Raw genomic sequence first — 144,179 nt, forward strand, 5'->3', positions numbered from 1 at the left:
CCCAATGGGACATTGAGAATTTCCACCATTTCATCAAGGGAGTGAGCCATGGTTACTCAATGCTGTTCAGGCTGAAATCATGGAATTTGTGCTGGAAGGGATCTGAGAGGTCCTCTAGTCCAGTTCTCTGCCTCATGAATAAATCCTCTCTTCCAGCATCCCAATATCTCCCAACTTGTGTTTGAAGAAAAATAGTGATGTGGTAATGTGGGGTGAGGGGGAGAATCACTATCCCATGCTCCTTCACATAGTTACTTTGTTCCAGGCTCATTTGGAGCCTGAAAAAAATCTTCATCACAGTCATTTAGGAAACCTGATGAAGTACCTTTTCCTTTTGCTTTCTAGGCAAACCATATAACTGTCAATATTTATATTTGTCCCATGACTGTTTAATCTAAGCATGTGGGAGATTTGATGGGCTCAGTACAACAATAGCACATTAAAATTTTCAATTATTTTTCTTGGAGGGTCTTCATTGCTTTTGAGATGTCTGTGGCACAGAGACTGAAAACTGTTTTTAAAACATCAAACTAGGAAGTTTGAGCTTTCTTAGACTATTGGACTATTGCCAATGACCATAGGCCTTTCTCCTTTAATGTGGAATTTCTTCCACATGGCAGAAAAGTGACTTGGGTCCAAGATTGTTCCTGGGCTTTTAGAACCCAGAGAAAATTACTCAGTATTCCCCCCTCCCACCCCAGCATTTATATCAAGTTGAAATCAGATTGTAATAAACATTGAGGGCAGCATATGGAGAAGAAAAGGAGGCATGAAAAACAAAATGGAGTCCAGGGAGGAGAGGGAATTGGAGGCAGAAGTGGAGAAAAGGATCCATTTCCTAATTTCTAGAAAGGATGGGATGAATTACTTAAAATCCCAGTTCTGTTATTTTTTTATGCTCTGGTCTCTTCCAGCAATGATTATTCTCTTTCCTATGGTTTTTTAAGCTCCAATAATTTTGTGTTCTAATGTTTCTTTTTTAATCTAACATTCCATGTCCTAAGGTCTCTTCTGTCTTTGATATTTGGAAGGATAAGGAAAGATGAAATTTAGCTGGGACTTAAAGGAATCCAAGGAAGCCAGTGGGTAGAAATGAGAAGGGAGAGAATCCAAGTTATAGGAGACAGCCGGTGAAAATACTGAGAACCAACATGGAGTGTCTTATTTGAGGACTGGCCAGAAGACCAGATATTGAAGAATATACATCAGGGAGTAAGGTGTACAAAAAGTGGAAAGATGGAGTTGAGAAGAAGAAAGGTTTTGAACACCAATAGATGTTATACTTGATCCTTGAAGTTATAAGATAGATAGATTAATAACTAAATAGGTGGATGGATAGCATGGTTTGAAATCAAATGGTTCTGAGTCCACAATCAGTCCTCTGTCCACTATGGCTGTTATGTTGATCTTAACAGAGATATTTGGGAAGCTGAAGAGATGGCCTGAAACTAGAAACCTGCAGGACTCACTCCCCCCCCCCCCACCGGTTTGAGTGAGTAGGGAGGGGTAGGTACTCCTTACTGTCATCCCTTCCACCAAGCAGTTGGAAATCAGTTGGAAATGGAGGCAGGACTGATGTCTTCTAGCAAGGCTCAGCAAGGCAAATCTCTAATGATGTTCGCTTTCTCAATTTATATTCCCCACAGGTTTGACTAAGGGATAGTAGGAGAAGCTTGATGACTTGTAGTTAACAGGGACAGACGAATCTAACTAGTATGGGCCAGACAGCTGAAGGAAATTTAGCTGAAGTTGGATGTAAGTATTCCCAGAATAATAAACAGGCACTACTCCCAAAAGATAAAGGTTTTACTGATAAAAGAGGAAGGGGAACCAAAGGAAGGGGTTTCAAGGATTTGGATAAGATCTGGGAAGCCCTGAACTGTTAGGCAGAAACTGTCCCTCCCCACCCCAGGAGGAAGTGACAGACCTTTTAACTAGCTTGCCCTCAAAGCCTATAATTATCACTTCTAATATCTAAATAACTAAATAAAAATTGTGCTGTTGCTGGAAAGGTCTAGTTCAGCTAGACAGACAAACTGCTGTGCAGAACCAAAATGGCTTTTTACCCAAATGGCCTCCAAAGCAATCCCAAAACTGGGAACAGCAAGCAGAGAGATCTGCTCATCTCAACCCCCCAGGAAACAACTGTCCCTAACTGTTTTCAAACTGTCCCCTCACCCAGAGTTCTCCGGGGGGGGTCCCCTGGAATTCTAGGTGAGCCTTGACCCTGTATCTTGCAGGAATCCACCCTGCCATTTTCCATGTTGCATGGCCCAAAGTATGTTTAAAAAATCTGATACCCTAGTTGTTTATGTCATCAGAATACTTTATAGAAGCACCAAAATAGACCGACTTGGTTATAGTAGAAACCATTAGAGTTTATTTCGTTCATGGTTTGGAGGGGCACTTAATTAAAATCATTTTGACAACTGATTAGACAAGAAGAGAGAGAGTCTTGTGGCAAGGTGACTAACAGGCAGGCTACTTCAAATGTCTGGGCATGAGATGATGAGAGTCTGTACCAGAGTGGTTGGTAATGTCAGAGGAGAGAAGGGGTCATGTATAGGAGAGATATTACAAAGTCAAAACTGACAGACCTTGGCAACAGAGAACAAATCCATATTAAGGTCAACACTTTAGTTGGAAGCTCGATGTAATAATCTCTTGAGGTTCCCACCAGATCTTTGAGCCTGAATTTAATGGTCATCATAAAATTTGGGGCATCACAAGATTTACTGAATGTGAAGAAAGCTCTGGAACTTGGTATATTTTTCCTAACTTTTCTGCCAAACTGGATTCCTTGAGGAGCCATTCAGTTTTATATCTCACTTGACTCTGAGGGCACGTGTTTACAGTATTATTTTTCCCTGCATGCATTGTTCAGCATTCTGTTTGCTAGCTTTCAGAATCTCCTTCTGGACTCCTATAAAATGCATAAGAACGCACTTTCCTGTTTTTCAGGCTTTCACCCTTTCAGGAAATGCATCATTGGTCTTCACTCCAATTCCCATGTTTGGAATGATTGTGCAAGTCATTACTGTAGTCATTAATGTGGGTCATTCCTTCTCACTGACCACCCAACTGTTGTGTATGCACTTGACACAAATGGAGCCATTCTTGAGGTACAGTGGGTGGGGACCATCCCCAAGCAAATTCCTGGGCAGTGACTCAGGAAGATAGGAAGTCAGAGAGAAGAACACGGATCTGCCAATGGATGCTAAAAAAAAAAAGTCCTCAGGCTCACATGTGCATAGTCAGTACAAAAATCATCCCAACTCCAACCCCAACTCACTCAAATAGAATGTTAGGATGAAAAGGAATTAAAGCAATTGAATAATCACCTCCTGATTGCTGAAAGCTATGGGTTCAGATTATGAGGTTAGATTAGAACGCAGGAAGATGAATCTTCCTAATGCCAGGTCACTTTATCTGCTGGACCGCGTAGACTTTAGCTGCCAGCAAAGTCTGAATGTGTAAGGAGTCCCCATCAATTCTGATGTAGGCAAAGTGGAAAAGAGAACTTAATGGGGAATAGTCAGGCCATAGTAGGGAGCCCTGAGCAAGCTAGAGTTCAGTGGGTGTCTGAGGGTATGTTCAGTTCTGGGCAGCATATTTTAAGAAGCACAAACTAAAGCATATTCAAAGGAGGAGAATCAGAACGAAGAGGAGCTTTGAGTTTAATGCTGCATAAGTATATATTGAATGAGGTAAAGGAGGGAATTAAGCATTTAAATAATGCCTCCTATGAACCAGGCATTAAGCCAATGCTTTACAAATTCTATCTCATTTGATCTCATGACAGTCTTTTTTTTTTTTTTTTTAAACCATCTTAGAATCCATACTGTGTATTGGTTCCAAGGCAGAAAAGTGGTAAGGGTGAGGCAATGGGAATTAAGTGACTTGCCCAGGGTCACACAGCTAGGAAGTGTCTGAGGCTAGATTTAATAGAGGACCTCTCATTTCTAGGCCAGGCTCTCAATCTACTGAATCTCCTACCTACCCCCCATGACAATCTTTTTTTTAAATTTATTATTATTTTTTATTTTTTAGAATATTTGTCCCATGGTTACATGATTCATGTTCTTTCTCTCCCCCCAAAACTCCCTTCCTATAGTTGACTCACAATTCCACTGGGTTTTACATGTGCCATTGATCAAGACCTATTTCCATATTATTGATGGTTGCACTGGGGTGGTTGTTTAGAGTTTACATCCCCAATCATATCCCCATAAAACCATGTGTTCAAGCAATTGTTTTTCTTCTGTGTTTCTGCTCCCACAGTTCTTTCTCTGGATGTGGATAACATTCTTTCTCAGAAGTCCCTCAGAATTGTTCTGGATCCTTGCATTGCTGCTAGTAGAGAAGTCCATTATATTCAATTGTGCCACAGCGTATCCATCTCTGTGTATAATGCTCTCCTAGTTCTGCTCCTTTCACTCTGCATCAATTCCTGGAGGTCATTCCAGTTCACATGGAATTCCTCCAGTTCATTATTCCTTTGAGCACAATAGTATTCCATCACCAACAGATATCACAATTTGTTTAGCCATTCACCAATCAAAGAACATCCACTCATTTTCTAATTTTTTGCCACCACAAAGAGCATAGCTATAAATATTTTCGTACAAGTTTTTTCCCCCTATGATCTCTTTCCCCCATGACAATCTTAATGCTGTTTTATCCCATTTTACAGATGAGGAAACTGAGGCAAACTGAGGTTAATGGGCTTGTCCAGGGTCAGCATAGCTAGGAAGTGCCTGAGGCTAGATATGAACTCATATATTCCAGACTCCTAGCTGCCTGAGAGAAGTTGAACCTGAAGAAGTAAAAGTTCCAGTGGGACTTGATAACTGTCTTCAAGTACTTGGAAAGCTTGAGTGTGAGGAGGGATTAGTCTAGTTCTGTTTAGTCCCAGAGGACAGAAGCAGGAAAAATGGATGGAAGAGGTAAAGAAGCATATTGAGATTTCTTATAAGGAAAACTCCAGGACAAGTGACATTCCAAAGTGGAATGAGCTCTTTCGGAGGTGATGAATGAGCGCCTCATTATTGTAGTTTTCAAGCAAAGTTTAAAGAACTATTTATAAAGGCAACTGGAGAAGGTATCTTTCATCCAGGGTGGTTTGGACCAGGTATCCTCTGAGCTGCCTAAGGGAGAGAATTTGGAATTTTAAAATCATTTTTTAAATGAATGCTAAATTTTTTAACATGTAATTAGGAAATATTTAATGAAATGAATAATTTAAAGAACAAAGAAGACTCAGTTTAGGGCTATCTCCTACTTCAGGCTTATTCTAATTTCCCCAGTTGTTTTTGCCCTTCTCCACCCAGAAATATAACACATTGACAAGCATTTCTTAAGTACCAAGTATATGCCACAAACTGTGGCAAGCATGGAAGGTACTAAAAAAAATCAAAAGACAGTTTTTTCTCTCAAAGACATCCACAGTATAATGGGGGAGACAACATACAAACAAAAGAGAAACCAAATAAATTAGAGAGCATCTCAAAGAGAAGGCATTAGCATTAAGGTGGATCAGAAAAGGCACAGAAGATGGGATTTTAGCTGGAACTTGAAGGAAGCCAAGGAAGATAGGAGACAGAGATGAAGAGGCACAAAATTTTGGGCATAAGGAACAGCCACATGAAATATCTAAAGCCTAGTGATGGAGTGTCTTGTTCTTAGAACAGTCAGGAGGTCAGTGTTACAAGACCGAAGAGTGCATGATGGGAAAGAAGGTGTAAGAAGACTGGAAAAGTAATAAGGAGACAGGTTAGGAAAGACTTTGGCAGAGGATTTTGTATTTGATCCTGGAGGGATTCGATAGGAATTGAATTACTTTTTATTTACTTTGGATAGATTTTATATGAACATTTCCATATTCATGTTGTATTACCCAAAGAGAACAGAAGTTCCTTGAGGTTGGGGACTGTCTTTTCCTTTTCATCTCTGGATGCTCACAACTTAGCATTTAGCACCTAGCATAGAGTACATATTGTTTTTAAAATGCTTGTTGAAGGTATGGGTGATATCCTTAGTAATTCTCCAGACCTAAATGTAGCCTCCTCTGTCCTCTTTCTTATTAATTCCAATGACCCAATCTATTAATGCGATAATCCATGGTAATGAATTGTAAACTTCTAAATAATATAGGTGCATTTAACAGTGACCTTCTGGATGGATCCAAAGTCCTAACCAAAATAAGTAGAGAAATTTCAGACCCAGGAGCAGTAGAATGGAGCAATACAAAGATTTTGTTTAACTTTCCCCCTCTAATAGAAAGGAATAAAGAGAAAAAGGTTTTTTGTTCATTGAGAAAAATAAAACTTTTTTTTTCCAAAGAAAGTAAACTCAATCAAAGAAAAACAGTGCTGGCTTGAAACACTAAAGACCTAACCTTCAATTTCCTCCTCTGTCAAATGAAGAGACTGGGCCAGATGGCCCTTTTCTATTCAGTTTATATGATTTACTAAAGGAAACATGGCGTGATAGAAATTGCAAATAGCAGGGGAGACCAACAGGCTAGGCTTGAATCTCAGCTCTTCTATTTATTACCTTGTGACATTAGACAACGTAACTGACTGGGCTTCAGTTTTCTCATCTGGGGCACTGAGAGAGTCAGTGATGATAAAATAGGATATAAAAATATGTAGATAGATAGAGAGAGATAAAAAGCCCTGTGTTAGTCCTGAGAAGAGACAGAAACAGTGTGTGTGTGGTGTGTGTGTGTGTGTGTGTGTGTGTGTGTGTGTGTGTGTGAGAGAGAGAGAGAGAGAGAGAGAGAGAGAGAGACAGAGAGAGAGAGAGACAGAGAGACAGAGACAGAGAGACAGAGAGAGACAGAGAGAGAGAGACAGAGACAGAGAGAGAGGAAGAAGGAAGGAAGGAAGGGAAGGAGAGAGCAAGGAGGGAAGAAGGGAAGAAAGATAGATAGATAGATGGATAGATAGATGGATAGATAGATAGATAGATAAATAAAGAGATAGAGAGATAGACAGATAGATAGACAGATAGATGGATGGATAGCATGGTTTGAAATCAAGTGCTCCTGAGTCTTGCATCCCAGGCCATCATCATTCGAGTTGATTCTTATCTTGCCATTAGACTTCAATGACTATTATGGAAAGAGAGGTGAGGCCAATGGCTTTGTGCAGCTCTGACTCCCTTAAATCAAATTTATGTGGCAGTCAGCCAAAAGACATCACCAGTGATGTCATTTTTGTCCTCTTTCAGAATGAAGGACAACAACCAACTAAGCAACCAACCATGTGATTCCTTACCAGTTATGTTGTAGTAAGGGCTTTTGGGGCATGATAGGACCATGTGGCTCTTGAGGCCCCTTCCAACTATCAAATTATGTAATTCTGTTCTGTGTTGTTATGAGGAAATTTTGTAAACCTTTAAAGCCTTATAGATGGGAATTCTTTTCAGTAGCATAGAGGACAATAAACACAAAATACTCACTCTCGCCATTTAACAAAATCTACTGGGCTAGAAAGCTATCTGGTAGAAATTAGATCTAGATCAATACCTTGAAATCTATACCAAGATAAAATCCTAATTAGTACATAATTTGGACATAAAAGATAACATTATAAGCAAATTAGAGGAAAAAAAGGAAAAGATTTCCTTTTAGATCTGTGGATAGAGAAGGAGATCATGACAAAATAAAAGATATGGAGGAGTACAGAGGATAAGATTGACAGGATAAGAACAGTTTTCAAAAGAAGAAATCTAAACGATTAACAATCACATGAAGCCAAATAATTGTTAATTAAAGAAATGAAAAGTAAAACAACTCTGAGGGTCCACTTCATGCCTGTCAGATTAACAAGGGTGATAAAAGAAGAAAATGACAAATGTCAAAGGGTCTGAGGGAAAATAAATATACTAATACCTTTTGGTGGAGTTGTGATTGGTCCAACTATTCTGGAAAAAAAATTGGAACCTTGCTCAAAAAGTCACTAAACTGATCACATGCTTTGTCCCAGGAATAAAACTATTCCAAAGAAATTTTTAAAAAAGAAAAAAATTATTATATGTATGACAAAATTTATGGCAGCTCTCTTTGTGGTAGCAAAGAATTAAGGGTGGGATGCCCATTAGTTATCAAATGGTTGAAAATATATGAAGTTTAATGGAGTCCTTTTGTAATATAAGAAGATGGCCCCAAGAAACCTAGGAACACTTGTATGAACTGATTTAGAATGAAATGAGCAAAACTAGAAGAACAATTACAAGAACAAATCTTAAAGATTTAAGAACTCTGATAAACACAATGACCAACACTAATTCCAGAGGACTGATGATGTAACCTTCTGACAGAGAGATGATGGATTCAACTACAAACTGAGATGCATATTTTTTGGACTTATGTGGGAAATTAGGTTTTGACAAATGCAGGAATTAATTTTTTAGGCATATTTGTTTCCAATGGGATGTGTGAGAGGAAAATAACCTTTTATCAGTGAAAAAAATTATAGTTTTATGAATGAATCAATGAAGTGAAGTGAGTAGAACTAGGGGAAAAGAATTTATAGAATGATAATGATATTGTAAAGAAAAACAATTTTGAAAGACTTTAGAACTCTCATCAATACTGTGTCATTTAAAATTACTCTCTAAGTCCTGGGAGATGTCTCCCAGGGCTCCCTGCTACAACTTCCCCCAATACCTCCCACTTCCTTTGTGGGAGGTGTTGGAGAAAGTATAAGAGAGAAGGGTTTTGGCATCTTTTCACTCTCAAGCCTGGAGGCTGGCTGACACTCTCTTCCCTGGACCCTGCAGAGCCTTCTATCTACCTCCTGGTTTTCCCTAGACCTTCCCTTTTCTAATTTGGATAAAACCTAGCTATTCTAGTCCCTGGTTGCTCTCTGATCTTTTGTTTGAGCCCAGAAGGGCTCTGGTCTCAATTTCCCCCTGCTGGGGCTGGGACCACTACCTTCCTTTCCCTTCCTCTGCCTTCCTCTCTCCTTTCTCCCATCCATCCTTCCTCCTACCTTCCTCCCTTCACCTCTCACAATATTATGATAAAACATACTGTCAGAGGACAGAAGATGAATGAAGACTGATACTCACCTGCCAGAGAGATGATAGACTTAAAACACAAAATAACATGTACATTTTTGGACATGGCCAATGTGGGGATTTGCTTTGCTGGACTGTGTGTGTTTGTTATGAAAGTTGTATTTTTATTTTATTGTTTAATTTCAGGGAAGGAGAAGGGGTTAGGACAGGTAAAAAGTGCATGTAAAAGAAATAAATAAAATTAGTTTGAAAATACTGGTTTGGGGGAAAAAGAGAAACATGAGTTCTTATTTTTTCAGCTTGGGGGCATTTAAGTTGTAAAAGGATAGTCCTGGGCAAAAACTGACGCTACGGAACTAGTGAGTCAACCCAATCTACTTTAATATAGGACTTCTTCCGCCACTGAGCTTTCCATCTGCTAGGAGACAAGAAGGGTCAAAAAGAGATGGTCTGTCTTTAGAGGATACTCGACTCAAACTCAGAAGGTTTGAGTATGCCTTGCTTTTAACTTAATTTGCTCATCTGTGAAATGATAATAATACCACCAGTCATTCCTAACCTACAGGAATGTCACAAGAATCAAATAAGAAATGTGAGTAAACATTAATGTAGTCATTATTTTACCACATACATATTAGTTATTCTTACACCTAAACACCGACTATTTTTCTATCTTAAGTCTTTTGCCTAAGACAGATACCTTCAGCCTATATGCAGATGGCATAGTTTTTGTCTCCATTTTTCAATGACCTTGCTGTTTCTTATGGAGGATTTTAACATGGATATTCCTAGGACTGGCTCAGTCAGTTTCAGAATTTTTAATTCTGAATTTATACCATTTGGGTTGGGATTTCCTGGAATCTAGAAATTCAGTTTTGATAGTCCACTCTGGCAAAAGAGGTTAAAGAAGCTGTACTGGTTTTACAAAAGCCACCAGGGATGAAGTTGGGGTTTGTGGGTTAGCCTATGACTACCAAGGGACATTAGCTTGTTTCAGTCTTTAATTTTATAACTTAAGCTCTGCTCATATGAATCTTGTAAACTCCTTTAACTAAACTTCCTCTATAAAAATATCAGCCAACATGCTTTATATAGGTGATCTTCTTCCCCCACAGTATTAAGGAGGAAAGAGATGCTAAGGTTAACTATGTCATGATGGGAGAGAATTTAAGAGTGTTGGGATTTTCAAATTCTGAGGTCAAATTATTAGATCAGTGGCCTTTTTTTTGCCTGAAATCCTTGACCACAGCCTTTAAATCTCACCACTTGGCTTGAAAAACCTCAGAACTGGACAGTCTATTAGAGATGCCTGCCAGATGGATAGGTGTTTAGTAAGGAGTTCATTCATTCATTCACTCAATCCACACACAAGCTTACTTATTTTATGAGGGAAATAGAAAGTTTAAATAAAATTCATATCTTTGCTTCAAGTCCATGGATCCAGTCTTAGTGGAGGGATAAGACACAAACATTGGATATCTATAATGAATGATTTTGGAGGTCCTGATTCATTATTTCATTGGTCTAGGGAACTCCTGACAAGTAAACTGCCATTATCCATTCAGATAAGTAATTATTTTGCAACTTAGATTCTTATAGAGTTGTCTGAGGACACTGAAAGAATGAATAAATTGCTCTGAGTTATTCAACCAATATTTGTGAGAGGAAGGACTTGAACTCAAATCTATGCACACCATTTTGAGGTTGGCCCTACCAACTGTGTGATGTTGCCTCTCATAATATAAAATAAATTAATATGGCATATGGAGTTTTCAGAGAACATTAATACTTCTGGCATGAGGACTCTGTCATATTCAAACTCTGGAAGCTGAGAGCCTCACCTTGATTGACAGGTGAAGACGGAGACATCGGAATATTCCCAGAGGCTGTGAAGACAAGAGGAAAGGCAGTTGGCCAGAGGGTATAAATACCCTGGCAGCCCCCTGACAGGGACCCTTTGGACCTTTTGGCTTTGGCTTTGGCTTTGCCTTGGCTTTTGGTTTAAGAGCCTAAACACCAATCTGATCTTGGATGTTGATTGACCTGTGGGTCTGATTGTGGATTCTCTGTTTCTAACTGAGTTTCCCCTAGATATTTAGGCATCTAAACCATCACTAGATATTCAGGTATCCCAGGCCCCAGGACAGGGGAACAGGGAAGTGGGTTGGAGAAGAAGCAGAGGGTAGTAAGGGAGGTATTTCCTGAAGGCTGTAGAATTGGCATAACTGGCAGTAAGAAGCTGAGAGGGATCATCAATATCTGCATCAACCAAGCAGATTGCTTACTCTGTTTGGCTATGGCCAGGCTGAGCCAGAGGAGGTGAAGAACAAGAGCTCCAGCATTAGTGAACAGCCTACAGTCCTGAGGGATTGGTGTCATAGATTTAGTGACAGGGTCTTCTATCCCCAATCCGTTCCTGATCATTCCTTTCCCTTATTAACAACATAGATAAAAATTATTAAGTACCTTCCTGGAGTAGTTATTCCATCACAACTCTTGGGAGGGAGCAACGCAGTCAGATGAACATTATTCGAGGCTAATAGAGCCCAATATTAATGATCAATCAACCCCAGGTGGGAACCGAAAGGGTTATCCATCCACTGACCTTAAGGGATCCTGCCTGGGCACTGTTATAAAGAAGGGCAGTTATTATAACATACAGCTGAATGGCAGGACTTGGGTGTCCCTGCACCAGCCATCAAGAAAACCAAAACACAGCTTCCTCAGATTAATATACAGATCAATAGACTAATATAATAATTAGTATAATAATAGTAAAGATACCCCTTCTATTTTTATAACACTCACTGAGCCCTTTTCAGGGTTACTTTACTCCTTTGGTGTCCACCTGCCACCCAGCTCTCACCCGTGACGCCAAAAAGCTGTAGCATGTGCAATGGCCACACCATGGCAAGCCATCTTGGCAGACCAGATGATCTTAACCAGGTTGAAAGTAACCACAAGCCTCAAATCTGTGGGTGAATTGAGGGGGGATGTCTACCCCAGGTGAGAATAGATCATTCCAATGGCCATGAAAGTGATGGAAGTGGTTGCTGTGGAGCACTTAGAGTTTGATCAGACATGGAAGATACTAGGGTCATCTATTGCATCCCAAGCCATCACCAGTTGCTTTGACTTTTGTCTTGCCACTGGACTTAGACTACGATGGAAGAGAGTGAGGCTGATGACTTCCTGCAACTCTGTCCTACTTAAAAATCCAATGTATGGATGAGTCAAAAAAACATCACAATGATGCCATGTTGGTTCTTTTTGAGTACAAAGGACAACAACCAATCAACCATAAAATATCTTAGAATAATAACCAAGACTGGAAACAAGGTTTCACTGGAACTCCCAGGTGAGCAAGCTTCCTCTTCCTAGTTCAAGTTGACACCTTAAAGACTTAGTCATCTAGATACTGATAGATTAGGTGATCTGCCCAGAGTCCCACAGCCATTATGTGTCAGAGCTAAAACTCGAACCTCTGTTTCTTTGGTTTCAAGGTCACATCTCTATCCACTATGCACATTTGCAAAACAAAATGTTATGTAAGGTCCATTGGGCAAGTCATTACTTACAAGGGAAATTAGATGTTAGATTTAGATAGTCAGAAGGAATCTTAGAAAGTATCTAATCCAACTAGTTTACTTTATAGTTTAAGAACTGAGGTTCAGAGAGGTTAAGAGATTTCCTTGAAGTCAGATGGTAAATGTCTGAGTTAAGATTTGAACTCAGATCTTTCTTAATCCAAGTCTAGCACTCTATCAGCCATACTATGGTAAGCTGAATTTTAAGGACATATAGGAATTTGATATGTAAAGGAGGGGAAGAAGAGTATTTTGACCATAGAAAATAACCTAATAAATAGAGAGAAAATAGGGCAAAAGTTTTTTTTTTTTTGGATTTTTTTTTGGATGAGGGAGAATGGAATAGAGAATAGATCAATTTAGCAAAAGAGCCAAGTATATAAAGAGTGAAGGAAATGGAAAATAACTCCAGTATCTCTACCAAGAAAACTCTAAATGAGGTCACAGAGTCAGACATGACTGTAAATGACAGAACCAAAAATATGATATAAGGCTCAATATGTAAAGGACCTTGAATGTCAGGGAGAGGAGTTTGAATTTCTCTGTTGATAATAGGGAGAAACTAAAAAAATATAACAGAGGAGACATGGTCAGATCTGTGAAAAAGAGAGATTATTCTGGAAAATGGAATTTAAGAGAGATGGGAGGAAGGTGAGAATAGGAATGGGAAGACCTCTTAGCAGGCCATTGCAAGAATTCAAAAGAGTGGTCATACGGGACAAGAACTGGAGTGAGTCAGTAGGAAGAGAGGAGAACGGGAGATGTTTCAGAATTAGAATGGACAGGTGTTGATAGCTAATGGACATAGAGGTGGGATTGAGGGAGAAGTCAAAGGAAATCTCAAGGTTATGAACATGAGAGGTAAGGTAAATAGTCATGTCTCAGGTATATATAGCAAAGGTCAGAGGAACAAATTTTGGGGGAAGATAATGAGCTCATTTTGGAATATGGTGAGTTTGAGGTGTCATTGGGATATGAGGTGAAGATGTCTTAAAGACAGGGATGTTGGACTGGAGTTGAGAAGAGAGGTCAAGAATAGAGCTGTGGATTTGAATGTCATCTGCTATGAAATGATAAAACCCTGGGATTGAACGACATAGACAGAGGAAAGAGAGCTAAGGATTGACCTTTAAAAGACATATGAACCAGTGAAGATGGTAGAAAGCAAATTAGAGAAGACAGAGCACCAAAAAATATAGCATCTCTGAAACTAACAGAGGATATGCTTAGCACACTGCCTGGCAAATAGTAGGCACTTAATAAATGCCCATTGCTTGATGGATTGATTAATCCAGTAACCAAGTGATGGTGAGCACTTTAAAGGCTTAGAGAAATCAAGGCTGAATGTCCAATAAGAACATTTTGAGTGAAAACCCAGTGTCAGAAGACAGATCTTTTGTGACCCAGATGAACTTAATAAGACAAAAGACTTGAGTCTCCCTAATCTTCTCCAGGCTCTCTAAGAAGTATCCAGGACCCCATGGAAAATGGAAGTGATTTCCCCTTTCTCCAGGTGCTGCCTTCTCGTGAAGCAAAACAGTCCAGTAATCAGGAGAAAGTGCCTGACTGGCCTCGAGGCTCCCATCCAGGAATATCCAAATCATTTCTCTATGAAACTGAAATGCTCTTTTCTCCTGCCAGTAGAGGCCAATAACCTGTCTTTATTCCATAAATCCATCATTAGCACAATGGTTCATCTGCTCTAGAAGGTTGGTTTGGCCTTTCTGGTAATTATACAGAATGACTGTTGAGCAGACAGAAGACTGAATTTATGGCTGAAAGGTAACTTCTCAGCCAACTGTTTCCTCCACGAGCCAAGGTCCCACGTGGTATGTGGGTTTTATTCTTTATTAGAGCAATTGCTCTGGAATCAGAGAATGTTAGAGACCGAAGGATCCTCAGAGATCTCCTAGTTCAGGGATTCTTAATCTTTTTTTGGGCCCTGGATGCCATTGGCTGACTAATGTAGCAATGGAACCTCTTTACAGAATTATGTGTTTGAATATAAAATATAAAGGATTATAAAATAGAAACCAATTATTTTGAAATTGAAATGTAATTTTTCCCCATTTAAGTTCATGGATAAATTGAAATCTCTCCAGACCCTAATAATTCCATGGACCCCAGCTTTAGAGCCTCTAATCTTGAGTAATTTGCTTATTTTACAAAAGAGAAAAGTGAAGCCCAGAGAAAAGAAATGATTTGCTCAGTTTTTCTTGGAAAATTAGTGGCAAACTTGGATTTGATTTTGGGTCTATTGACCTTTAGGATCATTTTTGTTTGTTTGTTTTCCCTACAGTGCTATGAAGTCTCTCTTATTTGACATTCCTAACACTGTGACTCTGGGCTCTGACTGGTGAGCATTTGCTTTATCTTTTTTTTCTTTAATAACCATTATCTTCTGACTTAGAATAGATAATAAGTATCGATTCCAAGGCAGAAGAATGACAAGTGACTTTCCCAGGGTCACACAGCTAAGAAGTATCTGAGACAGATTTGAAATCAAGTCCCCCAGACTCCACGCCTGACTCTCTATCCACTATGCCACCTGCCTGCTCCTATTCACTTTATCTTTTCCTGATCTCAGACCCACCATATCATTTCCATGTAATGTTACTCACCCTGCTTCCCCCTCCTCCTCTTTGACCCTCTTTCATTTTCACTTTAGCTCTGGGAATGGTAATCAAATCAATTCTCTCATACCTTGAATAAACTTGTCAATATTTTTTCCTGACTCAATTCACCATTATTTATGACTTTCCTATTCAATACATTCCTCCCTTCTATGCCCTATTAGATAGAACAGAAGCTCTTTGTGGGTAGACACTTTATTACTTGCTTATATTTCCCCAGCACTTATTACATGCATATATATATATTCATATCTATATCTATACTTGGTATAATCAGCACTTAATAAATGCTTTTAAAATTCATTCATAATATTCAGATTCAAAATCCAGTTACTTTAATGCTTCAAGAACTTATGATTTCACCAGAGTGGGTACAATCTTCACTGATGGAGATTGTGATCCTTTTGAGTTTAATGGATTGTTTTTCTGAGTTACCTTAACTGAAAAATTCCCCACTATTTGATTGACATGGTGATGAACCTCTCTGGATTTAGATAAAATTGATCTTTAAATGGAAAACCTGTATTTTATTGTTAGACCTGTATTCTCAGCCTTTCCCACTTGGTACTGCCAGAATTGCTTTTCAATGATGTAAACTTCAAGGAATCACAGTCTTGGAGAGTTTAAGACCTCAGTGGTCTTCTATCACAATCTACCTGAATTGCTTCAATGAGGGGCAAAGACAACCCTTTCTTTCCACTTAAAATGGCATAACAGAATTTGTGGGTGTTCCATGTTGGCCTGAGGCCCCTTCCTTGCCATCCTTATTGGTCTCTTTTGGATGTGCTTTATCAATATGCTTCCTAAAAGATGGCGCTCAAAAACTGAAGCCAGTACTCCAGATATTGTCTGACCAGGGCAGAGTAGAGATACAAATACCTCCTCCTCATTATTGGAGGTAAGATTTAATTTATTGCAGTTAAAGTTTATATTAGTTTTTTATTGTCATATAACACTACTAATCAAATCATATAGACTCTGTAGACCACTAAGACCTCCAGATCTTTCAGACTAACTTCCTCCATTTTCTTCTCATGAAGTAGATTTTTTTTAACACAATGATAAGCTTTATTTAATATCTATAAATCACCATATTAGATTCAATCTGATGGTTGCCCTTTTTGGATCCTGAGTCTGTCATCCAGTATATTAGCTGTTCTTTCCAGTTTTGTGTCATCTGCAAATTCCATGAGACTGCCAGATCCAAACCACTGACTCAATGGTACAAATGCCTAGGGTGCTCTACTGGAACCATTCCAAGGTGGTATCAACCCATTCATGACTCCTCTTTTGGTCTGATCACTCTGACTCCAAATTTACTAAGTGTATCATCATTTAGTTCAGATTTTTGACCCTCAACCTCCCATTTCTAGATTTCTTCACATGAATATGTTTTCTTTCTTTGATGTACTACCACGCCATACCTAGCCTTCTGAGAGAAGACTCCTCAATCCTTCCCCATTTCATAGAGACTCAGATATAATGTGTAATAAGGGAATACAGCAAGTGGATGGGGTTTGTGGGTCCCTAAGTCAGTAGGTGGGAAAGGAGGGTATAATAGTGGAGGTAGTAGATTGAGGTGGTAGGAGAGATATAAGGGAACAGCTGAGTTTAGGGAAATATAAGATGATGAAGTATAATAAGTGGCAAGGAGAGATGATGAGGTAATTGGGCAGGCAACTGCAACAGGGAGACACAGACTGGGTACACAGGCTGAGACAGAGGACACTGAAGGGAAACAGGCTGAACCCTTCCAGGTAGGAAGGGCACTTCTACAGACAAAGGTCAGGGCCAGTCAGAAATGGTTTGAAACTAACTAGAGGCCTTTCTAGTCAGTTTCTCAGGTTCACCAAGACAGAGTCCCTGGCTCCTCCCTGTCTGTGAAATAGAAGGGCTTCTCAGAGGAAGTATAGAGATCACCACTTCCTCCAACATGGAAGCCTCCAACTCCCCTCAGGACCCAAACTATTCCTTTCTCTCCTTATCCCTCTTTTATCATTCAACCAAGAATTTCACAAAAGGTTTGATTAAATGACAATAGGGTTTATTAAGTTTCAGGGTTGATTATAAAGGACAGAGGGTTTCTCTAATAGCCGCCTAGGGAGAAGCTCCAGGTGGGGGAGGGACACAGGAATGGGAGACTGAGAAAGAGCCTGCTTTCACTCAGCCCTGGGAGGCTTTGTTGCCTTTAAGGTTAAGGAAGTTGTACACCAGGGGTTGACAACGTATGGCTCTTTCTGCAGGAGCCATAAAGTCAATTTTTTTTCAGGCAATGTTACAGGAGCGCACACTGTGAGCACTGTATGATTCTCACGAAATTACATTTTAAAAAATGTGGCGTTTATGGCTCTCAGGGCCAAAAAGGTTGCTGACCCCTGTTATACAAAATGAATCAGGAGATAATTTGTATCAAGGGTAAGCCCTACTTGTCTATGGGGAAAACCTAAGTCTTCAAAGTTTGATTACTACCATCCAAATCCACCCTTCTCCCCAAAACCCACAGGAAATTAGGAAAGGGAATGGGGATTGAAATAGGGAAGGTCAGAGAGATCCAGAGGAATTAGCTAAACTACAAAATCTCAAGAGAAAAGCACAGATTCAAGGCCAGGTTTCAGCCCAAAGGCTGAGCTCAGTTGCCCCTTCTGCTCTCTCCAAGCCTTGGGGATCAACTGCCCTTAGTCAGGGTTCTAAGCCCTCTTAACTGCCAGAAATTCTGCAGTTAGCCTTTTTGCAGGGTTGATTGCACCTCTGTACTACAAATGTTAAGACCAAGATATTATCTACCCCAAGTAGGACAAATGGTCACAGCTTGCCTTTTGCCTCAAAAGCAAAATTGTTTTGTCTGAATGTCACTCTTCCCCCTGACCTCTACACTTTCCTTCACCTGATCCCTAATGTCTGAAACAACCTCTTCATGATGAAAGATGAGGTTTAGAGATAAACATCTCTTTTGAGGCAACAGGAGGTCTTATGCATATATAAATGAGTATTTATAAGATTTAAGGTTGGAAAACAAAATCTCATTCAGGAATCTGTAGTCCAGGAGCTCTTAAATCCTCTTTGTGGGTCTGTGCCATGAGCCCTTTTGGCAGTCAGATGGTCAATGGACCCCTTTTCAGAAAAATGTTTCAAGTATATCAAATACAATACAATACAGGAGATTACAAAGGAAATCAATTCTCTTAGAATTCACTTGTCAAAATTATTCTTTTACAGAGTTCATAAACCCCACTCCTGATCTAGTTCAACTCCTTCATTTGTCAGAAAAGAAAAGTTAGGTGGCCCAGAGAAGTTAGGTGATTGTTGCTAAGCCACATGGGTAAAGACTTCAGAGGTGGGATCTGGACTCAATTCCTCTGATTAGAGTAATAGCCCTTTCCAGCAGGCAAAAAAGAAAGCAACAACCCAACATCCATACTGCAATATCCTCAGAATCACCTCCACAGCTTATTCCTATGTATGGGCCTCCTCCAAGCCTATCACCTCTCTGACCCCAAAGCCAGTACCTGTCCAAGTATTTCACCCAATTAATCAACACAGTGACTGAGTGCCCAGGATGATGCTGTTTCATCCTTTTAAGGCCACACTGCATAACCCTTAGTGAAGATCCAACTTAATCCTTTGGCCCTAGACTTTCTTTCTTGGAGACTCATAATCTCTGAGAGAGAGAGAGAGAGAGAGAGAGAGAGAGAGAGAGAGAGAGAGAGAGAGAGAGAGAGAGAGGGAGAGAGGGAGGAGGGGGGCAGAAAAGGAGTGAGAGGAAAGGGAAAGGGAAAGGAGGAAGGGTAGGGGGAGAGGGAGGAGGAGAAGATGGAGGAGACAGACAGATAGAATAGGAGGAAGAGGAAGTGGGGAGGAAGAGGAGAAGGAGATGGAGGGAGAGAGAGAGAGAATTAAATATTAAGCAGAGCAGAGATAGCGAATTTTTAATAGCTTATTTAATTTCATAGTTATATAAAAGAAAAACATAATATTTGCCTTATCATGACTTGATTTTCATAGGTAAGTCACTTCTTTCTGACCTCAGATTCTAAATCTATAAAATGAGTATGTTATACTCAAAATTTTTAGGTCTCTTTTGTCCTAATATTCTTTGTTCCAAAGTCCTTTTCAGCTTCATCAAATTTTATCTTTTGAGATTACTTACAGTTCTGACATGTTTTGTTTTAAGGTCTACCTCTGTTCTAAGGTTATCTCTAATTTGGTCTTTTGGAGATCCTCAATTTTTTTGTTTGTTTGTTTTTTTGTTTTGTAGACTCCTTGGGTTGTTGTCTGGTGGATCCCTTCTTGGCACTGTTCCTGGAACCTGTGGACTCTACCCATTTCATTATTCCCAACTCTCTGTATTTAAAAATCATGTCCTCTCTACCTCTGCCTTCCCTCTGAGCTTCCCTCAGTGTCTTCAGACTCCTTGCCTTGGAATACCCTCTTATCCTCTTGGCTTGCTCACCATGAAATAGCCAGTCCATCCCTTTCACACCCTTCTCCTTGCTTTGTTCCTTGCTTTTTCTGGATTTCATAACCTCTGTTCCCATGCCCTCATGCCCCTAGGTACCTTCATTGCTTCCTTTCTCCCTCACCCTTTCCACCTTCCTTGTATATGTTGTTTTCCTCCATTAGAATATAATACCCCCGAGGGCAGGGACATTCTTTTTGCTTATTTTTTATATCCCCACACTTAGCACGGTGCCTGACACACATTAAATATTAGATAAATACTTGTCTCTTCCTGTCTTTCCTGTTCAGAATAATGTTTTTAAACACTTTAATTAAATGCTAAATTTCAGTTTGAAATTAGTGAAAATAAAGATGTATTTTTTCCCTTTCGAGTTCAAGGACCCCTTAATATCGATCTTTGGTATCCTTAAGCCTCAGGTTAAGAACCCCTGAACTCCAAGGTCCTTTTTGTCCTAACTTTTTTTGTTCCAAGGTCCTATACACACACATATATATAAATTAGCTATTATATTGGCGTTATTGCTATTATTATTATTATTCCCAACTCTGTTGTTCTATTTTCTGAGATCCTTTCTAGCTCTATCCTTCAAGGTCCCAAGAACCCTTGGCTCTGAAATTCTATAATCACAGATCCTTCCAAGCCCTGAGACTGTATTCCATAGCCTCTTCCAGCTCTGAAATTCCAGTTTCTCTATGATCTTGAGAAAAACATCTCATGATTTACCAGAGTTAAGTAAATCTCTAGGCAATATCCATGCTCTTTCTTAAAAAAATATTTAGTTTTAATCAACCCGAATTTGCTTTCTCACTCTCCTACCCCACCCTTCTCCACTTCCACTTGAGAACACAAGAAAAACAAAAGCCATTACAAATATCTATCAATCTATCAATCAAAACAAAAGTCCACAATGTGTTCTAAAAAAAAAAGAAGTCTTATTCAGGAAAATTAGATACCATGTTTCTTCATTAAGGTGAGAATAAACATTTTATTCATTTATTTATTCACTCATCCACCCACTCATTTATTTATTTATCTATCTATTTATTTATTTGTTTATTCATTCATCTTCATTCATACATTCATTTATTTATTTGTTCATCCATCCATCCATCCATTCATTTATTTGTTTATTTATTGAAAAAAATTTATATAGTGTCTACTGGGAGCCAGGCATTGCAATAAGTACATTATAAGCATCTTATTTAATCTTCACAACAACCTGGGAAAGTAGGTGCTGTTATTTCCCCCTTTTTTAGTTGAGAAAACCAAGGCAAACACAGGTTAAGTGACTTTCCTTGTCACAAAGCTAATAAAAAATCTAAGGTCAAATTTGAACTGAGGTCTTCTTGACTCCAGACTGGGCCCTCTATCTACTGAGGCACCTGGCTGCCTTTAGAATTCTGGTTGGTCATTAAACCGATAAGGATCCAGGATAATAGTACTCCATCCCATTTATAGCACATAAAGAATACCACGTTTATCCATTCCCATCACTGTTCTCTAGTATGGGTCTAGAGGTGGCCCAGCTTGGGTCTGGGATTTCCTCTGGCCCCAGGCACTAGAGGACTCCCCACACAGTGTGCTCCCCACCTGGAGGTCCAGTCTGTCCCCAGTGTCCATAGATCTTCCTGTTTGCCTCCCTAAGTCAAGCTGGACTAGATCAAGGACTCATTGTGACTTTTCCTGGATTCTATCATCATAATGTGGTCTGGTACATTTTCTAGATCTGTTTAGAAGAGTTTGTGGACAGTCGCTCCTTCCACTCCTCCATGTTTGTTCCACCTCCTCTGGGGGTCATTCCTTAAGTGAACAACGCCGCTTCGTCCAGTGAATGTGCCTGAATCCATGAATCCTACAGGCAGGGCAACCATTGTCCTTTCCGACAAACTTACTTTGCAGATCCCAGCAATATCATAAGCACAAAGCAGAAGAGGATTTTTTTTTGTGCACTGTATGTGACCTTGAAAGTGCTTCATCTTGCCCTGGAAACACATATGTACAAACACATCAACCAACCAACTTGGGCAATAGAGCTTCCCTGTCATACTTTACCATCATGAGCACTTAAATCAAAGTAAATAAAAACAGTTTTCTCTTGCAGACTCGTTCTAAGTAGGCCTAGTGAGGCCTCCTTATAATCCCAGGGATTTCTAAAGCTTTTAACTAAGTAATTTGTAAGACTGCCTGAGATGCTGCCAAATGTGTGGTAACTTGGCTTTGCTAAGTTCCCAACAATCTAATTAAAGCCACAGGCTGGAATGATCCAATTTAGGTGAATGGTTTTGTTGATCAAGAAAAATCAAACCCTTTGAACCGGGAGTTCTTGAGGGAGGTCTCAAAATGGCTCTTGGGAAGCTCCAACAATGGGGCTATCCAATGACTTGATATAGTAGAAGAGTTCTGGACGGTTTGTTCATTCACGTATTAGGTTCCTCTTTCTTAGAGAGCATTGGGCTGGATCGTGAGGAAAGGCAACGTTTAGATTTGGCATGGACTTTGCCCTCGTGGAGCTTATACTCTAGCAGGGGGATGCGACCTATTCAACCGATAAAATGAAACAAACATTTATTAAGTTTATGGTGATTAATAATATAGCCTATATTATGAAGTTCCTGGTGATTGAAAATGCTGTGCTGAGAGTTGTGTGACATCCCAAGTTTGGATAAGGCATGGTCCCTGCCTTCATGGAGGTGATACTCTAGCAGGAGGATGTGACCCATTCAACCACTTACATTTTTTAAAAATTTATTTTTTGGGGGGCAGATGGGTAGCTCAGTGGATTGAGAGTCAAGCCTAGAGATGGGAGGTCCTAGGTTCAAATCTGGCCTCAGACACTTTCTGGCTGTGTGACCCTGGGCAAGTCACTTGACCCCCATTGCCTACCCTTACCACTCTTCTGCCTTAGAGTCAATTGACTCCAAGACAGAAAGTAAGGGTTTTAAAAAAAGATATATTTTTTTACTGATTAATTAAGAAAAATTTTCCATGGTTACATGATTCATGTTCTTTCCCTCCCCTCCTCCCACCCCCTCCCATAGCCAATGCACAATTCCACTGGGTTTTACATGTGTCATTGATCAAGATCCATTTCCATATTTTTAATATTTGCATTAGGGTGATCGTTTAGAGTCTACATCCCCAATCATAGCCCCATTGACCCATGTGATCAAGCAGTTGCTTTTCTTCTGTGTTTCTGCTCCCACGGTTCTTTCTCTGGATGTGAATAGCATCTTTCTCAGAAGTCCCTCAGAATTGTCCTGGATCATTGCATTGCTGCTAGTAGAGAACTCCATTACATTCGATTGTGCCGCAGTGTATTTGTCTCTGTGTATGAGGTTCTCCTGGTTCTGGTCCTTTCTCAACTAATAAATTGAAACATATATTAAGTTCCTAGTATTCAGAATGTTGTGCTGAGAGTAGTGGGATGTATCAAGTTTGGATTAGGCATGGACCTTGCCAACTTCCCAGAGCTTGTAGTCTACGGGAAATAAGACAAAGATGAGGACAGATAAAGTGATGTAAGTGATAAGAGCCATTAAAGAGATAGAAAAAAATGCTTTGTGAGGTATGAAAAGTAAAGTTGTTAACAACAGGGAAGGCAACCTAGAGGAGATGGCAGTGAAGTTATCTTTAAAGAGAGGGTTTTAGGGAATTAGAAAAATAGGGAAGAGAAGACTCTTCAGCCATATTGGTTTCTAAATACTCATGTGCCCTTGAACAATTCCCTTCTCCTCCCTAGGTCTTAATTTTTTTTTAACCATAAGATCATGATATTTGGATTTGATGAGGGGTTCTTAACTTAGCATCCATAAACATTTTTTTTAAACTCTTATCTTTTTTTCTTAGGATCAATACTGTGTATTAGTTCCAAGGCAGAAGAGGAAATGGAGGTTAAATGATTTGCCCAGGGTCATCCAGCCAGGAAGTATCTGAAGTCAGATTTGAATCCAGGACCTCCCATCTGTAGGCCTCTAGACCTGTATGTTCTCTGTCCCCCGAGTTACCTAACTGTTTTGGTTCAGGTACTTTTTTTTTTTTAATCCTTACCTTTCATCTTAGACTCAATACTGTGTATTGGTTCCAAGGCAGAAGAGTGGTAAGGGCTAGGCAGTGGGGGTTAAGTAACTTGCCCAGGGTCACACAGCTAGGAAGAGCCTGGGGTTAGATTTGAACTCAGAGCCTCGCATCTCTAGTCTTGGCTCTCTATCTGTTACTGAGCCACCTAGCTGCCCCAGATCCGCAACCTTAATTTTTTTCTTTTTTTATAACTATCTCAATATAATTAATTTGTTTCCTTTTTAATCCTTTGTTTTTATTTCATGCATTTTAAAATGCAAGAAAACTCTTCTGAGAAAGAGTTCATAAGCTTCATCAGCCTATTTCCAAAGGGATCCCAGATGCAACAAAGATTAAGAACACTTGCATTGAATGATTTCTAAAGTCCTTCCTATTTTTCATGTTTTATATTTTAAAGCTGGTACAGCAGAACAGGAGCAATTTTGAAGGCATGGGAACTCAATTAAAAATCCTTCCCTCCCCCCCTTTTTTAGAAACTAGTTCTACCCTGTCTTTCCGAGACTGGAAATATAACACCTCATAGGCTCTAACCCACTGCTGATTGCTGGAGAAAACCTTGAAATGTTCCCATATCCAACTTAGGTTGATTCACCTCTCCAGTATCCTAGGCGCTCTTCACTCCAGGAGACTCACTAGAGTGGTCCTGGACATAATATGGATACCCAATCAGTTCTAGCCCAAATGAAAGTCAGAACTTCTGAACTCAAGTCATAGATACCAGTCTTAGCCTCCCTAGTAGCAGGGTCCCATTCTGTACTATGCCTTACCACCTATGTCATTTTGGAAAAGTCAAGTCAATTTTGCTGGCCTTAGTTTTCTCATCTGCGAAATGAGGGGACAAATATATTAGATGGTCTCTGAGAGTCTTTCCAGCTCTAGACCTGCTTCCCTATACTCCTATAATCTGACATTTTATACTTTTAAAGTCTCTCCCAGATCTGACATTCTATGTCCTAAATTCCCTTACAGCTCTGATATATCGTGATGTCTCTCCAAGATCCAACATTCTATATTGTGAGGTCCCTCTTAGTTCTGACGTTCTATGAATAAAGAAATTATTGTTTCCATCATGGTTGTCTCATTGCCCGATCAAGGTTACTAACAATACTCTTCCTGGAAACTTGGACAGAGAATTACCAGAATCAACTGAATAAGGAGCATGCCCATGTTTCCTAGGATGGAGGGGATTTCAGGAGGCTGGAAGACTTGGCAGGTCCTCACCGAGCCCATTAGAAGCTGTAGCTTTCCTGATAAAAAGTGTTCTTGATTCCTCTGTACCAGAAGGAAAATTGGGGATAAAATTACCAGCAACTTGAGTCATAAATGCTTACTTTCTCCTTTAACATTTTTACAATGATACTCCCTCCTTTTAGATGTTAAACTTAATGTGTTACCCTTGGAGATTTTTTTTTAAATCTGACATCTGTTTAAACATCTGTGCAACAGGATAAGAGTAAATCAGACTACTCTGATTATATGTATTTGTTTGACCACGTATTCTTTCAGTCATAGCAGTTTGACACATGGATCCAAATACCGCTGAAACCAAACCTTGTTCTTTGTGTTATCTTGAAGGATGGGATGTAAATGAAATATCTGGCATTCAAAATGCCATTGAGCTGGGTGGGATGACTGCCTTGAATGTCCTGGTTCCCTGTTCAGAGCATGGTGGGATGGAGGCCTTGGAGTAGGAGGGGGCAGGATTTTAATTCTGACTATCAATGTCTTTGTGAACATAGAACTAATCACACTACTTCTCTGGTTTGAATGTCCTTGTCTGTAAAATAGGGATAATAATACTCCTACCACCTACCTCAAATTGTTGTTGTATGAGTTGAACAATGGAATATATAAAGGACTTTGTTTGTCTTAAAGGGCTACATAAATGTCAGCTATCATTATCATGTCACCTCCCCACTTTCCTTTAAAATGGAGTCTTTCCTCTTTAATTGTAAATGTTTATCTGATTTTATTCACTTGACAGTGAGTGTCCACTATGAGCCTGGATACTTTGGTGCAGGAGGCAAAAGAAATGCAAAAGAAATATAGGGCACAGTGTTTACCAGCCTATTGAAGTGTTTACTTTAGTTGCTGAGATAAGACTGAAATTTGTCAAACAGTAAAGAGGAAAGGGATATTGAAGAAAGAGACCTAGACTTGGAGCTTAAAGAACTGCGTTTTGCTGCTCACTAACTGGGTATTAATGATAATTTTTCCTTTTTAAGCTGCAAAATAAAATAATAATACTGGAACTACTTCTTCATATAGTCATCATACAGCTCAAAGAAGAGAATGGATATACATGTTCTTTGTAACTGTAAAACACTATGAAAGTATAGGCTCTTATGACTCGTGTTCTAGGAGAGTTAATTTTTACAACTATTTGTTCTTAGAGAAGATTTAACTCACAATTGTTTGCAAATAACCAAGTCTGACTAGGAGGCTTGTAAGAAATCATTGTATGACTGATGTCTTGTTTCTTCCTCTTGATTTCATAGCCATATTAAAAATGATATTATTGATTTTACTCATTTAAATGATTTGCTCAGGGATGTTGCAGAAAGAAGGTATAGAAACTTACCTTCCTCTTTGACCTCTGAGATAGACATTGGTCAGTTATGTGACAAATAAGCCACGTTTCCTCTCCATGAGTTTGTTGGGACCTTTTAGATACCCACAAGACTGCCAGGAAATACAAAGAACAATAATATATATTTTAATTTCTTTATTCTACAGATGAGGTTACTGAAGGTCACACAGAGCAGTCTAGGTCTTTTGACTCCAACCCAATGTTCTTCTATTATCATATCTTCCTTCCTTCCCTCCTTCCCTCCTTCCCTCCTTCCTTTCCCAAGACAGAAGAGTGCTAAGGGGTAAGTAATTGGTGATCAGTGACTTAGCCAGAGTCACATAGCTCAGTGTCAGACCAGATTTGAACCCCAGTCATCTTATCTCTGAGCCTGGCTCTTTATCCACTGAGCCACCCAGCTGCCTTACAGCTTTTATTTTCCAAGTACTCATTAATCAATCAATCAATCAATCAACATGCATCTTTTCAATGATTACTATATTCTGTACAAAGCACTGAAGGTTTCAAATAAAACATAAAAATAAGAATAGCCCCTGCCCTCAAAGACCTTACATTCTACTGGGAGGAATAGCATGAATATAGATAGGCCATAAGTGTTAAAATTAATGGTTTGGTGAAATATATAAAAATTACAAATCTTTTATTTATAAGAGAGGTAGAAAGAGCGAAAGTACAAATGGGTAGAAAAGACATTAACCTATCTAACTAAATATTGTTCTAGTGCTTGGCTCAGCCAGGATTTGTTAACCTTCAATCAGAATTAAACTATCTCCAGAAGACAGGAAGGGAAAACCAGCTATCCACTCACCCAAAACAATGACTGGAGCTGAAGATGACTCCTGAGGCTTACCTTCTTCTTGAAGCTGACTTCCTTCTTGGAGTGACTCTCTTCTTGTTTTTCTTCTCATGTTTTTTGTTGGAGCTGTCATCGGCTTTTGTTTCACCATTCTGACATGAGTCTAAGTGCTGCTTTGCAGAGCAAGTCTCCCCTTTGATGTCTCCAGGCACTTCCATGCCTAATTTGTGATAGAATTCCCTCTTTTTCCTTATTTCAGCTTCTTGGAGGCCTGGTACCAATTTGTAAACAATATCTTGCATTGTCCTGTCATGACCAATGTATCACAGTGGATGACTCGGATGAATAACAATTCTACACGTAGGGCAAGTGTTATTTTCTTCCAAATACTTTACCAGGCAACTTCTACAGAAGGTATGCAAACACTCTGTTACAGTGGTAGCATCAATTAGGTATCCATTGCACAGGCGACATGTGATATAGACATTTATGTCCCAAAGCTTAATTTTTATGGTCAACATCTTTAGTGTCCAATGAAGTAGTCCAGGAGTCAGAATCCAAGGTTGATGCCACTGTCCAAGTCACAGTCTCCAGTGAAGTTCCAGTGAAGTATCTCCAGGAGATACTCTTCACTAGAGTCACCTTCACTAGACTGACTCCTCAGGGATTTTCATGGCTTTTATGGTGGTTTCCTGTCCCTGCCCCTTTTCATGGGGACCAATTACAGTTTCCAAATTTTCTGAGGTCTCACCTTTGGAACCACACCTTTATGAGTTGTGTGAACTCTTAAATTTCTTGTTCTCACCTAGCATCAAGTAAGGTGTGAACTAACTAAGTAGTTTGTGAGCTCCTCCACCTAGTTCAAGCTTGTGTTGATTCAATAAAAAGGTAGACAAAAGAGAGCTAATCTTGTCCTCACAATCTAGTGAGGTACTAAGTAGGGGTACTTAAGTTATTGTCAAAGTTTTAACTTCAACTTTGGCAAAGAGAACAAAGGATTCCCTTTTCACAAGTGTGAACTCAAAGAGAACTAAGAATTCCCTTTCACAAGGCACATACAAAATACATGCAAGCAGATGGAAAGGAACCTTAGAGTGGAAGGCATCAGAAGATGAGGGCAGCTGAAATCATTAATAGTATCATAGATGGCTATCTTTGAAGTTCAACTCTCTAATTTTATAAATGAAGAAGCAGGAGTAGAAGAAGAAGGAGATGAGTGACTTACTCAAGGTCACATGGGTAGTGACAAAAAACATGTTTTGAATTTTTTTTGTCTCCAAACCCAGCACTCTCTCTACTACTTAATGGCTTCCTTTCCCAAGTACTTAGGAGAGTCAAAGACTTAGTATGCTTCCTAGTTAAACTCCATGCCTTCCTTTATTCCAGGCATGCCCATCACTTTAATTCCAAAAGATACCAATTCTTTCTTTAGCTAGGTGGTGCAGTAAAATAGGCTTTGGATACTTACTAGCTATGTGACCTGGGCAAATCGTAGCACTCATTTGCCTCAGTTTTCCTCATCTATAAAATTAGATGGAGAAGGAAATGGGAAATGTATCTTTCCAAGAAAATCCCAAATGGGATCTCAAAGAATTAGACACAATAGAAACAACTGAACAATTAGCAGTGGATAGAGTATGGGGCTTAAAGTCAAGAAGATAGTGGGTATAAATATGACCTCAGGCACTTACTACCTATGGGATGCCAGGGCTAGTTATTTAAATTCTTTTTTTGTCTCAGTTTCTGCATCTGTCCAATGGGGATAATAATGGCATGCAGGTCCCAGAGTTGTTGTGAGGATCAAAGATATAATTGTAAAGCACTTGGCAAGTGCCTGGCACACAGTAGGTACCATATACACTACTGCTACTGCTGCTGCACTACTACTACTACTACTACTACTACTACTACTACTACTACTGCTGCTGCTGCTGCTGCTGCTGCTGCTGCTGCTGCTGCTGCTGCTGCTGCTGCTGCTGCTACTACTACTACTACTATTATCTTGGGTGTCCTAAGTTAGTCAGTCAAAAAACAATTTATGAAGTGCTTATTATGTGCCAGGCACTATGCTGAGCTTAGATTAGTTTGAGAGTGTGACTAAGGGCACAGTAGAAGACATTGTAAAGTAAGCTATATTGGTAACATGGAAGAGAGTTTATTAACCTCAGTAATCTCCAACCTTAACCAAATCAACATCTCCCCAGTTAGTCATTAACATTTCATGTAAGAGTCGGGGTGGATATATAGCAAATTTCTTTGGAAATAGCTCCTTTTACAACAGTGTAATGAAAGTCAATAGGGAAAGTTTCCATATAGAGTACATCCACTTATCTGCCAATACTCGTTGAGGATTGCCCTGTGATGTGGCTATGCTAATGCCATCTGGCAATGTAAGAGAAGCCGCATGCATTCATTCTTTGCAATAACAAACGATTCCACAGCAGAGCAAACAAATTCAAACCATACTTTGCCAAGCTTCAATAGCTTGTTCACAGCCTCTCAGAAAGAAGAGGCTGCCCTGGTGCTTTGAAATCCTTCTCTATTTTGTATTCTGCATAATGGAAGATTATTTTCTATTAGTCAATTTGGCTGCCATTTCTATGAATTTCAGGTGATGCTCTGGCTCCAGGGGGAACAGTGTCAGTTTGCTTAAGATGAGTAAAGGGAAGCTTAGGAAACTGCTGCCCAGCAGGCATGGGATGGTGGTCATGGCAGGCCCATGGCCTTCCTCTACACAAATTAACTTCCTGATGCAAAAGCAAACTGAAGAGACATGGTACTGACCCATAAGTAGTTCCCCATTAGAGAGTAGAGAATGGAAAAATCAGAATCCAGGAACATGTGACTTGTCCTCCTTAAACTATGCCAATTTGACTTCCTTCAGCATCTTAAAATTACTCAATTGCATTATCCTGAAGGAAAGGTAAGCAAGATGAGAATAAGTGGATCTTCACTAGTACATGTACATAAGACACACACACACACACACACACAGAGACAGGAGAGAGAGAGAGAGAGAGAGAGAGAGAGAGAGAGAGAGAGAGAGAGAGAGAGAGAGAGAGAGAGAGAGATTGTACTCTGATAGAAGGAGCATTACATTACAATCAGGAGACTTCCATGAAGGTCTTGACTCTGCTCATTACTGGCTGTGTGACCTTGTATAGTTCATTTCAATTTCTTCTTGAGTATCAGTTTCTTCATCTATAAAATGGGAATGACAAAACCTTCCCTTTCTATTTCACTGGAAAAAATACTTTGCAAGCTTTAAAAGTCTATAGAAATGCATTGCTATTGCATGTGTATGTGCATGTTATGTCTTTACATAGATGTTTTTGTTGTTCAATCATTTCAGTTGTATCTGACTCTTCATGACTCCATTTAAAGGTTGTTTTTTTCAAAGATACTGGAATGATTTTTCCTTTTCTTTCTCCAGTTCATTTTTACAGATGAGGAAACTAAGACAAACAGGGTTAAGTGACTTGCTTAGGGTCACAGAGCTAGTGTCTGAGATCAGGTATTTCAATTTAGGAAGATGAGTCTTCCTGATTCCAAGAGCAGTCTTTTATCCATTCTTCCACCTAACTGCCCACAGAGATGCTTAGGAGATGCGACTTAAGCATAGGAATAGGAAATAGACCTGTGATTTCATTCATACAGGGTATTCCCAGATGAGGAAATTCCCTCTGCCAATGCATGTCTGTATCTTCTCTTACTTATAATCTTAGTGAGTTGTCTATGAGGGATTAAATCACCCCATCATCATCATCATCGTCAACATTTATATAGCTCTTACCACGTGCCAGGCACTATGCTTTACACTTACAATTATTATCTCATTTGATCCTTTCAACAACCCTGTGAGAGAGGAGCTAATTGCCCCCTTTTTGTAAGTGAGGAAACAGAGATAAGCAGAGATTAGGTGACTTACCTAAATGCATACAGCTAACATGTCAGAGGCAAGACTTGAACTCAAATTTTCTGCCTCCAAGGCCAGTTCTATACTCCACATCATGTGGTGGCTCTTAAAGAGTTAGGGTTATTCTAAACATAATTGAGTCTACACATATACTGTACATCCCAAGTAATATCTTCAAGAGATTTTCCCATTGATTCTACCTTGAAAGCTTCTTTGGGAAATGACTTGAAAGTCATCTTAAGTTGAGTATATTTATTTGAACTGGGTAGAAGTCAAAAAATATTTATTTATATGGATGTCCTAAATGGATGCAAATGTGACCCAATAATAAAATCCACTGTCAAAGGATAGTCACATATGCTTGGAAGTCAAGCCTGGTGAATTAGGTAGCAATCAATCCCAGCTCATTATTATAGTATAAATTATTATTATTGGATTTTATTTATTGTTTATTAAATTTATTTCATAATAAATCCAAAACTTATTTATTTATTAATTTATTGTTTATTTATTTTATTATATTTTCAGTACTGGATTAGACAAGAAGCATAACAATATTAATTTCTTCATGTGATTTAAAGATCATTCTAACAGAGGAAGTCTAGACATGTAGACAATGAGAAGTTTTCTTGGAATGGATACAGAAGACTACTTTGAAGAGCAGCACTCATTTAGATGGATAAAGTTGACCCATTGTCTCTAGGTTAAACACAAGTTATTCCCTCTAGATAATGAAAGCCTTTCACAGTCTTCCTCTAACTGATTTTCCCAGATTGGTTTCTTATTGCCTCTTCATGTACACTAGATTTGGATCAAGCTGTCCTACTTGAAGTCCATTCTAAATGGCATCCCATTTCCATCTCTCCCATCTGGAATATATTCCTTTACATCCTTTTCTCAACTCTGACTTTTGGAATCCCAAGATTCTTTAAAATGCATCTCTAGGATCTTCTTCTACAGGAACTTTCCCCTGATCCTTCTAGTTCTGAATGTAAAACAAGTTCCAAAGCCCATTGGTACAGAACTCTCTCCTATTGATGTAGATCAATGCCTTGCACCTGTGTGAAAGTTGGAATGGGCAGACTTGCCAAGAGCCAAGGAGAGGAGAACTTGAGTTCTTGAGTGGCCACTTTGATTGATTGATTGATTTTTAAAAATAAAATCTTTACCTTCAGTCTTAGAATCAAAACTGTGTATTGGCTCTAAGGCAGAAGAGTAGTAAGGGCTAGGCAGTTGGGGTTAAGTGACTTGCCCAGGGTCACATAGCTAGGAAGTGTTTGAAGCCATACCCCAAAACAGGATTGTCCTTTTCCACACCTGAACAAGCCACCTAGCTACCCCCTAGTAGTCTTTGAATACTTCTGGCTTCTAGCTTCAAGAGAGAAAAATGAAAGATGCCAACCCTACTTCAGATTGCTAAAGAAAAAGACTAGGCAGAAGCTGATATGAGTGGAGCTGATAATCTCCATTGTGTCCCTGTTCCCAAGAATGCTTCACCAGAAGCTTTGGGGAGCTTTCCTTTGGGTGAGAATCAAGATAGTCCCTCTTTATTGTGCTGAGTTACCTCCCTCCCAATGGAAAAGCTCCTTCCCTCTGAATTATCTGGTTCACTGTATATTCTCATATATATGGTCTCTGATTTCTGTTTTGCTATCACTTCGGATAATGACTTTATTTTAGCTTTCTACCAGATATGTTCACTGTGCAACTAGTATTTGGTGGAAAGGGAGTTAAGCCTTGAATATAAAGCTTGGAGTCCTGTTCTTTCCACTTATTAATGCAGCAACTATAAGAAATCAGCTAGATCCTGAAAACTATATCCCTAGATTAATAATATTTAAGGGAGAAGAAAAATAGAGTTCTAGACTGGTGCCTGCTTTCTCTGAGGAGAGCACAGTGGACAAATCCTGACCCCAACTTCATTTCCCTTTCTGGGAGAAGGCAAATCCCACTTTCTACAGGAAGCCTTCTTCAAACTCTATCAATTCCAGCGTTTTAAAAGAAAGTTCTCTCAATAATTTCCTCTTTATCCTGTCTATAGCTTGCATTGTAGAGATTTGTTTTCAGATTGTCTCCCCCATTAGAGTATAAACTCCTTGAGGGCATGGACTTAGCATAGTACCTGACACATAGTAGACATAAATAAATGGTGACAGATTGAATTAAAATCTCCCTTGGAGATGAGTAGGGGGAGAAGATGCTAGGGATGCCTATTTGGGCCTCTCTTCAAGACACACAGTGACACCCCAATATGACATGTAACCCTTGCTACACTGAAATCATAGATTTAGAGTTGGAAGGAATTTCAGAGGCTATCCAGTCCAGTTCCCTCCTTTTATAGATGAGGGGAGATCCAGAATGGCTAAGGACTTGACTTGCTAAAGATGTTGTGGGAAGGGAGTATATATAGTGTATAGAGAGTATAAGTAAGTATGTGTTAGAATTTGAACTCAAGTCCCTTGATTCCACAGCCAGTGGAATTTTTTTTTTATTCTATCATATTATCAGTAGTGTCTTCCTCATTTCTTTGCATTGATTTTGTATGTATCTTGCCTTAATATTTATTTCTTTTTAGCCAAAGTTCCACATTCTACACAAAGGCTTTCCCAGTCCTCCTTAACCTTAGTGTCTTCTCTCTGAGAATATCCTCAATTTATCTTTAAAAAATTAATTAATTTGTTTAAAAACCCTTACCTTTCATTTTAGAATTAATACTGTATATTGGTTCCAAGGCAAAACAGTGGTAAGGGGTAGGCAGCTGGGGTTAAGTGACTTGTCCAGGGTTACACAGCTAGAAAGAATCTGAGGCTAAATTTGAACCCAGGACCTCCCAAATCCAGACCTAGAACTCTATCCACTGAGCCATCCAGCTGCCCTCTTCCTTTGATCTTCATTCAAAGTTGCTTCCATGTTTTTCTCCCACACAATCTCCTTAAAACCAGAAGCTGTTCTGTTTAGTTTTTGTTTTATATAACCTTTCTATGTCTCTAGAGCACTTAACAGAACAACTGGTACATAGTAGGAGCTTGATTAAAAACTGCTAAAACTGAAATCAATTGAGCAAATTCCAGATTTTCTATGTGTTTTTAAAAACAATATTCTTTTTATTCATAATGAATTTCACAGATACATTTACACACATATGTATTTATTTATGTATTCACATACATAAAAGTATATACTTGTGTGTGTATATATATATGTATGTATGTGCACTTAGACATACATGAAAAATTAAAATAATTTATTAAAAGAAGGCAATATTTTACTGAGGAAAGAAATCCTAATTCTGTTATTTGTTACCTGGATGACCTTGGACAAGTGATTTGAATTTTTTGAGGACTAAAGTTTCATCACCCATCAAATGAAGGGTTTGGATTAGGTGTTCTTTCTCAGCCCTTTCTTGCTCTAAATACAAAGATTCCTGGGAGTGAGGATGGGGAGGACACTATTGTCCCAATGGATTTTTGCAGACTTGACTATAAGGAATTTTAGACTTTACCTCTATGTTATGTTTGAAAAATGCTATAAATATTTTGAAGAAAGACTTCATGAGTAAAAGCGTCAATGTTAAATTTATTTTGCGTTTTCCATTCTATTTTCAACAGTCAGCCACGGCTAGGGCTGGTTGCGATCAATTTTGGTTTGATTTTTGCTTGGAGGCCCTCTAGTCAGGTTTTCCTGGTCACAGTGAGACACACACTGATTATTTTAATTTTTCCCAAAGCTTGAAGCAAAATTCTTGCACTTGAAATGCCCAAGACTTAAAGGTGTGATGAAAGCAGACTCTTGTGCATAGGCCTCAGTTCTGCTGCCTAAAATAATACTCCAGGATGCTGGCAGGGGAATAGGACACTTCCTGCGAGTGTTTCAATTCACATTCTCCCAAAAATAACAGCAAGACTGTTAACACCTGCACTTTCCAACGTTTCCTTGCTAACAACAGGGAGATTGATGGGGTCCATTCAACATGGACCTTTTTGACCTCATTTATGAAGTTGGGAAACGCAGGAAATTGCTTGCTAATCCAAATCTCGATCATTTCAAAATCCTCATCTCTCTCTCTCTTTCCCTCTCTCCCTCCCTCCCTCTCCTTCCTTCCTTCCTTCCTTCCTTCCTTCCTTCCTTCCTTCCTTCCTTCCTTCTTTCTTTCTTTCTTTCTTTCTCCTCAGAGCACTTAAAATGTATACTGATAGCTAACCACAGAAGCTGCCCAGTTGTTGCTGGAAAAATTTTAACTCAATTCCCTGCCCCCAAATCACATCCTGGCTATAGCATGGGCCCCTCTGAGATCAGATTCTGTACTTGGGAACAGTGACTGATGAGTAGATTAGCCTCACTGTCCCTTTTTTTCATTTTGAATGGAACAAAGTAAATTATATGGGACAAGCAGATAGATTATTTAGTTCCAACTCCCGAAACCCATCTACCCTCTAAAAGTCCCAATTACTGAAGGAAATTCCCTGATATTACAACATTCCTTGTCGTTCTTGTCTTTTCAGCTGCCTTGATTTTCATGATTGCATTGCCATATTTAACTCCTTACTTTTTCTCACCCCCATCTACCTATCTAATAAGATATAAAATTTTGTCCTTTCTTTTCCTCCATCTCTCACATTTGATCTCCACTACCCTTATTCATGCCCTTATAATTTTTCTCTTAGACTATTAGAAAAGCCATCTAGTTGGTTTCTAGTTTTTCCTGGTCAAGACATCCTTAAAGGAACTGCCAAAGTAATTTCCCTAAAGTTCAAGTCTAACTGTGTCAAACCCCCTACTCAGTAAACTCCAGTGATTCTATATTGATTCTAGGATCAAATATTATTTTATTTTTAAATTTCATTAAAAATTTTTTTCATCTTAAAGTATCTACTTTTGTTATAAACATGTCTATATAGTATTAAGTATACATTATTTAATATAATGCAATCATTATTATACCATATAAATCATATAATATATTAATTAAAATAAGAAGATATGATACAAATAATATTTCATTGTATTAACTACAGGGCAGCTAGGTGGCTCAATGGCTAGGGTGAGAGAAAAACTCAAATACTGTATTGCACATGCAGGAATAAAAACAATAATAAAAATATCAAAAAATGTATATATTTCACAGGTGCCAGGCCTAAAGTCAGGAACAGTTGGGTCCATATCAGACCTCAGACACATGCCAGTTGTAAGATGCTGGGCAAATCACTTAACCTTGTTTGCATCATTTTTCTCACGTATAAAATGAGTTGGAAAAGAAAATTACAAAGCAATCCACTCTCTCTGCCAAGAAAATTCTGAAAGGGATCATGAAGAATTGGACATGATTCAAAATGGCTAAAAAATAGAATTAATCATATATTATTAAAATAAGAGCAGCTAGGTGATGCACTAGATAGAGACCAGGCCTGGAGATGGGAGGTCCTGGATTCAAATCTGCCTTCAGACACTTTCTAGCTGTGTGACCCTGGGCAAGTCACTTAATCCCCATTGCCTAGCCCTTCCCACTCTTCTGTCTTGGAACCAGTATATAGTATTGATTCTAAGACAGAAGATAAAGGCTTTTCAAATAGTATATCCATAGAGCTTAGCATAATGATAAGTGCTTAATAAAGTCTTGTGGATGGATTGATGAACAAACAAGACACTGATGGTAGAGCTGAAAATTGGTATGGCTGTTCTGGAAAGTATTTTCAAACTTAAAGTCACTAAACTATCGCCTTCTCCTCTGATCCAATGTTATTATTTCTAGGACTGTGTCCCCAAAGGCATCAAAGAAAGAGGGGAGTAGGGAGGTGGGTGGCTCAGTCGATTGAGAGCCAGGTCTAGATATGGGAGTTTTTTGGGTTCAAATTTGGCCTCAGACACTGCCCAGCTGTGTGACCCTGGGCAAGTCACTTCACCCCTATTGCCTAGTCCTTACCGTCTTCTGCCTTGGAACCAATATACAATATTGATTCTAATATAGAAGGTAACAGTTTAAAAAAATAAATAAGAGAAAAATCATATATATATATATATATGTGTACACACACACACACACACACACACAAGTATTAGTAAAAGCCCTTATGCAGTGCATCTGGAAACTAAGGGGTTGTCTATACATTGTAGAATGGTTGAAAAACTATAGCATATGAATCTAATCTTATACTAATCTTTTTAAAAAACTCTTCTGTCTTAGAATCAATACTGTATATTGTTTTTAAGGCAGAAGAGCAGTAAGAGCTAGGTAGTGGGGTTTAAGTGACTTGCCCAGGGTCACACAGCTAGGAAGTATATGAAGTTAAATTTGAACCCAGGACCTCTCTTATCTAGGCTTGGTTCTATTCCCTGAGCCACCTAGCTGTCCCCTCTAATGTGAATCTAATGAAACACTATCCTGTGTTATCAGAAATGATGAAAGAGTAGGTTTCAATGAAACCTGGGAGGATTCATGAATATTGATGTAGAGTGAAATAAGCAGAACCAGGAGAACAATTTATACTATCATGATAGCATTGTAAAAAGGAATGAATTTAAAAGACTTAAGGATTCTCATCAATGAGATGATTTGCCATGATTCCAGAAGACTGATACTGAACTATACTACTCACATATTGATTGAGAGGTGATGGAATAACACATGTAACAAAACAGTATTTTTTGGACATAAAAATATGGGAATTTGTTTTGCTTGAGCAAATGTATTTGTTGCATGGATTTTGTTTTTCTTTCTTTTTTCCCCTATCAAGAAAGGGGAAGTGGGAGGAACAAATAATAATTTGATAACTGAAAAGGATAAAATTTAATTTAAAAAACATACTTGGCTGTGAGCTTATCCACTCAGAAACTCCATTTCCGCAGGTGCTAAACATCTCAAAGAATGAGCATCTGGAAAGAAAGTGCTGGCAATGTATCTAGATGGCCCTTCTTTACACTTAATAGTTCATTAACTGAATTCCTTACAGTCAGGAAAATGATTCAGTTTAATGATTTAAAAAACTAAAAAAAAAATTCAAAGCTACGAAAAGAGCCCTGACTATGAACAAAAAATAACAAACAACTTGATCCTCTTGGGGAAGATTATTCCTTTTTCTCCAGTTTAGGTAAGATTAAGCCTTGAAGGGCAGCTCATTTTAAGACATTTCCTCATTTCAGATTCCTCAGCTAAAAACAATTAGTACTGCTAAATTTCATAAAGACATATGCAACATTGATGGTTTATCATGTAGTGGCTTGAACACTGGATTTGGAGTTAGAAGTGGGTTTGAACTTCATCTTTGCTCCTTGCTGTCTATATGATGTTGACAAAATGAAATCCCTTCTTTAGGCCTCAGTTTACTCCTTTGTAAAATGAGGTTAGACTAGTGTGACTATAAGGTTCCATCCATTATATTTTTGTGAAGAATATTAAATAATTGCTTTAGGTCTACAGCTAACTCAAGGAGATATCAGATCCCTACAAGGAACAGATTCATTCTTCTCAGAGACATTCTTATTATTTAGTGTTTTATTTGAGAAGTAGGGTCAAGAAATCCCAATATGGCAGGAGAGTAGGAATCCCTCACAAACACCTTCTTTCCAAAGTTGCTCCTTAAGAGACAGACTTAAGATGTCTTCACTCCAAGGTAGGTGGAATGGTCTGATTCACCTTCCTCTTATCTTTTCTTTGGCAGAGAACAAATATTTGAGTTTTGTTGAAATAGATGAGTTAAGTCCAAAGTCATTTAATGAAATGCATTGTTAACAGAACATAAATGAGACCAGAGTTGTGAGTTTATTTGCCAAGTTCTGAACATTAATATTAGAACAAACCCAATTCACGTGGCCAGGATCCTTAATCCAATCGAGGGATCCTAGAAGACTTTGCTAGGGACGGTATAGGTCCAATTTAAATGAACAGCAAGTGAATTGCTTAAAGAGCAGGGAAGAAAAATGATTCACTATGGAAACTTGGAACTATTGATCTTTCCACTGGCCAGTATCTACATCTGAACAAGTAGTAGGATTCCTAGAAGGGCTGCCATTATGGTAGATTAAACAAAGGACTTGAGAAACTTCTTTCTACTGATGGTAGGGTCTTGAGCCAATCATTTCCCTTCTTTAGAACTCAGTTTTTTTCATCTGTGTATTTAAAGAGGTTGGACCACATAATCTCTGAAGTCCCTTCCAGACCTAAAATTCTGAGGATCTCATGATAAAGGCAGGTAACTGTACTGTGACCTAATTTAGACTAGGCTGGGAGTTGGTCCTAGTCCTTCTCTGCCACTTCTTCACTGAGGGATTGGGCATGAACTCTTACCCTTCTGAAGTTTAATTTCTTAATTTATAAAGTAGGAATGATAATCTGTGTACTTGCTAAATCCCAAGACTGTTGCGCTAATCAAATGAATCCAGTAACAAACACAATATACTTTGTAACTTGAAATTACTGCATAGAGACCAGGGACTATTTCATTCTTTATCTTTGTATCCCCAGCGCCACACACAGTGTGCACATAGTAGGTGCTTAAGAAAAGCTTTAAAATCAAATGAAATTCTGCAATTAATAAATACCAAATAGAACATGTATTCGCACACTTATTGATCAGAACTCTGATAAATTTTATATATGAAACTACAGGTTTCTTGTCTTTGTAGCTTGCTCTTTAAAAAGACTGGTGGAATTAAACTCATCTAGACCTGTAAATACATTTGGGGATTATGTAGGGCAACCCTGACATTTTCCATGTGAGAAAACACACATAGAGAGGAGAGCTCCCTTTGGAGGAAGAAAACCTATATTTGAAGGTTAGCTTTGCAGCTGCTGATGTGTGTGATTTATTCTCTTCATTTTTTTAGGGTCTTGGATTCCTCATTATGTAAAGCAAAAGGATTGATTGGGGGATGATCTAGTCCAACTTTGACATTTCATAGGTGAGAAAATAGACTTATAGATGAGTGCTACCTTTGGAAGAGGTGTTTGTCATTGATCAATTACCGGAGTGACTTATCCAGAGAGTCACTTAACTTTTCTGGGTCTCAATATTCTCATGATATAAAATGAGAGAATTAAACTACGTGTCTTTTAAAGTTGCTTACATTTTTAAGTCTATTGTCCTAAATTTGACCAATTTCATGCAAATGGAATATCAAGGCAGTATCATGTAGTGGAGAAAGCACTAGACCTACCCCAAAACCTAGGTTCAAATCCCACCTTAGACACTAACTGCATGACCCCGGGGAAGTCACTTAACCTCTCTCTGAGCCTCAATTTCCTCATCTGTTGTCATTGTTATTGTTTTTGAATCATTTTTCAGATGTGATTGACTCTTCTTGATCCCCATTTAGATTTTTTTTTGACAGAGACACTGGAATGGTTTACCATTTCCTTCTCTGATTCATTTTATGGATGATAAAACTGAAACAAACAAGGTTAAATGACTTGCCCAGGGTCATACAGCTAGTGTCTGTGGCTGGATTTGAAAACAAGTCTTTCTGATTCTAGGCTATGTACTTTACCCATAGAGTCACTCAGCTGCCTTCATTATTATAAATTATAACAAGAAATGACATAATAAGATGATCTCCCCAAACCCTGGGAAAATTTGTATGTGGTGATACAGAGTGGAATGAGCAGAACCAAAAGAATATTGTATTCGGTAACAACAACAATGTATGATAGATCAACTGAATGACTTAACTATGATGATCAGGAAGGCAAGGAACCAGGACAATTCTGAAGGACCTGTGATGAAAAAGGCTACTCAACACCATAGAAGTAACTGATGGAGTCGCAACACAGTTCAAAATATGCCATTCTTCATCTTATTTCCTCTATGAAATTTTCTCTAATGTAAACAATATATGTCTTATTTCACAACATGATGAACAGGGAAATATATATCACATGATAATATATGTATAATTTACATCATATTACCTGCCTTCTTGGGGAGGAGAGGGGCTGGAAGGCGGAGGAAGAAGTGGGAGGTGGGAAAAAGAATGGCATAAACTTTTGGATAAAATTAATGTAAGAATTTGTTTCTCTTGGATAATCATATTTATTTTATCACATATTTATAAAAATCACTCATGCTATATTATAAATATGTTACATATTAGATTATGTTATAGATGAAAATAAATGACCCCAAATAGATTGTAACATCATAAATGCTAGCTACTACTATTATTATTATTAGATAATAATTATAGAATGCTTAGCATAGTGCCTGGCACATAGTAAGTTCTATATAGTTGTTGTTTGGTTGTTCCAGTCATGTCTAATTCTTTGTGACCCCATTTGGGGTTTTCTTGGCAAAGATACTGAAGTGGTTTACCATTTTCTTCTCCAGATTATTTTGCAGATGAGGAAACTGAGGCAAACAGGGTTAAATGACTTCTCCCCAGTTACAAAGCTAGTCTTTAAGGCTGGATTTGAACTCAAGTCTTCCTGATTCCAAGCCTGGCATTCTATCCACTGCACCACCTAACTGCCCTGGCATCTCTGCCTCAGTTGTTGAATGGGATAATTAATAGCCCCTCCCTACCTCACCAAGTAATTGCAAGGCTAAAATGAGCATTGTATGTAAAGTGCCTTTTTTGCAAAAATTCACTCTAGCAGGGTCTGCCATTATTATAGAAATGTGTGCAGTTGTCATCGATAAGTGGAATATCAGTCTCATTGCTTGGACATTATTTTTCATGACATACATGGTGGAAGTGGATGAACTGAAGCCAATATCCCCCGGGGACTGAATTCCAACATCCAGAAAAGAATAAGCCTTCCTTTCAAATTCAAGCATAGAGAGAAGTCCATTTGTAGGGGTGTAAATAAAAAAAAAATCACAAGCTGTCTCTTTAGCCACTCCAAACCTCTCCATGACTGCCCCTGGCCCCTTCCATGGTTCTCATGCCAAGCTAAATACATGTCTGTATAAGGTGAATGTGCACCTAGGCTTACATGTGTGGGTAAAAATAGAAAGAAAGAAGGGAAAAGGGCCGGTCGATTTCAGTCTGAATAAAGTCACACTATTCCCAGGCAGGCAGCGATGATTTCGTGCTAATCAGAGCCCTCTCTCTAGTCTGAGTGTTGACCAGTTTGGGGAATATTCCTGGAGCTCCGGGATAAATGGCTGCACAGTGCCTGCTGCGGATGGGAAGAGAGGGTCCCACCTTCCCCTGTTAATGGGATTTCACACTCTGCTCCATGAAATGCCCTGAGGATCTTGTACAGAATGCAGCTGCTGTGCCAAGCCTGCCAAGAAAACAGCCTCCATCAAACCTGGCAGCTTCATGTGGCTGATTTCATTGCCCTTTCTGGTCCTTACCTCATAGGCTTTAGAATTAGCAGGAGCCTTAGGGATCGTCCACTCCCACCTTTTTAATTTACAGAGGAGGAAAATGAGGCACAACCAAGGTCATATAGGTAATACTAACCAAAGCCAAGATTTGAACCCAGGCCCTCTGATCACTCTGGTCTCACACTATGACCCTTCCATAAGCCTCTTCTCAGACCTGCCTAGTCTCCTGTTAGCTAAGCAATCTCGAGCCCTCTTGTCTCTATTTATTTGTTTTGGGCCCTCTAATCTCCTTTCCTCTATTCCTATTTGGAGACCCAGCTCAAGTCCTATTCTCCCCCTCCCACCTCTCCCACTCCCTGCCTTTTAGCTGAAGAGCAGAGTTCAAATCCAACCTCAGATTTACTTTTTAGTTTTGTGATCCCGGACAAGTCATTTAATCTCTGTAAAATGGGGGTAATAATAGCAACTCTTTCACAGGGCTGTTGTAATGATCAAATGAGATAACATATATATTATGTTTTACTTAAATTGCTATTAAAACTAAAAATAGCTTCTTCAAAAAAGGAGAAAAGAAAAGCAAGAGAGAGTTAAAGGACTAGCCCAGGGTCACAACTCCAGGCCATGGTAAAGGTTAAAAGGATCTCAAAAACCTTGGAAGTCATCTGCTTCAATCACAGATGAGAAAAGTCATTTAAATTTAATCATTTAAAGCTGGAAGGCCTAGATCTAGTCCAACCTCATCATTTTATGGGTTTTTATCGTATTTTATTTTTATGGAGTTTTATTAATAGAATTTTGGATTTAAACCCAGGCCCCATGACTCTGAGTACATAGTTCCTTTTAATACGCTATGCTGCCTCCTTTCTTTTGAGTTCTTAGGACATTTACTGTAGATATGATTTATTCAGGTCATAGCTTCAATGGCTTTTAGATACCCTCTAGGTTTGGAACCAGAAGATGTAGGTTTGAAACCTAACTTTCCTGCTTGCTACCTATACATTTTGAGAAAAATATAGTTAACTTCTCTATCTCAGCTTCCTCAACTAAAATAAAAGAGTAGTCTAGATTCTCTCAGGAAAACCAGATAGCCCAGCTATTCATTTTACAGACCTAGACAAAGGAGAGTAAAAGTGTTCCTTCCACATCATGGAGGTCAGGGGCAGGGCACCCCAGTGATCTGGAAAATCCATGTAAAATGTTTTGGATTTTGCATTCTTTTTGCAAAAATCTATTTTAACTTAAAAAAGAAATTATGTATATTTATTATTATTTATGTATTAAAATATAAAATATATTAACATTATACAATGCTGTACATATATTCCATTTGTTTCGGAGTTTCTAAACTTTCTCTAGGTCATCTGCTGGCTTCTACATTTCATCTGTAGCTTCCAGAAAAGCCCCCAAATTCCCATTTAATTTCTTTTGCCAACTCAGATATAATGAAACTGTGATGGGGAAAGTTGAAATGGGGAAAGGATACCTGTACTTGTCTAAGGTTACTTTGAGTTCATGGCACAGTTGGGACTAGACCTTATCTTTCTGAATATCAGTCAAAGTAACAAAAATATTTGTAATTTGATTGGATTTCCTTGATTTTGAATGTGATATAGAGTAGTAAAGAGGGAGCATGCCATAGTGGATAGGAGTATTGCCCGTAGTATCAGAAAGACCTCAATTCGAGTCTGATCTTTGACATATATGAGCTGAGTGACCACAATTAAAGTCACTTAACTTGTCTGTGCCCCAGATAACTAAAAATCACAAATAAGTGTACGAGCTGAATTGACAGAAGGGATTTCCACACTAGGACTTTCCCAACAATGATGACCCCTTTCCTGTAAAATAATAGTAATAATAATTTAAAAAAAAATTGACCAGTGATGCTAGCAAAGTAAAAGTGAATATAGGCAGCTAAGTGAATTATTTCATTATAAAGTGTGTAATTAGAATCTGTTACCCTAAAAACTATGATCCCCAGCAGAACTATGATTCCCAGAACCCCACTCACTTCTTATTGTTATCTGCTGATGTAGACAGGATATAAATTGGGTGGAGGTCCATGTCTCTCTCTCTCTCTCTCTCTCTCTCTCTCTCTCTCTCTCTCTCTGTCTCTCCCTGTCTCTCTGTCTCTCTGTCTGTCTCTATCTCTGTGTCTCTGTCTCTGTCTCTGTCTCTCTCTGTCTCTGTGTCTCTGTCTCTCTCTGTCTCTCTGTCTCTCTGTCTCTGTCTCTCTGTCTCTGTCTCTGTCTCTGTCTCTGTCTCTGTCTCTGTCTCTGTCTCTCTCTCTCTCTTTCTCTCTCTCTCTCTCCTTCCTGTCGCTGCTTTGGTGGAGCAGGACTTTTGAGCAGGTAGAAATAACTTTAGTCACATGGTTCTATTTTGTCAGATAATAAACTTTATAAAATAATACTTGAAGTATTGGGCATTAATTTAACTCCTACATTTAGAAGAGACACCAAAAATATGCTCAGATTAGAATTGCAGCATGGATGGCAGCATCCATGTGATCCAAATTAGGTCTTTTTTAGAATGGTACGGATTGATATTAGAAACCCCAGAACACTGAAGCAGCAATGACACAGGTGAGTAGCTGGAAAAGTTGAGATCAACCTATTGGTTTTGCTACATGAGTGGAAAAGGCACTGGGCCTGAGTTTTGAAGTCCTGAGTTCAAATTTGGCCACAGACACTTAATAGCTAAAAGACCTTGGGTAAGTAACAACCTCTGTTTATCTCATTTTATGAACTGTAAAATCAGTGCCTATTTCCCAGGATTGTCATGAAAATAAAATATGATTTCTGTAAAGTGTTTAGCATGATATCTATTGACACAGAGTAGGCACTATTTAAATGCTAATGCTAGCTCTCCATCATCATAATCATCATCTGAGTCAACCTCTTGGAAGGTAACCTTCTTCAGATGTTTTCCAAGTGTTGACTTGTACTTTAGAGGAAGAACCTTTTCTGTGGTTACCTTTGAATCTGGGTTTATCCAATCCAAGAAGCATTTCTTAGATCTCTCTAAGAGGTCTCTTAGACCTCTCATGATCTCTTGTGCTAAGTTTCTACTCATCCGTTGTGGTCCAACTCAAGTTCTACCTCCTTCGTGAAGTTTTCCTTGATAGTCCTAGCCCAACAATTTCTCCTTCCTCAGTCTTTAACATTCATTTATGCATAAAACTTTGCAGAACACTTGAAGTTTAAGGTCTATCATTCACTTGGCACTGATTTATATATGTAATACCTTACACGTCTAGAGGCAACATGTGGAAAGAACACTGTTTTTATAAGTCAAGAGATTTGGGTTTCCCATGCTTACCACTATCTAGTTAAATGGCCTTAATTAAGCAAGTCACTTCAACAGATCGAAATAGGATGGAAGAGATTCTGGGTAAATAAGATAAACTGTACAAAGGTGCGTGTGGAAGGCTGAGGGACATGTTTGTAAGATAGTGAGTAGTCTTGTCTGCCTAGTACACCAAGGAGGTGATGGGGGAGATAAGAAGGGAAAGATTACAGAAAGCTTTTGAAAGGTTTTATTGGGTCAAGATTGCCTTGGCATCAGCATGAAGAATGGATTCAAATGAACAATTTCCAAATCATTTATTAGAGTGCTCTTAGGGACTGACTATTATAGAAGGTACAAAGCCAAAAAAGAAAAAATGTTTGGCCCCAAGTAGTTTACAGTCTACTAAGATGATGCAACAAGTATACAGATAAGTATTTATTTGCATTTATACAAAGCAAACAAAGACTAATTTCATTATTTTTGTTGGAGGGGGAGCACTAATAACCATTATTAGAATAATGTAGGAGATAACACTTGAGATGAACTTTGAGGGAAGCTATAGATCCGTGGTGGCAAACGTATAGCATGTGTGCCGGAAGGTGCACTCAGAGCCCTCTCTGTGGGCATGTGAGCTGTTGCCCCAGCACAGAGCTTGCCAGAGTTTGTTACTAGAAAGCCAGAGGGATGCGGGGCTGGGATGCTACCCTCCCCTCTCCTCTTGTGTGTGAGGACATTTCTCACATCACCTGTCCCTCTAAAAATGTTTGCCATTGCTGTTATAGATAGTTTTCTAAGAGGTGGAGGTGAGGATTAAGAGAGACATGAAGGAATTTCTGTGTGAAGTCTGGTTTGGAAATGGAATATTGCATACAGAGAAAGCAAGAGTAAGTCAGTTGGAATAGAAAATAGCGTGTGTGTGTGTGTGGGGGGGGTAGGTTGAGCCCACTCCTTCCAGCTGAGAGAACACTTCAGATGAGTAAGTCAGTTGGGATAGAAAATAGTGTGTGGAGGGTAGGTTGAGCCCACTCCTTCCAGCTGAAAGAACACTTCAGATATTTAGAGACAGCGATCATTTCTCCTTCTAAGTAGCTATCATTGGGGGCAGCTAGGTGATTCAGTGGATTGAGAGCCAGCTCTAGAGATGGGAGGTCCTGGGTTCAAATTTGACCTCAGATACTTCCTAGCTGTGTGACCCTGGGCAAGTCAGTCACTTAACCCCCATTGCCTAGCCCTTACTGCTCTTCTGCCTTAGAACCAATACACAGTATTGATTCTATGATGGAAGGTAAGGTTTTTTTAAATGTGTAATGAGGAATAAAATGAAATAAATATGGAAAGATAAACTGGAGGCAAATGGTAAAAGGCTTTACATTTCAAAGCAAGGAATTAATATTTCATTCTCAAGGCAATGGGAATCTATAGACATTTTGTAAGAAGTGAGTGGGTAGATCTATGCCTGAAAATCAATTGGGAATATTGTGTGGAAGATAGATTAGATTATGGAGGGACTGGATCTGAGAAGACTGGTTAAGACTTGTATAGAAGGACCACACTTCTATAGTGTGGTGGTTATGTGATTATGTGATTAGATGGTGGAAGCAAAGGAGGCAGAGGAGGCTAAAGCAATAATCTACTCTTGAGGACCAATCTAGTTCACTAGCATAATGGTGGGTCTAGCCTAGTGAACTCTCTAGTGCTGATTGGATTTATCTGTTCTGGAAACCCACACTAGGGCATGACCCCTCATGTTGTACTAACTTTCAAAGCGAAAAAGAGGATGGAGAACAACTCTCCTAAATCAGTGATTTTTCCAAGATCTCTGAAAGAGTTCTAACTGCTGTTCTTGGGTTGAAGACAAAAAAAGGGAATTGGCTGAAGGAAGATGCCATTTTTCTCAGAGACAGTGGAAGGAAGCATATTGACTGTTGTCCAGGATATCCGGAACTTGGCAGATTCCTTTCTCTTCCAGAGCTTGTTCCCCAAAGGTTTGTGTTTATTTTTCAAAGGCCGGTTCCTCTTGGACAGGTGTCCAGGGGGCGGCAAACTCGATCTGGTTATGGACAAAAATGTCTGCAGAAGACTCCATGTGCTGTGAATTATTGGCGTTCTTCTGATGGGAACTGGGAGTTTCCCAGCAAAAGGTAATAGTCTGTGGATTATTATGTTCTGAGAAGGGGTGGCTCTTTTCTATATTTAGTTATCTTAGAATGTATATTATTTTAGTTCTTATAGTTGAAGGCTCAAGTTTGGGAGCACTTAAGTAAAGATGGAAAAACCCTGGTAGGGCCAGACTGCTTAAGAACTTTTGAGATGGGCATGTGTTTTTTGACTGGTAAAAGACTAGTAGAGCCATAACTAGGGCAGGGTGCCTGGGATCTTGTGTCATGGTGCCAAAATTTATGTGACACTCTAGCACTTGGTATTTTCTTAGCAGATAAAAAATAAATAAACAATTGAATTTAGCACCTTGGAAGCAAGAAGCATTTAAGTGAGGGTACCTAGTTCCTTCCTGCTCCTCACCTTGGCAGTGGCCATTTCAGCAGCCACCTTTTGTTCCTGGGTTCTTTGGCTCATTTTCTTCCCCTTCAGTAAGGCAATACCCCTAGTTTTGAAGTCTCTTCCCCAAGTATAGCTGCTCCCTTCAACTTGTTTTTTTCTTAAAAGTGCCTTTTGCCCTGAATATATTTTTTGGTACTTGTCTCAGGAGCCAGCCAATAAGCTCTTTAACCTTTTAATCAACAAATATTTATTGTTTTTTACATGCTGGCTACTGTTCTAAGGGCTGGAATTTCAGAGAAAGGCAAAAACAGTTTCTTTCTCCAAAGAGCTCACACTCTAATGGGGGAGAGAACATATAAATAACTAGGTACTTACAAGATATATAAAAAGTAGATGGAAAGTAATCTTAAGGGAAGGGAACTAACAGGGAGAGCCTGAGAAAGATCTCTTGTAGAAAATAGGACTTAAATTGAGTCTTTAAAGGAAATCAGGTATACTATTCTATGTTCACCCAATTTTCTTATAGTTTCCTTCTTTATATTCAAGTCATTCACCCATTCTCAATTTATCTTGGTGTAGGGTGTGAGATGTTGATCTAAGCCTAATATCTCCCATATTTTTTTCCAATTTTCCCAACAGTTTTTGTCAAATACTAGATTTTTGTCCCCAAAATTGGGCTTTTTGGGTTTATCATAGACAGTCTTGCTGATGTCACTTACCCCATGTCTATTCCACTGATCCTCCCTTCTGTCTCTTAGCCAGTACTGCTGCTTTATAGCATAATTTAATATCTGGTACTGCTAGGCCCCCTTCCTTCACATTTTTTTCCATCATTTCCCTTGATATTCTTGATCTTTTGTTCTTCCAAATGAACTTTATTATAGTTTTTTCTAATTTAGTAAAAAAGTTTTTTGGTAGTTTGATAGGTATGGCACTAAATAGGTAAATTAATTTGGGTAGAATGGTCATTTTTATTATGTTAGCTCATCCTACCCATGAGCAATCAATGTTTTTCCAATTGTTTAGATCTAATTGTGTGGAGAGTGTTTTGTAGTAGTGTTCGTATAATTCCTGTGTTTGTTTTGGTAGATAGATTCCTAAGTATTTTATATTGTCTAGGGTGATTTTAAATGGTGTTTCTCTTTCTACCTCTTGCTGCTGTGATGTGTTGGAAATATATAGAAATGCTGATGATTTATGCGCATTTATTTTGTATCCTGCAACTTTGCTAAAGTTGTTGATTATTTCTACTAGCTTTTTAGTTGATTCTCTAGGATTTTTTTAAGTAGACCATCATATCATCTGCAGTGATAGCTTAGTATCCTCATTGCCCATTTTAATACCTTCAATTTCTTTTTCTTCTCTAATTGCTACTGCTAGTGTTTCTAGTACAATGTTAAATACTAGAGGTGATAGTGAGCATCCCTGTTTCACTCCTGATCTTATTGGGAAGGCTTCTAATTTATCCCCTTTGCATATGATGCTTGTTGATGGTTTTAGATATATAATGTTTATTATTTTTAGGAAATGTCCTTTTATTCCTATACTTTCTAGTGTTTTCAACAGGAATGGATGTTGTATTTTGTCAAAGGCTTTTTCAGCATCTATTGAGATAATCATGTGGTTTTTGTTGGTTTGCTTGTTGATATGGTTAATTATGTGAATGGTTTTCCTAATGTTGAACCATCCTTGCATTCCTGGTATAAATCCCAGCTGATCATAATGAATAACCCTCGTGATCAATTGCTGGAATCTTTTTGCTAGTGTTCTGTTTAAGATTTTTGCATCTATGTTCATTAGGGAGATTGGTCTGTAGTTTTCTTTCTCTGCTTTTGATCTAACTGGATTTGGTATCAGTACCATATTTGTATCATAAAAGGAACTAGATAGAACTCCTTCTTTGCTTATTACATCAAATAGTTTGCATAGTATTGGTATTAGTTGTTCTTTGAAGGTTTGATAGAATTCACTTGTGAATCCATCTGATCCTGGGGCTTTTTTCTTAGGGAGTTCTTTGGTGGCTTTTTCAATTTCTTTTTCTGATATGGGATTATTTAAGCATTCTATTTCTTCTACTGTTATAGGCAATTTATATTTTTGTAAATATTCATCCATCTTACCTAGATTGCTATATTTATTACCATATAATTGTGCAAAATAGTTTTTAATGATTGCCTTGATTTCCTCTTCATTAGAGGTGAGGTCTCCCTTTTCATCTTTGATACCAATGATTTGGTTTTCTTCCTTACTTTTTTAAAATTAGATTGACCAGTACTTTGTCAATTTTGTTTGTTTTTTCAAAGTACCAGCTTCTAGTCTTATTGATTAATTCAATAGTTCTTTTACTTTCAGTTTTATTCATTTCCCCTTTAATTTTTGTAATCTCTAATTGGGTTTTTAGATGGGGATTTTTAATTTGTTCGCTTTCTAGTTTTTTAATTTGCATGCCCAGTTCATTGCTCTTTGCCTTCTCTAATTTGTTAATACATGCACTCAAGGATATAAATTTCCTAATTACAGCCTTAGCTGCATCCCACAGAGTTTGGTAGAATGTCCCATCATTGTCATTCTCTTCAATGAAATTATTGATTGTTTCTATGATTTCTTCTTTCACTAACTGGTTTTAGAGAATCATATTATTTAATTTCCAATTAGTTCTATACTAGCAGCAATGCAATGACCCAGGACAATTCTAAGGGATTTATGGAAAAGAACACTACCCACATTCAGAGGAAGAACTGCAGGAATGGAAACACAGAAGAAAAACAATTGCTTGAACACACGGGTTGATGCGGGCATGGTTGGGGATGTAGACCCGAAACGACCACACCAATGCAACTATCAATAATATGTAAATAAGTCTTGATTGATCACACATGTTAAAACCAGTGGAAATGCACGTTGGATATGGGGGGGTGAAGGGGGGTGAAGGGGAAAATAAAAACAAGAATCATGTAACCATGGAAAATTTTTCTAAAAAAATAAAATATTAAAAAAATAAAGGAAGTCAGGGAAAATAAGAGGCAGAGAGAGGGAAGGGGACAGAGTTAACAGGCATGGGGGTGATGGCCAATAGAAGACACAGATGGAGTGTGGCATCCAAGTGACCTTGTATTCAATGTAATTGAATTTTAGAGTTCATGGAGGGCAATAAAATGTAAGAGGACTAGAAAGAGGGGAAGGATCCAACTTCTAACTCATAGCTCTGAAGAGAAAATGTTTCCTGAGGTCCTAAGATATGGTAAAAAGAGTACCAGATATGGATTCAGAATTTCCACTATGACTTTGGCAATCTGCTATCTCTTTGTGGGTTCAAAATTCATTACCTATCAAGTGTGGGGGTTGAACTAGATACCATCTAAGATCCTACTACATTCCTATCCTATGGTCTTATGAACTAAGATTTTTGTTAATAATGTTTTGCTAATAAAAATAATATCGTAAAGACAAATAGGTCTGAAAGATGTAAGAATTCTGTTCAAAGGATCAGATAGCCATGATTCTAGAGGGCTGCTGATGACAAATCTATTTCTAGACTGAGAGGTAATGAACTCAAGGTGAAGAGACATATATATATATATATATATATATATATATATATACACACACACACATATACACACACACACATATATATATATAATCTTAGGAATTAGTTTTTCTTGCCTATTCATATTTATTACAAAGGTTTTGTTTTCATCTTCTTTTTCTAATGGGTAAAGAAAGGTGGAAGGTAGAAAAATACATTTTCCTCTGAAAAAATTAAATAAAAAATCATGCCACATTGCTGGCCTATTCTTTTGGTTCTGAGGGGGAATAGGAGCTGCAAGGTAGGGGAAGAAAACACTGACTCTTTCACTTTCTGTCTTAGCAAGAATTCTAAGGCAGAAGGACAAGAGCCAGGCAAAAAGAGTTAACTAACTTGCCCAGGATCCCCTAGTTAGGAAGTGTTTGAGGTCAGATTTGAACACAGTTTTTCCTGACTCTATTGTGCTCATTCTCCAAGGTGAGGGAGAAATGTTACCCTCAGAACTTCAGGTCAATGGTTGAAGTAGGTGGAATTTAATGTGGTTGATGACATTTGCAAATATTGAGAGAGTGGCATTCAGATACCTAGAAAATCAGCCAACATGGTGGGGCTATGGTTTACTCATTCAAATCTAGGGAAAAAATTATAAATTTTTGGAATCTTTTTTAGAGAACAACCTGGAAATACACAGTAAAAGTTACAAAAATAATCTTACTCTTTGACCCAATCATTCCATTGTTGGATTCCTTCCCTGAAAATGTGACCAGAAAATAAACGAAAAAAGACTATTTGTTCAAAGTTTATCATAGCAGCTATTATATTTAATTGCAAAAAAGTGGAAAGAAACAATGTTGATTAATAGAGAACTAGCTACATTCATACTATGGAATTCTATAATACAATTAATACCAAGTATGAAAAATACAGAGAAGCCTGGAAAAATCTTTATGAAATAGTATTAAATTTTTTAAAAATGAAAAGAATGGAGTCCATACTGGTTATAATAATAAAGGAAGAAAACTGAATTAGAATGAACGAATAAAGAATCCTGAAGGAGGAGTTAGAGTAACTGAAAAAAAATTGTTACAATAATTTAGGCATTGAAATGAATAATCTAATTATAAGTAGGAAGTAGGCAATTTTGGTTATTTGGATTGTTGTTCTATGTTAAGTTAAAAAAAGAAACAAATGAGCCAAGATGTCATCTTTGGCAGATCTGCCATGCACAAAATGGATACTCAATAAATATGTTTATTGAATATGTTTTGTTTGTTTTTGTTTGTTTTTGTTTTTAACCCTTAACTTCTGTGTATTGACTTACAGGTGGAAGAGTGGTAAGGGTAGGCAATGGGGGTCAAGTGACTTGCCCAGGGTCACACAGCTGGGAAGTGTCTGAGGCCGGATTTGAACCTAGGACCTCCCGTCTCTAGGCCTGGCTTCTCAATCCACTGAGCTACCCAGCTGCCCCCGAATTATTGAATATGTTTTGAATTGAATTATTTATTTGAATAGAATTTAGTGAGAAAATGGTTGTCACTTTGTCTCTTTTGTCTCGGTTAGCATACTTGTAGCAACTGCCTCACAAGGCTGCTAGAAGAAAAGCATATCATAATTATAAAAATACTGTAGACACTGGAATTACTAATAAGAGGACCACTGGAAAGGCACATATATAATAGATAGAAAATCAGGGATTCCCACTCAGGTCATCTGTATTCATATCCAATGTTCTTTCCTTGATTCCATGAATCTGATTAATTAATTGAATACAAGTAGATTCTTAGTGGATAGAGCCCTATACTTGAAGTCAGGAAGACTCATCTTACTGAGTTCAAATCTGGCTTCTCATACTTACTAGCTGTGTGACCCTGGGCAATCACTTAATCTTGTTGGTCTCAGTTTCCCTATCTATAAAATGAGCCAGATAGGGAAATGGCAAACCACTCCATTATGTGGCAGGGAAACCACAAATGAGTTCACAAGGAGACAGACATGATTAAAATGACTGAACAACAACAACAAAGATTCTAATAGCAGGTAATGGAATCAACAGCTGCCATATTTGAATCATAGAATGTTAGGGCAAGATGGTACTGTAGAGAAAACCTAAATTGAACTCTTCATTTTACAGGGGAAGAAATTGAGAGATAAGCTCACACATGTAGTACTTATGCAGGGGAACTGGGACTAGAAATCAAGTCTCCTGACTCCTAGGTGCAGTGCTCATTCTAAAGTCTTCAGGTCTTTCTACTGTATGGATTTCATGTGCTTAATACTTGGGAGGATTGATGGGAGTGAGAGAGAGGTCAAGGATATTACCTGGGGTGGGAACCCAAGTGTCTGTGAGGATGATGGTTTCTTCAACAGTAATAGAGAGTTAGAAAGAGGGGAAGATTTGGGGAGAGAAATAGTTAGTTCAGTTTTGTTCATATTGAAATCTAAAAGGCTAGTGGAAATGTGAGACTGGAAGTCATCAGAGAAGTTAGGAAGGGGCCAGTAGATCTGAGAGTTATCTTCATGAGATGATAACCGAAGCCAGGAAAGCTGATGAGATCAATAATTGAAATAGTATAAAGGGAAAAGAGAAGAGGGACCAGGATAGAGTTTTGGGAAATACCTACCATTAACCATATACTATCTCTCATTTTCAATGCATGACCAGCCCACCTTTTATTTTTTTTTAGTGGTCACTTATATATTTGATAACTCTAATGCTGGTTTTTGTGAACAGTTTGTAGTTAATAATATAATGTGAAATAGCCCTTACTTTTTATTTATTTATTAATCCAATCATTCATTTATTTATTTATTTGTAAAATTGGAAATAGAACTCCTTATATTTCTCCCCAAACTTTACTCTCTTCTGAGCTTGCCTATTTTTTATTCTTTTTAAAACCAATTTAATGTAATAACAAATTTCCACACAAGTTTTCCTAAGTTATACAATTGAACTTATCTCCCTCCTTGCCTTTCCTTCCCTCTCCCAATGCCAGCAGGTGATTCAATCTTGGTTATACATGTATTATCATATGAAACATTTTTTCTTTTATGTGAGTGAGTAATCTTATAAAAAACAAAACCCCCAAAATATAAACCCAAATAAATAACTGAAAAATTTTATGCTTGTATTTGCATTCTGACTCCAACAGTTCTTTCTCTGCAGGTGGAGAGCATTCTTTGTCATAATTCCTTCAGAATTGTCCTCAATCTTTATATTGTTGATAATAGCTAAGTCTATCACAGCTAATCATTCCACAGCATTGCTGTTACTGTGTACATTGTTTTCCTGGTTATGTTTATTTCACTCTGCATCAGTTCTTGTAGGTCTTTCCAGCTCTTTCTGAAATCATCCCATTCATCATTCCTTACAGCACAATAGTATTCATCCCATCATATACCACAATTTCCTCAGCCATTCCTCAATTGAGGGACATCTCTTTAATTTCCAATTTTTTTGCTACAACAAAAAGAACCGCTAAAATATTTTCATACCAGTAGGTCCTCCCCCTCCTTTTAAAATCTCTCTGGGATACAGACCCAGTAGTGGTATTACTGGATCAGAGGGTATGCATTCTTTTATAGCCCATTGGGAATAATTCCAAATTGCCCTCCAGAACGCTCAGATTAGGTCACAGCTCTACCAGTAATGCATTAGTGCCCTAATTTTGCCATATCCTCTCCAACATTTATTATTTCCCTTTACTGTCATATTGACCAATATGATAGGTGTGAGGTGGTACCTCAGAGTTGTTTTAATTTGCATTTCTCCAGTCAAGAGGGATTAGTCCTTGCTTTAACATTTTGATTCTTTAGAAGTGGGATATGCCCAAAAAATTAGAAGGCCAGGCCTGGGGACAGGAGGATCTAGGTTCAAATCTGGTCTCAGATTCTTCATAGATGTATGCCTCTGGGCAAGTCACTTATCCCTTATTGCCCAGCCCATATTCCTTTTCTGTCTTGGAATTCCAGGTCCCCATTTGAATCCACTGGACCACCATGCGGTTCTTGAGCAGGTTAATTAAAAAACGACAATAACAACAAAACTCATGGAAAGACCTATGTGAAATTATGAACAGCAAAATGAGTAGAACAAAAAAAATTACATATAGTTGAAATAAAAATCCTTCCTAGATGGATGGGAGATGATAACCATTCTATCCCATACTTACTTCCTACATAGTAACAGAAATATTTTTTGAAGAATAATTTGTGTATATCCACCTCCAGAGAAAAAATTGATAAATAGAAACAAGCAAGAGATCATTTTATGTAAACATATATACATGCATATATGTATGGTTATATATATATATGTATACATATTAATATGCATATATATGTATATAATCAAATAATACCTTCTCCAGTGTGGGGAGAGGAAAGAGGCAGGGAGATATCTGAAAACGTTAATGCAATAAACAAACTAATAAATAATGTTTAAAGAAAAAAAATGGAAATGGAGTGTTCTATTATTCAACATAATATAGTATTATGGAAAATCTGGATGTTTGCATTTAATAGATGGATAAAACCTAGAGCTATCATTCATAGTAGAGCTCCCTTTCCTCCCCAGAAATCCTCTTCCCTCTTCATCTTTCAGCTAAATTGTTGAACTATATGGCAGAAGAGGTCCTGGGGGTACATTCCTTCCTGCAGCACTGCAGGGTGACTTTGGGCTGGGAAAAGACAATGACCTTGAGTTATCCCGTCTTATCAGCTCCTCTGTGGGGTGAAAGCTAGAGAGATCTGAAATAAGAAGAAAGCCAGCAGAGTATAGGGTCAAAGGGGTATCTGGTGAGTGTCACAGACCAAGAGAAGGACGGAAAACAGCTGTCTGAGCCGGTACATGTGGACAGCAGCAGCCGCTGGCTCTTTTTCCAACTTAGAAACTAGGGAGAGTTATTTTAAGTCTCAACCCAAATTTGATTCTTCCCACAGATGGGGGATAGAAAGATCACTGGATTTGTAATAAGAATGTCTGTCACCAATTAGTCGTGTGAACTTGGGTAAGTCCCTTTCCTTCTCTGGACCTCAACTGTTCAACTTTAAAATTAGAAGGTTATACTGGAATATTATCTACAAGGTCACTCCTATGTGACTATGTGACTTTGTCTGTGTCAAAGATGAATACTAGAGAGTTTCTGTTGAGACTTGGCAGAAAGGAAAGAAGGAAATTGCCCACTAGGTATTTTAACATCTGAATTATTTTCATAAATAATAATGTTTACTTTTATTTTAATTATAATTATTAATAATGATAATTCATCAAAATCTTGGGTGGGAGGAAGAAGAACTGGAGAGGAGGAGAAAATTCAAGGGGCTATGATAATTGTCTTCACAGGGCTTGTAGGTTTGTTCATAACCTGATCCTTCCTACCTTTCCTGTCTTCTTAAGCTTTACTCTCTACCTCCACCTCCACTCTATCCATGAGCTCTGCCATCCTTTGACACTGGTCTCCTTGTACAAGACATTTCATCTCCTGACTAAACATTTCCACTGGCTGTCCCACATACTCGGATCTCTCTCCCTCTTCATTCCTCCCTCCTGGCTTTTCTGGTTTCCTTCATGTCTCAGCCTAAATTCCACCTTTGACAGGGAGCCTTTCCCAGTTTTTCTTAATATTAGTGCCTTTAGACTCTATCCACATTCAGAGAAAGAACTGTGGGAGTAGAAACGCAAAAGAAAAACAACTGCTTGATCACATGGTTTGATGAGGATATGATTGGGGACGTTGACTTTAAATAATAACTCTATTTCAAATAGTAACAATATGGAAATAGGTTTCAAACAATGATACATGTAAAAGCCAGTGGAATTGCTCATTGGCTCCAGGAGGAGGGTGGGAGGAGGGGAGGGAAAGAACATGATTCATGTAACCATGACAAAACATTCTAAATTAATTAATTAAATAAAATTTAAAAAAGAAAGAAAAATAAAATAAATAGGAAAAATATTAATTCCTTTTCTCTGAGATTATTTCCAATTTATACTCTATATGAGAAATATATATGTATATGTATACATACATACATACATATATATATATATATATTCTCCAATGTTCTTTGCTTAACTCCTATTGCCTAGCCCTTGCCACTCTTCTTCCTTGGAACCAATATATAGTATTGATTTTAAAATGAAAAGCAAAGGTTTTATTTTAAAAAGAGAGAGAGATTCTTAGATAAATTGGATTATATAACTTCTGAGATTCCTTCCAGTTTTGAGATTCTGTGATTCTTTGACAATCCCTTGATAAAGCTGTGAAACATCTAAAATCTTTATGCTCCAAGGACAGGATAGCAGAGAAGAGCCAGGGGGAGGACTGGTGTCTTCTGCTTTACTTCTCCTTAGGAAAACTTGCTCTATTCAACTCAAGTCAGTTCAAGAAAATTTATTAAGCAATAAATATTTCTGGGCAATTCAGTATAGTAGAAAGAGCACTTGACTTGGAATTAGAGTGTTATTGTTCACTTGTTTTAGTCATGTCTGACTCTCCCTGACCCTTTTTGGGGTTTTCTTGGCAAAGATACTAGAGTGGTTTGCTATTTTTTTCTCCAGCTCATTTTACAGATGAGGAAACTGAGGCAAACAAGATAAGTGATTTGCCCAGGGTCACACAACTAGTAAGTGTCTGAGACCAGATTTGAATTCAGGGAAATACAGCTTCCTGATTCCCAGCACAGTGCTTTATTTACCATGCTGTCACCCTACCTGATCATGGAATCAGATGACCAGAATTCAAATTCCAGGGTCTGTTGACTGTGCTTTAAGTGTTCTTGGGCAAGTGACTTTCATTCTCTGTATCTTAGTTTTCTCCTCTTCAAAATGAGCAGATTGGATTAGATGATTTCCAAGTTTTTTTTTTTATAACTCTAAATTTTATGTTATTTCAGGAAGACTTGAGGCTAGATTTGAACCAGGGCCATACTATACTTTCTCTGCCCTAAAATAAGATTCACTGACAATTTTATGCTAGTGCCTAACTCCTGTGACAAGGGCTCAGTGGGCCCCAGGAAGGAGTAAGGGAATTGGGGACAGGCAGTTATTCTCTCTATTCGGCTATTTTCCATCTCGTTTATAGCATCATAAGATTTGGAGATGAAAAAGATTTCAAAAATGATCTGTTCCAAAATACTGAAATGAATATATGATTTTATAGATTCAAGAGTCCCCTCCAACAATGTAGATCACGACTCATCTATGCTCGCTTACCCTAGGCATCTCTTATCTATGTCATCTTCAAAGTTTACAACAAAGAGTTCACCTCTTCTGCTAGAAGTCTTCCTCGATTTCTTCTAACATTTTAATAGCATCAGTGGAGCACTCTGCTGTCCATCTGGCCATCTGTTCTGGAGAGTTTTAATCTGGGGTCTACAGACATGTCTGTGGATAGATTTCAGGGGTTCCATGAATGTGGATGGCTAGAAGTACATTTTTCTTTCAACATAATTTGCTCCCTTTTGAATCCTTTGTATTTTTAATTTTTGTTATTTCAAAACATCATTCTGAAAAGGGGTCAATAGGCTTCATCAGATGGCTAAAATGACCTCCCCAAAAGCTAAGACTCTCTGCTCTAATTCAAAATCCTTGCTTGGCAGAGAAGGAAACAGAATTGAATTCATCAGAAATTAAACAATCCATCAGTAGGTTTTGTACCTATACCTACTATGTGCAAGGCACTGTGAATATTAAAGGGAAAAAAAATCTGTCCCTGCCTTCAAGGAGTTTCTATGCTCCTTGAATTGATCAATGGCATTCCGATTGTAAATAGCAGAGATGGGATTCAAACCCAATTTCAGTGCCCTTGTTCCATTATATTCTTCTTGTTACTATAGTTTCTCAGAAGCTAGACTGGTACTATGCAATGACTGGAACAGGGGAGAATCCGACTGTATCACCCAGGGAAGAATCCAGCACTCTGTTTATGGCTCTCCCCAAAGCCGACTCTTTGCCTTTTCATAGGCAGAGGCATGTGTGTGTGTGTGTATGTGTGTGTGTGAGAGAGAGAGAGAGAAACACACACACACACACACACACACACACAGAGAGAGAGAGAGAGAGAGAGAGAGAGAGAGAGAGAGAAATTGACCTTTTTTTTTCTAGTGGCTCTCCCTCCCCCCATGAATGATGCACTTTCCACCAGGTAGTAGCAATTGGTTGTTTCCTCTCCTAGTAGAGGTGGAAATAATGTCCCTAAGATGGATCATGCCACTATGCCCCTAAGATATACCATGGGCCATCTCAGACTCAGTTGCTGGATTTCAGGAGTTTAGTTGTGAACATTTGTTCTAAGTAGAAGGGATAATATGGGCTCCTGGCAGAACTCCCATTTGACACGGTCTTCTTTCTTTTAAGGGAAGCATGAGGAAAAAGACATTAACCCACCAGAAACAACTTGACAAGAATAAAAAGCAGATGGGGAGAGGGAGGAGAGACTCCACACTTGTATTTCTGGCTTTGATCCAGTAAATATGACTAGATTCACTAACAAGACAATTCATATTATGGACCTGTGCCTCCTTCAGGACATGAGTTCAAACATAGCCCTGAGAATGCCAAATATGAGTAATTTAGAAACTACTACATTTTGGACAAAGGGCACCCTGTAAAAAGCTCCATGTCATAAATCCATAGTCTGTGCATTGTTGATAATGTAGACATGAACTCCCCTGTCAGATAACTGGACATGGTTAATGTTCTTAAGCCTAGTCTTCAGTCACTATATTATAATTAAGCATTTAACTGGAAAGAGGCAAGGGCTCTACCCCCACTCCCAACTAAATTTTTGAACTGCCTCTCCTGTGCCTTCTATCAGAATCCTCCTACTGTTCTCAGTTAAGTGGATGACTGGAAGATTTGACTAGGGGGAAAAAGGAATAAGCATAGGACTGGTGTGTGAGTATTGACATCATTATTATGGTTTTGAAGGACTTGATGACATTAGGGAAACAATCCCTGCTGAATAAATTTTGGGGGAAGAAGAGAGCTTTGCATCAAGGATGATTCAGTCCTGCAGCCAGGGATCTTTTTCTCCTTTCTTCTGCGATTCTGGATTGGGCAATTACTAGCAGTAAGTCTAGAATTAGATGTAGGACATGGTAGCAGTACTACAAAACTGACTTCTCCATTTAGGGATTCTACCTCTATCTCCTTGGATTAAATAGTAGCGAGGCTTTGGGGTAAGGCTTGGGAGAAGGGACTCTTCCCAGGCTCATTGCAAGGACAAGTCAAACAGAAAGAGGACAAGTAGGTAGGCAGACCCTAAAGATGACAAAAGATTGGGTTGTACAGAACCTCAGGGCTCATTTCCTCCAATGCACATCAAACAGCACCTATCTGAGAGGTTGTTTATCATTCAACTTCTATTAGAAGACCTGTAGTGAGGGGTCACCTCCTATCCTTCAAGGTGGTCCAGTGGATACTTCCAATTTAACATGGAGTGTTAATTTTCCTCTGCAATTTCTAGGACAGCTTTTCAAATAGTTGAAGGCACTTTCTATGTTCCTCTTCTGTCATAGCTTCTTCGGGCTAAACATGAATGCCTTCAATTAACCCTTGTATGACACACGGATGGCACACCAGATGTGTATAGATGATTGTAACCCCCTTATCTGGGAAGCATTTCTTTTCTTAAGACTCAGGCAAGATCTCAGTAGCTTTCTTGGTGACCACAGCAATGTATAGCTTCAAGTGCTAGTTTAATGCTAGCATCATCATCATCATCAGTAATAACAGCTAGCATTTATATAATTTCATTTGATCCTTGCAACAACCATGCAAGGTAGGTGGTTTATTGTCCTCATTTTACAGTTGATGAAATTAATGCAGACAGGCATTAAGGGATTTACCCAGGGTTAACTAGTGTATGAGTGTTTGAGGCAGGATTTGAACTCAGGTTTTCCTGACTCCAAGCCCAATGCTCTAATTATTATGATTGTAGACTTAGTAGTGGTCATAGTGGGTAGTAGTAGTAGTAGTAGTAGTAGTAGTAGTAGTAGGTGGTGATAGTAGTGGTGATAGTGGTAGCAGCAGTAAATTGTAGTAGCAATAGCAGTTGACAGTATGTCAATTTTGGATAACGGTTTTTTTTTTCAAGTTTGAGTGCCCAGAGGGCAAATTCAAGCTGTCTGTGAGGCATCCTACCCCAAATAACCCAAGAGAGCAGAGGGCAAGAAGTGCTTGCTTTGGGCAGCTGGACAGAGGGGCGGGACATGCAAAAAATGTCCTTGGGTGCTGAGAAGAGGGGGAACAAATAGCTCCCTGAGTGCCAGCTGGGCTCTTGTGCCAATACTTCAACATCGCTGTTATAAGTATACTATCTTATAATAACTCTAGATTTTTTTCATATATTCTACTATTTAACTATTGTCCCCCTATATTCTACTTATAGAATTGGCTTTTTGAATCTATATGTAATACTTTACATTTATTCTTACTGAATTTTGTCTTTTTAGATTATGTACAATATTTTTTACTGCCAAGTTTTTTTTGGACCTTGACTTGGTTGTCTAGTGTGTTAGTTATGTCTCGCAGCTTTGGGTCATGTGTAAATACATGCCTTTTATTTCTTTATCTAAGTTATTAATAAAACTATTTCATTGTACAGGTCCAAGTACAGATCCCTGGGTTGTTTTCCTATTGACTTTCTGTCAGGATAACTTTGAACCATAATCAACAAATCCACAAACATTTATGATATGCTTACTTTGTGTTTGAGGGCAGCAGCAGTTAGCTTTGTGTTTGGATTCACTTGGATTCAGGAAGATTCATCTTTGCGAGTTTAAATCTGGCCTCAGACACTGATCCTTGGCAAGTTATTTAACCTTTCTGCCTCAGTTTCCTCATCTGTCAAATGAGCTGGAGAAAGAAATGATAAGCCACTCCATTATCTCTGCCAAGAAAACCTCTAACAGAGCATGAAGTCTTTCTTGATCTCCTAACTGCTAGAGGCTTCTCACAAACTATCTTGTATTTATTATGTATACTCTTACTATATCTATACTTCTTGTCTTCACCATTAAAATGTAAACTCCTTTCAAGGAGGGATTGTTTTATTCTTTATATTTGTATCTTTAGACCCTAATGTAAAGTTGTTGTTCAGTCATTTCAGCTGAGTCTAAGTCTTCATGACCTTATTTAGTGCCTTAATTGCATCTTGAAGGACAACAAATATTCTATGAAGCCAAGAGAAGATTAAAGTGGTTGATGATACAAAAAAGTGAAGAACCCTTGGTTTAAAACCTTTGAAATCTGCTTTCCTCAAATCCATCCAAACACCATCCAAATATATTATCATTGTCCTCACTCTACAAGTCCTTTACATAGAGATATTATGAGATATTTTATTGAATGCTTCTAAAATCTATATAAACTATACCTGTAATATTGCCCTAATTTACTAGTTAGGAAACCCTTTTTAAAAAAGGAATTAAATTTAGTATGGTATAACATGTTCTTGTTGAACCCAACCATAATCATCTAGCATGAAGTGGGTGAGTGACATCATGGGGTCAGGAAGACCTGAGTTCAAATCTAACCTCTGATACCAGCTAAGTGACCCTGGGCAAGTTACTTCATCTCTTTGCCTTGGTTTTCTCAACTGTAAAATGGAGATAATGAGAGCACCTGCCTCTCATGGTTGTTGTGATTATTAGTTATCTGTACAGTGCTTAGAACAGTGTCTGGTCCTTAGTAGGTACTGTATAAATGCTTATTCCCTTCCCAAATCCCATTATATCTTAAATAACAGATATAGAATTTTTCAGACTTCTGCATCATGTGCTGAACAAGATGAAAGACTGGACTTTGTCACCTGTTCTTACACTCTTTCAAGCCTCTCCAAAATAAAAAAAATTATGCACAAGAGATAAAAACCATTTCAGCTGCCTCTGTGGTCTAGGTCAGTGTGTTGCATCCAAATAGAGAAATTGGAAGTTTGGAAGGGAAGGCACTAAACTGGAATATAAGGATCCTCATGGGTGCATAATGACTTAGAAAAGCACATGGTTGGTTGGTTGCTTGTTGTCCTTCAGACTCAAAAAGGGACAAAATTATATCCCTATGTTGGGGTTAATGTACAGTGTGTCCAACTGAGGTTGATCAGACCAATATGAGGAGTCTACCACAGGTTGGGCACAGATAGTCCATATGAACATTTGGTCTGGTGATGGCTCTAAATTTGCCCATTTCTACAATTCTTTTTTGCTCACAAAGCACAGTGCCTTCTTTAATGCCACCATGTCATGCTGCATGACCCTGTGCCAGTGTTTCCTATGTCTCACAATAGATGCCAAAATTCTTCAATGAGACCTTGAAAGTGTCTTTGAATTGTTTCCTCTGCCCTCCATAAATGGCTTGCCTCATGTGAATTCTCTGTAAAATAGCCTTGTAGGTAAATGTACATTTGGCATTTGAATGATGGGGCCAACCCATTGGAGTTTGCTCTCTGAAAGGAGAGTCTGACTGCTTGGCAGTTCCGCTTGAGAAAGGACCTCAGTGTCTGGTACCTTATCTTGCCAAGTGATCTTCAGAATCTTCCTAAGACAATCCAAATGGAATTGATTCAATTTCTTGTTCAGGTTTAATAGGCATATAACAATGAAGTCAGCACAATGGCTCTGTACACTTCAGATTGGTAATCAACCTAATACCTCTTCTCTTCTACACTTTCCCTTCAGAGCCTCCCAAACCTTGACTTTCCTCTGGAAGTGCATGTGTCAAGTTCATCATCTCTGAGTACATCCCTGGAACATATATGCCAAGGTAAATAAACTTGTCCATAGCATTCAAAATTTCTCCATTTTTCGGCTATGGGAGGGGGGAGGAGGTCGGGGGTGAAGGGGAAAGTAAGAACCTGAATCATGTAACCATGATCACTTCTCTAAAAAATAAAAATTATTTTAAAAAAAATTTCTCTATTTGCTGTAACAATGGTTCCACACATAGATGGTGTGGTGCTGACTGGTGAAGAACTTCTGTTTTCTTAATGTTAATTATCAGGCTAAAATTGACGCAAGTAGCAGAGAATAGATTCATGCTCTGTTGCATCTCAGTCTCAAAGGCTTCATTGAATACATAATCATCAATAAATGGAAAGCTATGCATTAATTCTTCTTCCACTTTATTCTTGGCTTGTAGCCTTTTCAAGTAAAGAATTCAGTTAAATAACTGACCTGGATGTGGTTTTTGTCCTCAGTGAAGTCATCCATCAATGTTGCTGAAAACATCATGCTAAATAGCATGGGAGCGAGTACCTAGTCCTATTTCAAACCATTGGTGACTGGGAAAACCTGAGAGTGTTGTCCATTATCTAGAACCCATGCAAATATGCCATCATGGAGCTGGTGTACCATATTGATGAACTTCTTCAGGTAACCAAATGCCATGATTTTCCATAAACCCTCACAAATTACAATATCAAAGGCTTGGTTAAATCAACAAATGTTGTGTACAAATCTCTTATACTGCTCCTGGCATCTGTCCTATTGTTGCTGGACAACAAAAACCCATGTCAATCATTCCTCAGCCCTTTCTGAAGCCACACTGGTTCTCAGGTAGATAACCATCTTTCAAGTGAAGGATTAGTCTATTGTTGAAGCTATTAACTATATACTTCAGTTTGAAGTCAATCCCTCTCTAGTCAAACTTCCAACTGAAAAAGAGGTTTTGAAAGTCATTAGTCTTCTTTGCCATTTGACAAAGTGCCTGGTGCTGATTCCATTTCAGCAGATATTTACAAGGCAGGAATTCTCTTCTCATACAAAAACTGACTGAAATCTTCTGAGTTATATGGCTAGACAAAGTTATCCCCCAAGAGATCAAGGATTCCTCATTTGTCCATCTCTATAAAGGAAAAGGAAATAGGTTGTCCTGTGATAATCATGGGAGTGGGCATATCAAGCCAACTCCAGGAGTTTACAAAATAATTCAATTCTACCTCTTTCCTTTCCAAGTGTCCTAACAAAAGGGAGAAGGTTGTTCTAGGCATACAGTAGTGTTAGCACTGTGTAAAGCAACAGAATTCAGCCAGAGGACTGAGAGGCAGGATATGTGTGTGTGTGTGTGTGTGTGTGTGTGTGTGTGTGTGTATGTGTGTGATTCCACTTAAACTAAGGAAAAGATTCAGCATCTAAACAATAGGTTGTCCTGTGATAATCATGGGAGTCTTAGTCATTGCTTTAAAGAAAATCACATGTTAACATCACCTATATTTTATTGTATTTTTATTAAACATTTCCCAATTATATATTAATATAATTTGACCCACATTTGGAAGTGTTGTAGTCCACATACTATTTGGGACAGAGACTGAGCACAGTAAAATGCAAGTTGTCCATTGTGGGAGGAAGCAGAAAAGACTTTGAGGTCCAGCCTCTAGGAAAACCACTCATCAAAGAGGAAGGAGTCAGAAAGTGAAAAATAGAGAGGAAAACACTGAAAATACCAAAGATTTCAGTAGGAAGAAAATAGTTAAAGACTTTGAGCATAAGCAAATAAACCAAAAATGAAGATAACAGAAGGGAATATGTCCCCAGGTCAAGTGAAAGAGTCCAGATATCTATGAACAAATAATGCAAGACTAAAGAAAAATGATTAATTCTGTCTGAAGTACCTTTGGATTCCCAAGAGAATATGAAACCACAGAAAGATCTTCCCAAATAATTTAAAAGAGAAATAAGAATTAAGAAAGGAGAATTGGGTGGCCTGCAAAACAGTAATAATGAACAGAACATAACAATTTAAATCCATGTGGCAAGTCTCACTAAAGAAAAAAGAGAATGACTGGGAATATAAATACACAGAAATGAAGGACAATCTGGGAAAAGAAAAATAGTAAAGATATTGAAAGAAAACATGCTCTATATATAGGTAAAGCATTCATATTGAAGATAGGATATGAAGACAGTTTAAGGATTAGGTCTTCCAGAAGAACATGAAGAGTAAAAAAAGCTGAACACTATAATGGGAGAAATAATACAAGAAAACTCCATAGCATTTCTTAACACAGAAAACAACATGCTATTAGAAAGAATCCAAAGATCACCACATTGGAACAGGGGAAGGAGAAAATAAGGAAGGGAATAGGGAGGGAACCCTATGCTGAAAATTCCAAGAAACATAGTGACTGAATTTAATAATTCCAATGGTAAAAAATAAATTCTGCAAGAAACCAAAGGAAAGATTTTAAAATATAAAGGAAGGGAAATTCAAATAACACAAAACTCTCTGTATCTGCCAGAAATGACAGGAGGGAATGGAATAATGTGTTCCAAATAACAAAGTAGCTTAAGTTGCCATCCAAGGTGACATACTCTGCAAACTTGAGCCTAACTATGAATAATAAACAAGATAGATTAAAAAAAAAGAGAATCTGAAGCATTTAAGAAAACCATCCTTGAACAAATAGTTTACTTTGCAAACACCATAGACAACAGATATTTAAGAATAATAAACAAATACAACAACCAAGGATGACAACCACAAAATAACAACAAAGAGATTGCTAAAGGGTTACTTTCTAAAAGTACACATGGAAACAAATGTGAAAGCACAAATCAATGAGATGTGATGATGGAAAAACAGAGTGGAAATATCATGGATTAAACCTTTTAATACCTGCCAGCACCAGCAGGCAATTCAACGTTTTTATAGAACTAAATTACAAAATTAAAGGGTGTATAAAAGGAGATGTGGAGGAATAAAATAGAGGGGAATGTATACTATACCTTAATAAAATGGAAGTTTAGCAATGAAAGGAAAATAACTTGTAGTCTTCCAGTGAGAAAAGAGAGGGATTGAAACAAAGCAGGAAAAAGGGGAAAATCTTGTTTCAGGAAAGAAGAAGGTGGATGCCATTTATTTAATGCTTCCAGGGAAGAGATATTGTAGGGAGAGGGGGGCCTTACAATGGGTGTGTAAGTTGTTGGGATTTGGTGCTTGGAGAGCTCACTCATTCTGCCTCAGGAGAAGAGAGGTCCTTGGGCTACTGAAAGGGCATGGCCTTGGGGAGATTTCATGGCAAATGGTGATGAAGAAAATAACCATAGAGAAGGCAAACATTACTAATGAAATGCATAATCAAGGGCAAAAGAAATTCTTACTATGGGATAATATCTTCTCTATCACTTGTAGAAGCTGGTGTTTCTAATACAGAGTCAAAACAGAAAAAAAGGGGGTCAGTGGACAAAATCTACAGGTTAGTAACATAGAAACTATTTAGAAGAAGGAATCCCCAAAAGATACCATAGACATTTTAATTCAGTGAGGAATATAGACTAAAGGATTAAATAAGTAGAAGGGCCATGAATCAAAAAATAAATATCTAGAATAAGCAAAAGGGAAAAATAAATAATGAAGATAATGAGAAAAATAAATTCTTTCTAGAAAAACATATAGAAAATAAGATTTTTAAAGAGACATGAATAAAACAAGTTGAAGAAGAGAAAAAGAAGGAGATTTTACTTGACCATTTACTTTAAAGAAAAAAGGAGAGGAAAGAATTAAATAGCTACTCTACACTAAGATAAATTTAGAATGGGTGAATGACTTGAATATAAAGAATGAAACTATAAGAAAATTAGGCCAACACAGAATAGTATACTTGTCAGATCTCTGGGAAAGGAAAGATATTAAAACCAATAAGAGTTAGAGAAAATTACAAAATGTAAAATAAATAATTTTGATTACATTAAATTAAAAAGTTTTGTACAAACAAAAACAACGCAACTAAAATCAGAAAGGAAACAACAAACTGAGAAAAAAATCTTTATAACAAAAAACTTTGACAAAGGTTTAATTACTCAAATATACAAGGAGCTAAATCAATTGTACAAAAAATCAAGTCATTCCCCAATCGATAAATGGGCAAGGGACATGATTAGGCAATTTTCAGATAAGAAACCAAAACTATAAATAAGCACATGAGAAAGTGTTCTAAATCTCTAATTATTAGAGAAATGCAAATCAAAACAACTCTGAGGTATCGGCTCACACTCAGCAGACTGGCTAAAATGACAGCAGAGGAGAGTAATGAATGTTGGAGGGGATGTGGCAAAATTGAGACATTAATGCATTGTTGGTGGAATTGTGAATTGATCCAACCATTCTGGATGGCAATTTGGAACTATGCCCAAAGAGAGCTAAAAGATTGCCTGCCCTTTGATCCAATCATACCATTGCTGGGTTTGTACCCCAAAGAGGGGTACATGTACAAAAATATTTATAGCCATGTTCTTTGTGGTGGCAAAAAAACCCCAAACAAACTGGAAAATGAGGGCATGCCTGTCAACTGGGGAATGGCTGAACAAATTGTGGTATCTGTTGGTGATGGAATACTATTGTGCTCAAAGGAATAATAAACTGGAGGAATTTCATGTGAACTGGAATGACCTCCAGGAACTGATGCAGAGTGAAAGGAGCAGAACCAGGAGAACATTATACACAGAGACTGATATACTGTGGTAAAATCGAATGTAATGGACTTCTGTACTAGCAGCAATGCAATGACCCAAGACAATTCTGAGGGATTTATGGAAAAGAACACTACCCATATTCAGAGGAAGAACTATAGGAGTGGAAACATAGAAGAAAAAACAACTGCTGAACCACATGGGTTGATACGGACATGATTTGGGATGTAGATTTTTAATACCATCCTAGAACAATGATCAATAATATGGAAATAGTTCTTGATCGATGACACATGAAGAAACCAGTGGAAATGCACGTTGGCTACAGGGGCGTGGGGTGGGCTGGGGTGGAGAGAGCAAGAACATGAATCATGTAACCATGGAAAAACTTTTTCTAAAAAATAAAAAATAAATATTAAAAAAAAGAATTAAATAGCTAGATTGAAGGAAAAAGACAGTGGAACTAAGATAAGTCAAACTCTAAAACTAGGTAAAGTTGTAACAAATGGGAGGTGTTAAGGCTTGAAAATGAGGGGAAGAAACTTATAGAAATATGGTTGCCTTAAAGGAGATGAAGCTAAAATACCAAAGAGATAAAGGGCTGTGTTAATAGAGTAATTCTATAAGGGAGAGGAATCCTAATTTAGATTTTTCACAGGTATAGAAGTCAAGCTTACTAGAACAGTGGTGTCAAATTCAAATAGAAATGGAGGCCATTAAACCATATTCTAAGGATCCCTGTGGATGTATCTTATTAACATTATCTTAGCAATTACCTAATTAACAAATATCTATTAATAAAAGTAATATAGCATTGCTTATGTATTATTATATTTTTATTTATTTTGATAAATATTTCCCAGTTACATTTTAATCTTGTAAGACTGCACTCAAGAGTGTTGTAGACTATGTGACTGATGCCTCAGTACTAGGCCAGAGTTCTCATTCCTTGTTAGATTATTAGAATATTTGATCTCAGGGCTTACAGAACCTTTCCTTTTTCTCCATGATCTTTCAGATGCCATTGACAATTTCTCAACAGTTTCGAAATACCAGCCTTTCAGTACCTAAGAATGTAGTTAATCTAAGCCAGATGACTTAAATTCATTTAGGACAGTTAGAAACTCTTTTACTATATTCTTAAATGAAGAAGGCTTGGATATCTTACCCTTTCAATCACAGTCATTTCCAATACAAAGGCAACTATCTTTGGTAGAGAAAAGAAAGCCCAAAATAGGAAAAGTTGGGCATTTTATTTGTTGTAAATTATCATTATGCCATCTTTTCCTCAAGCAGAGTGTCAGCCTGTCTCTTTGATTTTCCACTTCCCTTCTCACCAATATAGTTAAAAAATAATTTTTAAAAAATCTCTTTTTTGTCCTTAGCTTTCCTCAATAACGTCTGCTAATCTTGAGCTTTAGTCAATCAACAAGCACTTATTAAGCATTTTCTCCTATCATTTTTACAAGACTGAATGATACTTATATGGATCCTTGGTTGCCTACAATTCCTTCCATATTCTATATATACTTTAAAAATGCAAGTTCTTTGAAAAAAGATTTAGATAATTCCTATATTTTCTCTTCATCATAATTGTTTCCCTTCATGTAATATAGATTTCCAATCATGCATTATTATTTTTTTAAACCCTTACCTTCTGTCTTGGAGTCAATACTGTGTATTGGCTCCAACACAGAAGAGTGGTAAGGGCTAGGCAATGGGGGTCAAGTGACTTGCCCAGGGTCACACAGCTAGGAAGTGTCTGAGGCCAGATTTTGACCTAGTACCTCCTGTCTCTAAGTCTGGCTCTCAATCCACTGAGCTACCCAGCTGCCCCCCCCCCCAATCATGCATTATTAATTGCCTATTGGATATCTCCACCCAGATATCCTATGGGTAAATGAAATTTAAAATATTTGAAATAGAATTCATTTTATCTTTTCCTAACCTCATATTTCCTCTAAGTTCTATCATCAGAATTTAATCTATGAATTTTCCATCTTTCCCCGTACAATTTTAGTCCATGAGCTCTTACTAATCATTCCTCTAAACCCTTCAAAATCTGTTTTCCCCATATCTAAGATGCATGTGAAATTATATAGTGCCTGACTTTTTTTTTAAACCTTTACCTTCTGTCTTAGAATAAATACTGGGTATTGGTTCTAAGGCAAAAGAGTGGTAAGAGCTAGGCAATGGGGGTTAAGTGACTTGCCCAGGGTCACACAGCTAGGAAGTATCTGAGGTCATATTTGAATCCAGGGCCTCCCATCTCTGGGTCTGACTTTCAATCCACTGAGCCACCCAACTGCCCTTGGTACCTGATTTTCTACTCTTTCTCTATCACAGACAACAGAAAGGAGCAGTCACCCTTCTACCTCTAAGGTTGCTATGATAATACTTCCAGTTTCTGTGGAAGATTAAAAGGAACAGTGGGAAAAGAGAGAAGGCTTTGAACAGAATCAAGAGGCAGAAATGCTGGAAATGACTTTCTGGGGATTAGATTTGTGAAGGAATCCAGTATTAGAACTTAGGGGAGGAGAAATTTGGGAGAACTTGAGGATAAAATGGAGGACAATGTGAGCTGAATGAAGAGAAGAGATTAATTTGATGAAGACAAGGAGTAGGAAACTTTGGAGGGCTTAATGAGGAGGAAAAGGAGAAGGAAGTTGGCAAGGACTGTAAGTAAGGAAAAGTAACTGGTAAGTAAAACAAATCATCAACAATTAGAGGTTATTGAGAAAATCAGTCAGTTGACAAGAATTTAATAACCATCTACTATGTGCCAGGAGGTATAAAGAGAGGCAAAACCCAATTCCTGCTGTCAAGAAACTCACAGTCCTACTAACCAGGAAGACAAGATACAGGCAGTTATATTTAAACAAGACATATACAGGACAAAAGGGGAAAAGAAATTAGGCATCGCTGTTAAGTTGACAAGATTCACCACTGTTGAAATGTCAAGGAGGTATTTAGGACATGAGATGTAAATATTCCTAAATTGTTTTTTCTTTTATGTTGAGAAATCCCAATTAGAATGTAAAGCAGAGAAGATGCTGCACTCCTCTGCATCATATGCAATATTTTATTGCCAATTCACTCACTTCTGTTTTAGTGAGAGGATCATAGAAAGCAAAACTTTAGAATTAGAGATCATTTAGTTCAACTCACTAACCTCACAGATGAGGAAACTGAGTTTTTGAGAAGGAAAATTACCTTCACACCTAAGGTAGCAAGTGACAAACTATTTTTCTGACTCCAAATTCAGTGCTCTTTCCAGTACACCTTGGGAAATAGTAAAACTGAGGCTCGAACTCAGGTCTTTTGATGCTATATGCAAAACTCTTCCTATTCAACATATGTTCGTCTTTTGTTATGAATTATCCTACAGTTTAAGAAGCCCTTCATGATTAAAAAAATCTGTAGAACAATCAGCAATATCATTATAAGCTGAATCCAAAAATGGTACTAATTCTCAGAGTTTTATGGTATTGTTTATTGTAATTCAGAAGTCAACCTCCAAATCTACCACTGACCCACAGGATGTTGCTATGCTTCCACCAGACATACTTGGCCCAAAGTAGTTGGGGCTTATATTCTCAATCTTAATTATGCCAATTTTGGAAGTTTCTCTGGAACAGGGAGTGTGAGAGCATTCCTAGGGGTGTCAGAACAGAGGAATAAAGAAGACTTGAAAAATACATTACTGAGCCCTATTAGAAATTAAATAATATAGTAACACCATTATTTAGAAATAAAATTGATACAGCATTATGAATAAATCTTGCCTTGATTTTGGACTTTTAATCTGTGTTTAAAGGTCAAAATAAGGCACATTAGAGCCTCAGTTTATCTTCCTTTTGAATGAGTGCATATTTAAAGAGATTGATGGGACCAGAGCTTTAGAGCTGGAAAAGATCTTATCAAGTCCAACTTTCTTGTTTTACTAGAAGAATTTACTAAAACACCTGAGTTTGAGCCTCAGTTTTACTAGTGAGGAAACTGAGGCAGGCAGAAATTAAAGGACTTAAATAGGGTCACACAGCCAGTGTCTGAGCTTTCCCTGATTCCAAGATCTATCCCCAATATGTCACACTATGCTGCTTTGTGTTTTTAGAGATTTGGAAGGACAACTATCACATCCAATAGTCACGTAAATGATGGAAATCAGTCAAGTTGAATCTACTCCAGGTATGGTTGCCCTTCAAAGAAAACTTATAGAATATGAGTCTCTGTTAGTACCACAAAGGCCAAAGGATCAGGGAAAAATGAATTCCTCAATAGGCTAGAGCTGAATCCGGGATCATGGCTTACCTGCCCGTGTTGAGGGAATGGGAGCATGTCTGCTTCTCTTTACTCTCCCAATTATCCTCTATGACCACACAGCAAGATGACTGGAGTAGCCCTTGCCTAGCTAATTGCAATTATCCAGCATTCCTTTAATAGATCATTATAAACACAGAGAGTTCACTGGGCTTTGGTTTTTTGCTCCATTAACATCCTTACTCCTTTTCCAGGACTTCCTGTTTGGCACTTGACTATCCTCCCCAAGTCACAGCTTCATCATGCTGTTTCATCTGGAAATTCTGATATGTCATAGTCAATCTTAATTGGTAGAGGAGTCAGCAAACAACATCAAGCCTATTAAAATTCCACTACTGTGCTTATGATTTTCATTCATTTTCTCACACTCTGTATGCCCTCTTCTTTCAAAGAATGAGAGTAACCAACCCCCAAACCCCATGGATGTGTACACACAGCTCTTCCTGGGACTAGGCAGCTGGAGCTTCGCCCCAGGTCACTGCGCTCAGAGAAGAATGGATTTAGAGAGCACTAAATATATGTTATGTAATAAAAGGTAAATAAAGAAAAGGTAAATGGGGTTTTATGGTCCTTTGGTGGGAAAGGAGGGAGCAATAGTGGATTGAGGTGGTAAGGAGAGATGTAAGGGAATGGCTGAGTTTAGGGAAATAGAGGACAAGGCAGTATAATGAATGGTAAGGGAGATGATGAGGTAATTAGGGGAGGCAGCTGCAACAGGGAGACCCTCAGACTAGAGACAGAGGTTATTGAGAAGGAAGGAAGGCTGGATGCTTCCAGGGAAAATGGTATTTCTATAGACACAAAGGTTAGGGCCAGTCAGAAGTGGTTTGAACCTGACTAGAGGGCTTTCTAGTCAGTTTCTCAAGTCCACCAAGAAGGAATCCTGAGGCTCCTCCCTGTTAGTGAAACTGAAGGGTTTCCAGCAGGAAGTATAGACAACGACTTCCTCCCAAGATGGACGCCTCCAGCTTCTCACAGGAAAATAGAATAATTCCTTTCCTCCTTCAACTCTCACTTATTGTTGAGCCAATGGTTTAGCAAAGGGTTTCAATAGGTAACAAAGGGGTTTATTAAAGTTTCCGGGTTGATTATCAAGGAGAGAGGAGTTCAGGGTTTCCCTAACAACTGCTAGGGAAAACTCCGGGTGGAGGAATGGCTTGAAAGAAAAGAGAGCCTGCTCTCTCTCAGCAGGGAAGTTTGGCTGCCCTTGAGGTTAGGAAGTACTAAAACAATGAAGCAAAGGATAGTTTGTTTCAAGGGTAAGCCCTACTTGTCTATGGGGAACTAATCCTCAAAGTCTAACTGCTACAACCCCAAAATCCACCCTTCTCCCAAAGCCCACAGGAAATCAGGAAGGTAATAGTGGATGATATAGGGAAGATCAGGGAGGTCCAGAGAAGTTAGCTAAGCTCCAAAAATCCAAAGACAAAAGCACAGATTCAAGGCAAGGTTTCAGCTCAAAGGCGGAGCCCAGTTCACCCCTCCACTCTTCACAAGCTTCTGGGACCAACTGAACTTTGTCAGAGTTCTAAGGCTGGTCAACTGCCAGAAGTTCTACAGTAAGATTTTGCAAGGGTAAAAGCCTTGAATGCATCTCTGCATTACATTTCTCATATCACTTCAACAGCACAGAAGCCAGAGGGTTTGGCACTTGGTTAATATGAATAGTTAAAATAGGAAGATACCAAAAGATAACTTGGGTTGAATTTTCCAGCCTGCCCTACTTACTAGAAGCTCTCTTCTGTCCCCTACAGCAGTGATGGGCAAACTATACAGCCCATGGGCCAAATGTAGCCCCCATGAAATGTTCTATGCAGCGTGTGACATTATTCCTAATCTGATGAATACAATGAGTAGGATACAATACAAGGAAACTTCGAAAGAGTTGCCTTAGAAACAGACTGACAGATGAGCATTTCCTTACCTTTGGCTCCCTCTTTTTGGTTGGAACTAACTTTTAGGGTTACTCAGGTGTGGGAGATTTTCTGTCTAGGGAGGAGTAATGCTTGACTCCTTGAGAGTTTCAGGCAGAAAATTTCAGCAGAATTAGATTGATTTGGGGGTAAGGACTTTGGAAGGAGAATCAGTAAATAGGAGCTAACATATAGGAAGGCCTTTTCTAAAGGGAGCCCGTTGTATTCTTGTCCCAGAAACACCCATGGACAATAATATTCTAGGATGTGTTTCATAGTTGACTCTCTCTTTAAAAAAATGTATGCATATCACAATCTAAGTTTAATCAGTATTATTAATATTTTTACCATCATAGTCAACAAAATAACAGTTTAAGGGCTAATGTGTAACATTTGTCAATTTCCAAAGGTAAGTAGATGATTCAATGGATACCGTGTCAGGCCTGGAGTTAAGAATATTCATCTCCCTGAGTTCAAATCTGGCCTCAGACACTTGGTAGCTATGTAATCCTGGGTAAATCACTTAATTCTATTTGCCTCAGTTTTCTTATCTGTAAAATGAGCTAAAGAAGGAAATAGTTATCCTTTCCAATACCTTTGCCAAGAAAACCCCAAATAGGGTCACAAAGAGTTGGACATGACAGAAAAATGACTGAACAACAACAAAAGTATAAATGTTCACATTGAAAATTTAACAACAAAATATCACAATCCCCTCTTAAAATTATTCATTATTATGTTTAGGATCACCTTTTAAGAGTTTATGTATGCTGACTCTATCTAACACATGCCTTCTTGGCATAAACTCTGGTCCTGGGCCTCTTGGTGGCTCTATTACCTGATACTATTTTTGTTTGGTTTATGTTTTTTTAAAAATTAACATGCATCTTATTTTCTCTTCCACCTCTATTTCTCCCACTGAGAGAAAAAAAGAAAACCCTGTAAGAAATATGTAGTCAGGCAAACCAAATCCTCATCTTGGTCATGTCAAACTACGTCTCATGATTTCTCTTTAGTCCATTTCTTCTCTGTCACGAAGAATTCCTCATCAGTACTCCAGAATCTTCATTGATCATTCCATTGATCAAAGTTCTAAAGTCTTATATAGTTGTTGTCTTTATAAGATTGTTGTTCTCCCTGTTTTGCTCTTCAATTTGTATCAGTTCTTACAAATCTTCCTATTTTTCTCTGAAACTTTCCCCTTTGTCATTTCTTTCAGCACAGGAGTATTTTGTTTCGTTCACATACTGTAATTTGTTCAACTATTTCCCAACTGTTGGATGATATCTCCCTTAATTTCCAGTTATTTGCCACCACAAAAAATAACTCTCATAAATCATTCTTGTTCTTTTTTTTCTTCTTTTCTTTTTTCTTTGAGGATGTTCCATAATTTATTCAGGCACTCTTCAGTTAATGGGCACATTTTTAGCTTCCATCTTTTGGCCACCACAAAAAGAGCTCTTTTAAATATTTTTTATCTACATAAGTCTTTTTCTTTTTTTGTTGAATCTTTTTGAGTTATAAGTCTAGCGGTAGTATTGCTGGGTCAAAGGCTAGGTCCAGTTTAGTAACTTTCTGAGCATAGTTCCAAATTGTCTTCTAGAATGGTTTAATTAATTCATGACCTTTTCAACAGTGGCTGTTCTCCTACAGACCTTCCAATATTTGTCATTTTTTCCCAATCTGATGGATGGGAACTGGAGCTTCACAGTTGCTTTAATATTTTTTCTAATTATTAGTGATTTAGAGTATTATTTTATGGTTGTAGATAGGTTGGATTTCTTCCTTTGAAAACAACCTGTTCAAAACCACTTGATAATTTATCAACTGATGCCTGGCTCTTATTTTTATAAATTTGAATCAATTCCTTGAATATCTTTGGAAATGAAATGTTCAGGAGAGAAAGTTGCTGAAAAGATTTTATCTCCCAGTTAACTGTTTTCTTTCTAATCTTCACTGCTTCTCCTGACCTTTCAAAGTTTCCAGAGTCATGGCCCTCTCCAATCTCTTTTACCTAAAACAGGAAAGAACAGAGGCAAAGTGGCAAAGTACAGAGCCATATGTTGGCCTTGGATGGGGAGGGCCAGAGGGCTCTCCCCTTTACAGCATTGTCTCTTCTCTCTCAGGAATGCAGCCAGGCAGGAAGAAGGCAGAGGTCCTCCCCCTTAGCTCCCCTTCCCCCATTCCAGTGTTTCTTTCATTTTTCCTAGTGATATTTTCAAGGTCCTATTTTATAATTATTTTATTGTTGGCCCATCCAATCCTCAAACCAGTTCTGCATTTAAATTAGGAGGGCTCTTCTTACTTTGTACCAGGCTTCTCCCAAACGTACAGCAAATGGACCTCTCCTTCTTTGTTGTTGGCTTTTTTTTTTAAATTCCTGTCTGAACTCCTGGAATTCTCTCACCAGGCATTCAAAGCGTATACTTCCTTCAAGGCATAGATTGCCTTCTCTAACTAACCCAGCTCTATAATTATCTTTCCCAACTCTCGATGTCTATATTCCTGAGAGAGAATAGTTCAGGACAATGCAAAACAATATGGATCATACTAATTCACACAATTACAAAATGTAAGAGCTGAAAGGAACCTCAGAGTAAGTCTAATTTGATTCATTTTTCATCCAGAATTCCCTCTATAGCATCGATAGCAGTCAGACAGCCTTTGCTAAGAGATTCCTAGTGAGGACCTCACATTCGACTCTTGGATAGTTCTAGCTTAGTTTCCCTTGTATTTAAACTGAATTTTCCTTTTTGTAACCTCTATCAGTTTTCCCTAGCTTTGCCCAAGTGGAAGAAGTCTAATCCATCCACATGACATTCCTTCAAGGACTTGAATCCAGGCATCACGTCTCCTCTTTTCTTCAGTCTAAACATTTGTAGTTCTTTCGACCAGCCTTTGTATGCCGTGGTCCCGAGCCCTCTTTCCATCATGGTTTTCTTCCTCTGGAAATGTTGAAGCTTGTCTATGTCCTGTCTAAAACGTAGCTTCTAGAAACAATGGAACAGCTAGATGGTGCAGGCCTGGAGTCAGAAAGACTCGTCTTCCTGAGTTCAAATCTGAACTCAGACACTCACTGGCTGGGTGTGTCAGACCTGAGGCAAATGAGACAGAGAGACTGAATGATGCAGCAAAGATCTTGAATCTGTCATGGAACATATTATCAAGGTCTCCTAACTTTTTATCAACTTTTTATTAACTTTTTTTTAAAAGAGAGGTTTAAAAAAAAGGAATGGAATTAGAGTTAAAAATACAAATGAATTAGAGTTAGAATTGGAATTTATTTAAATCCCATATTTTTAGATTCAGTCCACAGCCTGTGGAGAGTATGTTGGATCTTGAATCTGTCATGGAACATATTATCAAGGTCTCCTAACTTTTTATCAACTACATATTTTCTGGACTTACCTTCTTTGGTAGGGATTCTTAACTTTTTCAATGGTGTAGTCCCCTCTAACTGTCTGGTGAAGTCATTGGACTCCTCATAATAATGTTTTTAATTACATAAGATAAAATACATAGAATTACAAAGGGAATTAATTACATTGAACCTTCTGTCAACAAGCATTTATTAAAATGCTGACTTTGTCTTGGACAAAAGACTACCATCACTCTCAAGAAGCTCACAGAAGACTGGGAAAGACGACATGCAAAGAGCTATGTACAAACAAGTTATGGACAGGGTAAATTGGAGATATTCACCAGAAGGAAGAGACTAGCATTAAGGAGGATCAGGAAAGCCTTCTTGGAGAAGGTAGGATTTTAGTTGAGACTTGGAAGCCAAGGAACATGGAGATGAAGAGGGAAAGAGTTCAGGCACAGGGGACCATCAGTGAAAATGTCTAGTCAGGAGATGGAATGGAAGCCAAGGCCATTGAATTGCAGAGTACATGATAAGAAATAAGGTATATAAGATAAGAGGGTACATGACCTAGATAGATTAAGTCAAGGCATAAACAATTTAAAGAAACAAAGGGGGAAAATTACTAATTATCTCTTTAGATGACCAGGCAAGGGAGAAAGAGAATCATCAGAGATAACATGGATAATTTGTATTATAATTATTTTAATACAAACAAATAAAGCTAATATTAAAAGGAAAATTATTATGAAAATATTTACAAGTCTATCTGGTAAAGATCCCATTTCTAAGATGAGAAACAAATTCAAATTTATATGAAAAAGAGATACTCCTTCACTGATAATTATCTGAGAACATGGTTCTCTAAGGAAGAAATCTAGGCTATCTATAGTCATATGAAAAAATGTTCAAAATCAGTAATAATTAAAGAAATTCAAATTAAAGTACTTCTGAAATACTACTTCACATTCTTCAGAATGGCAAAGATGATAAATGTTGGAGGGGTTGAGGGAAAACAGGCACACTGATACATTGTTGTTGTACCAGCAAATGGGTACCACCATTCTGGAAGGCATTCAGGAATTATATACAAAAAGTTACTCAACTCTTTTTCTTTGTTATGAGGATTCTCTCATGACATAAGAATCTTATCTGCAAAAGCTTGTAATGTAGAAACAAGATGCATCAATAGAATGTTATAAAAAAAAAGAAAAGAAATTATGTTATAAAAAAGAAGAAATTTTAAAAGAAAAAGAAGACTGGAAAAGCAATAGGGGGACAGGTTATGAATGGTTTTGAATACCAATGAGAAAATTTGATACTTGATACTTGAAGTAATCAGAAGCCATTGGAGTTCACTGACTGGAGAAGTAATTAGAAATCAAAGTCCCCTTATTTTATGGAGGAGGAAGAAAATAAGGCCCAGAGTGAGGGAAGTAACTTGCTTAATTACCTTGTGAGTTAGCAGTAGAATTTAGACCAGAAAGGTCAAATCCATTGTGAGTCAATAAAACCAAATAATGACTCTCTGGGTAAAGAAAGGGAAAGGTGATTGTCCTAAATCAGGCATTTGGAGTGAACCTCTGAAAGTTGCCCTCATAACAAATGGAGAATTGAACTACTTCCTCTCATGGTTCTCAGATCTACTTATTCACCTATGTCCTTTCTACTGACCTCTAGCAGCTCATCTCTAACCATTTAGTGGACATCTTGAAGTGGGTCTCTTGAAGTCATTTTAAATTCAGCACATCCAAAACTGAACTCATTACATTTTTCCCAAAGCTTTTCCTCTTTTCAATTTACTTATGGCTGTTAAGGTTATCACTCTCTTCTTAGTCACCTAGGCTTGAAATCCAGGTGTCATACTCTTCATTCTTTCTCATCTCCAATATCCATCTGTTGCCGAATCCTATTGATTTTGCCTCCATAATATCTCCCCTATGTTGTCCCTTTTCTCTTCTCACCCTAGGTGACCCCCCTGCTGCGGGTCCTCATCACCTTATGTCTGGACTATTGCAGTAGCCCACTGATGGGTCTGTCAGCCACGAGTCTCTCCCCACTCTAGTCCACCCTCTACTCAGCTGTCCAAATGGTCTTTCCAAAGGGCAGGTCAGTGAATTCCACTGACTCCCCATCACCTCCAGGATAAATATAAAATCCTTTGTTTAGCATTCCAAAAATCTGCCCCCCTGCCCACACATATCTTCCAATTCTTCTTAAACCTTACATTGCCTTTCCTTCCCCAAACCATATTTTATGATCCAGTGATACCAGCATTTTTGCTATTCTTAGAACAAAATGCTCCATCTTTGTGCATAGCACACAGTAGGAGATTAATAAATGTTTTTTAACCAACTGCCTTTCTCTACCCCCTACTCAGCATTTGACCCTTGCCAAACCCATTCCATATATATATATATGTGTGTAAGCTTACTCTTTATCCCTTGGCATTTTGGCAGCAGCATCTTCCAGATCCTAGCAGCCTTAAAGGCACAATCTCAAATCCATACTAGATGTAGACATTTGAGGCATCATGGCATAGTGGAAAGATCAGAATGTAGTAGTGATCTTGGAGATGGAAGATTTGGGTTCAAATTCTGACTCAGATAGATAACTATGTGTGCGATCTTGGGAAGTGTACCTAGCATCTCTGTGCCTCAGTTTTTTCCATCTGTAAAATGAAGAGATTGATCTTGGTGGCATGTAAAGCACCATTCACCACTGAATCTATTATGACCCTATGATCTAGTTTCTAATCTTACCTCAGACATTTTCTAACTCTGTTAGCCTAGGCTAGTCACTTAATCTTGAAGTGTAGTTTTTCCAGTGTGTAAGATGGGAATAATAATATTTATTTTGGGGAAAGTGCTTTGAAGGTTTAAAAACACTCCAGAAATGGGAGCTGTTGTTTTTGTTCTCTTGGATTTTCCTTCTTACTGGGGTTAAAAGTGGAAACCGAAGCACCTCGTGCTAACAACTACTTTGTTTTAACATTTTCATAGCTTGATTATGGGTCCAAATGGAAGAAGGATGCTTTCCTCCCTTCACTTCATGCTCACTCAATGGGAATCAGTCTGGCTGACAGATAGAGGCAGATCGCTAAGAGCTCCTGAGATGTTTCCATTAATTTCTTCAAGTGCTTGTTCTCATCCTTTCTTATAGTCCTTTTCCCACATCAGGTGGATTTAACAAACTATCTGGGCACCCTAGGGATTTTAGGGATGCTTGGGTTAGTCTACAAACCTAAGCCCAAGCCTCCTGTGCTATCATTGGCTTAGAAATCTGACCTGGAATAAGTATGCTATACTGGCTTGGAACTAAAAAGTCCTGAGATCGAGTCCTGATTCTGCCATTAATTCAATGAACAGTCTTGACCAAGCCCTTACCCTCTCTAGGCTTCAGTTTTTTATACTGCAAAAGGAGGGAGTAGGAGTAGATTCAGTTCTTTTGACAAAATGTAAACTTTTGATAAAATGTGGTCCATGAACTAATGGAGCTTAAAGTTTAGTAGGAGAGTCAGTGACAAAAATAGATAACTCAGATACAGAATGTATATGCGTGACCTTGGAAAACCTTGCTAAAGTCTCAGTTTTTTCTCTGCCAAATGTGGGAAATGGACTAGATCAGTGGTTCTTTTTTTTTGGGGGGGGGGATGGTGGTTATTGTTGTTCTTGTTAAATTCCTTTGAATAGCAAAAAAAGAATTGTGTTGTGAACTCCCAGCATAATTTATTGACTACTTATAATAAATATTCTTTTAGACTTATGCATTAGATGCTTAGGATAACTAAAATTATAATTTCCTCCTCAAAAATTCCAAATTAAGGTTTTAATTTGTATAAATGTAAAATATTAAATTTTTAGCATAAACTCCTTGGATAACATTATAAGGGACTGCAAATGACTAACCAGAAGCCAATGGATCAAATCATGTCTATGAGTCTTTTGAAACCTAAGATCCCATAATAATGAAGCTCACATTTTACATAGTGCTTTAATGTGTGCAGAGTATGTTGTATGAACTATATCTCATTCAGATGTTGAAACAACTCTGTGAGGTAACTGCTAATTGTTTCCCCTATTTTACAGATGAAGAAACTGAGGCTGAAATAAATATCTTTTCCAGGGCTTCATATTTCTTAGACAGAATTTAAATTCAATTCTTCTTGATTCCAGGTCTAGCATTCTAGCCACTAAACTACTATCTGCCTTACGATAAATGTGTTAGAGAAGTATGAGACCTAATGGGGGAAACATTGTGACTAGGAGAGAATCAAAGGCATCTTATTCTCTGAATTTTTCTCCCAAAGAACCCCACTGGAAACGACAGAAAAGAATGTACTCAGGCCTTGGCCATTTAACAAACACTTCCAGAATGCAGTCAAATAAGATCACAGGATTTTAGATTTAGAATGGACCATGGAGGGGGCAGCTGGGTAGCTCAGTGGATTGAGAGCCAGTTCTAGAGACGGGAGGTCCTAGGTTCAAATTTGGCCTCAGACACTTCCCAGCTGTGTGATCCTGGACAAGTCACTTAACCCCCATTGCCTAGCCCTTACCACTCTTCTGCCTTGGAGCCAATACACAGTATTGACTCTAAGACGGAAGGTAAGGGTTTAAAAAAAAAGACAGTCTATGATAGAATGGACCATGGAGATCATTTCATTCACTTATCTCTTTTAGAAGGAGAAACTGAGGCTCAACAAGGCTGATAAATATTTATGAAGCAACTGTTCTGTGTTAGGCAGTGTGCAAGGTGCTAGAAATGCAAAGAAAAAAATGACAGCCTACTAGAGGTAGGTCAGGTAAAGGATGCATCTACAAATAAACAAATATGCAAGGTAGAGTTATGGGGCAAAGGAGATATGATAGGAAACTTCTACAAAGACTTGAGTCATATGAAAAAATGCTCCAAATCACTATTAATTAGAGAAATGAAAATTAAAACAACTCTGAGGTATCACTCATACCTCTTAGAGTGGCTAATATGACCAAAAAGGAAAGTTGTGTGTGTGTGTGTGTGGGGGGGGGGGATTGAGACACTACTACACTGTTGGTAGAGCTGAAAATTAATATAACCATTCTTGAGAGCAATTTGGAACTATGTCCAAAAAGCCATAAATCTGTGTTCACTTTTTTGACCCAGCAATACCACTACTAGGTCTGTATGCCCAAAAAATCAAAGATGGGTGAAAGGATCTACTTCTACACAAATATTGATAGCAGCTCTTTTTGTGGTGGCAAAGAATTGGACACTGAAGAGATATCCATCAGTTGAGGAATGGCTGTACAAATTGTAGCATATAATTGTAATAGAATATAAGAAATGATGAACAAGAAAATCACAAAGTAAAAAACCCTGGAAAGATTTATATGAAATGATGCAAAATGAAGTGAGCAGAATCAGCAGAACATTATATAGAGTTAATAGCAATAAAGTACCATCTCTCTTATTCTCTCTGTCTCTGTCTCCATCTTTCTGTCTTTCTCTATCTGTCTTTATCACTGTCTCTGTCTCTTTGTCCCTGTTTCCCTCTGTCTCTGTGTGTCTATCTTTTCCCCACCTTCATCTCTCCTGAACCCCCACAAATGACCAAGTATTCTCATTTCACTGACTAGGAAAGTCTTCACAGAAGACAATAGGCGCTTAATGCAAAGCTCTTAATCTTTGCAAAGCTTTCTCCTTCTAGCCTACTTTACTACTTGAAAAGTCTTCTTCCTTAAAAAAAAGCCTTCCTCTTCCAAAAGCTTCCTTTTGTGGGATCCCTCTTCTTCTTTACATTCTCAGGTGCTGCTTAGGCAGGAGTTATGGCTAGCAATTTTTGATTTGTGGAATCACAGTGCAGGTCTGGTCCCATTGCTCTCCTACTTGATATAACCTCTCGGCTCTATATTGACTCTAGGACCAAATATTATTTTACCTTTTTCTCATTCTTTTTAAATTTGTAATTTTGTGAAAGTTTTATACTCTGCGTAATGAGTAGGGTTAGACACAATGTCTTAGTGCTCCAAGCAATTATGTAAGAAAAGAAGTTGCAGAGACAGTACTGATCTATATTGGTAGAGGGAGTTGACTCACCTGGGAGTCCTCTAAACAATGAAATCACAGTTCAAGTATCAATCTGTATTCCTACCCCTAATTATTAGTGTGGTAGATATTCATATTGGAAGAGTAATAAAAATTGATTTTACTATTGTTACTGACAATTTTAAAAGTTTGGAAACAACTGGTCTATAAAATATAGCATTTCACTGTCCTCAAATTAGACTCTGTGTCTCCTGAATTCTTAGTTAGACTATAAACTCATAGGGGGCAAGAAATATGTTTAAATTTCTTCTCTATCCTCTCCCCTCATTGAATCAGACACCTAGTAGGTCCTCAAAAATATTTGTTTTATTTATTCTTTAAAAAAAAACAAAACTCTTACCTGTTGTCTTAGAATCCATATTGAAGGGCTAGGCAATTGGGATTAAGTGACTTGACCAAGGTCACACAGCTAGGAAGTATCTGAGGTTAGATTTGAATCCAGGATCCCCCGACTCCAGATTTGACTCTCTATGCCCCTTAATTTATTCTTTATAAGAAACCTTACCTTCTCTAATGTGGGGTGGGGAGGGAGGGAGGGAGACAGCTCAGAACTTAAAATGTAACAAAAAATTAAATTAAAAAAGAAATCTTAACAAATGTTCTAAAGGAACAGAAATATTTAAAAAGAGACTGTTCCTTACTCGTAAATACAATATTTAGTTTAAATTCAATATAAAAATCACTCATTTATTTTAAAATTCAATAGGAAATGTCTGATCTGTTTTAGCTAAAATTTTGTGGTTCTTAAGAACCATCTAGTTTTCTTCCATTTTGCAAATGAAGAAACTATGTTAAGTTAAGCATGTTAAATTAGATGATATGTTAAGCATGTTAAGTTAGATGATATGCCTAACCTTTTCCAGGAAATAGTCAGTGTTGGAGGGCTTGTGGAAAGACAAGCTCCCTTATGCACTGTTGCTACAACATTGAGTACAACCGTTCTGCAAAGCAACTTGGAATGATGCAAATAAAAAGACCAAAATACTCATATGCCACTTGACCAAGAGACCCATATTAGGCGTATACAACAAGGAGTTCCTTGAGAAGAATCAAGCCCCCTAAAATGCTTTGAGCAGCGCTCTTTTTTTGGTAGCAGAAAGCGTGTGTCAATGTAGGTGCCCATCCGTTGAGGAATAATGGAATATGGCTGGCCCATGAGATGATGAACATGATGAATACTGAGAAACATGGAAAGACTTCCATGGACAGATGCAAGGTTGCTGGGATGATGTCTCTGCTTTTAGACGGTGAGCTCTTTGGGAGGAGGGACCGTGTGGTGTTGTTGTTGTTTCTTTTCTTTATAAATCTCTGGCTTAGTCCATGGCCCGAAATAGGTTTGATGCTTGAAGTCTGACTGCCTGGACACACATCTTGTACAAATGAGTCACTGAACTGCCCCAGATTCCAGTGAAGCAGCGAGGCAGCCAATGGTGACTCAGACCTTTTGGAAGACCTGGGAAGTTCTAGTTATCCATCTAAATGGAAAAGGTTCCTCCCTACCATGTAGTTATCCAACTGGAATCAGTGACAGAATTCATACCTACTCCTCGGTCCCTCCAAGGCATTTCCCTTACGTGTAGACATGATTCTCTGCATGGGGAAGCTATATTATATGTCAGAACCTCATCACACTCTCTTTCTATTTGAAAATGTTTCTCTCCTAGGTAAATGGAGCTGGAGGGGGTACATTCTGAACATATTCTCCACGTCCCCAATCCAGAACAGTCCTCTGCATTCTCAAAGGAGGTATATTTCTATTTTCATTAGCTTCCCCAATACCATCTTGGAAACAGTTTTGGAAGAGTCAATGATAGGCCAATATTGTATTTATGCCTAAACACAAAATCTCTAATACTTAACAGACAAAGAATATTTCATCAAATTTACTCAAGATCATTGCTTGCTTCATACTCAACAAGTCTTTGACTTCATGCTGGAACAGCCTTCCTGAGAGTAAAAGTAATGAAAATGGACTGCCTGTATTGGAAGCAAACCTTGTACTTACAAAGCTTCCCAGATAATGTGGATTTTTTTCTTGAAGGGGCTTAGGACCAGGGGTTGACTAGGTGCCATCCCCTCGCTCTCAGAGGAGAAACTTCATTGGCGTGGCGCGGTGCCCACAAGCCAATCTGATTCTCAGGCATGGATGGGGTATGTCACTCTCTCCCTTTTCAGCCAGGTGACTTGCAACCCCTGCAATTCTGATCTGGACTCACATTCAACGAACAGTTTGGGTAACTTCCAAAGAAAGAGAAAACGAAGTTATAATAATCATCGTCATTTTTCATTATTATACTGTTAGAGAACATTATTATGGCATTCTTATAAGAAAGACAACTAGTACATATAGAAATCCATCCAGAATGAAATAAAGATAATAAATACAAGGAATCATAATTACTGTCTTTGTTACTATTATTACTGTTATACTCTTATAGGAGAGATAACCAGCACAAATAGAATTTCATATAAAATAAATATAGAGAAAATATATGTAAGGTAAAATAAATAACTATTGTTTTGATATTATTATTATTAAATTCTTACAGGAGAGACAACCAACACAAATAGAAAAATATACAGAATAAATTTAAAGATAATAAATGCAAGATATAATAAATAATAACTATCATTATTATAGTCTTACAGGAGATACCACCAGCACAAATAGAAGAGCATATAGAATAAATATAAAGCTAATAAATGCAAGATATAATAAATAATAACTATTATTTTTATATTCTCACAGGAGATACAACCAGCACAAATAGAAGAGCATATAGAATAAATATGAAGATAATAAATGCATGATATAATAAATAATAACTATTATTGTTATATTCTCACAGGAGATACAACCAGCACAAATAGAAGAGCATATAGAATAAATATAAAGATAATAAATGCATGATATAATAAATAATAACTATTATTTTTATATTCTCACAGGAGATACAACCAGCACAAATAGAAGAGCATATAGAATAAATATAAAGATAATAAATGCACGATATAATAAATAATGAATATTATATAATAGGTGATATTATATAATAAAAATAAATATAGTAAATACAAGATATCATAAAATAATTACTTTATATATAAAGATATACAAATTATATGATAAATAAATAATATAATGTAAATATATTATGTAAGTATAATATATATAAATACATAAAAATAAAAATAATTATTTTTATTATATTCTTATAGGAGACACAACAGGGACAAATAGAAGTACATACAGAATGAATGTGAAGACAGTCATACAAGATACAATAAATAATAACTATTATTTATCATATTCTTGCAGAAGATATAACCAGCACAAATAGAAATATACACAGAATAAACATAAAGATAGTAAACACATACAAAACAGTTGAGGGCAGCATAGGGGAAATAACTATGGATAGATAGAGAGTTCATTTCCCTTCTGTGTTGATTAGTTGTGAGTTTGGTGACTTGAAGCAGGTGTCAAAAGTCACTTATTAGGAGGAAGCTAGGTGGCTCCGTAGACTGAGATCCCAGAGCCTGGAGTTCCTGGGTTCAAATCTGACCTTAGACACTTACTAGTTGTGTGACCCTGGGCAAGTCATTTATCCCCCATTTCCTAGCCCTTATTGCTCTTCTGCCTTGGAACCAATACATAAGATTGATTCCAAAATGGAAGGTAAGGATTTAAAAAAAAAGTCACTAATCATGTAAAATGAATTGCAAACTTTAAAGTTCTATAAATAATAATAGTACTTGTTATAGTATCATTGCCTCAAGAGTGCTTAGAGATCGTACAGTACAAAGAAAAATAGGACTGAGGGCTGGAAGGGGTCTTTGGAATCATCTGGTGGACACATGAAGGAATCCTGGCCCCTAGAGGTCAAGTGACATTGTCAAGGTCTTACAGTGAGTTCCACGGTGGGGATTCCCAAGCTCAGGGAGGAAGACCTTCCAGTCCCCTCCAGCTGCTCTCAGCCTTCTCCCTCCTGAGCTGAGCCAAGAAGATCCTGGCCAGAGACCCCAAAGGGGCAGGAGTGGTGCTTCCCTACTTAGGGAAAGACATAGAAGATCCCTTGGCAAAAGGCGAGCCATAAATTCAATTACTCCGTGCATACATGCGCCGTGCAATCAAAGGCATATCTTGGAGACCAAGAGCGAGTTCCTTTCCAACTCCAGGGTGGATTTCAAGAACAATGAGGCGGCTGCACTTGATCTGGGCTGGAACCAGCCGATGCTCTTTCCTCCCTCCCTCTCTTTCCCAGCCTCTCCTCCATCCTCCCCCTCGGCGCCCCCATCCTCAGAAGGACCCTGCCTGCCCCTGAACCCGCCCCAGTGCCAGGGAGCCCCTTGGGCCACTCACTAATCGTGCCTGCTGGCCTCGCTGGGAGAACAGTTCCAATAGCGTTCGGGTCTCCAAACCACAAGTTTATGGATCTCAGAAGTTGCATTTGCTTTAGGCCAGGCTAAGAGCCTGGCGGACACTGCGGGAGACATTTTTCTCTGTCAGGCAACAGAAAGCAGTACAAAGAGCCCAGCTGTTAGGCCTCCTAGCCTAGGCCTCTAATTAAAACAGTGGAAAATTAGATAACTTCACAAATTCATCACTGCCGCCACTGGCTGTCAAAAACAAGAAAAAAATGGAAAAATCTCCGGCTTTGCCACCCATCTTTTGTTTATATGGCTAACTGGTGTCTCCAGCGACCACGTTTTACCATGTCCACCAATATAATTTTATCCACTTTTTTTGATATCCCATTTACTATAAAGATTTTTATTTAATGGCCAGCAAAACCTAGAGACGGAGAATTTACTAATACAATTATCCCCTCATGAATAATAGAAGAGGCAGCTGCAACATGGCAGTCAGGAGACCTGGCTTGGTCTTCTGGAGTCCCAGGATTAAAATATAGTAGATATTTAATAAAAGATATATTTTATAAAAGATATCTTAGAGGCTGCCTACTTCAACCATCTGATTTTATACTGTAATGTAGAGGATGGCAGGATGGAATCCCTGCAAAATACAGGGTCGGCCGACCCTGTATTTTGCAGGGATTCCATCCTGCCATCCTCTAACATTACAATATTTGAGGGAACTGATGTTCAAAGGAGATGAAGTGTCTTTCCCACAATTACACTGGTTGTAAGTAGGTAGGACTAGTATTTGAACCCAGGTGTTCTGACCAACTCATTCTGCCTTTTGCCTAGTCATAAGACTGTGGCCAAGTCAATTTATCCTTTTTTCTCAGAGTCATTTCATCTAAGGATTGAAATTTCCTTTTATGGAAATGTTAATACTCTTTTTTCTTTCTCGTATCCCCAGGCCTTATCACAGACTTGTAAGCAGTTAAGTATTTAATAAATATTTTTGGTTAATTATCTATAAAATGGCCATAAGAGAATCCAGGATGGAAAGACCCCATATGTACAAAAATATTCATACTTTTTATGGAAGAATAGAAATGGCAGAAAAATACATACCCAAGGAATGGGGAATGGCTAAACATGAGTGTAATGGATTATTACTGTGCTTTAGGAAACAACAAATAGGAAGAATTCTGAGGATCCAGAGGAGACCTAGATGAAGTGAAACAGATCGAAGTAAGGACAATGAAGGAAATAATACACAAAGATCAAAATGACGTAAATGGAAAAAAAAAATTCAAGTGAACCCAAATAGCCAAATTTAGTTTTGGAGAATAATTGAGATAATGTACTTTTTTTCCCTTTCTTTGCAAAGATGTGTTGTAGGAAAGATTACTTTGAGTGTGGAACACTGGAAATATTATCAGATATAATTGATAATGCTTTTTGGTCTTGCTGACCTGCTTTGTCCCCCTCTCTTTTTAAAATCTTTGTTCCAAGTAAAATGAACTGAATAGTAGAGGGAAAGAGTTAAATTAGGAAATGAAAGTAGTATAAAGATAAAAGATTAGCAATAAAATAATATTAAATTGATACAATACAATATTATTATGCTTTAAGAAGCAGCAAACATGGGTAGTTAAGAGAAACATGAAATGATTTTCATGAACTGATGCAGCATAATGTAAGCAGGGAAGAAGGACTACAATTATAGAAATGAAAACAAACACTAATGAGCAGGTGAACTCAGATTATTTACAACAACCAATCATTAGATACTTTCTAGTGGTGTGACCCTGGGCAAGTCATTTAACCCGTGTTCCCTAGCCCTTACTGCTCTTCTGCCTTGGAGCCAAAACAGAGGATTGGTTCTAAGACAGAAAGTAAGAGTTAAAAAAAATAATTGTCCTAACTTTAAATGTATAATTCTTTGGATAGAAAGATGGGAAACTATAGGAGAGAAATGTTGTATCTGCTTTTACTGGTCAGTTTTATTTAATTATTTTTCATTATTTCAAGGAATAGTTTAGTGACTAGTGGATATAGAAGAAAGCAAAACATAGTGGGAAAAACCCTTAAATTTATCCATATAATATTGAGAAGTAGCACACACACACACACACACACACACACACACACACACACACACACACAAATAAAATGGTCGAAACAATGCTTGTAGTAATTACTTCCAAAGATTATTGTGGGGGAAGAATTTTTAATGAAATGTGAGTTATTTTATAATCTTTGAACCTTCTTTTTTTTATCTGCAAAATGAAGAGGTTGGACTTGATGTCCTTTTCCAATTGTAGGAAGTCAATTCACGGTCACAGAGTTGGGGCTAGAGTCCAAGTCTCCTAACTTTCAGCCCAAAGCTTTCATTTTTATACTAGGGTGATCATGTATCTTAGGTTTAAGAAATGACTCCGACATTTATTATATGTGTGAGTATGGATAATTAATCTCTATAGATCTCTTTCTTCATCTACAAAATAAGGAGAATGGGCTACTACATGAGTCACAGTCTCTTGGTAGATTTCTATCCACTAAATTATTATTAATGAAGAAAAACAACATGGAGGCACAGTGTGGTTTTTTTTTTTGGAAATTGGAAATTGACCCACTGTCATATTTTTTCAGGATGGAATTGCTGGCATGACCCAGCTTTCTTAGGACTCAGGCAGGGATTAAGCATGTTTCTGAGACTGACCACTGACTATGGTCTGAACTTTTTATTATATCCAGAAAACTACTGGCCCAGTTTCCCTTCTAAGCCTCTTTTAGTAAAAATAATATGGCCATATGTCAAATGTTCAGGATAAGCCTATTTTTATTTCAAGAGATAAAAGAAAAAGAGAAAAAGAAATCAATCCTACAGTAATGTCCTAGGACTCTTGCCTCCAAAGGGCAAAGTGACATAATCTGATAGGTCATGTTTTCCTTCCATGTTATTAACCTTCAACCATCAGAGATTTCTAATCTCTCATTCCTCCCTAGACTAATTCATAATAGGTTAATATATAGTTGTTTCTTTTTTTTTAAACCCTTATTTTCCATCTTAGAGTCAATACTGTGTATTGGCTCCAAGGCAGAAGAGTGGTAAGGGTAGGCAATGGGGGTCAAGTGACTTACCCAGGGTCACACAGCTGGGAAGTGTCTGAGGCCGGATTTGAACCTAGGACCTCCTGTCTCTAGGCCTGGCTCTCAATCCACTGAGCTACCCAGCTGCCCCTATCTAACTCTTTCTTGAAGGGATGTTCAATGTTCATGACTGAGTCAGATCAGTGAAGAAAAAAAGATGATGATACTACCCAAATTACTCTCTAGACAATGACTTGGTCAATCAAATTCCTGGAGAAATATTTTATGAAATTAGACCAAAAAAGCGCAATATTTGTGTGGAGAAACAAAAGGTCAAGCATATCAAGAAAAATCATGAAAAAATAAGAAGGGGTGGGAGGTAAGGCTTGGCAATAGTTGATCTCAAATTGTATGTACTCTAAAGTCATAATTATTAAAAAACTATCTGGCTCTGGATAAAAATAGAGAATAGACAAGATAAGCAAGATATGAAAACAAATAAGCAAAGCAACTCAGCATTTAATAAATCCCCAAACATAAATATTAGGGAAGGATGTCTTTATTCAAGAGAAACTTCTGAGGAAAAAATGGAAAGGCTATATCTGGTGAACTATCTCAATTCAGTTGGGAGACAACACAACGTGTCTGATGACATGAGTTCAAACCCTCCCTCTGTCTATTACTTATATGGCCTTGGGAAGTCACTTAACCTCTACCTCAAGGTAGGCACTGGCTCAGGACTGGCTCAGAAGGTAGAAAACTCCTTTTCTCTGGAGGCCATCTCTGCAAGAGTTGAACAGCCATTTATTTGGAACATTGTAAAGAGGACCCCCTGTTCAGATGGAGTGTGGACTAGCTAATTTTTGAGGTACCTTTCAACCCCGAGGTTCTGTGATTGGAAGGGGATGACTCCTAGAAAATTGAGAGGTGACGGGGGAGAGGGAGGAGGGTGGCCAGAAAAGGACTTGGAGAGGGCTTAGGGAAGAGGTTAGGAGGCTCTAGAGCAGTGATTCCCAAAGTGGGCGCCACCGCCCCCTGGTGGGTGCTGCAGCGATTCAGGAGAACAGTGATGGCCACAGGTGCATTTATCTTTCCTACTAATTGCTATTAAAATTAAAAAAAATTAATTTCCAGGGGGCTAAGTAACATTTTTTCTGGAAAGGGGGCGGTAGGCCAAAAAAGTTTGGGAACCACTGATGTAGAGGATTAAGATAAGGTGTGGGGGAAATCAGTTCTGGCCCATGGAAGAAACATCAAAGCCTTCAAATGAACATGATAAGCAGTTTCAGTGCAAATTGAATTAAAAGAAAAAACAAAGCCCAAATCTTGTCTTGAAAAGTGTTACTTTCATTAAACAAGGCAATAGATGTTACTGATGACCTCTATTCAAACACTTTGGGAATTTTAATAATAACATTTTGTTAGGTTTTTTAAAACCATAGAGAAAAGAAGCAACTTAGAGAAGGGGATAAAGGGCTACTTTGGAGTCCAGAAGGCCAAGGTTTAAGTCCAAAACCTAAGCATTTCAGAAGTGTGACTTTGAGCGAGTTGCTTAATGTCTTCAGACAACCTTCTAAGGCAAAAAATTAGAGAGAAGCTGGAGATCTGTACTGATAGGAACTTTCCACATCAGGACTTCCTAATGAGTCTCTATCTCTATATCCTTCCCCTTCCCCCGTACATGCTGCCCTTAATCGACTCTACCACTGACACTCTCTGTGTGACCTTGGTCAAGTCATTCATCCTCCCTGAATCTAGTTTCTCCAACTGTAAAATGATAATACTAATGGGGGGTCATAGGCTTAGAGATGGAGGAAATCCTACATGTTAAGATTCTCTCCCTACCTTTTAATTTTACAGATGAAGAAACTGAGGCTTCTAGGGTAAATATCTTATCTTCCATCATACATATAGTTAATGGCAGTCTTATCTCACACTTAGGTCTTCTAAATCCAAATTTAACACTCTCTCCCAGGCATCACTTTACTCCTCCAAAGTATCCTTGTCTTAGAGGCTCAAATGAGATGAGCGCAAAGGGGTTTGCATACTTTAAAGTGCCATATACATGCCGGCTATCTTTATTATCTGCAAAGACATGATGTTAGATGGAATAACATTCTCAGTGCGTATGGTAGGGTGGGAAGCTAATTCCATGGGAACAATAAAAATCCCTTAGGTCCAGAAGTGATGTTTAGCTGTTTATTGATTTATAATGTATAAAGGAGATCAAAAAGCCAACAGGATCTCCCAGCAGCCAGGCAGTCAGACATAGAACACAGTCTGATGTCTCTGTACTACAGATGATTTATTCACAAATATTCAGGAGTAACAGTTTGCACATCGGTTCATGTTTTAAATGCACCGGGAGAGCTCACTTATTGAAAGGAATTAATATGGTGGATCTTTTCTAGAGAACAATTATTTTACAAAATGAAAAATCATCTATCCACTTCATCTTCTGTGAAATGGGATTCTCATTTATTTACTTAAAGCAGAATGTACCTGCCCTTAGAAACAAACACAAGTTTTTTGTTTTTTGTTTTGTTTTGTTTTTTAGAGATAACCAAGAGACTTAAGAAATGTGCAGGGGAGATTCGAATTACTCCCCTCCCTCCCCCTATATGACTTGATATAGTCAGAGAATCTAATCACAGAGGATAGAAGTGTTAATGTAATAAAAGGTGTTAACACCCAGTGACCCCTTTATGAGGTGTGAATGGATGGAATTAAAGGGAGTATGGCCACTGGAGGAGAAAAAAAAAAACTGGCCATGCCCCAGTGATTTTAAATTGATAAGCCCTGGAGACAGAAAGGGGAAGAATTTAGCTTTTTACCCTGAAGGGGAGGGACTTTGCTCTCTTCTGCCTGTTCTCTTAGCCATGTCACCTAGCAGCAGAGCTATTTACCCCAAAAGAGATGCATCCAACATTTGGAGAACCACTTTGAGACAGGTCAAGATGGAGTTGAGAAAGGAGAGATACATGTTCCAGACAGGCATAAATATGGAGAGGCACTCTCTTGAGGGAGGATGGAGCTCAAGAGCAGGACTTCAGGCAGCAGAAAAGCTGGCAATCTGGAGCTGGGATGAAGAGAGGACTTCTTGAGGAGAAAAAGGACTTTGGGGCTCGATGTGTTCACCAGACTGGAGCCATATGAGTAGCAAAGAGGGTGGATTTAAGAATCTCGTTCAGTCATTTTTCAGTCCTGTATGACTCTTCCTAGATCCCTTTTTTTTTTTTTTTTTTTTTGGTAGAGATACTGGAGTGGTTTGCCATTTCCTTCTCCAGCTCATTTTATAGTTAAGGAAACGGAGACAAATAGGGTTAGGTGACTTGCCCAGGGTCACACAACTAGAGTCTGCAGTAAGATTTGAATTCATGGAGATGAATCTTTCTGATTTCAAGCCCAGTGTTCTATCGACTGGCATATAGTAAGCACCATATAAATGTCAGTTATTAATATTTATCTTGTAAATATCTTGCTTGTATATGTATTTTTCATGTCATCTCTATTAGCCTGTGAGCTCCTTGAGAGGAAAGATTTTATTTTCTTTTGTGTCTCCTTTCCTTGTGTCTCCTTTCCTTGTGTTTCCTTTCCTTGTGTTTCCTTTCCTTGTGTTTCCTTTCCTTTCCTTTCCTTTCCTTTCCTTTCCTTTCCTTTCCTTGTGAGTTATTTAGTGGCTGCCAAACAGTCAATTCACAAAACCAAGAAAAANTTCCTTTCCTTTCCTTTCCTTTCCTTTCCTTTCCTTTCCTTTCCTTTCCTTTCCTTTCCTTTCCTTTCCTTTCCTTTCCTTTCCTTTTCTCTTTTCTTTTTCTCTTCTATTCTTTTGCCTTTTGTCTTTCCTTTTTTCTCTTTTCATTTAATTTCTTTTGTTATTGTCTCTTCTCTTGTCTTCTCTCCTCTTTTCTTTTCATTCCTTTCCTTTTCTTTCCTGTTCCTTTTCTTTGTAACCCCAGCACTTAGCACAATGGCCCAGAGTAGATATACAACAAATTCACAGTGATTTGAATTGATTTGACTAAAAGAACACTTTGAAAAGGGAGACAAGGCAGGGAGATAAAATACTAAGCTTGCTGGAAGCAGCTAGGTGTCTCAGTGGATTGAAAGCCAGGCCTAGAGGCAGGAGGTCCTGGGTAGGCATTGGACATTCCTAGCTATGTGACCCTGAGCAAGTCACTTAACCTTCAGAGTCTAGGTCTTAATGCTCTTCTGCCTAGGAGCCAATACACGTCTAACATGGAAGGTAAGGGTTTTTTCTCCCTTAAATACTAAGCTACTACAATAATTTAGTTGGAAGGTAATAAGGACATAAAAGAACCTAGGTGGTGCAGTGGATAGATAGTGACCAGCGTGGAATCAGAAAGATCTGAGTTCAAATCCCACCTAAGATACTTACTAGCCATGTGAACTTAGGCAAGTCACTTAACCATGTTTATCTCTGCTTTCTCATCTGTCAAATGAGCCAGAGAAGGAAATGGTAAACCTTCACAGTACCTTTGCCAAAAAAAAAAAGAAAAATGAACCCAAATGGATTCATAGAGAGTTGGACAAATACGACAATAAGCATCAATTTTCTAGAATTTCAGAATACCTCAAATGACCAAGCTGCATCACATGTGTTTATATATATTGAGTAAATCATAGCAAAATTTTGAAGTTACAAAAAAAAAATTTGCATCCATTGATACACATGATCCTTCTCTTATTTGCCCAAAGCAGCTAATAGTGAATTTAGGAAGTAATGTTAAGTGATCTGAATTTTAAAATGGATCTACTTTTGAAGGCAAGTAAAAAAACAGTGGAGAAGCTGGATGTATAAACCCATAAATAGAGGCGGCAACCAAATGGAAAACTCCCTAAACTTGGACTGAAAGGGACTATGGATAGGATTTTAATTTTGTTCCTGGATTATGTCGGGCGAGTCACTTAACCTAATTGCGTTTCTCTTTCTTCGTCTATAAAATAAAGGATTTGGATGAGATATGGGGTTCTTAGCCATTTTTATATAATCTTTCCACAGACTCATTGTCTCTACATCCCAGGTTAACCAGTCTTGACTAGATATTTTTAGAGTTTCTTCCAAATCTCCTGTTCTGTCTTCTAAATTGCCCCCCAATTTTGATATCCAATGGCCCTGAGTCCTTCCAGCTCTGTTGCACCCATGCTTTAATTTCCTACATTTTACAGTCTGAGAGCTTTTCTACACTTTATAATCCTTGTGATTGATTCTAGAATCTTTACCTGGTCAACACAGGGCCTCCCGTCCCTTCCCTCGGAAAATCTGTTTGCAAAGCAGGAAGCCTGCGGCTCCGACCCACAGTCTGATATGTCACTGATGGGTTTCGGGGTAGCTTTGTCACCAAAAGGTAAAAGCATTAGGAGGGTTGATGTGACCACTCCATACCTTCTAAATCTCGGGCCTCCCTTTGAACTCTGACAGTCACTTTGCATAGAGTCATGGCTGCCAAAGGAGGTTGTTTGAAGTGTTTTCCTGCCTTTGTAATGTTATTTCCTTTAGGGGAGGGGGAGATGGGTGATTGATGTGGAAGCCTCACTTTTTGGCAAAAAAAAAAAAAATTCCTCCCACATGAAGAAAATCAACCAGTAAAGTCCTTCTGATTCCACTGTTGTGTGGGTCTTTTGGGGGGATCTTGTCTTTTTGTTGTTTTTTCTCCTAAGGCATTTAGTAGTTTAAATATATGTATAGTAGTTTAATAATAATAATTTTATTAATCCATTAATTTGTTATTATTTTATATGTTATAGAGTAATAAATAAATAATAATAATATATCAATATATCACATTTATGTAGCAAAGTCTTATAAGGTAAGATAGTGGATAGAGTCTTGCATAGAGAGAGGGAGAAAAACAGCTGAAATTCCAGTCCTGGCTCAGTTACTCCTTAGTTTGGGCAAGTCACTTAACTGCTATGATTCTCAACTTCCTCAACTGTAATGTAATAATAATGGTGATGATGATAATCACTATTATAGCCTGCATTTATATAGCACCTACTATATGCCAGACACTGTGTTAAGTACTTTACAATTATTATCTCATTAGATCCTTACAAAAACCCTAGGAGGTAATTGCTATTATCGTCCCCATTTTATCATTGAAGAAACCGAGGCAGACAGAGGTTAAGTGACTTGTCCAAGATCACAAGTTAGTACTGAAAATGAAGGAATTAGACTAGGTGGTCTCTCAAGGCCCCTTCCTGAGCTAATATATTTTTTAAAGTTTAAGTAGATACCTGGATGTTGACCTGAAATTCACTACCCCATAACAGTTCTGCATGGCAGATAGAATAAATAATATTTATCTTCATTTACCTGATGAGGAAAATTAACTAAGTTTAGAGAGGTTAAATGACAATACGATATTATGGATTTGGGAGGATGGCAACTTCAGACTGAAGACCATTACTTTGGGCAAGCTCCTTAACCTTTCTGGTTTCCCAGTCTATAAAAATGAGAGGGTTAAATTAGAAGAATTTTAACCTTTCTAGTTCTAAATCCACTCACTTGGTCATGGCCTAGCTAATCATTATCAGACATAAGCTTTGAACTCAACCTTCTTTACCATACTGTTTAAAAGAACTTGATCTTTTTGTTTTTCTCTTTCCTTAGGAAATTCCCCTATATGTCTCTCTCTCTCTCTCTCTCTCTCTCTNTCTCTTTCTCTCTCTCTCTGTCTGTCTCTCTCTCTCTCTCTCTCTCTCTCTTTCTCTTTCTTTCTCTATTCCTCTTTCTCTGTTTCACTATCTCTTTCTCTGTCTCTGTCTCTCTGTTTCTGTCTTTTTCTCTCTCTCCATCTCTGTCTCTGTCTCTTTCTGTTTCTCTGTCTCTGTCTCTCTCTGTCTCTCCTCTAGCCATCCATTCATTTATCTATTCATTTGTTCATTTATCTATTCCTATATCTGTTTATCTACCTATTTATTAATCCACCTATTCATTAATGTATTGGTTTGTTTATTCGCCTATTTATCTCTCTACTTATTTATTTAGTCTTTCATTTATTTACTTTTCCATTTGCTTTTTCAACCCAGAGTGAAAGCTCAGGGTTATAAACAGCTTAGATATAACACATAACCTCATAATATGATTCTGATGAGCTCAGAACTACTTGGGGACATTGAAATCAAAAGCATGGCAGTGTCCTAGCCACTGAACAGCTGTATGACCTTGGACGAGCCCCTTCCTCTCTGTTTCTGTTTCTATGAGAGGAGAGGGTTACCCTGGATTATTGCTAAGATCCGTGTGCCCCAAATAAGATTCCAAATCATGTTTTTGAACACCAGCTTTATTCCAGAAGATAGAGTTCATTCCAGGCATGAGGTATAGCCAGGGACAAAGGACCAGAGATGAGAGATGGAATATCACATGTGAGGAATGTCAACAAGACCAGCCTTAGCTGGATTGTAGAATGTGACATGGGGAGGTAAGGATATTCCACTTATATTTGTGGCAGACATCTTTCTGATTCTTGGTGCCCATCATCAAACACTTGGTCAGTAAGTTGCTATTACACAATATACATGTGTACACATATACATTTAAGCAAAGTATGGTATGTTAAAAATAAATGTAAGGGGGCATCTGGGTAGCTCAGTGGATTGTGAGTCAGGCCTAGAGATGGGAGGTCCTGGGTTCAAATCTGGCCTCAGACACTTCCCAGTTGTGTGACCCTGGGCAAGTCACTTGACCCCCATTGCCCACCCTTATCACTTTCCCACCTAGGAGCCAATACACAGAAGTTAAGGGTTTAAAGAAATTTTAAAAAAAGGAAAAAGAAAATAAATAAATGTAAGGTATTTGGAGGAGGGTGGGCTGGGAGAGACACTGTCTGACCTTATATAAACATGTAATGGTCCTTTCTTTTGGCTTGTATTGACCTAGTTCTTTCTGAAATGTGTGTATGGATGAGCCAAGCATCATTGCAACCAACTCAATAACATGGTTCTTGAATCTTTTGTGGCCTTGATTACTGGACAACTTGAGCCCTTTGGTGACCAGTACTGGTTAGAGGAAGAGCACTATGGGGTGTTCTAACGTAGGTGTCTGATGGCTGCCTTCATGCCCGATATATCTGCTGACCTTTTCTGGTGACCTGAATTTTTCTTAAAAAAAGAAAAAGCTTGGAACCTGTCAGAATTTTGCTTCAAAATATTTGAAGGCTCCTAATTGCACTAACATCAAACAAAAATGTCTTAATCTGGCATTTAGGTTCCTCTGTAGACTGATTTCAGGTTACCTTTTCTGTGGTATTATCTATCATTGCACTTCCTGAACTCTCCACCCTATAAACTGGACTAAAGATTATTTCTCAAACTCGGCCTTTCATTTCCTACTTCCACGAATCCCCAGGACTGAGAGATTTGTTTCCCTCATATTTTTAACTATTGATATCCTGCTTTTTTTCTGAAGGCACCTCCTCCAAGATTCAGCCCAACTGAAAGTAATCTTTCTGACCAAGAAAGTCCCCTCTAGCTCCAAACCTACGACCCTTTGATCTCCTGACCTCTTTCCAAATTTTCTTAAAGTACCTTGAGTTTCTCATTGGCCCCTATCTCACCTTGCCTTTTATTATATTTACCTATGTGCCCATTATAGCTTTCTTAAATTGGACTGATAGCAAGTTCCTGGAGGTTAAGGACAGGTTTTTAAAAATCTCTGTACCCAGGGGCAGCTAGGTAGCTCAATGGATAGAGCCAGGCCTAGAGTAAAGAGAGGTCCTAGATTCAAATGAGACACTTCCTAGCTATGTGACCCTAGGTAAGTCACTTAATGCCTAGCCCTTACTGTTCTTCTGCCTTGGAACCAATACTTAGTTTTGATTCTAAAATGGAAGGTAAAGGTTTAAATAATATCTCAGTCCTTAACATAATGCTTCACAGCTAGTAGGGGTTTCATAAACATATTTTGAATCAAATAGAAGTCACTTATTATCTGTACCTCGCCAAAAATAAACAATAAGAAAAGAAAAACAATTTCCTTGTCTGATGTCCTCTTTCGCACATTTACAGGTAAAATACATAAAAGCTAAAGCCCTTCAACCATGGGCATCCATGGCAGTGTGGCTAGAGAAATAACGCCAGGATTCAAAGAATTATAGATTTAAACCTGGTAGGGATCTTGGAAGCCTTTTAGTCCAACTCCTTCATTTTACAGATGAGGAAACTGGTATCCAGAGATGTGAATCGCCTTGTCCAGGGTCACACAGGCAATAAGACAAAGCAAGGATAGGCACTGAGGTCTTCTGACTTCAAATCCAGTTTGTTTTTAGAATCAGAGTTGGGTTTGGATCCTTGCTTTGTTGCTTTTTAACCATGGAACCCGGGGCAAGGCATTTAGCCTCTCTGACTCTTGGTTTCATCCTCTGGGAAACGGGCACAGCCATTTTCTCCCGCAGGTAAGCTATAACAGAGAGGAAGGGGCTTTGAGGAAGCCTGAGATGTTGTTAGTAGCACCTTGCCTCTGTGTAGCACTCTTCTCTCCCCAGCCAAGGTATAAATAAGCCAGAGAGAATGACTATTGCATCAACGCACAGCAGATCCTTTCCCAAGAAAAGTGCCAAGATTTTTTTTGAGTTCAGGATTTGGCCTTAGATTGCCTCATGGATTTCTCAGCTGGGGAGACTGTTTCTTCTCATGGAGGGATTTGACAAGAGAGGATACAACACGGTATAATGTGGTGGGCAAAGAAAGAAGAAAAAACTCTGGTGGAGTGTCAAGGGAGAGTTGAAATCCCTGATGAGGGGAGAACTGACTGTGTTCTTCATGCCAGCAAGTCCACACAGCTGTGGGGTGGATGCTTGGATGGTGAGGCCACACTTACTCACATGATGCACCGCGAGCTCCTTGAAGGTCATCTTACTCTCTCAAATAACTGAGAAATGGCTAATCATTTTACTCAAACCAATTAGTTATTTCTCCCTTAAGCTTTTATGAGTCATGATATTAGAAAAAGGAATTCTGATGTTTATATATAAATCAAAATATTATATAGGGGCAGCTGGGTAGCTCAGTGGAGTGAGAGTCAGGCCTAGAGACAGGAGCTCCTAGGTTCAAACCCAGCCTCAGCCACTTCCCAGCTGTGTGACCCTGGGCAAGTCACTTGACCCCCATTGCCCACCCTTACCAATCTTCCACCTATGAGATAATACACCGAAGTACAAGGGTTTAAAAAAAATAGAATTAAAAAATGCAAAAAAAAATATTACATATTATATACCAATATGATATTTATATTTAAATATGTATAAATATAAATTATACGTGATATACCTTCTGTTCATCTACAGGAAGAGGATATCAGGAACATTTTATTCACTCCTGGGCTTCTCCTTTTAGGAGGGACAGTGACAAGCTAGAAATTCATGACCAATCATTGATTCATTTACTCAACACACATTTATTATATAACAGAGCCCAACCAATAGGCTCCATTTCCTCAGAGCAGGCTCCAAGTACGATTAAATTTCCACTATGTACTAGGTCCTGGGCCCACAAAGACAAAAATAAAAAAACATCCCTTACCCTCAGGGAACTTATATTCTAGAGAAGGAAATCAACGTGTACACAGATAACTAAATAAAAAAAAATACAAGATAACGACAAGTATTATTGGGAGTGGGGATGGGGAGACATTTAACTACAGGTTGAGTAGAGAGAGATCTTTTGTCCAGAGGCAGGTTATGATGCAGTGGACAGAGCACTGACTTTGGAGTCAGTCTCAATCTGGCCTCAGACATTTCCTTGCCGTATGATGTTGGGCAAGTCACTTAACCTTTGTTTTCTTCAATTTCCTAAACTATAAAATAGGGATAGTGATAGCACCTACCTTAGAAGGTTGTTGTAAGGGTAAAAAGATAATATTTGTAAAAGTACTTAGCATAGTGCCTGATGTATAGTAGGTGTCATAAATGCTTATTTCCTTTCAATAGGAGGTGAAGCGGCTGCTAAACAATGTTACATGAGGCACCTTTGAAGGACAATGGCCATGTTTAACTTGGAGAGAACAAAACTTAGAAGAAGCATGAGTATCCTTTAGATATCTGAGGACAGCTGTCATATAAAGGAAGAATATGTATATTTAACTGTATATTTGATCACAAAGGACAGAATTAGGACTAGGTGAAGGCTAACAGGGAAGCAGAGTTCAATTGAATATAAAAAGAACTTCCTGACCTAGTGGTCTTTCCAATGATAGAATAAGCTGCCTTTTTGGTAATGAGCTAACTGGGACAGGAGTTGCATGAACAAAAGCTGGATGATAATTTGTTAGGAATGTTACAGAAGAAATTCACCCATCAAGCAGGGAATGCAAGACAAGATAACTATAAACTTTGATTTTGTGTTTGATTCACATCTGCTTTCTCAGAGACCTCAAGAGATCAAGGTCATGGGATTTCAGGTTAGAAGAGACTTGAGAGATGATCTAATCCAATTACATTTTACAGATGAGGAAATTAGAGCCTACAGATGTGATGACTTGACCATAGGTAAACAGTGAGTAATTAGCAGAACTTCAATCTCAGTTTTGGCCATCAGATCATAAATGTAGGGCCCGTTCTATAAAATCACCTTAAATATACTGGTTGTTATAATCAGTCAACTTTTGTTGATTTCTAAACAGGCGAAGAGCACCTGATAAGTGGTAATGTTTATGGGGAATGCAAAGATGAATGATACATGATACCTTTCCCCAAGGGTTCGATGGTCTAGTTGGGAGATAAGATATATACTTGAAAAAGTGGCATATTCTGTAACACTCACTTATAAGAGATACTGGGTGCTATTGGAGATCATTGAAAGAAAGGGTATCTGAGGACATTGAATCTCAAGGTGCAGAGGAAGGTTACTTCAATGTATTAATGAGTATGTCATCTCATTGGTATGAGCTATTTTTCATTTGTGAGGATCTTAACCCATCTACACAAGAGATGATAAGTTTGGAGCCAAAATGGATCTTAGAAGTCACTAAGTCCATTCCTCTCATTAAAAAAAAAACAAAAAAACCTTACCTTCTGTCTTAGAATTGATACTAAGTATTGGTTCCAAGGCAGAAGAGCAGTAAGGGCTAGGCAATTGGAGTTAAGTAAGTTGCCCAGGGTCACACAACTAGGAAGTGTCTGGGGTCAGATTTGAATCTAGACCTCCCATCTCTAGGTCCCATCTCTAATCACTGACCCACGTGCCTGTACCCCATCACCCTCATTTTTTACACATGAAAAAACTAAGTTCCCAAGAGATTAAGTGACTTGCCCAGTGTCTGAAGGATAGTAAGTTTCAAAGTGGGATTTGAACCACTTGATTCCAAGTCTAGTGCTGTGTGCACCCTCACATTCATTCTATTTGATCCTTGTTTATGTTCTCCATTCAGTTCTTCCATTGTAATCCCCACTTTCCTTTAAGATAAAATATAAACTCTCATCTTCAATCACTGTACTTATATTGTATGTACACCATATTTGCCTACCTAGTAGAATAGAAGCTTCTTGAGAACAGGGACTATAACTTTTTAATATTTGTTTCCTTAGCAACTATAGTGTCTGGCACTAGAATGTTGCCCATTTGATTGTTTTGTTGAAGGGTAGTGACATTGCCTGAGATCACATAGCTAGTATTCTAAGTCTTTTTATCTAGCCTTTTTTTTTTTGATAGAATACTTCTCTCTCAATGTCCACTGGTCATTTGGAAGAAGACACAGTGCAATATCAATGGACCACAAGATCTTTGATCTTTTCAGTTTGGTGATTTTTCCATAAATGAAACTCCTTCATACCTTGGGAAATGGCTCTTTCCTTGTCTCTCTAACATCATGATCACCATGACAACCCAGTGGCACATCATTTGGTGATGAACTTCTGTAGACCTATCTAGGCTGGTCCTTCATGACATACATTGTCCAATGTTCAACTTGTACTCAGAATCTCAGAGTAGGAAGAGATCTCAGAGTTTATCTAATATAACTTATATACAGATCAGAATTGTCTCTGTAACATCTCCAATAAGTTTCAGCTCAGAAGCGTCTGGCCGACTTTGTACTCTGCTGGCATAGCTTACAGGAAGCCAAAGTCACCTCCACACCATAGGGATGAATCAGAGTGGGGAATTTAGTGGAGTCTATAGCCAAAAAGACCAACAGGATAATGGACATCCTCAGGAAAGACCTTGGAAATGAGAACAAAAAACCCCCTTTCCCTAAGAATTTCAGGGTTGGAAGGGACCTCTTAGCCATCATCTAATTCAACTTTATTTTATAAAGGAAGAAATTGAAGCCCAGGGAGAATGGGCTTGCCATTGAATAAGTAGGAAATCAGAGGTCAGGAATTAAACCTCTCTCTCCAAATTTATTAACCTTTCTGTGGTAGCTACACTGCTTTTTCTATTTCTCCGAATTCTTAGGATAGTTGTTACTGATAATTCATTCAACAGTTTATGGTATCGACTATTTTGAATTGATAGAGAGAGCCAGATGATATAATGACTAGAGGGCTGATGTGATATATGATGGACCCTACCTATAATCCTCCTTCTTTGCAAAGAAGTGCAAAGTCATGGGGAGGAAGTAGGGCAGTTCTCATTTATCTCCTTTGAGCTCAAGCTTGCTCATTATAATTTCACAGCATTTGGTTTCATTCTGGAAGTAGTGTTCTTTCCATTCAAGTTGTTGTAGTCATTGTAGAGTCTTTACTTTATATGATCTTTTCTTGGCCTTCTTTACTTCACCTGGCATTGGTCCATATAAAATCTTTCAAGAATTCCTTGTATTCTTTACATTCGTTGTTTCTTATAGAGGAGCAATTATATTATATTATATTATTACATTTTATAGTCATACATCACAATTCTTTTAGCCATTCTCCAGGATGGGCATCAACTCTGTTACCTCATGCCAAAAAAAAAAAAAAAAAGCAAGCCTAGAGACAGGAGGTCCTAGGTTCAAATCCAGCCTCAGACCCTTCCCACCTGTGTGACCCTGGGCAAGTCACTTGACCTCCACTGCCCACCCTTACTACTCTTCCACCAATGAGCCAATACACAGAAATTAAGGGTTTTTAAAAAAAAGCATTGCTACAAATATTTTGGGATATATGAGGCCTCTATTTTTTAATTTTTTACCCTCAATGGAATCTATGCTTATAGAGTCATTTTAAATGATCAATGAGTGCTGAGGATAGTTCAGCATCTGGAGGAAGTAAGGTATATTTGTGTCTTTTACCTACCACTGACACATGGCCGCCATCCATATAGTTCATAGTTTTTCCCTAAACATTTCCTTTGGTGAAGAAAACCAGATTTTCTGGGAAGGCACAGACAAGCCAAACGAGAAACCCTGTGTCTTCTGGCATTCTGCAATTGTCCCACTCTCAATTTGTTTATAAATTCTTAGAGGACAGGCGGTCAACCTGATCAAGATAGGAGCTGAAATTCATCAGGGTTATGGACAAAAGGAGTGTGATATCAAAGATAAGGACACTGGACTTGAGGTGAAGTGTTCTGACTCTGAGTTTGAATTCTGCCACTGACTAGCTATCTTGACTTTGGGCAAGTCACTTAAATTCTGATCTGAGTTTCTTCAAACTTAAGATGGAAAAAAAGGTAGTACCTGTTTTGCAAGGTTGTTATGGGTATAAAATGAGAGTACATGATTTTAGAGGAAAGAACATTTTACTGGGAAACAGAGGACCTGGCTTCTTTCATCTCTGAAACATACTGGCTGTGTGGTCTTGGGATAGACACTTAATGACTCCAAGATGCAGTTTTCTCATCTGTAAAATGGGAATAATAATACTTGCATCCCTTATGTTCTGTAAAATTTGTAGGGCTATTATCAGGAAAACACTTTGTAATTCTGACAGTCCTATATAAATGTGAGATACTATACTACTACTACTACTACTACTACTACTACTATGACTACTACTACTACTACTACTACTACTACTACTACTATGACTACTACTACTACTACTACTACTACTACTACTACTACTACTACTACTACTACTACTACAGTTTTTGTTGTTGTTATGCAGCTTACATCATTATGATACTTTTATTGAAATTCTTCAAATATTGAAGACCCACTAACAAAAAGATGCTCAGTGGATAGAGCACTGGGCTTGGAGTCAGGAATCCTTGAGTTCAAATCTGACCTCAGACACTTACTACTTGTTTGACTTTTGGCAAGTGACTTATTCCCTGTTTGTCTTAACTCACTGGAGAAAGAAATGGCAAACCATTCCATTATCTTAACCAAGAAAACTCCATTGCTGTGCTACAGTCCATGGGGTCACCAAGAACTGAATGTGACTGATCGACAAAACAACCACAAAATTACAAGAAGACGTCAGGTGGTGTAGTGGATAGAGAGTTAGCCTGATAGCCAAGAAGACGGTGATACTGGGAGCAAATCACTTACAGAAAGCTCTGGTGACCTGAACCAAAGCTCCACAGAAATCACAGATTAGACCCTCTGCCCACTTCCCCATCCCCTAAAAGAAATCATTGGATGGTTATATTCATAGACAAAGCCAGCTAGCATTTATTAAGCTCCTCCTGTATATGCCAGGCACTGTGCTAAATTTCTGGGTATACAAAGAAAGGGAAAAATAGCCCTGACCTTCGAGGAGTTTCACAGTCTAAAGGGAGAGATAACAAGAAAAGACTTTCAAACCTGTGTAGACACACACACACACACACACACACACACACACACACCTACACACATCTATACATATACAAACATAAATCCATCAGGATCGTGGACAAAGGCATCATGCTACCAAAGATAAAGACAATGGACTTGAGGTGAGGTTTTCTGATTCTGATTCTTATACATATATCACGATAAACAGGACAAATCTGCTATTGACTAAGGAATAAACCTGGCCACCAAAATATAAGTGTTTTAGGTTGTTTTTTTTTTTTTAGTCCAAAATGGTTTTCATTCCTTGTATTCATGTCCCCAGCATGGTGTGGTGCCCATTTTCTAGCAGAGACTCAGTGAATTCTTACTGATTGGTTGAGTTTTTAAATAGATCACTTGACCAACTGATTGAACTTTCTCCTAATATTCAATGTGTGGTCATGTCCAAAAGAAGAAGACATTCCCTAGGTAAGAAGGGTTGGGGTAGAACCAGAGATGTCTACATTTCCGGAGGATGAGTTTGAGACCAGAGAAACAAGGATAAGAAACACATAGAAAAGGATGAGAAATAAACATAGAAACCCCAAGTTAATTCTGCCTTGTCTTTTCTCCAACAGAAAATAGATCCAAAATGAAGGTGTAGAGTTCCTTTGACTTGCCAACTTGTCATTTTCCGGAAAACAAGAAAATTACATTGTTTGTGGATTAAGTAATTGGCATGTGATTTTATCTCCCCAAACCACAACTGTGATGGGGCTTGTGATGTTGGCATTCACACGATTAAAATATTGTATCTTTCTAACTGTGGTAGAATTGGAAACAAGAGAAAGCTTTGGTTGATCCAATTAACTGTGGCCTGTCTCTCTAGTACTGCCAAAGGCTGGAAACCCAGAGTTTTGAGCTGTGGAGACAAGCTGGGTCCAATTCTAACTCGGCTAGTTGTGTGGCTTTGGGGAGGCTGTTTTATATCATCGGATCCCCATTTGTGAAATGAGGGAGTTATGGGACAGTGGAAAGGACTCGGGTTTGAATCCTGGCTTGTATCCTTACTACCTATGTTACCTTTGGTGAGCTGGTTTTCCTTGTTGGGCTCTGGATTCATGTGCAAGATGAGGGAATGAGGGTAGGTATGGTGCAGTAGATGGAGCACTACTGACTTTGGATTCAGGGGGACCTGAGTTCAAATCCTGATTTAGATGCTTGCTCTCTAGTATCACCAAACAAATTACCTAATTTCTCTGGGTGTTAGACTTGATGATCTTTCAGATTGAAATCCTACAATTCCAACACTAAACTATTTCTTTTTTTTTTTTTTAAACCCTTAACTTCTGTTTATTGGCTCCTTGGTGGAAGAGTGGTAAGGGTGGGCAATGGGGGTCAAGTGAGTTGCCCAGGATCACACATCTGGGAAGTGTCTGAGGCCAGATTTGAACGTAGGACCTCCCATCTCCTGGCCTGGCTCTCAAACAACTGGGCTACCCAGCTGCCCCTAACACTAAACTATTTCCAAGGTCCTTTCCTGCTTACTGTTCTTTGAGATGGAACCTAATGACTGGAAATAACCTTGGAGATCATCTGGAGTGATCAGTTTGGGGGCACAGTGGAATAGAGAGCTAGATCTAGAGTCAGGAAGACCTGAGTTCAAATCTTGCTTACAGACAAATCACTTAACCTCTTTATCTTCATCTTTAACTGAGGATAATAATAGCATTTACCTCCCAGAATTGTTATAAGGCTTAAATGAGATAACGTAAGTAAAGTGCTTTGCAAACTAATTTAGAGTAATATATAAATGTATCACATGCTCCATCACAGTTGTGGTTTTGGAAGATAAAATTACTTAATCCACAAGTGATATATAAATGTATGATGCTGATAACATCTATTCCAAGCATCTCATTTTACAAATAAGGAGAAAATAAAAATAATTTAAAATTTTATAACTAGAAAATATAGAAATAAAAGTATAATTATGGAAAAATATAAATTATAAATTCATAAAATACGAAAATTATATCATAAAAGATTTTAAGGCTTGCAAAGTATTTAAAATATATGTATATAAATTCTAATTTTATCTTTATAATAATCTGTGAGATAGGTCTTGTTGTTACAGTTGTTACTTGTCTTTTTACAGAACAGAAAACAGAAGCCGAATGAAGTTAAACAATTCAATAGGACCACAAAGCCAAAAGATGTCTTTGGCAGCATTTGAACTCAGATATTCCTGATTCATAGTACAGTGTCCTATGTATTAAACTGCCTATTTTTAGAAGTGACTTCCCTGTGCTATAGGATGAATGTTACAGAAATGAGCCTAGAAGCCCCATCTCTGTGGTGTTGTACAGCACTGTGTGTGGCACTGAAGATCACACTTTGAAGCCTTGATGTCCCCCCCGGGCTGAATCTGGCCCCAAGTTGAGTGACTCCCCCATTCCCCTGCCCTAGGAAGACAGATGTCGGCAGTCTCCTTGAGCAGGCGACAGTAATCCATGGCTGACAGGCTAATTCAGCGAAGCAGCTGTTGGACCTCTGGGCTTTGAGTCTGGTTGGCGCTTGGACATAGATCTCTCAGTATTTGACAACAGAAATACTTTGTGCTGATTGACAAATGAGCTGGTACCTGAAAGATGCAAGCCAAGCAATGTCACCAAGTGTTAGGCCAAGGGCCCCCAGTGCGGAGGAGATAAAAATAAAAGGACCAGGCTCTGTCTGGGAGACAGCAGCCGCCCAGCCAGGGGTCTTCAGAGAGGCCTCCAAATTAGTCACTCTTCGCTTCTAAGCTTAAGCTTGCTGTGTGGTCTTGTACCAGTCACTTAACAACTTCTCTTCCCCCTCTTCCAACGGCCTCCTCTCCTCTTCTCCATTCTTAGGTTGCTGAATTTGAAGCAGGGTTGAATTTGCCCAACTAGACTCAAAGCGCTGAGCTGGGCACCTCGTGGGCACACAGCGAGAGAACAAAGGGGTTCAAGTCGCTCTGGTGCCGATGAGTAGAACAGAAGCTATTTTCAGTCTTACCTCCCATGACTGGAACATTTCTGGATGTATGAGGAGGGAGAGGCGAGGAGGCACCTATGATTTCATTGTACTAAGGAAGGATCTCCAAGCCGGGAAAATCCCTCTAACTCTTCCGATTGGCATCTGTTGTGCTGGGGCAATGCTGGGGCACTGATTGGTTAACCGACTTATCCAGAGTCCCACAGAGAGTGTATTTCTTGGTCTATAACCTTAAACCGATGTCCTCCTAACCTCCAGGCTAGGTTGCCTGCCACATCTAGCTACCCGTAGCATCTCCCAGAAGAGCTGCTTAGTAAATTGTTGTAAATGGATCAAATAATTAGATTGTGAGCTCCTTGAGGACAGGGACTGTCTTTTGCTTTTCATTGTTTCTCTGGCACTTAGCACAGTGCCTGGCACATAATAGGCAATTAATAATTGATTGACGGATTGACAGATTTTGGGGGTTTCAGAGAACCTTAAGCAAAGAGGTATAAGATTCATGCCCTCTCCCCACTCTATCCCAGTTCTCTGGTGGCAAAACTCTCACCCAGATTAAATAATAATTGGGAAATGTTCAATAAAATAAACATATAATGCCACATAGATAAAATTAATTTGTGTTTTTTTAAGTTAATATAGGGCTCCAGAGATCATTTTCATTTGATTTTGATACTGCTGCTCTAATGTACCTCCTTCATTTATTGTTTATTTTTTAAACCCTTAACTTCTGTGTATTGGCTCCTAGGTGGAAGAGTGGTAAAGGTGGGCAATGGGGGTCAAGTGACTTGCCCAGGGTCACACAACTGGGAAGTGTCTGAGGCCAGATTTGAACCCAGGACCTCCCATCTCTAGGCCTGACTCTCAATCCACTGAGCTGCCCAGCTGTCCCACTTCATTTATTGTTGAGGAAACTAAGGCCTAGCGTGGGAAGGTGACCTATCCAAGATCATGTATTTGGTATAATTAAATTGTAACATAAATGTGTTCCCTCATATATGTGGCTGAGAGGTGATATGATTTAATGGAAAGAGGTTTGGGAATCAAAAGACTCCTTTTGGAAAATGGAAACACTCATATTGAGTATTACATAGGGAGGCTAGGTGGCACAGTGGATAAAGTGTTCAGGCCTGGAATTAGAAAGAACAAAATTCAAATATATCCCCATCTTGGTACTGAAAGCCAAATCTAAGGGCCAGTTAAGTGGCTCAGTGGATAGAGAGCCTGGCCTGGAGACAAGAGGTCCTGGGTTCAAATCTTCCTTCAGGCACTTCCTAGCTGTGTGATCCTGGGCAAGTCACTTAACATCCATTGCCTAGCCTCACCATTCTCCTGTGGTAAAACCAAGATTCTAAGACAGAAGGTAAGGTGTTTATTTTCCTAAAGAAAGAAAACTAAATCTAATTTTTGCATTGGAAAGAGAATGGGGTAGAGACAAAATTTGTGATTTTCATTGTTATAGGGCCTTCCTTGGATAGAAAATTCCCTCTTTTGATGTTGACTAGCACCTTCTATATAGCTTGTAGTCTCAGATAAACTCTCATCTTTTACAGGAAACCTTTTTATTCCTCCTGAATGCTACTACTTTTCCTCCAACAGAAGATAATAGGATGATCAAGATCTGAATTCAAATATGACTTCAGGCATTTGTTAACTATATAACCTTGAGCAAGTCACATAATCCTTTTTGCCTCAGTTTCCTCATTTGTCAAATGAGCTGGAGAAGAAAATGGCAATCCAGTTCAGTAGCTCTGCCAAGAAAACCTGAAGTGGGGTCATAAAGATCTGGACATGAACTGAAATGACTTCACAATAACAACATTTTATTGGGGTCAGATTAGATTCAGTCTTGGGCAAGAGACCTTTCTTTCCCAGTACTCCCAACCCACTGCTATGGCCTTTCCTCAACTATTACCTCCCTTTTACACAATGTAAGTCTTTTATATGTTTAATTGACTTAATGTGATCTCACCCATTAAAACGTAAGCTCCTTGAGAGCAGGGATGCTGCTTCAGTTTCCTTTGTATCCTTAGCACAGTTCGTGGTGCATAGATATATTAATTATATTATACTTATATATGGTAAATGCTTAATAAATGCTTGTAGATTGATATTTTTCTTGTATTCTGAGAATTAGAAATGGCTTCCCTCCCAATGACCCTGGGAGGGAGGAAGGGGCAAGTTCCTTTCATTCCAATTTGACAGAAGAGGAAACATTATCAGAAGGTGAAGGGATTTGCCTGCAGTCACACAGCTCATACGCATGGCAGTCCAGATGTTCCTGGCCAATGTATCCAAGTCCTTTTGGCACTCGACCATTCTTCTGCCTTTGACAATGTATTTTGAAGAAGCCTGGTGGAGAAGGTAATGGGAGATCTAGGATGGATGGGGGTGCAGTTGGGTAGAATGGAATAGAGTGAAAGACCAGTCCCAAAGAATGCTGACCACCAGACCCGAGTTAGCCAGAATGGAAGTATTAGAAGGATCCCCAGAGGGCTTTATCCTTGGCCCTGTTTGGCTAAACATTTTCTGTCAATCATTTGGATCAATAAAGTGATTGAATGTGCCTCTTTTTTCATATCAATTTATCTCACTATCGACCATTCTCACATATCCTAAAAGTCAAGAACATTATAAAAACAATAAAGCCAATTTACTTTAATGTTTACAGAGAAATAGGAGAATCAAACCCAATGATCCCAACTTCCCATATTCCCACATTCCTTGGGAAAGAGTATAATTATTATTATTATTACCATTTTAACGATCAAGGAAGGAAATTATGCTAACTGCTTTACAAATATCTTGTTTACTCCTGGCAAAAATTGTGGAAGGTAGGTGCTATTATTACCCCTGTTTTACAGTTGAGGAAACTGAGGCAGATAGTGTTAAGTGACTTGGTCTTGAATCTCCCAGATAGGTAGTGTCCAAGACTAAGATTTGAAATCATATCTTCCTGACTCTAGGTCTGGCACAGTATCTGTTGGGTCACCTAGCTGTCTAGATCGTTGAAACTCAGAGGTAGTGAATGGGGAAGCAACTGAGGCAGGTTAGCTTAAGTGATTCAGAGCACTGTGATAATGAAATTGAGAACATTAGGTTGATTGGCGTATGCAACTGTTAGTTTTGGGGGAAGACCACAGATTACAGCCTTCTTATGAATGTGTTTCTGGTCACAAGGAAAAATTGACAAAAATTGACAGTCTCTGGACAGCTACTGGAGAAGGGATTCCCAGAGCTTGTCCTACTGGGAGGTCATCTTTTTATGAAGGACAACATAAGGGTAGGACAATTCTGTTTGATAAACATTTATCAAGGCCCTACTATGTTTAGGAGAACATGCGAGACTCTGGAGAAGCCATAACAGAAATTGGTCTTTCACTCAAGGAGCTTATACTCAATTAGGGGAAGTGAGTATTATGGCAATGGTTCTCAAAGTTGGATCTCAAAATGGATCTCAAAGGAGATCCCTGGAAGTCTGCAAAACCCTTTCTGGGAACCCAAAAGGTAAAAATGATTTTTATAGTAATGGTACTATGTTTTGATTTCTAATCTGGTAAATATTGATAGATAGAATCTGTATAAACCAAATCTCTCTCCCTCTCTTTTTTTAAACCCTCACCTTCCACCTTAGAATCAATACTGTTGGGGGACAGCTGGGTAGCTCAGTGAATTCAGAGTCAGGCTAGAGATGGGAGGTCCTAGGTTTAAATCCAGCCTCAGACACTTCCCAGCTGTGTGACCCTGGGCAAGTCACTTGACCCCCATTGCCCACCCTTACCACTCTTCCACCAAGGAGCCAATACACAGAAGTTAAGGGTTTAAAAAAAAGAATCAATACTGTTGGTTCTAAGGCAGAAGAGTGGTAAGGGTTAGGCAATGGGGGTTAAGTGACTTGCCCAGGGTCACACAGCTGGGAACCCATATTTGAACCCAGGATCTCCTGTCTCTGGACCTGGTTTTCAATCTACCGAGCCACCCAGCTGCCCCCCAAATCTCTTTTTTTAAGAAGATTAGATCTTCAAATTTTAAGAGCATAAGGGGTCCTGAGTCCAGAAATGTCGATAACTTCTACATTATGGTATAGCATAATTTTGGGGGGGTTCCTGCTATCACAAATACCAGAGTAATCAAAATTCTGTTATTCTATCTAGGTGATGCCAGAGATTACAATGAAAACTCCCTAATTCAGATATTTAGCATCCATGATAGCAAACATTGAAAATTTGGTGTTCTTGTTGAGGCCTCCCTGCTAATTTTCACTGTGCTTAGCCTCCTGTTGGCTTGTTTTGGGTTGAGGCTTCTCTAATATGGGGTGGGGCCTTGCCCTTCCCAAACTTAGGTGTTTTCTGCCCTGGCTCAAGTTGTCTGCTTAGGACTGAGTTTCCCTCCCACCCCAGGGAGAGAAACCTTCTCCTCTTGATTCTCTGAGCTCCCCTGGGCATGAGAATTGATGTATTGCTCCCAAATGTGTTTATTCTTGCTGTTGTATGACACCAGAAAAAGAAGGAGCGCTGCTTGCCCTGCTCTCTTTCATGTCAAATAAAATCAGAATCCTATGGAATGAGAGTTGATTCAAGATGAATCAATGCCATGGGAGGTAAATACTATGGTGCCATCTTACCAACATATGATCACTCTGCAGTTTCTTCTTGAAGACAAAAATATGTATGTGTATGTATATAACTTAAGAGAATTCTACAATCCTTTGAGCCCTTTGGGGCAGCTGAGTGGCTCAGTGGATTGAGAGCCAGGCCTAGAGACTGGAGGTCCTAGGTTCAAGTCTGGCCTCGGACACTTCCAGCTGTGTGACCTTGGGCAAGTCACTTGACCCCTACTGCCCACCCTTAACAATCCTGGGCCAAGGACAGTCCCTAGCCCGGATGAAAAAAGGAGGAGGGTTGGGCGTGGGGCTAGTAACCCCACCCTGTAAAAACTACATCTGCTAAAGAAACTGCAACCTAAAGTAGGGGCAGCTGGGCTAGCTCAGTGGATTGAGAGCCAGGCCTAGAGATGAAAGGTCCTAGGTTCAAGTCTGGGCTCAGACACTTCCCAGCTGGGTGACCCTGAGCGACTGTGTGTCCAATTGCCTACTGGTTGTGGCTCTATGCTCCTAGAATGGAGTCCCAGGATAAAAAAACAATCCTTTACTGCCTTTCATGTCTTATCCTTGAACAAAATAGTATATAACTTCAATTCAATTCTATAAAACAATTGTGAAATACTTTTACATAAATAAAATCAATAGGGCTAAAATTTTTAAAAAATGACATTTTCATCACCTATTTTAATGAAGATTTTTGTTTTGCGCTTGGAACTTGAAATAGAAAGATAAATGGGTAGATAGACACATAAATAGGTTGATCAATAGATATATATTATATATATGGATATAGATTTGTTTTAGCTAGATAAATTATTTATTAAGTTCTTAGTATATGCTGGGTACTGTAGTTAATACTGGCAAATAGTAAATAAGACAAATCCTGCCTTCAGGGAACTTAAGTTCTGTTGAGGGAAAGTAGCCCAAAGAGGGAAACTTGAAATTAGAAAGGGAAAATAGAAAAGATTGAGGTAGCAGTCAAAAGGAAAGAGAATGAATATAGGTGTAATGGAGACTGATGGCTGAAGTCCCATCTAAAATGGCAGTCCTGGGAATGGAGTCACTGATCAGAAGAGTAGGGCATCAGAGGGAAGGTGTCAAGGAGGGGAAGAAATTATATAATCACAAACATTCTCTGTGCTCTAGTGGCAGGTTACAAATTATAATTTCCACTAACATTCAGTAAGTAAACACTGTGTGGAGAACACAGTCCTGGGTACTTGGGGACAGGGAGATATGAAGTTTAGATAAGACATGGCCTCTCTCTTTCTAGAACTTACAGTATTAAGTTTAAAAAAAATCGATGTCATTTTTTTCCCCTGAGCAGTCACAATGCTTTAGACCTTGGGGGACTTGCTGGAAATCTGACATGTTTCACTTGGCACCAGATATAAAACTCTATCTTTGCCAACAATAAGAAAATAAGATAATGTAGGTTTCAGATCTTGATTCTTAAGAGAAAGCCTCAGGGGTTGCTCTTTCTGTAACATAATGGAGAAAACAGAGGGGCCAATTCCAAGAATTGTTTGCTGGGGTCCATTGGGTGCTTTTATAATGCCTTTATAATGAGATCTAATTAGTCTTCAAAGACATAGTGAACCAGCTGCCTAACACCCTCCTCCCCCAACCAAAAAAAAGGAACAACAGTCTTAGAATTTTCCCATAGAGAGAGCTGGTTATGTCAGAGAGAAAAGAAAAAAAAATATGAAAGAAAAGTCTATTCTACCCAATTCTTCATACTTAAAAATTCCAGTCCCAAAGCAGGACAGCACTGTTGTTCCCCTGTCTCGGGTGGGTCAAGTCTTAGGAACAAAAAATTTACAGCTGGTTCTAATCACCCTGAAAGCTAAAATAAAAGAAATTGGGGCCAGGTACCACCTATCATGACTGATGGGCCAGTCTATAATCTCAAGGAGGAAACAAGGGCACTTAGGAGTCCATACAGAGTGAATACAACAAGAATAAATGCAAATAAATTCAAGGTAGTTGAGAGGAGCAGGAGAGAAACACCTGTGGCAGATAGAGAGAACCTTTCTCCCTTCTCTGCTTGTCTGGACTTTGCTGACCTGGAGCAGGAGACATGAGTCAAAAGCCATTTCTTTGGGGAACTAGGGATCAAAGTTCAGATGAGCAGGCAGAAACAGATGTAAATTAGAGTGGAATGGAGCATCTGGTTTGCTGAAGTGGGAATGGTCAGGGGACAGTCGACACACTGACGGTATCTCCATGGGTGCAGGACCATTTTCAAGGCTTCTGGGAATTTCAATGGCAAGATCAAAGCTCACCCACTTTCTTCCTTATCAGAGGGAGGCTTTGGCTGGCACCCGAGCTATCAGAACTCGGTGGGGTGGAACCCCTTTATCGATTAGCACTGTGGCCAAAAAAACAACAACATAAAACACCCAGAAGCTGTTGGTTTGAGAAAGTAGTAAGCCGAAGGACCAAGGGCCCCAGTGAGGCTCTTTTTCAGGACAAAGTAATAACCTACTCCATCATTCTGCTCTCCTAATGCTAAAGACAAAGGAATGCAAATTTTGAAGGAGAGCAGCGAGAGGAAATTTTGGAAAACGGGGCACCATGGGTGGCAGGACCAACCACAGTGGGATCCCAAAGTGGGAGGGGGCATGGATTATGATAGAACGGAGGCATTGATCTTCCAAGACGGGTAGCGGTTAGGACCAGGGGGAGACCACATTTCTGTGTAAGAAAGGGAAGGTGAGAAAGACAAGTTGTCTACTTTGGGATTTTGTTTCAAGCCTGCTCTGCCTGCTTACCCTCCAAGAGGAGGCCAAGACACTGATCATTTAACCCTTATCAGAACCTGTCCTTCATCTTACTCAAACCTGCTCTTGCTCAGGCTGGAGGGTAAGGTGAGTGGGTCACCATATGCTACAAAAGGGCAATAGCATGATCATGTGGACAGATTGCTGAACCTAGAATCAGGAGAAAACTGGGTTTAATTCCCAGCTCTTGCAATCCTTAGGCATAAACCTCAGTTTCACTGTACGTAGAATGGGGATAATAGTATCTGACTCGCAGTATTATAAGGGATCATAGATTTAGAGCCGGAGGTCACCTAGGATGACTTCTAGTCTAATGGTGCTCATTTTTTCAGATGAGGAAATGGAGGCACTTAGAAGTTAGGTCTCTCACTAGACATTAAATATCGGAGACACTGGGTTTAAACTTGGGTAGTAATAGTTAGGTGGTGCAGTAGATAGAGTGTCGGGGCTGGAGTCAGGCAGACAGCTTCATGAGTCCAAATCCAGGCTCAGATACTTACTAGCTGGGTGATCCTAGGCAAGTTGCTGAACCTTGTTTGCCTCAGTTTCCTCATCTGTCAAATAAGCTAGAAAAAGAAATGGCCAACCACTCCAGTATTTTTGACAAGCAAACCCCACAGGGTCATGAAAAGTCAGACATTACTAAACAGCAACAACAAAAGTATCAAAAATCAAGTACTTGGACTAGACACAGTGTCCTTCACGGATGTAAAGTGCTATCGCCAATGCTGGATACATTTAAAAAGAGTTTAAAAGGCTATTTTGTACTCAGCAAGGCTGTACCATGTGGATCAAATATACGCAGCAGCCATCCTGCATCCCTTGTGACAGCAGCTTAAGATCCCAGCTGACGTGGCTGGAGAAGGATCCTACATGACCTCAGTCAGGCTCATACAGAAGGTCAATCCCTCATCAGTTCCCCGACTGAAGCCCTTGAGTGAGTCCATATCCCATCTCCAGCTATCCCGAGAGGCCCCTGACAGCATCAGCATCGACCTTATCTGACCTGCCCTGACCTTCCCAGAGCTGTGACCCCAGCACGACACAGCTACAAGGAGTAGGGTTGCTGGGAGACTGATGGTCATGAAGATTCCCATAAATCATGCTGCTGGGAAGTTTTTTTTAGGTGAGAACAGTTGAATGAGTGGGGGCACAGGGCTAACTAAGCAGATTCATTTAAACATCTTATTTCAGGAGTTCTTAGCCTGGAGTCTCTGAATTAAAAAAAATATTTTGATAATTGAATTTCATTATAATTGGTTTCCTTTGGAATACTATGTGTTTATACATTTAAAAACATGACTCTGAGAAGGGATCCATAGAGTTTTCCAGGCTGCCAGAGGGGCTCATGACAAAAAAAATTTAGGAATTTAATTTCTGAGTTATTTGGATGCAAAAATACATTGTGAACCATAAAGAGCAAAAACATATACAGAAAATATATTCCTGGTTAAAAAAAAAAGGGAATAATAATTTTACAAGAAGAGTGTGCTGGGTAAGTAGCAATGAAAATAATACGTTTGGGTTTATCTGGACTTGATTTTTTCGGGACCCTTAATGTATAGCATTGAGCCCAGGTATGATCAAAAACAGGCAAATGGGGAGGAGGGGTGGTCTCACACTAAAGTGGCTACAGTACAGACAGTTCTTTTTCTTCCCTAAAAGAAAACTTGAATAGGACTAAGAAATGAACTCCAACTGCCTTTTGCTAATTCTGCCACCAACCTCTCCCATTTAGGAGAGGGGATTTGAGTATAGGTTTTGGAGTCTATCCCCAAGGATCTTTTTTTCCTACCTTCATCAGATGTTGGGCTTATACATTTTCCCATGTTGTTCTTCCCTTCCCCCCTTACCCCCCATGTAAGGTTTAGCATAATCAGTGAGACTCATCCCTTGAGAGTTGGCCACGGGTGACATTTTCTAGAGGAGAATAATTCCTCAAAGCATTGGTAAGGTATGAAGAACTTATGAGCTATGTCAATGGATAGAGTGCCCATACCAGTGGATCTTTTGATTCATCAGAATGTAAATTATTATTTTAATGTGAAGGATGGGGGAAGACTGGCCAATGAGGATACAATCTTAAAAGTGAAACAGGTTCATCAAACCCACATCCTCCCTAGATACAAATCTCATTTGGTCAGTTCCCCCACTACCATTACACTATTAAAAATTTCCTACCTCTCCTGAATTAAGGAAGGTCTGCATAGGATTCGAGGATTCACAGTGTAGAGGAACCTTACAGATATCTGGTTTAGCCCACTTTTACAAGTGAGGAAACAGGTTCAGAGAAAAGGAAGTGATGAACCTGAAAGACGTCCTTCCAATGAGTTACAACTTTTTTTTGTCATCTGGTTTTGTTTATGACAAATCTGAAAACTTAATCTGGAAACCAGAAGAGACCCCAGAGGCCATCTTGTTTAAACCACATATCCAAAGAATTTTTCTGTATCATTCTGGACAAGTGATCATACAGCCTCTGTTTGAAGACCTACAAGGTGAATGAACCCACCACTTTTCAAGGTAGCTCAATATTGATAGGAGTTATTTCTAATAGTATATCAGTTCATTGGGCTGTTGGGAGGGGGGGGTGGAATCCTCAGGTCTAGATTACCCTCAATGAAGTTAATATTTAAGATGGTGATTCTTTATATCCTCTTTTGCCTTTTCCCCTGGGCTATCACTAATCACCACAGATTTATAATGGGGTTGAACAAGTCTAAGGATCACTTGCTGGTTTTCCTTGCTTCATTAGTTGCTATGGCCAAGGAATTCACTCTCTACAAGTCAGGCAAAGGGTAAGATGCTAATGTGGTTCACAGACAGCCAATAGTCTGCTTCTGGAGCTTTCTACATCAATACTTCCTTTTAAAATATTATTACTAATCCTCAGGGTAGTAGATAGTGAGCCAGTCCTGGAGTCAGGAAGACTCATCTTCCCAAGTTCAAATCTGACCTCAGACATTTACTAGCTATATGACTCTGTACAAATCACTCAACCCTGTTTGCCTCAGTTTCCTCATCTGTAAAATGAGCTAGAGAAGGAAATGGCAAACTACTCTAGTATCTCTGCCAAGAAAATTCCAAATGGAGTCATAAAGAGTCAAACATGACCAAAATGGTTCAACAACAGCAACATGGAACCTCTGATCATTTTTCATTTAATTTCATAAAACCAGTATTTCTCTGAAAGCAGGATGTGACAGGTGATAGAGATTCAAAGAAAGGAAAAAAACAAAACAATCCCTATTCACAAGGAACTGACAGTTGAATGAAGACAACAGGCTCATCGCTATGTTAATTAGTCAGTCAATGAACATCTATTAAACACCGACTGTATGCCAGGCACTGTATAAATAAGATGTAAACAAATGAATTGGGTATAATCTCAGAGGAAGTAGATTAAGGAGGATTGAGAAAGGGTTTTTTGTCGAAGGTAGGATTTTAGCTGGGACTTGAAGGCAACCAGGGAAGCCAAGAGATAGAGATGGAGAAAGTTCCATGCATGAGGACATCCAACACTGCCCAGAATTAGGAGGATCTTGTGAGATTGTTAGCAGCAGGCAGTGCCACTGGACCGCAAAGGACCGACAGATTGAGATTCTTAAAGTCTAGATCCACCCAGGTCATTCCTCTGCTTAAGAAACTCCAATGGTTCCCTTTTGCCCCTAGGATCTAATATAAATTTCTCTCTCTTTTTTCCAACCTTTACTGCCTCGCACAATCTCACTCAAACCTACCTTTCTGGGTTTATCAAACATTCTTCTGCTCCAGGAACTTTATATTTCAGCCAAATTGGCCTCTCTAATCTTCCCCACTTTCCCATGCCCTTGCCTTTATGCAGGCTACAAACAAGGAAGAGGGGAGTTTCTCATCCAAGGTCACACAGGAAATTAGTGGGAAAATATCTATTTCTTGCCACAATTACTCACGTGTTTACCAGTGTTTAAAGAGATAACAGGTAAAGCAAATGGGTAGGCGAGCCTACACATACCTTTTTTTTTCCATGTTCCTATCAGTTGGTAATATTGTTCCTTCTCTCTTTTATTTTTTTTAATTTTTAATGTTATTTACTTATTTGTTTGTTACATTAAAATTTCCAGATAATTCCTTCCCTCTTTTCCCTCCCCACACTAGAGAAGGTATCATTTGACCAAAAGATAAAGATGTATATATAAAACGATGTCTTGCTTGTTTCAATTTATCAATGACTTCTCTGAGAGTAGACACACCCAAGTCATTCTTCAAGCAGTATTTTGTTGCTGAGTCTAAGGTTCTCTTGATTCTGCTTGTTTCACTCTTCAGAATTTCATGTAAAGTGTTACCCATCCCTCAATGCCTAGCTCCAGGCTCATCGCCACCATAGACCTTCCCAGGCAAATCCAATGAACACCGTTTGGATGACCCGGCTTTGATACTGAGCATATATACAGTGAAGATTTCTAAGCAACTCCCTCTAAAATGATGTTTCCAGGAATAAGTTTCTTGCAAAAGTAGAAACTGTTTCTACATTTGACTGACACCCTGGGATGGCAGCTATGAAGAAGTATTGGTTTCTATTGATCTTTCTGATTACAAACCATTTTGAGTCCATTTTTTCTCATTCAGGTCAAAGTAATGGCACTAAGCAAAAGTTGGTTGCCTGCATTTTTATCAAGGGCAGTACTGAGTTCTGTTATTGCCAGTTTTATAGAAGGAAACACTGAGGTTCTGGGTCTTGAAGTGACTGGCCCAGGGTCATGCTGATAGTATGTAGCAGAGCTATGATTTAAACTTAGTCTGCTTCTTACTGACTCCCCTTGGTGCTAGTGAAAGAACATGGGGCTTGAAGGTGCAGTGGCTCATATCCACAGCCAAAAGTCCAAAGGGGAGAGTGAGGAGCAGAAATCAAGTCTCCTCCAGAAAACAAATAAACAAGAGGGCTTTAATGGGACATAATGGGTTGGAGCAGCTTGGTGGAAAGTGAAATGCAGATGGGCTCTTGGACTTGTTAGCCAAATGATTTCTTGTTTGTTTCTTTGGTCTCCATTTAGACTTCAGGTCATCAGAGGTTAACAAGCCCAGCATGGGAGGCCCGGCTTAAACGGTTCTCCAACCAGCCTGGAAAAGTCTGCAAACATATTTGAGCAGTTAGAACAGATTTCAAATGCAATATTTCTGATAGTTTGTTATAATTGCATTTGGCTGGCCTCTTTTCAACAGATCAGGTTTCCTCCCAGGAAAAGATCTCTCTAGGCATGGACATGTAGCCAGCATTTAAGAGAGGGTAGGATGCCTGCCTTTGGCACACTCTAGTTTCTTTACCTTTTCCCTGGTGTGCTCAGAGCAGGGTGTGGTGCCCATGACTGATGGGTGGTGGAGAGGGTAGGATCTCACTGCTGGTATCCAAGCTTCGTCTTTCCCGGGAAGGTTGATGTGGCTTGGGGCCCCTAAAGGTGCTTGGTTTCCGACTTTAGAGATTCTCAGGCCCCCTCCCAGATATTTCTTGCCATACTTCAGAACTTGGATTCAAATTATCGAAGCTAAAATGCACAGGAGATGAAAATTAGCATGGGGGCATGAGAAAGAGCCTTGTATTTGGACTCAGATGACATGATTTTAAATCCTACCTCTGGGAAGGTGTCCTAGGAGTACCAGATCTTAAACTGCACTATAAAGCAGCAGTCATCAAAACAATATGGTACTGGTGAAGAGACAGAAAGGAGGATCAGTGGAATAGACTTGGGGTAAGCAACCTCAGCAAGACAGTCTATGATAAACCCAAAGAACCCAACTTTTGGGACAAAAATCCACTATTTGACAAAAACTGCTGGGAAAATTGGAAAATAATATGGGAGAGATTGGGTCTAGATCAACATCTCACACCCTATACAAAGATAAATTCAGAATAGGTGAATGACTTGAATATAAAGAAAGAAACTATAAGTAAATTAGGTGAGCACAGAATAGTATATTTGTCAAATCTCTGGGAAAGGAAAGATTTTAAAACCAAGCAAGATTTAGAAAAAATTACAAAATGTAAAATAAATAATTTTGATTATATTAAACTAAAAAGTTTTTGTACAAACAAAACCAATGCTACCAAAATTAGAAAGGAAGCAACAAATTGGGAAAAAATCTTCATAACAAAAAACTCAGACAATGGTCTAGTTACTCAAATATATAAGGAACTAAATCAATTGTAAAAAAAAAATTAAGCTATTCCCCAATTGATAAATTGGCAAGGGACATAAATAGGTAATTTTCAGATAAAGAAATCAACACTATCAACAAATACATGAAAAGGTGTTCTAAATCTCTTATAATTAGAGAAATGCAAATCAAAACAACTCTGAGGTACCACCTCACACATAACAGATTAGCTAACATGACGGTAAAGGAAAGTGGTGAATGTTGGAGGGGATGTAGCAAAATTGGGACATTAATGCATTGCTGGTGAAATTGTGAATTTATCCAACCATTCTGGTTGGCAATTTAGAACTATGCCCAAAGGGCTTTAAAGACTATCTGCCTTTTGATCCAGTGATAGCACTGTTTGGTTTATACCCCAAAGAGATAATAAGGTAAAAGACTTGTACAAAAATATTTATAGCTGCACTCTTTGTGGTGGCATAAAATTGGAAAAAGAGGGAATGTCCTTCGATTGGGGAATGGCTGAACAAATTGTGGTATCTGTTGGTGATGGAATACTATTGTGCTCAAAGGAATAATGAACTGGAGGAATTCCATGTGAACTAGAATGACCTCCAGGAATTGATGCAGAGTGAAAGGAGCAGATCCAAGAGAACATTGTACACAGAGACTGATACACTGTGGTATAATCAAATGTAACAGACTTCTCTATTAACAGCAATGCAAGGATATAGAGCAAGGCTGAGGGATTATGAGAAAGAAAACTAGCCATATTCAGAGGAAAAACTGTGTGAGTAGAAACACAGAAGAATAACAACTATTTGAACACATGAGCTGATGGGGATATTATTGGGGATGTAGACACTAAATGGTAACTCTAGTCCAACTATCAATAATATGGAATTAGGTCTTAATTAATGATACATGTAAAACCCAGCGGAATTGTGTATTGGCTATGGGGGGGGGGTTGGGTAGAGGGAAAGAACATGAAATATGTAACTATGGGAAAATATCCAAATATTCAAATAAAAAATGAAAAGGTAATAAAAAGAAAAAAGAAAAAACTAAATCCTACCTCTGATATTTGGGCAAAGTCTCAGTTGCTTCTATGAAAATGAGATAATAGGAGGGGATGTTATTAGGACTGTAGATGGCACATTACTAGCATAGTAGAGAGCACTACATTTAGACTTGGAGGATATGGGTTAGAATATTGAATGTCTCATTTATCACCTGTATAATCTCAGGTAAATCACTGAACCTCTCTGGCCTACATCTTTAAAATGAAAGGACCCTTCTGGCATTGAATCTATGATCCTATAATATATAAGTTCCTTTTGGGCTCTCAGTCCTAGGAATCCTATCCCAGCGAATCCCTTCTATCATGCCTTTTTTAAAAAATATATTCTCATCAACTGGCAATGATTTTCCTTCTTTCCTTTGTATATTAAAAGGTTTTCCATCCTTTGATACTCAGCTCCTTCATAGAACCTTCCCAGGAAATATAATTGGTTTGTTTGTTATTGTCTTTGTATTGGAAAAGAACCAAAATTCACTGGTGATGTCTTTTGACTCATGCCTACACCAGTATAGAAACCGAAGGAGGATGTGTGGATTTAAGTGAGGCAGAGTGGCACAAAGTCATCAACCTTACTCTCTCCTCCAATCAAGGAAGTCTAGTGTCAAGACAAAAGTCGGGATGACTAATGATGGCCCACGATCCAGTGGATGACCTTGGCATCTTCAATGCCTATCCAAGTTTTAAGCAATCCCAAATCCTGTTTCATTCTGGTGAGGGGAGTCTTCCCATGCTTGAGGTAGTCATCCCTCTAACTCCCTGGCAGGCTTGAGGCCAACCAGTTATCCTGTTTTGTTCACCACCCGAGGTAGTTTTCTGTGATGTGGCCACTGTGTATATTCTAGCTTTTTGGAGCCATATTTAAGAGCTAGGTGAGAGTTGGAAGACAGGTAGATATCAAAAGAGGATGAGTAATCCCGAAAGGGACTTGGCAAGCTCTCACACCAGAGGTGCTGGTTTTCCCTGAAAACCCTGAACATCCCAAATACAATGAGCACTGGTTGGAAGGCCTATGTTTCCATTCTTGCCCCACCCATATGCCATTGGGCAAGCTCTTTGAATTCTTTGGGCTTCAGTTTATTCACTCTGATTAAACCTGTGGAATATAAGTTCTGCAAGGTCTAATCTACCTGGAAAAGCTTCAAGTACGGGTCCAGTAATGCACATGTGTCTTTTTAGAGCACTAGTCAAACTAAATTTAAGGAGGTTCATTCCTGGCTTGGTTGCAAGGTAACATATTTTAAGTAACAGCAACACAGGAATATTTGTTCAATAATATGTTGAACTACACATCAGTATCCTATGGCATAAAGGTGTTGCAATAAGTGTCTCTAGCGAGTAGACTCACACCAATATGAGTAAAGATTAAGCCATGGTAATTAATTGGCATTGCGGGATTCTTCACTTCACTTTGATAATCCCTGACTAGGAGAGTGGGGTGAAGGCTTTTGTGGCTACAAGAGGGAGGAGGGAGGGCTAGGTTCTATGTAGGGTGTGACTAGGACATACGCATTCCATTAAGGTGGGAGTTGGAGGTAGGCTGTGTTATGTACTAAGTAGACAAGAAAAGCTTCTACCTTAGTAGGTGTGTGTGTGTGTGTGTGTGTGTGTGTGTGTGTGTGTGTGTGTGTGAGAGAGAGAGAGAGAGAGAGAGAGAGAGAGAGAGAGAGAGAGAGAGAGAGAGAGAAAGTTAGGAAGAGACAGAGACAGAGAAGCCCTTTGGCAGTTTGGCAGAACCTTTAGTCCTCTTTTCAGAATAATGTTTTTAAATTAATAAAATAAAATGCATAGAATTGCCAAGGAAACCAATTACATTCAAATGCAATTGTCAAAATCTTAAGAAAATTAATGGATCCACCATTAAGAAATTCTTGCTGAATATATGTTCTTAAAGACAAAGACTGGATCAGTTTCATATTAGCATTCCCAGAATTTAACACAGAACCTGGAATATTTTTTTTTATTTTAAACCCTTAACTTCTGTGTATTGACTTATAGGTGGAAGAGTGGTAAGGGTAGGCAATGGGGGTCAAGTGACTTGCCCAGGGTCACACAGCTGGGAAGTGTCTGAGGCCGCATTTGAACCCAGGACCTCCTGTCTCTAGGCCTGGCTCTCAATCCACTGAGCTACCCAGCTGCCCCCCAGAACCTGGAATATTGATTGTAAGTGCTTAATAAATATTTTTGATTCGTTCATTCTTTTATTTATTCTCTTCCACATTATGTCTGAATGTGCTCCAATCAACTTAGAATTACACTAAAAATTGCAAAGAATTAAGAAAAAACCCAAGTACAACAGTATGGTCAATAGTTTGAATATGAATGTGATTCTTTCAGAAGACCCTTCCCCATCACTGCTATGCTTTACCTCTGTCTGTCAAAATTCTACTCATCCTTAAGTCCTAATTAAAAAGTCAACTTCTACATAAAGTCTCCTTGGATCTCCCTCTCCTGCCTTCTGCTAGAACAAAACATTTACCACACATTTATATTCATTAACTGTGTGACCCAGGGCAAATCACTTAATCTTTCTGGGTCTGCCTCAATTTCTTGATCTGCAAAATGGGTATATTAATTGACTTAAAAACCTACTTCATAGAGTTAGACTTATCATGTGCATGGAATTCTTTGAAAACCTTCAAGTACTCTTGAAAGGTCAGTTATTACTATTATAGAAAAAATGTTTTTCTTACCTTGTTGGATGGAGTTCAGGCAGAAATTATCCTGGGTCATTAATGTACTCCTATTCCTTTAAATTAAATACTTTCTATCTACTTTTAGTAGTTGAATAAAAATTTTGCAATGTGAGTTCATCCACTGTTGTTGTTGTTCAGTCATTTTAATCATGCCCTTGTGATAATTAGATTGTGTACACTGCCCATCTTTAGATTTATTCACCAAAGGTGAGAACACCTCTCATTCTGGGAGGTCCTAACTCACCCACTTGTGCTAGAGTGGGTGACGAATCAGAATCAACTGACTGCCCCATAGGTAGTACCATGAGAATCGTCTATTGTGATTGGACATGCAAATTAAGAGGGAGGCACAGGAAGTGACGCATAAGTGACCCCTTTAAAAGGAGAAGGTCCTCAGTCAGCTGGGGTCTTCGGTGGAAGAGAGCATCTGACAAAGGACCTTTTCTAGTTAATGGAGGAGTGTTGGAATGCTGAGACCCTGGTGAGACTGCTTTAAATATCTTCTTTGAATTGTCATGTGGGTAAATTAGGCTGACTCTCTTTCTCTTCCCTTGGTTACATCTGACTCTTTACAAACTCATTTGAGGTTTTTTTTTTGGGAAAGATACTGAAGTGGTTTACCATTGCTTTTTCATTTTATAGAACAGGAAACTGAGGCAAACAGGGTTAAGTGAATTGTCCAGGATCTCACAGCTAGGAAGGATCTGAAGCCAAATTTGAACTTGGGTTTTCCTGACTTCAGGCTTGGGGCTCTATTGCAGCCCTTAGCTGCCACCCCACCTCCCATAATCCCTATGCCCACTAAAAGCAACTTCGGGGGCAATTCCAGTAGGAGACTGGACAATTAAGATGACATATGTACTTCATTCTGATGGCCCAGGATCTCAATTTCCTCTGTTATGTCTATGTATTTTGAAAGGTTTTTTTTTTTTTGTGTCATGGAGGTTGGAGAATATGAGTATTTGGTTCAGTGACATCTATTCAAAATACTCTTCTTGAGTTTTATGGATTGATGTTTCATTGAGACACCAATAAGAAATAGTTTAGTCTGTGACCACACTCTGGCTTCATAAGGGTTTATAGGTTGCATTCTCAAGGATATTTTGAGGTCTATCTTTATAGTATGGGAACTTGTCTTTCAGGTCATGAAAAGTATTGAGTTTCTGATGAATCATTTTGGCCACCAGGTCTCATCTTTCTATGTATTTTGATGGTTTTCAAGTTTTACAGCCTGAAGTGAAATGTCCATGTATAATCTGCATTGACCAAATCTGGACTTCTTAAGAATAATCTTTCTTGATCCAGTAATACTACTACCGGGTTTGTATACCAAAGATATCAAAAAAAGAAGGGCAAAGGACCTATTTATACAAAATATTTTAGCTGCTCTTTTTGTGGTGGTAAATAATTAGAAATTGAGGGGATGTCCATGAGTTGGAAAATGGCTGAACAACTTGTGGTATATGATGATGAACAGGATGATTTCAGAAAAAGCTGGAAAGACCTACATGAACTGATGCAAAGTGAAATAAGCAGAACCAGGAGAACATTGTACACAGTAACAACAACTATTGTATGATGATCATCTGTGAAAGACTTAGCTACTCTCAGAAATACAATGATATGGGAAAATTCTGAAGGACTCATGACAAAGAATGCTATCCACCTTCAGAGAAAGAACTGTTAGAGTCAAATGCAGATCAAAACAGACTATTTTTGACTGTGTTTTTATTTGGGGAATTTGGTTTTATGCGAATATTCTCTTACAACAATGACCAATATAGAAGTATGTTTTGTATGACAATATATGTAAAATCCACATCAAATTGCTTACCATCTCTGGGATGGGGGAGGGAAGGGAAGAAGGGAGAGAGACAATTTGGAACTTATAATTTTGGAAAACATATGTTTAAAATTATTAGTGTTTATGCAAAGATGTTTTGCCTGATAATATATGTGTAATCCAGATCAAATTGCTTACCATCTTTGAGATGGGGAAGGGAGACAATTTGGATCTTATAATTTCAGAAAATGTGTGTTGAAAATTATTACATGTAATTGGGAAAATAATTTTTTTAAAAAAAGAATAATCTTTTCTATTGGGGAATCGCTAAACAAATTGTGGTATCTATTGGTGATGGAATACTATTGTGCTAAAAGGAATAATGAACTGGAGGAATTCCATGTGGACTGGAAAGACCTCCAGGAATTGATGCAGAGTGAAAGGAGAACCAGGAGAACCATATATACAGAGACAGATACAGTGTGGCACAATTGAATGTAATGGACTTCTCTACTAGCAGCAATTCAATGATCCAGGACAATTCTGAGGGACTTATAAGAAAGAACACTATCCTTATCCAGAGAAAGAATTGTTGGAGTAGAAACACAGAAAAAAAACAACTGCTTGATCACATGGGTCGATGGGGATATGATTGGGGATGTAGACTAAACGATCACTCTAGTGCAAATATCAATAATATGGAAATGGGTAATGATCAATGACACATGTAAAACCCAGTGGAATTGCACATTGGATATGGGAAAGGATTGGAAGGAGAGGAGGGAAAGAACATGAGTCAGTTAACATGGAAAATATTTCTTAATTAGTCAATAATTAAAAAAAAACAACAATCTATCTGTGGAGGCAGCTAGGTGATTCAGTGGATAGAGCACCAGGCATAGGGATGGGAGGTCCTGGGTTCAAATCTGGGATCAGATTCTTCCTAGCTGTGTGACCCTTAACGGGTCATTTTACCTCCATTGCCTAACTCATACTGCTCTTTCCCCTTGGAACCAATACACAGTATTGATTCTAAGATAGGAGATAAGGATTTAAAAAAATTCTTTTTATGATTTTTGGTAGTAACCATCTAGTCCTGAATTGCCATCATACATCCCTTTTTCCCATAAAGAAATCCCTGAGTCTACCATTTGTTCTAGGCCTCTCCATGCAGATATTACCCATTGTAGGCATTTTAATTCTGCTTTCGTATCCTCATAATCAATAGCAGAAGGAAAATCATTCTTCGTTACATTTAACAAACCTGTTGGCTTTTCCCCATTAGCATGCTTTTGATTAGTGAAGTGATACTTGTTTGTTCTATGTGAATTTATGTAATTTTTCTACCTATTTTTCATGTGCTCTGAGAATATCTATCAAATCTCTTCCCTACCTTTTGATAAGAAAATTATCATATCCCTTCAACTGCCTTAGTCTGACAGGCTCTAATTTCATTAATATTGTACAAGATTTGTTTGGATATTTTCCAAATCAATTGTGGTCCATTTTAGAGTCCTAAAAGTATACATTAAGACTGGCATTGCAGCCCTGAATTGCTTTAAATATGTTATTCCCATTGAAATTTATGACATTATTATTATTAGTAGTAGTATTGAATCTCATAGCATTTTCTGATCTTTGGACTTACCATATTCTAGTGTCTATCATAGGGCAACTAGGCGGTGAGTAGATAGACTGTTAGATCTGGAGTCAGGAAGATGAGTCTTCCTGATTTCAAATCTGGCCTCAAACACCTACTAGCTATGTGACTCCAGGTAAGTCACTTAAAATGCAGTTTCTTCTACTGTAAAATGAACTGGAGAAAGAAATGACAAATCACTTCAGTATTTTTGCCAAGAAAATCCCAAAAAGGGTCACCAAGAGTCAGAAACAATTGAACAGCAATTTTATTTTTTATACTCACCTATGCTCCTTGTTTATTTCAGAATTTACCCATGATTCAAAGCTATGAAATATATATGTGTATGTATAAATATACCTTCTTCCAATTATTTTGTGATATTATTTTTAATATTCATCATATTATCCATTTTAAATTTATTATGGAAAACTACATAGGATGTTGGTCTAAGCCTAACTTTTATCAGACTGATTTTCAGGTTCTCCAGCAGTTCTTAACAAATAGGAAGTTCCTTCATAGGAAATTTATGTTTTCAGCTTTATCAAACACTGAATCATTAGGTTCCATTATTTCTGATCATGAGGAACAAATGCTTAATGATTATAGCTATCCAAAACAGCAGAGGCACCCCCACCTGTATAAGTATCCTCGCATAAAATAGATCCCACACTTAAGGAATTTTGTGGATCTATATCTATTCAAAGTCATAGTTTATGAGCCCCCATTGAGGTATTTACTTTCATTAGTCATCCAGGACATATAATTAATTCATAGCAAAGGGATGTGTGGATTTAACAACTAATATTCAACATTCTAATTATTATATTTAATAAGATTTATTAAAATTAAAAGCTAGAGTAAAGGCAAGGCTCCCAGACCTCGTTCCTGGAGGAAAGAGGAAGAAGGAGGAGCTACAGAACCTATAAAACAATAACGTGACCACACAAACGTGGAGGCACAGGAGAGATTAAAAAGAATTTTGGGCAATACTAAGGGGCTTCTGGGGGATGAAGTCCAAGGTTCAAAATCTCCATTTATACAGATGCAATGAAATGGAATTGTAAGAAAAGTAGGAATGAAACATTCCTTATAAACAATTCACCTCTTCCCCTAAAGACAGATATATCATGAGGAAAATAGGATGAGTGATCCCAAGTAAGGAATAGCCACGGAGAAGTAAACACATCAAACGAGTATGAATTGGACTAGATGACCTTGCAGGTCACCTCCAACTCTGAGCTTATGTGATTCAGTCATTCGTTCATTTATTAAATATTTAATCTAAACAGAGGCAATCTGGTTGTTAAGTATTACTGCTTCATCAGTAATATGATCTCCGTCTTCACCCCTTTGCAACAGTGACTCTCTCCTGGCATAAAGGAAAAGCTTATAGTCCAGCTAGGTGAAAACGAGAGGGAGAACATTAGGTCAGAGGAAGAAGAAATGTATTGATAATGCTAGAACAATAGCCTTAAACCCCTGGGATAAACTTCACAAGAATTCTTTTAGACTCTTACTCCTAACTTTAAATGGGGTTATATTTGAGAATGATTAACAAAGGCAGAAAATCTCTCTCTCTCTCTCTCTCTCTCTCTCTCTCTCTCTCTCTCTCTCTCTCTTCTTAGTTGGTTTAGTGGATAGAAAACAAGTCCTGGAGTCAGGAAGATCTGGGTTCAAATTCATCCTCATACATTTACTAGCTATGTGGGCAAAGCACTTAATCTCTGTTTCCTCAGTTTCCCCCATGTAAGGTGGGGATGACAGTAGCATCTACTTCTTAGGGTTATTGGGAGGTTCAAATGAGGTAATATTTATAAAGCACTTTATAAAATGTAAAGTGCATATTATTATTTATGTTATTATTATCATAAGAGCAGTTTCTCAGATAATAAAGCATAAAAGGGGCATGGATGATCACAATTCAAAAGCCCAAACAAATAGCTTGTGATGTGAGGCTACTGGCATTTTCCAGAGGTAGCCACTGTCCCTCTCAAAGCCCCCACCCCATGCCAGAGTACAGTTAGCCCTCTGGACTGCAGCGATGATGGCCAACTGCCCTCTGATGCTAGCCAAGCTTGTTTGGGTGGTCTTCATTCCACCACTGGTGGGCTTCTCTTCCCACGTCAGTTCATAAAACCCAGCTTCATCTAAAACAACTGGCAATCTCAGCTTAAAGGGTGGCCCAGCTCTGTAAATAGCAGGGGCTGTTACGAGGCAGCAGATTTGAAATGCATTGGCAGGCTTGAGTGGGGAAGCTCAAACAAGCGTCTTTCTGGCTCCTTGCCTGACCTCTCCCTGCTAGCATTATCCATCCTGCGCTTTCATAAACGTGGAAAAAAAAAATCCGAGCCTTTTGGGTTTTGTTTAAGTCAGAGCTGGGGGAGGAAATGCAAGCTGGGCTCAGGGTCAGGGGTGGGAGTGCTGCTTCTCCTGCTTCCTTTCAAAAAGATCCTGGAGGGGCAGCTGGGTGGCTCAGTGGATTGAGAGCCAGGCCTAGAGATGGGAGGTCCTAGGTTCAAATCTGACCTCAGACACTTCCCAGCTGTGTGACCTTGGGCAATTCACTTGACCCCCATTGCCTATAAAATAAAAAAAAAAAATACTGCAATTTGTTGGAAAAAAAAAAAAAGATCCTGAGACTGGGCGGGGGACTTGGAGGTGGGAACAGATACTGTAGGTGCAATGAAGAAGAGATGAAAACTAAATGAGAGAAGCTGCTAAGATGGTTCCATCTTGCTCTGAAGAATCAGCCCCTTCTAGGGGTGGGCATTGTGAGTGATGGAGCACATTGTGTCTTTCCCAAAACCTTCAGTTGCTACACTGGCCTCTTCCCTCACCAAATTGCTTCCCTGAGGAGAGAATGATATGTTTATAATAGTCAAGAAGCCTTGTCCTAGAAGCTGCTCCTGAAATAGCATGTTGTTGTGGGTTCAAATTCTGCCTCAGGTACTTATCAGTTATGTAACCCTGGGCAAGTCATTCTCTAGGCCTTAATTCCTCATCTTTCAAATGAAAAGATTGGGGGCAGTGAGGTGACTCAGTGGATAGAAAGCCAGACGTGGAGACAGAAGGTCTCAACCTTCTGGGTTCAAATCTGATCTCAGAAACTTCCTAGTTGACCTCAGACAATGAGGAAGCCACCTAACCACCATTGTCTAGCCTCTAGTGTTCTTGTCTCTTGAAACTAATATACAAAATCAATTCTGAGAAGGAGGTAAAGATTTAAAATAAATAAATGAGAAAATAAAGAAATAGAATGAAAGGGTTGGACTCCATGGCCTCCAGTGTACCTTCAAGATCCAAATCTATGATTTTTTTTAGCTACTCCCAATGAGAAACCATAGGTTGAACCTTCTCCACCACCAGCCCCCACTGTAGGCAAATGACAACTGACTCAGTGATACCCTTGTATTCCTAGATGACATTTTAGGGCAAAGATTACAGCCTGGGAGACCTGATTCACCCCCCCCCCACACACACACATCCTTAATCAGGCTAAGTAGGACCAGAGAACCAGGACAAAATCTAATCTTAGGCGCTATGCCTACATTTGCTCTTACACTTTTCTTTGGATGTCTCTCTACATCTCTGTCAGATATCAAACCAATCAACCCACTAATATTCCCATATTGCTCATTTTTTAACATAGGTGTTGAGTGCGAGGATAATTGCTTCTAGCCCCTGCCTTTCTCATTAAGTGATGGGAAAAGAAAATGTGATCACTTCAGGGGATCATTGTAATGGGTGAGGCAGCTACCAGAGAGGCACTGAAAAGATGGAGTGGATAACTAGAGAATGATAGTAACCAGGGAAGAAGAGGCATTCTACCTTTGTTTTGTACAAGGTGATGAAATCCTAAATTGGAGGACTCTAGGGACTTGCCTGGTTTGGCCAGAGGAACTAGAAGGCCATGTGGACTTGTTATGGAATGACAAGGAGCAACAGGAAGAATGAGAGAGACAGGCAGAGACAGACAGAAAAAGGGACAGAAAAGAGATCAAGAGAGAGAGAAGGAGGGAGAAAGGGAAGGGGAAAGAGAGAGAGAGAAAGAGAAAAAGAGAGACAGACAGGCAGAGACAGACAGAATCAGACAGAAAAAGGGAAAGGAGAAAGAGAGGGAGGGAGGGAGAGGGAGAGAGAGAGAGAGAGAGAAGAGAGAGAAGAGGGAGAGAGGAAGAGGGAAAGAAGGAGAGAGGAAGAGGGAAAGAAGAAGGGAAGAAGGGAAGGAGAGAGAAAAGGAGTCAGAGAGAGACAAAGGGAGACAGAGGGAGAAGGGGGAGGGAAGGAGAGAGAGGGAGGGAGGGAAGTACAGAGAAGGGAGAAGGGGAGGAGGGCAGGGAGGGTTAAATGCAGAACAGGCAGAGATAGAAATAGACTGAGGCAGACAGAAAGACAGAGATAGAAACAGAGAGACAGAGAAATGGAAAGAGAGATGGAGGGGAAGAGAGAGGGAAAGAGAGAGAGGTAGAGAGTCAGGCATAGGCAGAGACCAGTCTCTCCCTTCACCCCCTCTCTCTACCTTAGACTGGCAGGTGGCAGGGGGTCTAAGACAGGACGCACAGGAAAAGACTGCTGCCACATGAAGCCTCGTATCCCCAGACTGTGGATGACCCGACATGTAATTATATACTCTTTTAGCAGTGATGTTCACAATGATTTCTATTCCCTCATTTTAATGAAATCTTAGCAGTTTAATATTGTGGACAGGATCACTGAAAAGGATCTCAGAAACAGGGAATTTTTACATTTCTTTATATCCTCAGTGCTTAACATCGTGACTGGCACATAGTAGGTGCTTAATCAAAGTTTGTTGACTATCTAATTTAATTGATACTTGAACAAAAATTCTTTTTGCACCAGAGGTTCTTGTCTTTTTTTCATGTGTCTTGGACTCCTCTGTTGGTCTGGTAAAGTCGATTGACCTCTCAGAATAATGTGTTTAAATGAATAAAATATTTAGATTTATGAAGAAAATACTAATTTTTCTCTATATGATTTCAGTGAGTGGTCATCCAGTCTTTGTCTGCATGACCTAAAATGAGAGGGAGCTCACTATTCCTCCAGCCATACCAGGTAGTTCATTCTGTTGTTGTTCAGTCCTATAACCTGTAGCTGACTTTTGGGGGCTTTCTTGGTAAAAAAATACTAGTGTGGTTTGCCTTTTCCTTCTCCAGTTCATTTTACAGATGAAGAAACTGAGACAATAGGGTTATGTGACCTGCTCAGATAGAATAATAACTGTATGAGACTGGATTTGAACTCAGATCTTTCTGATTCCAGATCCCAGTGCTCTATCTACTGCATTACCCAGCTACTCCAACTCATTCTGCTTTTGGATAACTAATAGCCTTTTTTTCCTTTTCAAAGAGCCTGCATTTGTTTCTCTCCACTTTGCCTTCTGGGGTTGAGCAAAATAATTCTTCTTGGATTCTTGAATCCTTTTTCCATATGGCAGTCATTCTAATTCTCCAAGATAATCATTATATCCTTTACTCCTTTTCCAAAGTCATCTCCAGGACAGATGACTTCAGTCTCTTCAGTGAATGGTCATTTGACATGGTTTTGAGAGTCTTCCTCATCCTCTTCTGGATAGTCTCCAGTTTCTCAATGCCTATCTTAAAAGGTGATGTTTGCAAATAATCTCAATATTCCTTAATACAGCAGGATTACCATTTTCCTTGTTCTGAACCCTTTACCTCTCTCAGTACAGGTGAAAATTATATCTGATGATGCTTTTGTCCTTCATGTCACATTGTTAGCTTATATTGAGCTTACAGACAGACTCCCAGATGTTTTTCTTGGGGGTTGAAGATAAGAGATGAGTTCACTTTCCCTCCTTGCGTGTTTGCATTCTCCATGTTGTACCCCTTGGTCAAGAGACCCAAGCCTCAACTTTCATGATGGAAGACCAGGATTAGTAGTGATATCAGTACTCTCTGCCCAGAGAGGAATTCCTAAGCTTTTCTGTGCACCAAATGAGCTTTTATGGACCTGGTCTTGCCTTGTTCCATTCATCATGCTGGCAGCTTTTCTACAAGCAGTGCATGGGATTTTGGTCCAGGGAGCAACCTAAGTGACTCTGTTTAAGCATAAAATCTCAGACATAAAAAGGTAGAAATCAAATCGGAGTTCAAAATCCGCTCAGGATTGCTTTGGAGATTATAGAACTGACCACAACATGATGCAGATTTTGAGTGGGACCTGAGTGTTAACATTGAGTCTGCTACAAGGTCAGTAAATCCCAGTCACCATCCTACTTCCTGATCTCTGTCCATCCTCTCCGCAGCTCATCAATAGTCTTATAATGTTTTTCCCCATCTCCCTTCTCCAGTTCTGAAACCATGAACCATGATCAAATCAGTTCTTCCATTGTTCCTGGATAGGATGTTGATTTATTTCCCTCCTCTCCTGTTTCCCATTAATTATCTCTTCAACTTTCCAGCCCAAAGTCCCTTCCATGGCTACACACACACACACACACACACACACACACACACACGTAAATTCAGGATAACTAGCAGGGGAAGTATTGGTTACTTAATCTCTACTCGTCTTAGTTTGTGTATATGTATATATACACATATATGTATACACATATATACACATATACCTATACACTAGTCTTCCCTGAACATCCCATACACCCTGGTGAGAGTACTTGCCAAGCTCTTTTCAGGGCTTCTCGCCCACCTTTTGTGTCCATGTGTCACCCAGCTCTCACCTGTGGCTTCAAGAAGATGTAGGTAGTGTAGAAAAGTAGCCACATCCCAGTAAAACTGGCTTGAGGAGATAGGCTAAACCAGGTTGAGAATAGCCAATAATAGACTTTGAACCTGTTAATGATCTAGCCCAGTGATGGGCAAACTTTTTAAAGAGGGGCCAAAGGAAAAAAATGCTTATCTGTCTGTCTGTTTCTAAGGTAACTCTTTTGAAGTTTCATTGTATTGTATTCGTCAGATTAGGAATAATGTAGCCCAGCTGGATAGAACATTTCAGAGGGCTCCATCTGGCCTGAGGACTGTAGTTTGCCCATCACTGATCTAAGTTGATCTAGTCTAACCCAAGCATAAGAAAACTTGTTCCAGCAGAATAGGCAGATGAGGACAATTTGTTCCAATGGCCATGAAAGAGGCTGAAGCAGGCTCTGTGGAACACTTTGAGCTTGGTTAGACATCAAAGAAGCTAAGGTGATTCACTGCATCCTAGGTCATTGCCAGTCATCCTGACATTTGTCTAGCTTCTGGAAGAGAGAATGAGGCAAACAATTTTGCACAATTCCGCCTTGCTAGAATCCAATTTACACGAACATCAAGTCATCACTCATCATTTTTTTAAGCCCTTAACTTCTGTGTATTGGCTCCAAGGCAGAAGAGTGGTAAGGGTGGGCAATGGGGGTCAAGTGACTTGCCCAGGGTCACACACCTGGGAAGTGTCTGAGGCTGGATTTGAACCTAGGACCTCCCTTCTCAAGGTCTGGCTCTCAATCCATTGAGCTACCAGCTGCCCCCCTCACTCATCATTTTGACATTGGACTTTGAAAATGAAGGGCAAACAATAATACATTTACACACAATGTGTATATATGTATATAATATATATACACATATATGCACACGTATATGTTTCTCCTCTCTTTGTATATATATTCTCAATAGAATGTAAAATGTAAGCTCCTTGAGGAGGGCAACTGTTTCACTATTGTTGTTATTGTTTTTTGTATCCCAATGTTTGCCATATTGTAAGGTCTTAATAAATACGTTCATTAATCAATTATTGATGCAGAAATCCCAAAGAAAAGGTACATGCCCCAGGTCATATAGCTAATAAGTGGCTGAGCCAGGATCCAAAACCAGGTCCCTGTTTTCTCATTCCTTCCAGGTCCAGTGTTCTGTAACTTTAAGCTTTAGTCTTAGCCCTACAAGTAGAATCAAAGACTGGAGGATTTTGTGCATATAGAAACCAATCAGATACACATGTCCATGCCAGCTTCAAAAATCTCCATGCCTCCCAAACCATGGAGCTGTGGTTAACAAAGCCGAGGGATGTAAGCATCTTAACATTAATATTAAGGAAAGTTCTTTCTTCACATGTGCCACATGACAGTTGCCTGGTGTCCCAATTGGTCCACCCCCATAACATTTGAAGAATGATTGAAATATTTTGTAATCTTGGACAATCCTCACTACTTCACTTCCAGCTTTCCATGAGTCCAAGGCTTAGGATTGTGTGTCATTGAGGGATCATATTTTTGAACACAATTAAAAGACAAAATAAAATCCCTCCAGAGAGGAAGATCATTCTCTGGTTGGCACTCCAGAATAGGGCTGAATTGATCCCTTGGCACACAGACAAGCTGGAACATTTGCCAGTAAAACTTGGCAATTAGTAAGAACTTCTGTTTATCATTTTTTGATCGGAGTGTAGTTGGTCGGGGATTATATCATGATCAACCTCTCTCAATAAAGGACTATAATCCCTGGGTTAACTCGCTGTCCAAAGAGGTGGCCACTTTAGAGTTCTGTAGTAAATTGGTGATTATGTTCTGAGATCCAATTTCTTAGAGTGAGTTTAAAGCATATAATCCAATTATAAAAATCTTGTTACTTGGGGATTGCGAACAAAAAGAATTTGGAGTCCTCCCACGTAATTTTGTTGTTAGTAATCACTCAAGCTAGCAATTATTAAATGCCTACTATGTATCTAGCATCAGTTGTGCTATTAGGACAAAGAAAGAAAAAGACTATTCTCATTGAGCACTGGTATTTGGGGAGATCAGCAAAAGTTTTTTCAGAGATGGTTTTTGAGCATCATCGTAAATAAAGACTGGGGTTCTACAAAGCAGAGGTAAAAGTAAAGAGGAGTAATTTCTAGACATGGCCAGTGCAAAGATATGGAAATGAGAGATGAGCATCAATGAATAAGAAACAGAAATAAGGTCAGATTGGCTGGATCATAGAGAAAAGAATGGGAATGAATGTCCAATAACACTGAAAAGACAATTGGGCCGAAGTGGTAGAGAGTTTTGAAAATTAGACAGAGAAGTTATTTATCTGAGAGACAACAGGGAGTTACTACGGTTGGTTGAATAAGGGGGGGAGGGGTTACATGATCAGATTTATGTTTTAGGAAAATTAATTTGGTCAATGGATTTCCTTGCTTTGAATCTTATTTTCTTCCTCTGTAAAATGAAGTGGTTGGACTATAGATGATCTCTCAAAACTACAAAATTCTATGCTTCAAAGAGAATATTTTTTCATTCTAGGGATGATTTGAGTTTTTCTTATGACTTTTGGAAAAGTCACGAGTTTTTTATGACTTTAGAAATGATATCAGTTGAAATAATTTGTCAGACGTAACTTTCCTTTTATCCCTCATTCAGTATGTTGTTCAATGTGTTGATCAGATTGACTTTGCCTCCTAGGCTTATTAGAAGGATGAGATGAGATACTATATGTAAAAAGGCCTTGTGACTGGAAAATATGAATATGAGTTATTAGTTCTATGCTCTGCACACAAACCATAAACTTGAGAAATACTCTATTCTTGAGAAAGCTTGCTTTTCAAAACAATGCTGAAAGGTTTGGGATAGAGTCCAGGAAAGTTACCCAGCCCAACTAAAGGATAGCACGGCAAGGGGTTTGCAAAATCCCACACAGAGGTTTTGGATTGGCAGGTCTAAAATTCAGAAGCTGAAAAAATTGCCTCTGCAGAAGGAAGGGGCGGAGGTGGGATTGCTGTTAAGAAGGAGTCATTTGCACTAATAAGTCATGAAAGATCACAGAAAGTTATGGTTTGAAAGCTCCTCAGGACCTGGAATGTCAAAACTGGAAGAGAACATCAGAGTTGGAATGAGAGAGATCTTAAAACACAGAATGTCAGTTGCTGGTGGTTCTGCTCTTTGAGAGCAGAGAACATCAGACCTGGAAGGGCCCATAGAACATAGTATATCAGAGATTTAGGAGAGACTTTAGAACACAAAATGTCAGAGCTGATAGGACCTGAGAACTGGAAGAGTCATTCAATCGTGGGATATATGAGCTTGGAAGAAACTGAGAACAAAGAATGTCTGATCTCTGAGACTCTTTAGACAATACTCTCCTTTCAGATAGGAGGAAACTAAATCTGAGAGAACAGAATGACTTTGCCCATGGTTATGTTTTAGTATCAGGACTAGGGCCGGTACCATTTACACTGTTGTGATTGGGAATATTGTTTTACTGTCTTTACCTACTTTCATCAGTTCATACAACTCTTCTCATGATTCTTTATCCATCATAATCATCGATCTTACAGCACAGGAATATTTCATTACATTAATAGACTATAAATTGCTTAGGCATTCCCACTTTCTTCTTCTAGGCCTTTGTAACCACAAATATATGATTATAAAGATTTTTGTGTATTATCAAGGTTTACATTTTTGCCATTGGATTTTTTGAGGTTAATGTCAAGAGTTTCTCTTTTTTTGTTTTGTTCATTTTATTTTAGAAAAGTTTTCCATGGTTACCTGATTCATTTTCTTTCTCTCTCCCTCCAACCCTACCCCCATAGCCAACATGCATTTCCACTGGGTTTTACATGTGTCATTAATCAAGACTTATTTCCATATTTTTGATAGTTGCACTGGGGTGGTTCCTTAAGAATCCCTAAGATTCTCCTGGTTCTGCTCCTTTCACTCTGCATCAGTTCCTGGAGGTCTTTCCATTTCACATGGAATTCCTTCAGTTCATTATTTCTTTTAGCACAATAGTATTCCATCACCAACAGATACCACAATTTGTTCAGCCATTCCCCAGTCGAAGGGCATCCCTCCATTTTACAATTTTTTTGCCACCACAAAGAGAGCGGCTATAAATATTTTTATACAAATCTTTTTCCTTATTATCTCGTTGGGGTAGAAACCCAGCAGTGGTATGGCTGGATCAAAAGCTCCTGCCCTATTTTAACTCCAAGGGGCCTACTTTGTATGTGGTAGAATTGGAATGGGAGTGTTGCTTTGACTTAGCTGCTCATTGTCCCATGAAGATGCATTTCCAATTTATTTAGAGTTTTCATTTAGCATTTACTGAAACTTTAGTGCTCTTGAATCAACTCCTTTACTGATGCTTCATTTCAGCCTTACTCATAAACAGATTGTAAATGAGCAATCAGCATAAACCCTATTTTACTGTGATAATCTGAGGGAAACCAGGCACTGATTGATACATTTCAGTCCAAACAAACATACCTGTGGACCATCAAACAGGAATCTCTTCCATATTTTCCCATTAGGCATTGAGAAGCATGCTTCGTTATTCTTTAGCCAGAGGGATGGAACTGGTTTCTTTGGTAAAGGCAGCATCCAGAGGCTGGGTAAAATGATCTGGGAGTTGTTGGGAGAGACTTAGCCTTTATGAGCAGATGTAAAGAAGTCCAGATAGCAGGAAGCCTTCAAACTGGCCACACAAAATGAAGATAGATGAGACACTGATCTCCCTTCTCCCATCTTGGCCCCCTAAACAGAGACTTGGATTCCAGCTTCTCAGGGTCACAAACAATATTCCTTCTCCATCCTATTCACTCTGGAGCACATGAGACGTGGGGATCACTTTACTGGCCTCTGTCCTGTGCCAAATATTCATTTTTACCAAGCTGTCATTTAATTATGACAGTAATAGAAGTCAACATTTATTTGCTTTAAAGCATTTTACATATATTATCTCTTCTCATCCCCATCACAGCTCTGGAAGGTAGCTGCTAAATTGTTCCCATTTTAGCGATTAGATGATTGAAGCCAAGAGAAGTTAAATGAATCGTCTGGAGTTACACATCGAGGAAATGTCCGAGGCAGGTTTTAAACTTAGGATTTCCTAATTCCAAAGTCATCACCTTATCCACTATGTCACTGAATTGCCATTAATTATCCAAAAAACATATATTATATTATTATAAATTATAGTAGGTAGCCTGGATGGGCGACTGGTCTTGGAGGTATCGTTTGGTTATTTAGTTGTGTCTGACTCTTCATGGACTAAATCAAGGCCATTCCTGTCCATGAGGTTCTCTTGGTAAACATCCTGAAGTGGTTTGCCATTTCCTTCTCCAGTGGATTAAGGCAAAGAAAGTTAGTTAAGTGACTTGTCCAGGGTTACACAACTAGTAAGTAAATTTGAACTCAGGTCTTCCTGACTCCAGGTCCAGTGCTCTGTTTACTGAGCCATTTTGCTGACCCTGGGTTCAAATCCAGATTCTGACACACATTAGCTGTGTGAACCTGGGCAAGTTACTGAACCTCTTTTTCCCTTAATCCATTGGAAAGGGAAATGGCAAACCACTCCAGTATATTTGCCTAGAAAACCCCACAGACAATATTGGCATACTATGTTTCTCAGGGTCATGAAAAGTTGGATATGACTGAATGACTGAACAACTTCCTGTTTCTAAGCCCCATGTTCTATCCATCTCTGGATAGTGGATAAAATGCTGGATGCTGGAACCAGGAAGATTTGAGTTCAAATCCTGCCCCAAAATGTACATCTGGGCAACTCATTTATCCTCTCGGCTCCAGTTTCCTCATATGTAAAATGGGGATAATCATCTACTTTCAAAGGAGTTTCA

This window comes from Gracilinanus agilis, chromosome 2 (assembly GCF_016433145.1).
Source record: "Gracilinanus agilis isolate LMUSP501 chromosome 2, AgileGrace, whole genome shotgun sequence".
Taxonomy (NCBI): domain Eukaryota; kingdom Metazoa; phylum Chordata; class Mammalia; order Didelphimorphia; family Didelphidae; genus Gracilinanus; species Gracilinanus agilis.